The sequence below is a fragment of the Notamacropus eugenii genome, chromosome 5, assembly GCF_028372415.1.
Source record: "Notamacropus eugenii isolate mMacEug1 chromosome 5, mMacEug1.pri_v2, whole genome shotgun sequence".
Classification (NCBI taxonomy): Eukaryota; Metazoa; Chordata; class Mammalia; order Diprotodontia; family Macropodidae; genus Notamacropus; species Notamacropus eugenii.
The window spans coordinates 67,192,776-67,301,208 of record NC_092876.1 but is presented as its reverse complement, the minus strand read 5'-3'; the positions used below and the strand labels follow the sequence as shown (position 1 = coordinate 67,301,208).

Here is a 108,433-nt window from a genome sequence, read left to right as displayed (position 1 = left end):
CCTACCTCATGGGATTGTTTTTGGCCCTCCCAAAGCTCAGAACTCCCAAACTCCAGAGATCCACCAGCCTTAGGCTCCCCCCACCCCCACCCCAGCAAGGATCCCAGACATACACTATCACACTGGCCTAATCCAGGATTTCTTAATCTGGGATGCACCATTCCCTACTGGACTCCCAGGAGCCTGGGGATAGATTTCAGGAATTAAGCTGAAGACAAAATAGCATCCTGAGTTTCACTCTCCTCTAGATGAAATTGAATATTCTCTTCACTTATTTTTAAAAGCCTTATTCTGAGAAAAGGCTCATAGGTCTCACCAGAATGCCAAAGGGTCGATAATACAAAAAAAGGTTAAAAACACCTGATCCGGCCAAAAGATAACATCCTTTGATTTTGGAAGGGATATTAGAATATAGGATATACTAGCTGAAAGGGGCTTTTATATTTTACAACATCCCACGTCTGAGTTGAGATCAGGGTTAGCATCCCAGGCTGGGCATGGGGGCAGAGGTGGGGCAAAAGAAAGGGGAGCTACCCCTAACTTTTCAAGAGGGCCAGCCTGATGAAGAAGAAGGACTAGGGACCAGAGTCATGATTAATTAGCCCTGAGAACTCCCTGATGAAGAAATCTCCTCTTCCGATGCAGCTTGGCAGCTTCTTCATAATGGAGAATCGTAGCAATAGAAATCCAAGGGCAAATGACAGGTGACACTTCCCCCCACCTTGGTCTGTCTGGTCTCCTTCCATCGTGGGGTCTTTCTTTAGAGTTGCTGTCTGTCTCCCCAATCTCATAGGATATTTCACTCAGCCCTTGATGTCATAATCAGACGCCTCCCTTTTCAGTACTCAGCAGGGAGGCTAGGGCTCCCCTCTAACTGTCTGATTTCATCCCTCTGTGGGCTGAGAGGGCATTAATGGGCCACAGGGGTGGGAGAAGTTTTCAGACATCAGGCAGCAGGAAGGGTTTGGGGGCTAGTCCCTTTCCACAGGAAAGACTTCACTGCAGCTAGAGATCAGAGGTGTGGAGCATCTTGGATCTGACAGGACAAGGGCTGCTCTTACCTCGATCTCAATCAAGGCCCCAAGGCAGAGGAGGAGGAGGAGGAAGAATGCCTTCATCTCTGAACTTCTGTGACTGGTCGCTGCTCCAGCAGATTGGATGTGTGAGAAGCTTCTGCCCAAAAAGAGAGCTAGAGATAGATATAGCTGAGGGAGGGGCATGAGCATATGGGAGGGGCAGATACCTCAGTATATCACAGACTCAGAGAGGGACAGTAGGAGATCTTCAGCATGACTATGTGTGTGGTCCTTACATGTGGGACTTATTTGAGCCTCCTCGGGGGACCCTGGGAGGTAGAGACTAGCACTCTCTCCTTTTGAGGATGAGAAAACTTGGGTCAAAAGAGGTGGTGATTTGGCAGGCTTACATAGCTGGGGAAGACTCTGAGGCAAGATTTCAGTTCAGGAGTTCTTGATTTCAAATCCAGCACTCTACGTAAAATGCCAGGGGACTTTGGAATACAGAATGGAGTCTAGGCTGGGAGGGACCCAATAGTATCCCTAGAACTCTGGAACATATACTATCAGAACTGGAAGGGAAATAAAAATATAGACTGCCAGAGCTAGGAAAGGCTTTAGAACAGAAAAAGTTAGAGCTGAGAGAGACTTCAGGACATAGAATGTCAGAGCTGGAGGGCCCTTAGAACATGGAATGTTAGAGATGGGAGGTCTCTTAGAACACAGGATGCCAAAGTTGGGGGACCCTTAGAACACAGAACCTCAGAATTGGGAGAGCCTTCTGAGACTATTTGTTCAAGTATCTCAAGTTATAGAAGGAGAAAGTGAAGTCTAGAAAAGGGCAGCCCATGGTCCAAAGTCACGCACCAAGTTGATGGCAGTGCTGGTTCAGGAATCTGCTTATTTAATTCCCAGCCCAGTTATCAATCAATGGAGGATTTTGGTGGAAAAGGGAGAACCTTGGTCTGACAAATGATAAATACTTGTTGACTTCATTGCCTGGCAATCTGAGTGTCATTTTCATTTCTGCCACTAAATGCCTGCCTCGCCTTGGCCAGGGTTACTTCCCCCTCCTGGCTTCAGTCCCTTTGTGAAATGAGGGGGCTGATCTCATTCAGCTGAGACATTTTATGTTCTAGGCCTCTCCCAGCTCTGATATCCTGTGTTCTAAGGGCCCTCCCAGCTCTGACATTCTGTGTTCTAAGATTCCCTTGTAGTTCTGACAGTCTGTGTTTTAAAGTCCTTGCCAGCGCTGATGGTCTCTGTCCTGAGACCCTTTCCAACTCTGATATTCCATGTTCTAAGCTCCCTCCTGACTCCAGCATTTTCTGTTTTAAAGTCCCTGCTAGCATTCTATGTTTATTTCTGGTTGATACTCTGTGCTTTAGTGAAGAGGATGGCCCAGGATGAAGGAAACTCAGTGGCCTTGACCAGCATGGTCCCAAGGCTTAGAGGGGGAAGAGTCTTGACAGATATACAGAGATGGAGTAGATTTATGTTCTTCACTTCCGTCAGAGGGTCCCACCTCTCTGGGGTCTAAACCCCATCCTAACCAGTGTCTGTGCATTTTCCCCATAAAGTGAAAGGACTTTTGGATTAGGTAAACAGCTTCACAGCCTATCAGGCCCCCAGATTTACTTTCAATATTATCATTTGCATATGTAACAAATCTAAAAACAGAAGTAAAATCTCCCTACCTCCACCCATTTGGGTTAAGTTGACCAGGCAAAGAACTTTTGGGGGTCTATCTGCTTCCTTTGTGACTTGGCTCAGTAGGAAGGAGAACTGAGACTTAAGAGTGGGGGAAGAAAGAGACAGGAAGTGAGCATAGAAGATGCTGGGCCTGGTGAGGATGGCTGCTGCTTGGGGAAGGAGCAGCTTGGGCAGAATTAGCCCAAACTCTTCTTAACCTCCTTCCTCCTTCCCGGGGCAGCCAAGACTCCTCAGCCTCCCCCACCCATCCCATCCCCCAGAAATGGGCTGGAAACTTCCTTTCTGGTGTAGGAATGGGTCTATCTAGGAGCAGGTATTATCTGTGAGCTCCCACATGTCTCTCCCTTCCTTTGTTCCGGACCTAGAGTGAAGAGGTCAGGGTTCAAAGTCCAATTCCAGCATTTACTAAAAAATGTGACTCTGGGCAATCGCTTAACTTTGGTGAATCTTAGTCTTCTCATGAAAAACTTAGCCTCCCTAGCTCACCAGGTAATTGTGAGGAAAGGACTTTTTTGAATCTTAAAACTCTGTGATAATATAAGCTGTTGCTGCTGATAGGTAGCATTTGTAAAGTGCTTTCGACCAATAGTCAATAAACATTTATTAGGCTCCAACTATGGTTGGTCACTGTGCTAAGTGTGGGGGATACAAAAAGAGGGAAAAGAAAAGTGTTTGCCCTAAGGTTTGCAAAGTGCTTTCACACGTTATCTCATTTGATCCTGAGCAGTCTATCAACTATTCCATACTAAAAATGTTTTTGTGTATAGCATTCCTTTCCAGTTTGCTCTCTGAACCCTGAGTCACATTAGTGGGCCGGGTCTCCCAGAGAACAATTGATTTTTCTCCCTTGGAGTTTCTAGGAATTGTGATGTCTGGTGCTGATTCATTAGCCCCCATCCAGTGCACTTCTCACTCCCAATATCAATTAGCTTTTACAAAAGGATATTTAAGGAGGAGATAAAGCAAAGAGAAAAACCCCAAACCAGAGGCAACCCTCTGCACACACACCCAATCTCTGGGGAGAGTGGGCTCAAATTCCGAGGAACATTTGGGGTTTAGGATTATTGGACCCTGAAAGTCTCTTTCTCCCTTTGTTGTGGTCTAGGGGTGCTGGGAACCCCAACATACAGGGCAAGTATAGGGAGGGGGTCTGTCTCAAAAGAATTCAACCACTCAAGTCTTTTTTTCAGTCAGAGACAAGGTTTACTGTGTCTCTGATAGAAGTGGGAGAGATTTTAAGAATCTAATTAATTTAATGGGGGAAAGATCGACACTTTTATATAGACAGACTATGGGAAGATCAGGATGGGATCTAGAGAAGGCAAGTAGCCTGGGGTGGGCAGAATTAAGTGTCAGAAAAACCCCAGAGAAAGGGCAGTTAAAAAGATGGTTACCTGGGATGGGCTCCCAGAGATCTGGGTTCAGAGGCTTTGGGGACCAGGTTCCAAAGACACAATCTTTTCCGTTTAGTGGTCCATCATTAGCACCCCATCACCTTCACAGAGTCCCCCGCCGCCCCTCCGAGTTCAGTTCTGGATGCGTCACTGCCTTTTTCAGCTACTGTGTTTTAGTAGCTGCAGTTTAATCCGCAGCTGGATTGGATCAAACAGATTGGCCTCAAGATTGGCTCTTCACCAGACTCAGCCACTGCTTCTCTTGACTCAAGTGTTGGCCACTGACTCAAATGGTCTCAGTTACTGACTCAGGTTGCCCAGGGGACCTCCTGATTCCTTCTATAACCTTTCAAAGATCACAAGGTCATAAGCTGGTTTACTCCTTCTCTGGATACTCATTTACCTAAGACCAGGGAGGAAGAAAGAAAGGACTCCATGTGCTCAGGGCCACAAAGCCATCAGGTTTGAAACAGGGCTTCTGCCTTCCCCCTTGCAGTGACTCTTCCCATTCAAGAACCAGGAGAGAAGAGAAAGGGTGAAGGTAGGAAAGAAGAAAAGAAAGAAAGAAGGAAGGAAGGAAGGAAAAAAGAAAGAAGGGGAGTCATTGAAACGTTTGTGCAATGAACTGAAAAAAAATAGAAGGCCAGAAGTTATAGAAAAACAGGTTGGCTTTGAAAGCAAAATGTTGAATTTATTCAAAAGAAAAGTAAAATCAGAAATACACTTTGGTACAAAGTCAGTGTGGTAATTTATTTTGTTTAACTATTCATACTTGTTACAAGTGTTTGTTACAAAAACTTGTTACAAGGTTTTTCCTATGGGAGTGTTTTTCTTTTCGTGGGGAAAGAGAGGAGAGGGGGAGGAGAAAAACAAAACGCTTATTAACTGAAAAAATAAAATTGCATTTTTAAGAAGGAGAAAAAATAAAACAAGAGGGTTTGACTATGTAACTATTGACATTGGGCAAACCATTTTCTTTCTGTTTCAGTTAAATGTGTTATAAAATGAGAGGTGAGGGAACAAGGAAGAGGCATGAGCATGTACTATGTGCCAGGTATCATGCAAAGGGCATTGCAAACGTTTTATTTCATCACAGTAGAAATGTGTGACTTCATGTTCAAGCCTCTATCTTTGGAAGTGCTTGTTTTAGTTGGTGTTCATTAAGTTCAGAATTCAAAAAGGGATCGTTGGGGTGAGATGAGATGAATTATGAGTGTGTTCTGTGGGAAAAGCCTTGGATTTCGAAATCATCCAAAATGAATTTATTTTGAACCTCCCACTCATTGTGTGACAGTATGGTAGGAAGTGCTTGCTGATAAATGCTTATAAATGTTACTGACTCTGTGTGCACCTGATAGAGAATGCATCTGATAGTCACATATATGGCTGTGAGTTGGGGTGAAGACATTGAATATCTATTTTTTAGTTCTATTTTCACTTGAAACCTCAAGTTTCACTTCCCTGTCTCATTGCTGTACCCACTTACACCAAAGACAATGAGACTGAGTTGGGTATGGGGGAAGGGAAGTGGTTCCAGTAGGGTCACAGTGGTCTGTAAGGGCGGAACCTGTTGGAAGAAAGCCCAGGTCTAGGAACTGGCTGGGGACCTGAACAGAAAAGGATCCAAGTCCTCTTCCAGCTTTGTCATGAAAGCAGTTTCATGAGGCCCCCACAACTGCCAAATTTAGTTCAAGAAATAGTTGCTAAAACGCCAGTTTTAAGGGCCTGTGGTAACTGTGGTGTTAGGAAGAGGAACAGGAGATTCAGAGGTAGGAAACAGACTTTATTCTCAAAGAATGCAAAATAAAAATAAATACTGTTAGCTACTCACATTTCCACAGAGGATTTAACTACTCCAAAGTACTTTTATTGAAAATGACCTGATAAAGGAGAAGGTGGGAGTTCTGTCATCTTCATTTTACAGGTGAGGAAAATAAGGTGCAGAGGAATGATGTAACTGATAACCAGCAAACACTCATCACATCTGTTGGGGGTTTCTATGATCCTGAGAGTCTGAGGCAGCTAATGAGACTCATGGCTTTAGACTGAGACATGACTTCACCTCTAGGGATGTCATCTGTAATAAGGGGGTGGCACTAGATGGTCCCTAAATTCTTTCATCTGTGAAATCCTGTGTTCTAAGGGCCCTCCCAGCCCTGACATCCTGGATTCTAAGGGCCCTCCCAGCTCTGACATCCTGGGTTCTAAGGGTCCTCCCAGCTCTGACATCCTGGGTTCTAAGGACCCTCTCAACTGTGACTTTCAGTGTTCTAAAGGCCCTCCCAATTCTGACATCCTGGGTTCCAAGGGCCCTCCCGGCTCTGACATTCTAGGTTCTAAGGACCTCCCCAGCCCTGACATCCTGGGTTCTAAAGACCTTCCCAGCTCTGACATACTGTGTTCTAAGGGCCCTCCCAGGTCTGACATCCTGGGTTCTAAGGGCCCTCCCAGTCCTCACATTGTAACCTTTTCTGGTCATATTTGTCCCTCTTCCCATCCCCAGCTCTAATATCCCCATTTTAATACAGGTGCTTGGAATGGGGGAGAGGAGATTTGGTAGCAACCTCCATGAATGTCCAGGAACATACCCTGACTGCTACCCTTAGCCAGGGTCACAAGCCAGAGCTTTGTTTGTACCAGAGCAGAGACTTCACAATGTGCAGTCAGTAAACCTGCAGGTACAGCAATGACACCATCTGTCTGCAGTGCTTCTCCCCTTCCCACTCAGATCAAACCCAAACTCTCTACAGAGCCAGAGAGCTTTCCTCAGTGTGTCTGGCATATATGCCTTCTGATTTCCTATCTCAGTTCCTTTGCTCAAAATGTTTCCCACCCCCACCCCCATGCCTCAGAATTTTTGCCCCCCTTTCAAAATTCTCTTGTTGGCGGGAGCCTGCCTCAAGTTTCACTTCCCCTCAGAAGCCTTCCCTGCCCTTTGACTGACGTGTAAGCCCTCCTTCCTTTGTCTTCTCCTAGCTTGTGATAGAGGCCCAAGCCTCATCTGATCTGGTCCTTAGGAGAAGCACAAAATCCTGTGTTTGCTCTTCAAAGCCTCCTCCCCTCTTCCAGTTTTCCTCCATCCCACCCCTCTCCACACTTCAGTTCAGTGACACTGGACTTTCCAGTTCCTTTCACAACACACTCCATCTTCTGACTCGAGCCGTTTTCTCTGCTTGTCCTCTCTGCCTGGACCACTCCTTCCTTATCTGCCTCCTGGTTTCCCAGACTTTCTTCAAATCTCAGCTATAATCCAGCCTACTACAGGAAGCCTTTCCCAATGCCCCTTAATTCTAGTGCCTTCCCTGTTTCCAGTTTGTGAGAGACAGCAAAAGTTAAGTTTTCACAGAAGTTATTATCAGTGGATGAAGTCACTGAAAATAAGTCCGATAATAAAAAAGCCAGCAGACTGCAGGTGGACTCAACCAACTGGGAAACAGACAGTGGCGCTCAGAAAATTACAAAGTTTTTGATGAAGGAACCAAATCTACAGCTAGCTGGAACTAGCCAAGAAAAATGACCTAGAATAACCTGGAGAAGGCTTCTCTTCACTGCTATTGCTTAATGAACCTCATGCATATAAGCAGACACACTTCACATAAAATTAACCCTCCATTTTCTGATCATGGGTCCTATGTTAAAGCATGTTTGGGAGGGGGAATCACACTAAGGTGGGGTTACATAATGAGCATGTAGAGAAGATGGTGACTTAATGGAGAATGGACCAATTCATATCCTGGTGGGAAGATCTGACTTGAACTAATGGTATATAGCTCATCTAGCTTCTGTATTCAGTGTTCTTCCTTCCTAAGAGGTGGGATGGGGTGGGGTGGGGTGGGGTGTCTGAGCCCACTTTTGGCCAAAGGTGTTCAATTTCTCTGAACTCTGCTGCAATAAATTTTCCTTGATACCTTATTAGTGTCAAGAGTATCTCTAACACAATTTATCCTGTATTTACCTTGTTTGTATATATTATTTGCATGTGAGTTCCTCAAGAGCAGGGACTACTTTTTACCTTTCTTTGTATCCCCAGAGTTTAGGACAGTGCCTGGTACATAGTAGGTGCTTAATAAATGCTCTCTCTCTGTCTCTGTAGAGGGCAGCTAGGTGGTACTGTGGATAGAGCACCAGTGCAGGAGTCAGGAGGACCTGAGTTCAAATCTCATCTAAGACACTTGACACTCACCAGCTGTGTGACCTTGGGCAAGTGACTTAACCCCAGTTTCCTCATCTTGGGTCTTCTCCAGTCATCCTGATGAATATCTGGTCACTGGATTCAGATGGCTCTGGAGGAGAAGTGAGGCTTGTGACCTGCCAGCTCTCCCTCACTCAAAACAAAGTCAAGTGCAAGTCATGTGCAACGAAGGACAAACACATACTCTCTGTCTCTGTATACATGTGTATATAAATCCATATTTCTATCTAATCTAGCACATATAAACACATTTTTTCTGTCTTAGACTTCCTTGTGGTATATATACAGAGGTGACATTTTTATTGTTATCCAGTCACTTTTCAGTCATATCCAACTTTTCATGACCCCATTTGGGATTTTTAAGCAAAGATAATTGGAGTCACTTGCCTTTTCCTTCTCTAGCTCATTTTTACAGATGAGAAAACTGAGGCAAACAGGGTTAAGTGACTTACCCAGGGTCCCACAGCTAGTGTTTGGGGCTTCATGAGAACTGAGAAAAATGAGTCTTCCTGACTCCAGGCCCAGCGCTCTATCCACTAGGACATCTAGCTTCTGGGTTACAGTTTAGTGACTTTTCTAAGTGGGTTTTAAATTGCTTTCTAGAGTATTTGAACTCTATCACAGCTCCACCAAAAAGAGAACACTTGCTGTCTTCCCACAGCTCCTCCACAAAAGGGAAGCCCCACATCACTTTGGTCAGTGGAATGAGTTGAAACCTCCAAGTTGTTTTAATTTGCTTTTTTCCAATTATTTGTGATTTGGAGCATTATTTTAATACAGTCATTGAACGTCTGCCTTTCTTTTTTGGAACACTTTCCTTGTAGCCCTTGACCACGTATGACGATGGGCACATGGCTCTCCACATGCTTGGGATAGGGTGTTTCCTCATTAGAACGTACAGCTCCCCGAGCGCAGGGACCAAAGTTTTCCCTTGGTCTTTGCAGCCCCAGCTCTAGCGCACGGTAAATGATAAATGCTCGTTGATTGACTGATTTCATACATATTCGATGCAAAGATATATTTTTCCTCTCCATGGTGTCTCTTCTTGTTCTAGTAAGTCACATTCTGGAAAACGGGGGAGGTTCTCTAACCCAGAGCCGCCCGCATTTCGAGATAGAGCCAGAACTGCACTGGGGAAAGGCGAGAGAAAGGAGAAGGGCGGAGTTACACTGTAACTGACAGACTGACTGTCCAATCGAATCAGACTGACTGCGCCCTCTAAGCAAGACCCAGAGCGGAGCTGCCCTCGGACTCAATGTAACCAATCAGATTTGAGGACAAAAAAAAAGACTCCTTCCCCCGCCTCCCCGCCACCAGAGTACTCCGCTCAGAGGGGCGGGGAAACAGATTGATTGACTTTTTGTCCAATCGAGTTTCCCTATCCTGTCTTTGCTGGTAGTCAAGACCCAGAACAGAGGAGTCTGGGACTTGCAGTTCCCGGAAAGAGCGCGGAGACCGAAACCACCAATCATATTAGAGGATAGAGGACTGTCCCCACCTACGGTAGGCCCGTTACTAGGCGACCTCTCTACTGACCAATAAGAATCATTGAGCCCTCGGTCGCCGTGGTGACCGCGTCGACAACAAGATGGCGGCGCTGCCAGGCCGGCTCCGCGACCGGGCGTGGTGAGTCCCCAGCCACAGGCCTTCGCTGTCCCTAGTGACCCCCCCCAAGCAGCCCGGTGTCCTCTCTCCCCGAGAGCCCGTTCCTGGAGCTCACAGTAGGACTGAGTGAGTCACAGAAGCGGCGGCCTCTAGAGCTTTCCTCCCCCTCCCCCCCAGGTCCTGTTGGGGGGGCCACACCCGAGCTCTCCGTTACCATGACAGCGGGAGGGCGCTTTGAGGAGAGGGAGAACGGACTTTATGGAGCCGAGGGAGGGGAAGGGTTGGGGTCGCAGAGTGATGATGTAACTCCACGGTAGGACACGTAATGGGGGATGGGAGGGAGCCCCCGTGCTTGGGGAGTCTGAGCGCAGTCCGGCCCTGCTAAAAGGGAGGGAGAGAGTTCTTGCCCTCCGCCTGTCCTGGACACTTCGGGTTCCTCGGGAAGGACGTACCAAGACCAGGGAATGTTATGATCCCGTCTGTCACCGTGTAGGAAAGCGGGGGGAGCTCGGGGAGGGCTGGGGTAGGGCCTGCGTAGTCGGGCCGAGGAAGGAGGCCAGGGTGCAGACGCCTGTCCTGTGAGAAGGGGGTGCTACGTAACTTCGCGAAGGGATCACCCCTGACTGGGAGAAGCAGCCTTGGAGCCGGGTTAAGGCAAGGGGGCGCCTTGTTCTGAGTTGTACCGCCCAGGAGACAGTGCATCTGTGGGTGTCTGGAGCTTGGGGCCTGCGGAAACTTCTGATGAAGTGATTAAGATATCTGTGCGATCTCTCCTTCAAAACATCCTGACCCCAGCACTTCCTGTTTGATCAGCCAGTCTCTTGTTGAGGTCCTTTACCAAGGTGGAACTCACTTTTTCCCCTGGGCGGTTCCTTTCATTATTGGCTCGCTCTAGCTATTAGGAATTTTCCCCTACTCCATTCCCAGATAGGTCTCTTTTCAACTTCAACCCTTCTGGGGTTAAGAAAGACAGTTTAATCCCTCTTCTTTTTGACAGTCTTTCAAAATATAGTACCAAATGATAGTTACCTTGTGTGTGTGCCCTCCCCTCCCCCTGTCCCCTACTTACCACAGGTTAAACAATGAAGGGATTGTTTCAGGAAGGTTGAGTTGACCCTCACTGGACATAAACTATTTACTATTCTGGTGCCCCCTACCCCTAGCCACTCTTTATCACTGTCTTTAGTAAATGAAGGCACAGACATGTCTAGAAACAATATTCCAGGTGTGGTCTCACCAGGGCAAAGGACAGGATTATCACTTGCTTTCTTCTCATGCAGTCTATGACCAGCCAGGTGGTGCAGCGGGTAGAGTGCCAGGCCTGAAGTCAGACAGGTTCATCTTGCTGAGTTGATGTCCAGCGTCAGATACTTACCAGCTGGGGACCCTGAACAAGTCATTTAAACCTGTTTTTCTCAGTTTCCTCATCTGCAGAATGATCTGGAGAAGGAAATAGTTTTACCAAGAAAAAGCCACAAATGGGGTCACAAGAATCTGAAATGACTGAACCACCACAACAATGCAATCTACATTTTTAGTAACTTCCTTGGCTGCTGTAGTATAGCAGACTCATTAACCAATCAATCACGCAGTAAACATTTATTAAGTGCCTCCTGTGTTCTAGGCACTGTTCCAAGTCCTAGAGATACAAAAAGAGGCAAAAAACAGTTCTTGCCCTCAAGGAGCTTACAACTTAACAGGGAGATGACATACAAACAACCATATACTACTATAAGCTATACACAGGGTCAATAGAAGATAATTAACAAAGGGAACAGGATAGTGGGGTTGGAGAAAGCTTCCTGCAAAAGATAGGATTTGAGTTGGGACATAAAAGAAGCCAGGGAGGTCAGTAGTCTGAGAAGAGGAGGAAGAGCATTCCAGGCATGGGGACAGCCAGAGGAAGTGCTGGGAGCCAAGATAAGTGTTTTGTTCCTGAAGCAGCCAGGAGGCCAGTGTCACTGGTTCAAAGTATATGTTGAAGAGTAAGGTGTAAGAAGGCTGGAAAGGTAGGAGGGAAGTGAGTTATGAAAGGCTCTGAATGCCAAACACGACATCAAGTAGTTGATCCTTCAGGCAAGCTTTAGGGAGCTACTGAGGTTTATTGATCAGGGGGTGATCAGACCTGGATTTTAGGAAAATCACTTTAGTGACTGAATGGAGAAAAGACTTTAGCCAGGCAGACCCACCAGCAGGTTATTGCAATAATCAAGGGGAGGTGATGATGTCCAGAACTAGGGTGATAGCAGTGTCAGGGGACAAAAGGGGGCAAATTTGAGAGATTCTAAAGGTGGAATCAACAGGTTTTGGCAACAGCTTGGATATGAGGGGTGAGAGATGGTGAGGAGTCCAGGATGACCCCCAGATTGTGAGGGATTGGGAGGATGGGATTGTCCTCTACAGTATTGGAAAGGTAGAAGGTGGGGGAGGATTTAGGGAGAAATAAGGAATTCTTCTTTGGACATGTTGAACTTAAGATGTCTACACTGCACATCTCATTTGAAATGTCTGAAAGGCAGTTGGAAATTCAAGATTAGATGTCAGCAGAGGTTGGTGCACGGAAGGTAGATTTGAGAATTATTATATTCAGCTTGCCATCCTGTCAGAGCTTTTCAGATTAGCAGCCAAGCAGCTATTCTTCCTTCCCCACTTTCACTATTGATTTTTTTAACTCATGTTTAAAACTTTATGGATTTTCACCTTTATCAAACTTAATTTTATTTAGTTCGTCCCCATGTGTTAACTTGGCAGGATCTTTTTGAATCCTGGCTGTTATCCAGTCTATTAGCCCTCCCTTCAAGGGTTAGACAACCTGCACATTGGATGAGTCTATGGCCCATTCCATTAAGTCATCCATAAAAACGATAAACAACTCAGGGTCAACCACAGCACCTTGGGGCGCTCTGTGGAGAACTTTCATCTTGACAAGTTAGTACTTTGGCTTCTGTGCTTAGCTACCCAGCAGCAAGGTGGCAAAGTGGATAAAGCACAAAGCTTGGAATCAGGAAGACTTATGTTCCTCAGTGCAAACCTCGTCTCAGACACTCACTAGCTATATGACCCTGGGTAAATCACTTTCCCCTGTTTGCCTCAGTTTCCTCATCTGTAAAATGAGCTGGAGAAGGACATGTCAAACCACTTCAGTATCTTTGCCAGGAAAACCCCAAATGGGGTCATGAAGAATCAGACATGATTGAAATGACTAAACAACAGAAAAACCCATTTTGTCAATCTAGGCCACCTACCTTCATCTTTTCCACAATAATAGTATGAAGGACTTTGAGATATTTTGCTAAAATCTGCATGAATAGTGTTTCCAATATTTGCCTGATTTACCAATCTATTGGTGTTGTTCAGTCATGTCTGACTCCTCCTGATTCCATAGACCACAGCGTGCTAGGCCTCTCTCTCCCCACTGTCTCTCAAAGTCTGTCCAAGATGGTGTTCGTTGTTTCCATGACCCAGTCTATTCATGTAGCCATCTGCCATCCCCTTTTTCTTTTAATCTTTCCCAGCATCTGGGTCTTTTCCAATGAGTCCTGTCTTCTCATACAAATATTTAAGCTTTGTCTTCAGTATTTGTCCTTAAACTTGTCCTGTCAAAAAAAAAAAAAAAAGAGGAAGGAGTCAAAGTGGTTTTTGGTGATCCCTGCATTTCATTTTCTTGATTTTTCACTAATCATTCTATGTTCTCAAATTTTTCCAGGAACAGAAAGAAACCAAACTTACTGGCTTATCTTTTGAAGACTTCATCTCTTTTATTAAAGGAAAAAATGGGACATTTTCCATTCTCTTCCAATCCTTCGGTACCTCTCCTGCTTTCCAGTTTTTCAGAGATTACTAACGGTGGCTCAGCAATTCCACTGATTAGTTCTTTCAGGATTCTGGGGTAGGGTTAGTCTGGGTCAGGGGACTTGAACTTACTGGACACAATGAGTAGCACTCCTCTATCTCTCTGTTTTTTAATGTGTAGTTTCTTTATTAAAATATCATCATAAAAAAACTTTTGTTAATTCCAAAAGCTAGAGACCAGCATAGACAATGGAGCTCAAATCTTTTTGTACATAATTAGAGAAAAAACTTGTAATAATGAGCCTTCAAAGAAACTTCTGTCATTCCTACTTGGTTCAGTATGTTATAAAATTAATAGTTCATTTTTCAACTCCATTCTGCACACAGAGATCAGAATTTGGCAAGAAACATAGTTGGTAGAGGCCCATGACTGTGGATAGTAACAAGGACCCCATTAACTACTTTTGTTCTCACTTTTCCAATCCAAGATCATTCTTCTTGGCAGAGAAAACCAGTAAAACAAGTGTTTAACAGCCCATCCATCTCTCTGTCTTCCATGGCTGTCATTCGGTATACCATCATGCGCCTTCTCTGATCCTTCTCTCCTCTAGCATAGCTCCAAAACTCCCTCTTTTTTGTTACCTGTAGGTTTCCTCCCCAAATTCAGCCCCATGCAAGCACTGGAATTCCTCAATGAGTGTTTAGAGAGCTATGCCAGAATTTTATGTTCATTTTCTGTGATTTGCCATGTTTCCATTTTCTCTTCATGTTTTAAACATCCAAGTTGATTGGGTAGCTGTGCCTCCACATTGGTCTCCAACAACTGTTTTTCCTCATCATTGGAACCAATTTGTCCTTTGTGTTTCAGAATTTCGTTCCTTCTAGCTCGCTGTTCCTCCTGGGCTGACTTCTCCTTGAGAATGTTACACTTCCTCTGAGATCTTTGACATCCACTCTTCTGAGAGCTAGAATGCATGTTAGACCATTCCCAGCTTTCTTCTCCTTTACCATGCGCTGGTCATTGGTGACCAGTGTTCCCACCATTTCTCCCTCAACAGCCAATTTCTCCTTGTTGATGAGAATCAAAGCCAGAGGAGAATTTCAGACTGTTGCTTCCTCTCCCACCACGCCTAGTTCTCTGTTGTGTGCAGTGTAGTTCTGGGTCCCCAGCAAGCATCTGAACCAGCTGATGAGGGATGTGGCACGTAGGCTCCTTTAGGCTCCATCCTGCCCAACAGAGGATTGTTATCCAGGATAAAATGAGGCTTTGAAGACCCCAAACACCCGACTGTGAGGTGGGGAGTGGGGCATGGAAAGAATTGATTTGTGGGAAGAAACAGAAAAGGATGGACTGCAAGTTTACAGGCAACTCTCGTTTCTATGCATTCATTCAACAAACAGTTATTAGACACTTATGTGGAAGAGCATCAATGATGGGGGAGATGCAGCCCTTCCTTCCCAGGGGCTCTGTGAATTATGTGGTGCTGCTGTGGTTACATTCATTTTACAGATGGGGAAACTGGAAGCCACAGAGGAGAGGTGAGGGGACTAACTCAGGATCACCTAGGGGATCAGTGGCAGAGCCAGGACAGGAGCCCAGGCCCTCTGATGTACAACCCAGTGTTCTTTCCACTGCACCACACTACTTGTCTAGAGACTTTATTTGTGTATGTAGGTGCCAGGAGATCAGGGGATCATGACCAGCTGAGGAGAGTCAGGCAAGGTGGCAATGGAGCTTCAGAAGACAAGAGGAAGGAAGGAGGGTGTTTACTGGGTGCTGCTGCCTGTGTTCAGGGCCCAGTGATGGTTGCTAGTGTGGGTTTTTTCCCCTGGGGGAAGGGGGAACATAACAAGCATAACAGCTGTGTTTCAGCATTGAAGGGCTGGTGTGTGTGTGTGTGTATGTTTATATGTGTGTTTGGGTGTATGTGTATGTGTATATGTGCGCATTTATGTGTATGTGTTTGTATGTGTATGTGTATTTGCATGTATGCATGTATGTGTATGTTTATGTGTGTTTGGGTGTGTGTATGTGTATATGTGCGCATTTGTGTGTGTATTTGTATGTTTATGTGTGTTTACATGTGCATGTATTTGCATGTTTATGTGTGTTGGTGTGTATTTGTGTGCACGTGCATGTATTTGTATGTTACGTGTGTGTTTGGGTGTGTGTGTGTGTTGGAGACAGGAGGGTGGTATGGAGAGTTTGCTGTAAGCTTGATGTAGGTGGGCCTCCTTTCATTGGAGGAGGCAGAGAGGGGATTCTTGTTCTAAATGAACTCTAATGCCAGGTGCCCACCCCTCAGAGATTCTGTGACCTGTGCAGCCAGGGCCAAGGGAAGAGGGGAAAGGCTTCCTTCGGCAGCAGGGGCTGCTTCTCAGGATAGTTGCAGGAAGGTGAGCAAGTGTGGATGGGTGGTAAAGAAGGAGGCCCTAGGTTTCTGGTGCAGTGTGGTGATTATAAATCCCTTCATGTCCCCAGAGGTTTCTTTCACTTTCTGATTTCAGGGACCTTCTGACAGATAGGATCTAGAATTAGAAACTATGAGTTCCCCTCTCGCCTCACTTTCCAAGATTCGGAGGGTGCCTCTGCAGTCGGATGTCCAAAACACAGGGTAAGGAGGATACAAGCCTCTTGCTGTCAGACAAGCAGTATCTTCAGGTTGAATGGGTGTCCCAGTTTGAGCTGGGTATGGAGCACAACCAGATGAGAATCAGATTCTGCTTCCTAAGCCTGATAAAGCCAAAAGAGCCCTGATCTGGAAGTTTTCCTGGGGTATTTAACTCTCGGTGGGGCCTTGAACCCTCTGTGATCCTCTGCCTGTGGGCTGTGTTCTTCTGAAGTCCCTATGACTGATCTGCAGAGATTTCAACAGCCTCTCCTTTCCTACACTGAATGCTTCTCGTATTTGAAAAGTTTTGTCTACATCAAAACAGAACCCAGACACCAATGTGTTCATGTTTGCTGGTGTTAACAGCAACAGGAAAGTTAACCCATGACTGTTACCCTAGTACCTCACATACACTGGGACATTTGCAATGCATCCTAGAGATGTCCTTTGGGAGACTGAACTATGCTAGGGGGAACAGAGGGAAATCTGTCTCCTCCCTCCATGTGAGGTTAATTTCATTCCCCCAGCCAGATGATGAGAATGTCACGAAGTACCTAACACTGGTATAGAGCTCAGTTGTTTTTCAAAGTACCTCAGTGATCATAATTCACATTTCTATAAAACTTTACCTCTGTTTTCTCATATGATTCTCTCCATTAATCCCCCACTCCACCCTTCCCATTTTATACATAAAGAAACCAAGACTTAGAGAGCCTGTGCTCTGGGACTGTAACCCAGTGCATCTGATGCCCATCCCATTAACACTTAAAGTCTTTGAGTCCTGTCCTCTCAGTGACTGCCCAGCACCTAGCTCACCATGTGTCCTGTGCCCTGATGTCTTTCCTCCCTTGTTTCTGCTTTTTTGATTCTTATACCAAGTCTTCCCCAAGGAAAGGGAGGTAGGTATCATCCCTCATTTTATGGCAGAAGTCCAGATAGGACATGTGACCTGTTCCCATAGCGGGCCTTCCTCTGGTGGAGGTCTCTAGACTCCCAACCTATTTGTTTTTGAAGCTCCTTCTCAATTCTTTCCCTTGTTCTTTTAGATGTCTAAGAGCAAACCCCAAAATCAGTCCTGCCTTTGTTGTCCCTCCCCAAGCTCTGTAGCGTCCCTTGGGGTAGAGGCCATGGCATGTGCTCCTAAGGCAGAAAGAAGGAGTTGGCCTCCACCTCTCCTTCCCAGTTCCTTTGGATCCAGGGCCAGGGAGCCCCCGGCCAGTGGGCCAGGGCCAGGGCCTTTTGCTGCCTCCCTCCCTTCCCCCAGAGTGTGGCAGTTTCTAACCAGCATTTCCTTTTTGCCCTTTTGGGTTTCCAGGAGGCGATCGTTGCCTTCTCGGATGAAAGTCTTTGGTGGTGAGTGTCTGCCCAGCTGTAACTGCTTCTTATCTTCTTGCCCTGGATGTTGCTTGGGATGGAGTAGATGAACAAGGGAAAATAAAATGGGCTGGAGACGAACAGCCACTTGTCTCTGCCCCTCATGCTGATGGTTGTGGGAGGCTGGAGTTGTTGGGGGTTGGGGAGGGGGCTTCAGTCACTGCTGGACTGACGGATACTATACTGCTCTAGGGTCTCTTCTAGATCCCTTCTCCTCCTGCCTCTGTCACATCTCCCTTCTGCCTCTCCCCCCGCCCAAATCCTTTTCTCCAGTGTCCAATTGGTCAGCTATCAGCAAACTACCTTCCATGAGATGAGTAGATGCCCTTCTCTACAGAAATTCTTCAGCCCATTCCCCTTGTTCCATTTGACCCCCTCAAAGTGCCCATTACTTCCTTGTTCTCCCCAGTCCCCTCAAGCTTCTGCCTCAGTTTCCTCTGATGGTATTTTACTCCTCCACCCTTTGTCAGTTTGGGATGGACTAGACAGGAAAAATTATTGATTGAGTTCCTAATTCTCCATTGTGTCCTCCTTTTGAAAACCCCTACTGGACTCCCTGTTTTATGGTTTTCTAGCTCCACTCCTGATCTTTCCACCTAGATCTTTCCCTCCTCTCTGTCATCTCAGGCCTTTCCCAGGAACTGACCTGTGTGACTCAAAAGAAAATCCCCGTGTTCAGCTTTGGCCTTTTCCTGACATCCTCCTCACCCTACCAGCTTTCTCAAGAAATGACTGTTCTATAGGAACCCCATTTCAAAATGAATGTTCAACTGGGCTCTCCCTTTGGTTTAGTCACCTTGAGAGTGTTAGGTACAACCCTTTAAGGAATCGGTCCTTACCCTCTCTTTCCTTGGAAAAGTCCTTATCACCTCTCTCCCCTTCCCCCACCCCAGCACCTCGAACCCTGACACAGTTTGGGTTCCAGAGTCTGCATCCTCCTATTCTCCCCCCATTAAAAATAACTTCAGACTCTTGGGTCTACAGAGGACGAAGATGATTTGTCAAATGATGGACTTAGTTCAGAAGAAAAGATTTCGGGCGTTGGCTGCAGCATAGAAAGACCCTTCCCTATGGGAAGATCTGGTAAGAGCTTCTGTCTACTCTGGAGGCTGGAGGATCACAACATCATAGGTGGTCAGAGCCTGAGCAGCAGTCATCCTGCCTCTACTAGGCAGGCAGCCCATTCCCTTCTTGGACAGCTCTGATTGTTAGAAAATGCTATCGGCCACCTCTTGGGGGAAGGGCAAAAAAATAAGCACTTATTATGCACCTACAGTGTGCCAGACACTTCACTAAGTCTCATTTGATCCTCACAACCATATTGCAGGGTAGGTGCTACTATGACCCTCATTTTACAGTTGGGGAAGCTGAGGCAAACAGAGGTTAAGTGACTTGCCCAAGGTCACACAGTTTGTATGTGTCCAAGGCTAGATTTAAACTCGTCTTCTAACTCCACATTCATTGTTCATTATTTCTGTCCACTGTACCACCAGTTGCCTTTACTATTGGTTCTAGGTCAGCCCCCTAGGGTCAAGCAGATTAAATCTGATCTTTTTTCCACATGAAGAAGACAAGTGGCCACTCATAGAAGATTTCTGGGGACTTTCTCTCCTGAAGCTAGCTGCTTCTCCATCTCCCTGGAGTGGAGGAGGAAGAGCTGCAGGTCTCCAGAAGGGGCTTGGTGCTGGTAGCAGCTGCAGGGCTTAGGATGGGAGGGTTGAAAGGAGACAGACTGGTTCTGCACAGGACTCAGGAATGAGCTGGCAAACCTAACACAAATCTTCATTGATGCGGTAACACTAGCTGCAGCTTTGTTATGCATCTGTGTATCCCAGAACTATTCCCAGTCTGATAGAGGATGGGCCCAGGATGAAGTGACATCTGTCCAAGTAGCCAGGTAAACTTCTCTGGCTCTTCTATATGAAAACACAGAGGGTACCACTGTGGGTAGGACAGAATGGTGAGCAAAGCTCAGCAGCTCACCACCTCTGTTTCCTGTAGGTCCCAAGCAAATACCCCAAAGCACCCTGGGAAGCTTTATCATGTCCAGGTCTCACCAGGTCTTTTAGGAGAGCCTTGGATCTATTTCCTTGCCTTTTAAATGGAGTATTAGCCCCTCAAGGAAAACCAGAAAGTTGGGCCATAGGCTGTGGGGAGTCAGCTGCTAAGGTCCATGATTCAGGCTTTCTCTTGTACCAGGGCTACCAGGCAGACAGCACTTCAAAACTGGGAGAAGTCTGTAGTGCTGGTGTTTTGGAGGCTAACCCTCAGGAGGAGAAAGAGAGGAGATGAGAGGATCTCTTGGGGTCACACAGATGTGGGATTTAGGGGTTCCTTGGTACTTTCACCTGTGTGTCTGGGTGGTCTCCCTTTGCTGTGTTTTCCAGACAAATCTTGTGTGTGCTGGGTCGTGCTGCTGGGCTGTAGGAGGTCTGAGCCACAGAGGGAACACTTCAGGCTTTAATAGGGCAAGAAGGTCAGCCGCAGCTGGGTCCTAGCCATTCATTCAACCAGCTTCCATGGAAGGTGCAGTGCTGGGCACAGGGGATCCGAAGCAGAAGCAGCAGCTAATCTTTCTAGCATATTCTGTGGTCTGCAGAGCACTTTACAAATACTGTTTCACTTGACCCTCAACAACAGCGTTGGGGACAGAGGCTATTATTACTCTTATCTTACAGAGGAGGCATGATAAATTCTCCACTTGAGAAACTTACCATGTATTGAGGGAAAGCACACAGATACTAATAGCTGTGCTACTGGTGGTTGCTAAGTGGCCTCCCTGCATTCTCTTGCACAAGCAGATCCTGAGCTAAGATCATCTGTGTCCATAGTTCATAGAAGATGATTTCACAACTTTTATTGATGTTTGCTTCATGCTGGGATAGATTGTGTCTGGGAACACTAGCAATTACTCCACAAGTCCTACGCTCACGCATGCTTACCACATACCATGATGACCATAATGGAGAGTAACTCCATAGCCAACCCTCTGATGAGGCCCCTACTCTAACTCTACACACTTGGATCATTCCCAAAACACTGTTGAGGACCAGAACTCTCAGCCTTCATGAGTGATCCATACACCCCCATCACTATCTTTGTGCTCTAAGCATACACCTGCAGCAGTCATTGCCTCTTCCATGCTTGTCACACCAAGGCAGTCCCCTAGTCATCGAATGCCACATACAGTAGGCTTCTGGCCATTTGTATCATGGAGTAGCAATCAGTCTCCTTTGCCATCTCCCTCACAACAGCAAGACTTTGAGACAAAATTATCCCCATAAGTGCAACACACTTGTGTTGGTGTTCCCTTCTTAGCCCTGCAGCATCCCAAACTTCTGACAGATTCAGGAGAGTATTAAGTATAAAGGAGAGGAGGAGGCACAATCAATGCTATGAGACGTTTGAAGCAAGAGAATTTTCATCTGGGCAATTTCAGAGAAGGCTTTATGGAGAAAGTCACACCTGAGTTCCACCTTGAAAGAAATGAGGATATGAGATTTAGGTGGGAGGCCCATTTCAGGCATGGGGGATAGTGTGCCTAAAGGCCAAGATATGAGGAAGGGCAGAACAGTCTGCTACATAGAAAGCGATGAGTCTGGATAGGCAGGTTAGATTGTGGAGGGTCCTGAATCCAAGGTTATGAATTTATCCTCTGTTGTGCAGTGAAAGGCCACTCAAGGCTTTTGAGTCAAAGGGTGATGTAATCAGAATTCAGAAGATTGCTAGGGCAGTAGTGTGAAGGATGATTGGGAGAAAAGAGACTGGAGGCACAAAAACCAATTTGAAGGCTATTATAGTAAACTAGGAAGGAATAGGGACTGGACTTATGGTTTCATTGATATTTCTTGATTAAAAAAAAATTCCCTCTTTAACTGTGGAGTGGCACTTCTTAGAAAGTTGCCTAGACCAGCACTTCTTAAACCCCATGGGGTTGCGACCCACAGTTTAAGAAAGACTGAAGGGGTTGAAAGTGGAAAAAGTTTTTAAGAAACCCTGGCCTAGGCCTAGACCACTGTGAGGCTAAGTGATTGCCCAGAGTCATGCGGCCAGTATGTGGCGCTCAAGCCAGATCCCCATTTGTTGAGTCTTACTACTTCCTGTAGCCTAGGCAAGAAGAGACTTAAAAATCTCCGCAAATATGGCTGGGGGAGACCTACACAGGAAGAGATGGGTTCCAGGGTTACTTGATGGCTGGGCAGGCAGTAAAGAGAAGTGGAAGCAGAGATGATACAATCCCAAGAAAGGAGGGACAAGTACAGATGATTGAAGTACCTTAGGGGAAGCTGGAGAGAAAAGAGGTGACTCAGGGAAGGCTCTGTGGGAACATGAAACCAAGTTTGGAAGTGGGGTAAGGATCAGGGAGGTGACAGTACTACATACTATCTTCTGCCCTTGTCAGACAGCACTTGGAGAATGACAGACATAGCATTTCAGGAGCAAGGCTGACCAAGTAGGAGGGGGCTTGGAACCCTGCCGTGCTAATGTGGACTGAAAGGAAATGTAGTGTAATGAAAAGAGCACGAGATTTGGAGTCTGGAGGCCCCAGTTCAAGTCCCTGCTCTTCTGCTTAGATATTGTGGAGCCTCAGTTTCCTCATATGTAAATTGGGTAAAATAATACAAGCACAACCTGCCTCACAGGAAAGCACTTTGTAAACCTTGCAGTGCTAGAGAAATGTGAATAATTACCAGCATTAAGTTCAAATTGTAAAAGAAAACATCGGTAGTGGAAACAGAATGTGTCTGCAGCCTTGTTGTCACATGAGAAAAGTGCTCTGATGCCCATTCTACTTGATCTCCGATGGCAGAACCAGGACCAGGGGCTGGAAGTACCCGGAAGACAGTTTGATTCTCTTTAAAGCCATTTCCTCCACCCAACAGGGCTGGCCAGAGTGGAGGAGGCTCCTTCCTCATCATCTGGGGCATCCCTGGCAGGCATTTGTGGGAAGTAGGATTCCTGCTTCACTTGTACTAGTAAATTGGCACAGCCCCCTTTAGTGCTGAGACTGTGATTCTCAGTGGACTGAGTATTCCAGGGAGACCTATGCTTCTACTAAGTCTAGTGAATAAGGATGAGGTAGCAGATCTGGAGGGGGCAGGGCTGGGGGTGTGGAGCCCCAGAAGAGGGGGGGCTGGACAGTGGTCAAAGGGTCTTGAAGCCTAGCCTGAACTTCCTAGTCCAGGGTTCTCTCCATTTGACCACTTCCCCTTGGTTACGCATTCCTCCTCCCTCCCTCTCACTGTGTGTGCCATCTACTCCAGAGACTTTGTGAAGTGAATGTCATTCTATCTTGGGCCCTTTAGTGGGGTGGAGACCTTGGGCTTTCAGTCAAGGGTAGGGCTGGGATAGGGGGTGGGTTCATTTAAGAAGTGGAGGGTCTGATCCTGGAGATAGGTAGGTTGAGGCATAGGAAGATCAGTCAGGACCTGGAAGTCAAACAAGGGATGGAAGGTCGGTCAGGAGGGGGAGAATCAGGTCTTAGACAGTCAATAGGTGGTTCATCTCTAGGGCATTCAAGGGGTGACTACTGGCATTGGTTAATTGAAGTTGGAAGGGTGGGTCAGTCCCAGGGTGATCAGTGGATACCTGGATGAGTCATTCAAAAGCTGGACATCTCTCTTTGGGTCTCAGAAATCTTAGGAGCTTGGTGGAGTGGGGAAGATCAGTGTCCATTCATTTCCTAAACACATGGGCCTCCACCTCAGTTCTTCTATGTGGCCTGAAGTCATTTTTTTGCCAGGGTCCCTGCCCCGTGACATGGGCCTGATCTCCTCTTTGGTGAAGAAGTTAAATGAACTGGAAGAAAAGGTGAAAAAGCAGGCCGAGGAACTGAACATCAAGGTACTGGGCCCAGACCAAACTGGCTGCTGTCTGCAAGGCCATGGGTGGTTCCCGATGAGGCTGAAAAGGCTGAAAAAAGCCCCCAACACTTGGGATCCTGTCCAGTTCAGTGGGAGGCTTGGGCATCTTCCCTTTGCCTGGGATGTTTGGGAACCAGGGCCTCCATGACCCTGAGCCATGGCAACTGAGTTCCAATGGCTTTGTTCTGCCATTCATTCTGGAATCTCAGTTTCTGTACTTGTGGGCCAAGAAGGAATCACTAGAGGCTTCCCAGAGGCACCATTACCAGTTTCCCGAGTGCCAGGAACCGGTCTGGGGCTGATGTTGGTGCCTTGGTACTGCAGGACCAGTGGATCAAAAGCCTCAAGTTGAAAATCAAAAGCCTGCAGTCAGACGAAGGTAATAGAATTCTCTGGCCAGAGTCCTGGCCTGTCTAGCTTCCCCTCCCACTCCCAACTCCAACTCCAGCCTAAGGGGCCCACAGTTCTGAAGAAGAGACACATCATCCCTGCCTTGAAGAGCCACCAGGGTGGGAGGGAAGCCTGGACATGCAAACCCAAAACATACAATATGGAACCATGTGACTTTTGTAGAAAAGGAATTCGACTTATATGGTGGCTCCAAAGGGCAGAACTAAGAGGAATGGGAGGAAGTTGGAGAGAGGCAGCTTTAGGCTCCATGTCAGCAAAAGTTTTCTCCTAGAGCATTCCAAAAACAGTGAACTTACTTGGGAGGTAATTAGATCTGCCCTCATGGGAAGATCTCAAGCAGAGGATGGATACACCACTTGTCGGAAATACAATCATATGGAAGATTCTTGTTCAGATATGGAGCAGGTGGTTGGGGGTGTTAGGGTTGGGGTGGGTAGGAGTTTGGGAGCACCGGCTAGGGAAGAGCATTGGGGTGTGGCCAAGGCTCTGAATCACTGGGATCCATGATACAGGGCATCCTACCAGTCTTACTTCCGTCTTCAGCTTAGAAATATAAATGCTACATCCTTAGAAAAACAACTTGTAGAAGATTATTTAAGGCTTCAAAATATCAGTATTATTAAAATTCAAGGTAACTACTGTCTTGTTCTATGTATCACTAGTTAATTTTTGGACTTTGTAAACACTTATCAGCTGTGGCTCAACGACTGAAATGATTACATTTGCAATCCTATCCTTACGAAGATCCTAAGAAAGAGGTTTTGACACACACATACAGCTTTGACATTACCCCACAAGAAAAAGTCTAATGGAGCTAGATCAAGTGACCCAGGTGGTCAAAGCAAGAGGACATCCTGTATGGACCAACCAGTCTTAGAAAATGCTATCCTCAAACTGTTATACACAAAGCATAATCACAGGCTGCCCTGACTTGTTGAGATTAAAATCTCATTATTCAAAATTCACAAGACTACTAAATGTAGAAGAAATTTAATTAAAGTTTCATGGAGGGTGGTGTTGGTGGTAAGTTTGTAGCATTTCTACTTCTGAAGTTATTAAGACTTATAACTGCATTAAAACTTTGGAAACCCCCTGTGTACGGAGATGAGCAATGAGGTTGAAGAGAAGTCCTTTAAAGGGGGGGCAGGTAACCAGATTATTCACTGTCCTCCCTCAATGCCCTTATTGGAGAAGCTGCCTGAAGGCTTTATTATTTAAGATCCACGTGGCCTACTTAGAATGTCCTCGTCTCTCCTGGCTGCCATCTACCCCGGTCTCTATTGCAACTCCCTCAATTACGTTAGGTCTTTCTTTTCATCCTGACTCTTAACACAACCTTCTGGGACTTCAGCATGCATGTTAAGGAACCATTTAGCAAACTGGCTTCTTTCTTCCTCCATTTCAATGACTCTTTCCACCCAACTTTAACTCCATACCGTCATGGTCCTGCATCTACCTGCAGTCATTTCCCAAACTGAATCACCTCCAAGATCTAACCTACAAAGTCTGTTAACCATCATGTTCATGAGACCTACTTGCTTGTCACACTTATCACGTCCTCTGACCCCTCCACCCACCTCCATTCTCCCAGTCCTCATCCCCTGCTTTGGCTTCACTTTTAATCTAATGCCCATTTATTGATTTAATATGAATACTCATTTAGTACATTGTCAAGCACTGAATTGTTTCACTAGAATTCCTGCCCCACCCCGCCCCGACTGTTAGCCCTTCTTGACCTGGAAATCCTTGAGTAATCGTTACTGCCTGAACCCTCTGCATCTGTTCTGGGACTTGTGAAGCACAGCCAGAGAAAGCTTCAGAACGAAGGTGGCTTCGTCCATTACACATTTATGTTCTGTCATTTCAGCTGAGCCTTTGTTCTTTGAATCAGCCAAACCTTCATTAAGGACCTGTTGTGTCCTGGGGACAGAAAAACAACAATAAAAGAAGTAGTCCTGGTCCCCAAGAGCTTTCATGTTTAATAGGCAGTTGTTGATAGGGAACTGGAGCTCAGGAGAGATACTGAGGCTGGGTATATAGAGCTGGGAATTATCTACATAGAAATGAAAACTGACCCCAGGGGGCTAATGAGGTTATCAGAGGAGGGGGAGAGAGAGAGGGAAGAAGGAGAGGAGGGAAGAGAAGAGAAGAGGAGAAGAGAGGAGAGGGCCCAGCACAAAGTTTACAGCACATCACCTAGAAGCCTCTTTCTCTGAGACTTCTTAGCCCCTGTCCTCAAAATTTCCAAGTATCCTCAGTTATCCTTTCCTTCTCTCCCCTGGTCACAGAAAAGCTATCCCTACACCTTCTTTAATTACTCCACCACAGTTACCAACAACTTTTTTGTTGGCAAATCTGATGGTCTTTTCTCAGGCTTCATCTTCTTGACTTTTCTGCTGCGTGTGACCCTGTTGAGTCCCCCCTTTTTCTTAGGTTTTCTCTCTGCTCTGGGTTTTTATGAAGGTGCTCTCTCCTGCTTCCCCCTACCCCTCTGATCTCTCCTTCTCAGGCTCCTTTGCTCTCCCCATTGTTCCTCTCTCTCCTTCACTGATTCCTCATCCTCTTCCTGACCCCTTAAGCCCTTAAGGTTGTTGTCTCTCAATGCCTCTTGTCAGTCTCTCTTCTGCTCTGGGTTCTTTCCTTTGGCAGTCTCTTTCCCTGCCATGGCTTCTGCTGGCCCTTCTATGCAGATGGTTCCCAAATCGAAATCTCCAGCTCTGACCTGTCTACTGATAGACCAGACCCACATTTCTGTCAGCCATCAGGACACATACATTTCAACATCCTTTTACTACTTCAAACTCAACATGTCCAAAGCAAAATTTATTTTCCCCCATGAGTCAGTTCCTACATCTGATTTCACCTTTTCTGTCTCTAACACTACCGATTTACCCCATCTCCCAGGTTTGTGTCTTTGGGGTTACTTTTTATCTTTCCATCTCCCTGAGTTCTCATATGGAGTCTTTTACCAAGTCCTAACAATTCTCCTTCTTTCACATCAACTTTCTCTTATTTCAGTTGCTTTTACTCATGTAGAAAATATATTTTTTTGGCACCCACCAAGATGATTACAACATCTTCCTCCCATTGGTCTCCACTCATGTTCTGTCTTCACTTCTCCATTTCAGTCTTCTACTTTCCAAATGAATTGTAAGGAGCTGTAACTGCCCCTGGGATAAATTGAGTTGGGGGAGGGGGGCACAGTCAGACTACAGTTGTGCTGGGAACCAGGGCAGCCCATTCCCCCAGAGGTGGGGCAGTACAGTGCCATGGGACTGCCAGTGAGGAACTTGGCCCTTCTGTGGGGGAGGCTCCATTTGTCAGACTCTGCTCTGACTGTTAAAATAATCGTTTCCTTCTGTAGATCTGATCATGCTACCCTTTTATTAAATAAATGATAAGGGCCCACATCTAGTTCCTACTAAATAATATTCAACTGCTTTGCCTTGCATTTGAGGCTCTCTACACTTTGGTCCCTTTCCAACTGAATTTCATATTAAGGCATTTCATGAACTTTGCATGCCAGTCAAATTGGCTCACTCTTTGCCCTGTGAATGTACCCTGTAATTTCCCACCCTCATGCCACTGTTCATAATGTTCCTTGTGCCTCCAGTGCCAGTGGACTCCTCTTTTCATGTTGAATTCCTATTCACACATTAAGGACCCTAAATGGGGCCTCTTCCCCAATAACTTCCCTGATCTCACTCTGGGTTATTAACAGCCTTTGACCTTAGATCTGACATCCACTCTGCTCTGAACCTAATGCACTTAACATATAATGTGTTTTACAGTTGTGTGTTTATTTCTTATCCTTGTCTCATCGAAACTTTATACCCAACCCAGAACTTGGTACATAATAGTCATTTAATAGAAGTTTGTTGTATGAATGAATGAATGACTCAGCAGGGTTTAAAGCAGAGTTAGTTCACCCCCAAATTTGGAATGGAATGTGGAATTCTGGTGTTTGGGGGTGCTGTACAAAATCTTATTCTATGCAGTGCCTGACCCTTGAAGGTATCTTCTTGAAAGCCCAGTGTCATTGGTCAAGGAGGCCACCCTGAGCCCTGCATCTCTGCGGTAGTTGTTGGGGACCCCCTGAAACCATCCTATCTTTTCCAGAAGATCAAAGAAGTTTAACTCATACAGAAGAACTGGAAGCCAAGTGTCAGTACCTTCAGAATCAGGTCCATGAAATGGAGGTGAGAACACAACTGGGGAGGAGACTTTGGGGCATCTCCCAGTGACCGGAGGCTACAGAACTCACGTGCGCCTTTTTCCAGCCTCTTTCTCACCTGTCTACCACTCCTAGTAGACCATCATCATCCTAACTGTGATACTACCTATGTGACCTCTCTGAATCTCAGTTTCTTTATCTGTAAAATGAATAGATTGAGCTAAATTATTTCTGAACTCCCTCCCATCTCTAAGTCCTATGAAATTATGGAAGAGCTCCTGACCCAGCATCTTGTGCTCTGCGTCTGCCTGTGTCATGATCGATGCTCATGGAAATGGCCACTATCACTACCATCGTCATCGTCACTCACAAACCCCAGAGTAGACTCTTTGGTCATAATTTAGCTGGAAGGAAGCAGTGAGATACAGGTCTTAGAGAAGGTCAGAGGGGCAGGGTTCAAATGTTGGTCCTGAAACTTGGGAACTCTGTGATATAGGCAAGCCTTTGACCATCTCTAAAATGTCCATGCTTGGTGACATCTCTTTTGTCGTGCCTCTCAGTGATATGAGGGAGGCCAACTTTGTTAGCCTTAAAGCAGTGGATAAAGGTGAGCTATTATTATGAAACAGTCACCTCCTTCCCCAGGTTGATTGCCTTATGAAAGTAGTGCCTAATTGTCAATGTCATAGCCTAGTTCAGAGCCAGGAAGGCAAAGCCCCAAACCTCAGCCCTGGTTGCAACATCAGCAGACTCCTCTTGTGGCATACAGCTTTAACCTTCTCTTTCACATCTCATTTCCTGGTGCCTCAACCAAACAGCACATGCCCCATTTAAACCCCTGTCCTGTGGCTTCTGGCGGTACCCCTCACTCAAGGAGAGGAGTTGGCTGGGGGAACAGAAGTCATCTTTGGGGTAACAGGTGGGAGGCCAACACCTAATCTTAAAGTAGTGTGTTTCTCCCCTCTTCCCTCCCTATTTCTGTGCTGGAACTGAGAAAAGAAAGATAGGAGACTTGGATTTGATTCTCAGCTCTGTCAGGTCTAACCTGCTGTATGATCTTGAGCATCCTCCTCACTGCACCTCAGTTTCCTTATCTGTGAGAAAAGAGGGTTTGACCGGATAGATGATCTCTAAGGGACTTCCCAACTAGTAATAACAGCTCATTTTTTTAATAATACAGTGTGAAATGCATCCTTTATTTTATTTGCTCCTTAGAGCTAAGTAGAGCAAGCATTATTATTTCCATTTTACAGTGAGAAAACTGAGATTCAGAGTAAAGTGACTTGCCCAAGGTAACACAATTAGGAAGTCAGAGCCAGGACTTGAACCCAAGTCTTTTGTCTTCAAATTCACCCCACACTCAGTGCCTTATCTCTGAAAGTCTCTGCTTCTACTACAGTGGTTAGGGAAGCCGGCAGAGGAGCCAGAGCTTCACAGCTCTCCTTGATTCTGCTAAGAACTTGTTACTGAATCATGAAACTGGTAACCTTCACTGACCCTTCCCTCCTTGGGTGTCTCTCATGAAAGAAGCCTCGCTAATACCAGTCTTTCTCTGTGTCCTCCTCTTCCTGCTCAGCGATTTCTGAATGACTATGGACTGGAATGGGTAGGAGAACCATCGGAAATCGAGATGGAGATGGAAACGGACTTAGAGCCAGAGAAGTGGACACTCAAAAAACTCTGGAAGCCAGGTAGAGTGGGGCCTTAAGAAGGCTGTTCCCTGACTCCAAGCAGATGACCTTCTACCCTGGGGCGAGATGCATCCCCTCTCTGGGACTTAGTTTCCTCATCTGTCAAATGAGAGAGTTGGATCATGAAGATACTTTGCAGCGCTAAAATTCTGTTATCTTATGATTTGGTGGTCTCTAAGGCCCCTCCCAGCACTTATATTCTAGATCGGGGGGACCTCGAGGCCACATGTGGCCCTCTAGGTCCTCAAGTGTGGCTGTTGGACCACTGTTCTAGATTCTAAATCCCTTCCACCTTTACTGCTCTGAGGTATCTTCCAACACTGACATTAGATGGTCTTAGATCCTTACTAGCTCTGCTATCCTGTGTTCTCTAAGCCCTTCCGGTTGAAATGTTCAGTGAGGTTACTTCCTTCTTTTGCTTTCATACTCTCCAGGGTGGGAATGGCCTTGAGCCACTACTTCTTGCCTATCAAATGATGTGTTTTTCATTTCTCATCTGATTTTCCTTCTTTCAGCCCTTTTCCTCTCTCAGCTGCCATCCTTTGTTTCATCTTTGTCTTGACCCTGTACTGAAGACTCTCATCCTGATCTTTAAAAATATTCATTTTTATTATGAAATTGACAAATATCAACTGTTTGTCCCTCTACAAGGAACAGAAGAGAATCCTGAAGTGACACCACGAATCTCCACTAGGTGTTACTGTTTTTTAAAGAATAAATTTCCAAGTTACCGTGTTAGTTCCCAAACTGCCCAGCTTGTCAGTGTCTCTTTCTGAATTTCCTCATGCACTCTTCTATTTATTTTTAAGAGAGACTCATTGATGCTTGTTTGCTTCCTTTTTTTTTTTTTAAAGGATCATTATCATTATTCTCTTCCCACACTTCCATTCCCCCAAATAAAAACCCTCCCTTGGAACAAATAAATGTAATCATTCAAAACAAATCCACACATTTGCCATGTCTGAAAATTTAGGCATCATCTTGCATCTGTGGGTCTATTAGCTCTTTGCCAAGAGACAGGAAGCATGGTTCATTACTAATCTCATGGAATCATGATTTGTTATTACGTTAATCAGTATTCTTAAATCTTTCACAATTATTTTCCTTTACAATGTTGTAGTATATAAACTGCACCAGTTCTGCTCACTTTACTCTGTATCACTTCATACAAATCCTTTGGGGTTTCTCTGATTTGGTCCTTTTTGTGATTTTTTATGGGGCAATAATATTTGATTGCATTCATATGCCATAATTAGTTTAGCTGGTCTTCAGTTGATGGACACCCACTTTGTTTCTAGTCCTTTGTTCAAACAAAAGATGCTGCTGTAAATTATAAATATATGATTATAAATTCTTTTTTTTACATATGAGTCCTTTCCCTCTTTCTTTGGGGTTGTAGGGCTAGTCATGATATCACTGGGTTCCAAAGGGTATGAACAGTTGAAGTATTTTTTGAATATAGTTTGAAACTGCATTCCAGAAAGTTTAGATCTTCTTACAGTTGCATGACAGCACCTTTGTGTGCCTATCCTTCCAAAGCTGCCCTCACAATTGTTAGTTTTCCTTTCTTGGTCATCTTTGCCAATTGAATAGTTTTGAGGTGGAACCTCAGAAGGGTTGGTTTTTTAAAAACTTTTTAAAATTTTGAACTGAAAGCAAAAGAGGAAAAAAAAGATGAGCATTTCCATCTATATATCAAAATACACAGCGAAGATTGTATATAAAACCTTAAATCTTCATTTCATACTGCTTGCTTTTAAAAAATATGTAATACGTTTCATACCTTATTTTCAAAGTTGTCCTGTCTATGGCTTCCTTCTGAACCTCCTTCTGTTCTCTTCTGTGCATCTGAACAAGTGTTTTAAAGGCCTTCTTTTTGACATCATTTTTCTTACCTCCCTCCCTTCTATCCTCCACTCCAAATTAAAAATAGAAGAAAACCAAACAACCAACCAACCTTGTAACAAAGAAGTATAACAAAACATCCACACATGTGACCTTGCCTCTCTCCCCCTTCTCTCCAAGATCCTCTCCTGCCTCAACTTCCCTCTCTCCTCATTTGAGAACACAAGAAAAGCAAAACCCCTTACAATCATTTATAGTCAGTCAGAACAAAAGTCTACATTGGCTGTATCCAAAAAGAGAGTTGTCTCATTCTGAATTCTGCGTCCTTCACTTCTCATGTTAGGAGGTGTCATCCTCAATCCTCTGGAATTCTGATTGGTCATTCTGCTGAGAAGAGTTCAGTACAACAGTTACCCAACCCATTTATGTACTATAATTTGTTTAGCCATTCTCCAGTTTATGCGTACTCCCTCGGATTCCCATCCGTTGCCACTTCAGGAAGAGATATAAATATTTTTGTACATCCTTTTAGAGTTTGTTTTGTGTAAGATTCATCCTTCCCTTAAATTCCTTTTTATTTCTTCCCCCCCTTTCCTCTTTCTCTCCTATATTCCTCTTGAGTGAACATAGATGTGTGTGTATTCATATGTGTGTATGTTCTTCCATCTTTAAAATAGTTCAGATGAGAATCTGGTTCAAGTGTCAAACCACTCCTTCTACCCCTTCTTGTTTACGTAGATGTCTACTTGTGTACCTCATTGTTGTCCCTTACCTTCCATTCCCTTCCCCACCTTTTCTTTCCAATCTTTTCTTTTTTAAAAAAAAAATTATTTTTAGTTTTCAACATTACTTTTGTAAGATTTTGAGTTCTAAATTTTCTTCCTTCCTCTCCCCCATCCTCAAGACAGCATGCAATCTAATATAGGCTATACATGTACAATCATATTAAACATATTTCCACATTAGTCATGTTGTGAAAGAACAATCAGAACCAAAGGAGAAAACCACAAGAAAGAAATAACAAAACAAAATAACAAAACAAAAAAAGAGAGAAAATAGTCTGCTTTGATCTGCATTCAGACTTCATGGTTCTTTCTCTGAATGTGGATAGCATTTTCCTCATGAACTTTTTGGAATTGTTTTAGATCATTGTATTGCTGAGAAGAGCTAGGTCTAACAAAGTCATCACAGAATGTGGCTGTTACTGTGTACAGTGTTCTCTTGGTTCTGCTCACTCACTCAGCATCAGTTCATATAAGTCTTTCCAGGTTTTTCTGAAGCCCTCCTGCTCATCATTTCTTATGGAACAACAGTATTCCATTACATTCATATACCACAACTTGTTCAGTCATTCTCCAGTTAATGGGCATCCCCTCGATTTCCAATTCTTTGCCATCACTAAAAGAGCTGCTGTAAATATTCCATCTTTTATTTAGACCATCAAGACAAAAAAGAACCCCATCCCTAGTCTTGTCTAATTTGACTCCCTCTATGAACCTTCATGATGATGGTACACATGTCCTCTCCCTGTATTTAAATGCATACAGTCTGTCCTTTATAATTTTTTATGTTGCTTTTTAGACCTCTCTTTACTCCTGTGTTTGACCTTCAAAGTTTCTTTGCAGCTCTGATCTTTCCATCATGACTGCTTAGAAATTCTTTATTAAAGATCCATTTTTTCTCATTTAGGATTATATATTCTATATATTACATATATAGGATTATATATATATATATATATATATGATTATATATTTTGCTGGCTAAGTTATTTTTGGCTGAAGCCCATTTCCTTTACCTTCTGGAATATCATATTTCAGGTTCTCTGCTGCTTTATAATGGTGGCTGCTAAGTTATCTGTGATCCTGACTTTGGTTCCTTGGTACTCAAATTCTCTGTCTACTTACAGATTTTTTTTTTTTTTTGTAATCTGGAAGTTCTAGATTTTGGTTATGATCCAAGGAGTTTTTATTTGGAGATTTCATTCAGAAGGTGACTTGTAGACTCTATTTCCACTTTGCCCTCTGGTTGTAAGAGATTTGGGCAATTTTCTTTTAAAGATTTCTTGAAATGGGATGTCTGGGTTCTTTTTTTCCTTTTTCCAGCCCCGGTGTGGATATTTCCAACGCTTTTAGGTTTTTTCTTCTCCATCCATTTTCCAGGTCGGTTATTTTTGCTATGATATCTTTTTACATTTTCTTTCATTTTTCTTTTTCCAAGCTTTTTGACTTTTTAAACTTTTTTTGTTACCACTTGACGTCATTGACTTCTATTGGATCCTTTCAGATTTTCAGGGAGCTTGTTGCTTGGGCAAAGTTTTGAACTTCTTGTACCAAAAGGTTTCTTAATACTTCCTTCCATAGCTTTCATTTCTTTGCCAGTTTTTTTCCCTCAGGTATTCTTATTCAATTTATAAAAAGTTGTTTCTTTGTTTTGTTTTTTTACCTTGCAGACTGTGTTTTTCTCTTGTAGACATTTTGGAGTCAATCTTTTCTTGTCTGTTTGTGCCTTGAGTGTCCCTCCTGCCATAATAGCTCATAATCATTCACAATAGCTTTTCTTTCGTTTGTTTGCTCATTCTTCCAACCTTTCTCCTGACTTGGGACTTGGTTTTAGGGCTGGGGTCTGCGTCACTTCTGGAGGGAAGGCCTGGGCCATGCTGTTGCTACTTCTTTCCAGGTGTTGAGGGTTGTATACACTGCAGGATCTCAGAGAGAGTCTGGGGATCTGCAAGCTTTTGTTGCTGCCACAGTAGTCTGAGCCAGGGCCAAGTCTGATTGCTACCCCCATATCTGAGCTCTGCAAGTTCCTGACTTGGGTTTTTGTCTGAGCAAGAAAAGATGCTGCTGAACTCCTCTCATGTCATCCAGTTTGGAGAGACTGGTGGGTTTAAAGTGGCAAAATTTTAAGCTTCCCCTTTGGTCTGGGTTTCCTGCTTTGGTTATTTGGTAAGCTGGCCTAGATACTAGAAGTAAGGTTCTGCTCTGAGCCTGGAGGCTGAGCCAGCTGCTGCTGCTGGCTTCTGAACTACCTCCTTACTCAGTACACTGCCCAGCCCTCCCTACCTGGCAACTCTACTGTTGGCCCCTCTGTGTACAGGTCCCTTTTTCACTTTGTTCTGGACCTGTGACCCAGAACCCTGTGCTATGTCCTGGTATGGATCTGGGAATCTTCTCTTGGTGCTTGGGTGCTGGAGGGCCCTGGGTTCCTGCCCCAACCCTGTCCTCAGGAACTGCAGGCCTCTCTGTCTGCCTGTGCTGATCTAAGGGGATGAAAGACTCACTGCAACTTTTTTCTGGATTTCTCCATCAAGACTCGTCTGGTGCATCCTATAGCTGTGTTTGGAGGACGTAGATATAGGCTCAGCTGCATGGCTTTCTTCTACTCTGCCATCTTGGCTCCTCCATCAGCAACTATTTCCCAGCATTCTCTGGAATTGTCTCATCATTTATTAAAGGACAGTAATAACAGTCCATCATATTCCGATACCACCATTTGTTCAGTTGTTTCTCAGTTGATAGACAACCTTTTAATGTCTGTCTTTTTTTCTTTTTGCCCCTCCCTCAACCTCCTCCCCATTTCAGGATCAGGAAATTTGTATTCCTTTATTCTCTCCCCTACAGTATCTTTCCTCTTAACCTCCCCCTCCAACTCCTATCCTGCTTATTTCCCTATTGAATAGCTTGATATGGTTCTACAACAAACTCTGTGTGTGTGCATATGTGTGTGTGTCTGTGTGTGCATGTGTGTGTATGTGACTGTGTCTGTGTGTGTTCATGTGTGTGTGTCTGTGTCTGTGTGTGCATGTGTATGTGTCTGTCTCTGTGTGTCTGTGTCTGTATGCGTGTGTGTGTATACAGTGTATTCTGCCATTCTTTGGTTCAGATAACAGCGATGCACATCTCAATCCCCATACCCTCCACCCTTCCTCTCCATTTGCATACTCTTATTTTTCTCATACCTCAATTATAAGAAATAGCAAGTTTCTCTTCCCTTCTTCCTTCTTTCTACATAAGGTTATGCCTTTTACCCTCCCTTCCTTTTCTCACCTCAGAACAGAGCCAACCCACCCCTAGGCCTTCTGCTTTTTAACCTTTGGCTCCTTCAATACTCTTTGAAAACATTAAGATTCTGAGGGGATATTTATTTCTTTTCCTTATGAGATTATTAGCAGTGAATCATCATAAGGTCTCTTCTGGTTGCTCAAAAAAATCTTGACTTTCTAGGTTTCTCTTGACTCTTGGGTTTGTATTTCCACATTTCTACAAGTTCTTGTCTTCTCATCAGATATGCTTGAAAGTTCTGTTTCATTAAAGATACATCCCTCCCCCCCCCCCACTGGATCATACTTAGCTTTTTAGGACACATTATTCCTGATGGTAAGCCTGTGTCATTTGCCTCTTGAAATACTATATTCCAAGATTTCTTCTCACTTACAGTAGAGACTGATCATGACTATGGTTCCTTGGTACTTGAACGTCTTTCTGCCTTCTTGAAGGATTTTTCTTCGATATAGATCGGCTCTGAATCTTGGCTGTATCATTCCTGGGACTTTCCCTTTTGTGGTTTCTTTCAGGAGGTGATCAGGGGATTTTTTTCTTATTTTTACTTTGCCCTCTGGTTTTATTAGCTCAGAGTAGTTTTCACTTATGATTCTTGAAATATAGCGTCCAGGCCTTTTTTTGTCATCCTTTTCTTTATATTTTACCTCCATAGTAGTATGAGGCATTGGATTAGTTTCCTCTGCTAGCAGATGGGAATAACAACCAAGCCCTGGAGTAGTGGCTCCTGAATGTATGTCCAAGTACCTTGTGATCATAAAATGGAAATGGGAGTGATTGTCATTATCATAAAAGTGATCCTAAAGGTGCAGCCTGGCCCGGAGTCAAGGGTATGGATCAGGTGACCTTTCAGGGTGCCTGGAGCCCTAGGAATTGGGAAATCCCATGCCCCATTGCTCACACATATACCTATTCTGGAAAGAGGACCACTGTTTATCTCATGGCCCCATTCCCACTGGGTAATCAGACACATGAAAAGTTGATAGTGTACTTTTCCAAGATCACTACTCCTCAGGGACCCCTCGGTTACTAGGAGAATCCACGGTGCCTGCTCCCACGGTGGACTTTGATGAGCTACTAGAGAATCTGCGAGATCTCAGTCTGTTGGCTGGGGAGGGGCAGTCCTTGGTACACACCTCATCCAGCATGGCAGTGCTCAAGACCCCGGAGCCAGTGCCCTTGACATTGTATCAGAATGGGATCATCATGTTCAATGGGCCCTTCCGGCCCTTCTCAGATGTCTCCACACAGGTAAGGAGCCCCAGTGGGCAGGAGACAGGGTGGGAGAAACCAGAAAGTCTAGATTCTAATCATGCATCTGTCACCGATTCTTAGTGTGACCTTGGGCATGTCACTGTCCTTCTCCGGGCTGGACACAATGTCCTTGAATGGTCCTTGAAGATGTGATGTGCTGATGGTGAGGTTCTAGAATGGTCCTGCCTACTCAGTGTAAAACACCATGCTGACCCGGGGGAAGGGATGATGAGGGACATATGAGACTGTCCCTACTCTTATGAAATCCACACTCCAGTGGAGGGACAAAACCAAATGCAGATGACTGTATTACACAACAATACATTCTAAGTGCTGGGAAGGGGGCATAGTGGGGTGGGAGGGAATCAGGGCCATCTTCCTGGAAGGGGCAGCATTTGGGCTGGGCTTGAAAGGCTGAGAAAGAAGTCAACAGGCAGAGAGGGAACAAGGGCCTAGCAGGCTTTGGGAAGGGCCTGAGCAAAGTCACACACACAGGGAGGGGGATGCAGGGGGCAAACAGAGCAGAGGTGTGTGGAGACATTATATGAGATATCACCTGCCAGGCCAAGCACACTGTGCTGTTTTCAAGGGGAACACGATGTTTGAGTCACTGGAAAGGGCTAAAGGTTTTGCAGAGGCCAGGGGATAGAGGATGTGACTTGTCTGTCCTCCCAGAATCAGCCCCACTCAGGGCTTCTGAAAATCCCTTACGAAAGTGGGGAGGAGAGGTGGGAAATCACAGGTCCTTGAAGTGTGAAAGGAGGGGATCTCCTCTCCCAGCCAAGATGAGTAAATGGGATATTCTCTGGGATGACTTGTGCCCCAGAGCAGTGAAGGTTGATGGGGGTGGAGATGGTGTGATGTACCTTTCCATGGCTATCAGATGTGCCTTTTCCCTGCCTCTGTCCTGTGGGTGACTCCTTTTGCTGCCCTGCTGACAGTGACCACCTACTGCATGCCAAGGCAGTCAAGGCTCAGGGTCTGGGCATCAAAGTGCCTCTTATAGACCCCAAAACTTAAGGCAGAAATGTTCTTACATGTGGGAGTGACCTGGAGAGGAAGCTGAGGCAGAGCCAAGATTATGGGGTGGAGGTGGGAGGAAATTGGCCTTATCTGAGGCCGTAGAGGCCACTTCTTCACCCAGCCTTCTGCCCATCTCCCCTGCAGCAATGCATCCAGGACATCCTCGATGGCTTCTTCCCTTCAGAGCTGAAGAAAGTTTACCCCAGTGGAGTTCCTTTCCAGGTAAGGAGCCTGCTCATCCCTCATCTTCATTCTAGATCTTGGTTCAACCACTAGAACCTCCTGAGAGGAGAAGGCAGGCCCTGACTTCAGGGAGCCCTCATCTGAAGGTGTACCAGGGGTGGGGAACCTGCATCCTTGAGGCCACTTATGACCCTCTAGGTCCTTGAGTGCAGCCCTTTGATTGATTCCAAACACCATAGAACAGATCTGATCAAAGGGCCACCCTCAAGGACCTAGAGGACCATAGGCTCAGTAGACAATCTTTGTCCTTGGGGAACTCAGCTCATGCTCCAGGAAAACTACTGTCTTTAGGATGAAGACAACATGCATCCAGCACACAAAAAACCAAGGAAAGGTTTTTCAACCTGAAATGGGAGTTAGAGGAAGGGGATGGGAGGGAAAGGAGGGGGTGAGCAAGCTGGCTGGGAAGGTGGCAGGGTTGGGTCTGCTGGAGGACTGAGGCCTTGTCCAGGCTAAGGACACCAAACTTCCTAATGGGGAAGAGCCTGAGGGCAGGGGGCGGGGCTGAGCCGCCTTCCTGGGGCCTCAACTGAACAGGCAGCAAGAGCCCTCTGCTGGTCACACAGAGGGATGGCCACAGCAGCGAGGCTTCTTTGTCTTTAAGACTCTAGTCCTGAGCTAGGTACAGAGACACTCCTGCCCTCACGGAACTTAAGTCTCTTTGGGAACCACCTTGTCAATTAGTGAAATTCACAAATCTGAAGACAGCAGGTGGAAGGGAAGGAGCCCTGGAATGGAACTAAGAGGACCTGGGGTTGAGTCCAGTCTGCGGGACCCCAAAAGGACAGGCCACTCCTCTCTGGGCTCCTTTCCTTTATGTGACTTGACACGACCTCTGACATCCCTTCTCACTCTGGGTTAGGAAGATTTCCAGAGCCCAACAGAACTCAAGCAGCTGCTAACCATCCCTTTCAGCGAACCTTGATTAAGCACCTGTCCTTGCTCAGCACTGGCCAAGGACAGAGAGATGGGAAAGATGCTCTTAGAGAGCTCCCACTCTTGTGGAGGAGAAGACATTGCACAAGATGGATTCAGAGAAGAGGGCTAGGCCCAGAGCTGGGGGGATGTGAAAGGGGTTGGGTATCAGGGAAGACCTCCTAGAACAGGCAGCTGACACAGTGAGGCAAGGAATAAGGAGACAAGGCCATTTCATTCTTAAAACAGCACGAGCATGGCATTTATTGGGCAAGCCATGAGATACGTGCAGAGTCCTATATTTGGGTACCGGGGAGATAGAGAATTTAGATAAAATTTCTCACAGCTCTTGTCCTCATGGAGATTACAATTTAGTCAAGGACATAGAGAATATCCTATAGCAAAGAAATAACAAGAGGTGGCTAGGTGGCTTAGCAGATAAAGCACTAGGCCTGGCGTCAGGAAGACCCGAGTTCAAATCCAGCTTTAGACACTTACTAGCTGTGTAACCCTGGATAAGTCACAACCTGTTTGCCTTAATCTAATAGCAAAGGAAACACAAACCACTTCAGTATCTTTGCCAAAATAACCCCACAGGCAGCATTTATAGTCCATGGGGTCATGAAGAGTTGGACATGACTGAACAAAGGCAGAGAAATAGCAGGCCTCCCACTTGGCTGTACCCAGTGAGCTTTCCCTTCATCATCTCATTGTGTCGGGATGATCATCTCCATGTTAGGAAGTACTGAGAGCTAGCGGTGGAATGATGGGCCCCAAATCACTGCTCATGATTCTGCTCTCCACTTCTGAGCCAGAGAAAGGGCAGAGGGGGACAGAGCTGGGCCCACCTCAGGCCTGGGCCACAGCAGGAAGGGGACAGCTGTGCTGGAAGGACCTTGGAGGTAAGGCAGCCCTCATGGCAGAATGGAAAGGGTGTTGGGCTGGGGTCAGAAGCTCTAGGCCTCATCCCTGCTCAGGCTGGCACTGTCTCCCAGGGATGGTTCAGCACTGCCTTTTGTTGTTCTAGAGAGGCACTACAGTATGGGGGGAAAAGTGGCCAACTTAGCCTCAGTCACCTTGGGTTCAAATCCCAGGCCCTCTGTTCACTAGCTCAGAGACTGTGAACTTCCATTTTCTTCATCTGTAAAATGGGAATGACAGTACATGAAGTGCCTACCTCTGAGTTAGTAATGTTCTAGTGCTCAGTTTCATTATCTCCAAAATGAGTACAGAGAACACTTGCTCCCAGAGCTGCTGGATGTTACTTTGTGCTATCACTATTGTTTGCCATCTCTTTCCTGTTTAGACTTGCTGGAAAGGGGGTGGGGGAAGGATGGAAGACCCAAGTCATCTCAGGGTTTGGCTGCTCTGGGGCCCATGGGGAGGAAGAGAGCCACCACCCACATCTCCACCTGCCAAGGGAGATTATTGGAGTCTGTGCAGACACTCAGTCCTTCCCTACATCCTCCTTTCCTCCCCCAGGTGACAGACCTGCGCAATGTGGTCTACCAGGAGAAGCAGCTTCCTAAGGTCTTCTCAGGTACTGGCTATGTGATAGGAAGGACGAATTCTAAGGAGACCAAAAAACTGAATGACCAGCCAGGTGAGCCTCTGGCTGGGAGGGGAGAAGTCAGGTGGTTGGGGGGAGCTCTCTACCCTGCTGGAAGGTGCTTTGGGGATCTTGGAAGGCATGGAGGCCAAACCAATTAGGACAGGCATCCCCAGCAGACTAGTGGCCCTGACATGCCTCCAGAGGCAGCCTGCTCATTCTATTCTAGTCTAGAGCACCTTATTGTTAGGTGGAACCCACATGACAGGGCTCTTGATATTGAAGTTAGCCATCATGTTGTCCTCAGCCTTCTCTAGACCAAACATCTCCGGTTATGTAAACTGGCCTTTCCATGGCACTAGTGTTCTGTCCCTTTCCCCTCCTTTCCAGAATATGCCCAGAATGGTCAAGTGTCTCCATGTGTTCTGCTTGGGACCCCTCCCTTGGGATGGATGCTCTGCCTCTACCAATGTTGCCACATTGGCTGGTCCACACTTCCCCCCAACCCCCATCTTGCCCATGTGACCTGTTTGCTACTTTTCCAAGCCACCCTGCCTCATTCGGTATGCAGCCGATTTTAAGAACAGGCCTTGTTCATTTGATTCAGCCAATCACGGGATACCAGTGATGTTCATCCACCTCTAGCTCTCCCTTCCTGTAAATTTGATAAGCATTTGGTCTAGATCTACACCTTCATCTAAATCAATGATGAAAATGCTGAACTGTAGAGGGTCCAGGACAGATGCCATGTCTAACCTCCATCCCTCTGACAGTGATCGAAAACCCCCTTCCTTTTGTGGGGAACTCCTTCTCCCAAAATTCCACAATCACCAAAGAGCAGTTTCTGAAAAAGCTTCCTAAATTTGTGATCCGCAATGGGGAGGTGATTGAAGTCCGAGAACCTATCCGGGAAACGCTAGAGGTGAGCCCCCCCAGCAAGGGAACCTGGGACACACCCCATCAGACTAGGGTGAACCTGCTTGATCACTTGTCCAATGCGGGGAACAGGATTATTACCCAGTCCAGCAACTCCCAGGGTAGGAGCTGTTGTGACAGTTGGAGGGGAGATCTCCCTTTGGATCCCTTGGGGGCCCTGATGGGCACAGATGGACACTCCCTAGACCAGTTTCTCTGACCTCTGGAGACTAGAGAACTCTGTTGAGGTGACCCGTGGGGCACCCTGCCTCTCTGGCTAGTGCCAGTCCTGTCCCCTCTGTTATGGTTCTCTGATTCATACTCTCACTAATATTTACTTTGCACCTCCCAGCAGGAAGCACCATGTCCCTTTTATGTTTTCTATCTTGGGGGATGTGTCCTATTTCCCCATCAGATTTGGGGCTCCCTGTGGATAAAGAATATGGCTCCTTCCCATAAGAACAGGGGCTGTCTCCTGCCAGCATTCCCCACCCCAAGAGAGCAGAATAAGGGTGGGGAGAGAGGCCTCTAGCCTCAGGGCCAAGGTTTTGCTTCCTTGCCTCAAAGGGCTGCTCAGGGCCCCAGGAGATCTTGGTGGAGACTGAGAGGTGAGAATCCTGGGAGGGGGAAATGGGGGCAGGGCAGGCTGGTGATGGGGGGGGTGGTGCTGAATGACCCTTAGAGGATCCCCAAGGTGGGCTTGGGGCGGGGGGGGAGGCCACTGGGACCAGTCCAAAGCACCTGCAGCCCTGGGCCCAGGATGAGGGGCTGGGGTCCCCAGCTGACGGGGCTGGGGCCCCCAGGCTGAGGCAGTCGTCCTCAGAGATTCCCACCACCACTCTACGGATCAAGTCTGAGAATGGGGAGCAAACGTTCGTACTTCCCATGTCACCTGTGGACACCATCGGGGACGTCAGACGGTACCTTGCCCAGGCCAGGTTGGTGTCTCCCATCCCCATCACTTTGCTCCCAGTTCTGCAGCAAGGCTGCCCCACTCACACACCCCAGCTGCACATGACCCTGCCTGGCTCCCAACCACCCTCCCTCCTCAGGCTCTTAGGAACGGTCCAGAGCTGGGAGTGACCTTGGTGATTGATCCCCTTACAGATGGGGAAGGCCAGGCTGAGATTAAGAGTTAATGGCAGAACCACAACCTGAGAAGGGGGCTTTTTGCTCCTAGGCCAAATGTCCCCTCATCTCCCTAAAGGGTCTCCCCAAAAAGAAGGAAATACTACTTGGACCCCTCTCTCCCCATTCATCTGGAGTCTTGCTCAGAGAATGGACAGTGCTGTCCATGATGCCCCACTAGTCCCTGAAGTGATCCCTCTCCCCTCAGGAACAGGGACCCAGCCACATTTGAAATCTTCACCGTCTTCCCACCCACCGTGTACAAAGATGATTCAAAGACACTGCAGGCCTGTGGACTGGTGCCCAATGCCATCCTGCTTCTTCGGCCCCCCAGGACTCCACACCCAGCTCCCAGTCTCTAATAAAATCCCATCTCCCCATCCACTTTGGGGACTCAGAAAAAGCTTGATCTGTGCATTCTCTTTGCTCCAAACCAGGCCCCCACCTACCTAAAGCTAGCTTCCTACAGTGAGGTTAAGACTGCAGCTGGGTTGGGGGGAGGGGAGGAGAGCAAAGGGCCCACAGCTGGGTGAGGGTGGGGCCAGGCCTTTGTCTAACTACTAGGAAGGATTCACTTGTCCTAGGCCCAAGAGATCAGATCAGATCTTGGCTAGAAAAGGAGAAGTAGGGCCTGGAAGGTGTGGTCCAGCCCAGCAGAGGATGCAGACTCGGCCTGCCTGGGGGGGGGGCCTCAGCCTTTTATGATACTAATAGACCTCTACCCCAGCTGACACCTCCAGCACTACAGCGTCCATTGCCCAGATAGTCGGGGAGAGTCCCCCAGACACATGCCCCTATGCACCGAAACTGAAAGGCAGGTCCATACCATGCACAGAATGGAGTGTGCAAGCCCACCAGAAACATATGATGCCTGACACGGGGCAGTCCTGAAGGAGCCAAAGGAGGGATGAAAAGAACAGCAAGGCAGGGCCCAGTGGCCCTAACCGACCTTTCCCCTGGCCACCCCAAAGGACCAATCACAAACCGTCTCCAAGCCAACTGGAAGTTTAATCGCTCCTCAGGAAGAGAGGACCCCAGACAGGTCACCCATGGGGCACTGGGCCCCGTCAGCCTGTCACCAAGTGGCCACCTCTGGGAGGGGCAGCAGCAGGAGGGAGGATCCCTCCCTGGAGACCCCCTGCAGACTGAGGAGTGGGGGGAGTTCTAAGACTGATGGGTGTGGAATGTGGAATGGAATGGCCGAGGCTCCAGGCTCGGGGGGCACGGGGCACAGAGTCAGGGAGGGGGAGATGGATGGGTCTAGGACTAGCTGTCTGGGGGTCTGGAATTGGAACCTGGATATACAGTACAGGTTTAGAAACTGGTCCCAGGATCTTTCATGGCTGGGAGAGGGAGTGTCGGGCAGTCGGTGGGGCTGGGGGTCAGTCCAGCTTCAGGAACTCCTGCAGGGTGTCCTGTTCCACCGCCTCCACGAAGAGCTCGTAGTCCTGGGGAAGAAAGGGCGGCCTGAGCGCCGGGCTGTCGGGGGTCCTGCCTGCCTCCACGCCCCCACAGCCCGGCCTGCGGGCCCTTACCCCACAGTACTGGTTGCCGTTGCATATCTGGGGCGGGATGGCCTTGGGGTCCCCGGCCAGGGTCCTCATCTCCTCCCGCAGGGCGTTGTCCTGGGAGATGTCCACCAGTTCGTACTGGATCCGCTTCCCATCCAGGATGCGGGTCACCTCGCTCTGCTGGGACTTGATCTAGGGGAGCCAAGAGGGGAGGGATGGGGGGCAGCGAGCCGGGGGCCCGGGCCGCCCGTGTGGGCACGGGTGCCCTGGGGGGGCGGGCGCTGCTGGGAGGGGGTGTCGGAGGGGAGGGGAACGAGGGCGGGGCTGGGGTCAGCCCCGCAGGGAAGGCGGGGGGGCTCCCCGCGACCAGCGGCCCCGCTCCGCCCCCTCTTTCTTTCCCCACTCACCTCCCGGGACCCGGTGACCGAAGTGCTGTAAACCCGGAGGCCGCTCATGCTGGGGCCGGGCCGGGCGGAGCGCGCGGGCGGGGTCGCTGCGGGGCTGCGCGGGCCGGGCCGAGCCCACGGACGGACGGACGGACGGACGGACGGAGCAGCAGCGGCGGCAGCAGCGGGAGCAGGACGAGGCGGAGGAGGCGGCGGCCGCAGGGCGCTCGGGAGGGGTTTCCTTCCTGCCCCGCCCCGTGAGTCATTGGAGCTCGGGACCAATGGGCGGGCCCGGAGGGCGGCCGGGGGCGGGGCCACCCCTTCAGCCTCCGCGGCGGGGGCGGGGTCGCTCGCTCGGCCCGGAGCCCCGGGCAGCAAGTGGCCCGAGACTGCGGGGCTCCCCGCGCCCTACCTGGGGCCGGGTCTGCCCCCCAGGGGCTGGAGGCAGGGCTGCGGCGGCTGCCGGACCCCTCCCTGACTCCCTACTGCGAAGGTCCCCAGAGGGAAGGGCTGGACGCTGGTGGGAGCCGCCCCGGGCCTGTCTCTGCCCAGGTGTCCCGGGGACCCTCCGGAGTTCCCCTGGGGGAGGGGGAAGTCCAGAGGAGGAAGAGGGAGAATAAAACCTGGGCGGCCGGTTCAGTCCTTTTATTTTGTAATCAAAATAATACAAATCAGTCAATATAACAAAGATCCATATAAATACTTTATAAACTTTGGGGGAGAATAGAATGGCCCTGAGCTCTGCTCTGCGCTCCCCGCCTCCCCAACCCTTCTAGAAATCAAACTGCTGGGGAAGGGGGGGCTGCTCATCTGCCCCCTGGCCTCGAGCCCAGGGTCAGGGCTGGGCAGCGGGGTTTGCACCAAGGCTGCCTCAGCCCAATCACACGGGCTCCCACACGGAGCCAAGCACAAACGAGCATCACTCTCCACACTGGAAAGATGAAAAGGAGAAAAAAACCAACCTAACCAGCCCTGCGAACAACTCAAATCCAACCTGCACCTGGAACTAACAAGTCAAAACGTTAGCAGTTAAGATCTAGAAGCCTGTGTGGGTATTAGTGCTGAGGGTCTTCCAGGGGAGCCAACATACTCGGACCTTCCTAACCCAACAGGGCACACAGCCTTCCTTCGAAAAGAGAAGTCTCTGCCCTGCTGGCTCCAAGCAGCTCTCACCAAGCCTAAGCACTAGAGGAGCAGATGTCCTGCTGAAGGATGGTGAAGACCTGCTGCACCATTCCTCCCAGTAACAGCATCAGCATCCAGTCCCCTACTGCTTACAGGGACTAGAAACCAGGACAAAGAAAGCGAGCAGGTTATCTGTCTGCTTTGTAGCTGGAACACCCACAATACCAGGTTGAAAATATGACCTGGGAGGTTCCTAGGGGACAACTTAGTGGTGGCAGATGAGAGGGAGAATTAAGGCACAAGAGTGACAAGTAATCCACTTCCCCTTTGCAGTGCTATGGGGACCTGGATAAATGGAAAGACCCTGAGGCATGTGAGATGTTCCTGGACCCCACAGAGATCATCTCATCTTAGTTCTGAGGGAAAAATATGGAGTTCTGCATCTGGGCACCACAACCCTGGGCATGTGGTATTTAAGGTGGGGTGGGGGAGCCATGGAGAGTCCTTGTTGTTAATGCAGTAGGTAAAACAGTGGAAGGATGATCCTGGTTCCTGTCTGCAAGGATGGGGCAGTGAGGCAACAGGCCAGGCTTCCCCTGGATAGCAGGTTGTGCCTGGGGAAAACCAGTTAATGATTAATTCACTTTCCCCCATTACCACCCAGGGGCACAAATCAGGACTGGCAAGTGCCAATAAACATGTTCCTGAAGGACACAGCATATCCTTGGCAGGGGGGCTAAGTTATTCACTATTCCACAGCAATCAAGAGGCAGTCACTAGCCTGGACTCTCCTCCAGCTGGTTCCTCCTATTTCCTAGGTTCTCACTGCGTGATGCAGTTGTCTCCCATGTCCTGGGCATATCTGTCAGACATGGTGGTACGAATTTCTTCGATGTCACGATGCAATTGCCTGACTTCTTCCAACTTCTTGATGATTACATCTGGCTTCTGCAAATCTAGCTCAGTTGAGGGGTGGGGCACAGCTGGCAAGGAAAAGATTTGGGAGGAAAAGTTCATTCAGTAGATCTATTGAGAGAAGCATGCTGTGAAGAAACCCACAGTCTTGTAACAAGGCACTTCAACGGGTAGCTTATCTCCTACCTGGGCCTGGGTCTACCTTGGATCAGACAAATCAACATTTATTTAGAACCTATTATGGTTCTAAATGGTGCTATGGGACTTAAAAAGATAAGCCTGTAAGTTCCTCAAGGAGGCCAAAGGCCTGTGATTGAGACCTAAGTGTGGCTCTTGCTGGGTGACCCTGGATAAGTTCCTCTGCATCTCTGGGTCTGAAGCATCTTGTGTGTAAAAGATGATACCTATATGATGCACCTCCCAGGACTGCTGGGAGAGAAGAGCCTTGGAAACCAAGAGGATGGTCATGGCTGTAGCTGGATCTGACCATGCCTGGGCTGAAAGGCCTGACTGGCAGCTTCCTTCTAGCTCTGTGTTGCGTAATGAGGATCACTTCCTAGTCAAGGCCCCAACACCCACCCTGGCCCTAACACTTACAATGGATGCCCAGGAGAAGAGATAGGTTGGGGTCTCGGCCTTGGGCTCTCTGGGTCACAATGCTGCATACGGCCTGCAGATCATGCAGGCAGCTGCCCAGCTCTTGGTGCAGCTCATGGGCCAGCTGGGCTGTGTCTGCAGAGGGTGAAGAAACTGGCTGGGCCTGGCGAAGGTGCTCCTGGAGGGTCAGGTTCTTCTCAATCAGGTCCTGGTTCTGCACTGAAAGCTGAGCACACGGGTGAGCCATGATTAAATCTAGGCTGGAGGCGGGTAGACATAAGGCTCTGAGTCAGCAGCAAGCAGCCAGGCCCTGGGCTGGGCCCCCAGATAGCAGGGTCTGACTCCATCCTCCCACCCGCCTGGTAAGGGAGTGTTTCTCTGAATCCTTGGCCTGCCACAGTAGCTACTTCCCACAGGGGACCTGAGTCACCAGCCTGCAGGTTCCTATTCAGGAACCAGAGACGTTATTCTCCACCCCTCGGAAATACATCTGCAGCCAGTGCCTCAGCCAACACTGTTAGCCAGGCCATTAGAGAAGCCTGAACACATACAAGTGAAATCTGAGGAGAATAAAACCTCCGCTGGAGATACTGGTTTCAATCTTTCCCCTCCACCCTAACAAGAGTGGCTCTGGGCCAGGCTGGCTGGGCCCCATCTCTTTGTGAGGAAAGTGATGAAAGAAGGAGCAAAAGCCTAGATCACCAACTGGGAAAGTACCCTGGAGACTGGCTTCATGCCCCAGCTTTGCCATTTGCTGTGTGACCTTCAGTTAGTCACCTAACTTTAGGGCTTCAGTCTTCCCATTTGTAGATGTATTTAGGCAGCTATATGGCTCAGCGGATAGAGCACTGGGCCTGGAGTAAGGAAGACTTAAGGTCAAATTAGGCCTCAGACACTCACTAGCTGTGTGACCCTGGGCAAGTCACTTAACTTCTGTTTACCTAATCCACTGGAGAAGGAAATGGCAAACCACTTCAGTAGCTTTGTCAAGAAAATCTGATAGGAAGTAACAAGAGTCAGACACAACTAAACGACACAGAAGCTATTGAGAAAACTACAGGATCTTTTGAATTGGAAAGAATCTGTGATTAGAACTTCAGAGTCCCTTCCAGTTTTCTGATACTTGAATTCTGCCATCTTGAATTAACTAGCATGCCAATTAACTGCACAAAGCCTTTGAAATTCCCCCATCTCAACCACAGCTGAACCCATCCCTCGTTGTAGCTGAATCTATTTCTTGTCGAACACTAGACCTATGAAGGATGGTAGCCTCACCCCATTAAACTTTCTCTCTGACGTTCTCTGAAAAGATGCTGAACAGATTTTCTCCCCCCAAGTTCTCACCCACTTTAGCCCTAACCTGGGGCTGAGCCCAACTAGAGAACTCTTCACATTCTGCTACCTGTCCGCCTCACTGCAGAAAGCAAGAAGAGAGGCTCTATAACCAGAAAACATTCTAGGGAGATTCAATCCAGGGTTGAGGGTGTCTGTGTGTATTTCAAAACATGAAACGTTTTTGATGAAAAAGTTGACAAGTCCAAAAGTTCCTGTTCCAAGTCCTGTTCCTGACCTCATCTCCACAAGCCTCAACATCAAACAGTGGGGAGGGGCTTGCTTAAACAAAAATCTAGCAGCCAGCTAGGATTCTCAGGAAATAGGAAGGTTCTGCAGAAAAGAGTCCCAACTGGTCTCCACCAAAGACTTCCTGGCCTCAACAGCCCCATTCATACTATGAAACTAAAAGGCCCCAGACTCTTACCCTGTTCTCACCTCCTTTACTGCCAAGCGCAGTTGCTCCAAGGCATTTTCTCTCCTTCTGGCCTCCTCCTTCAGAGCTTGACCAGTTCCTTCTTCTTGAGCCACCTCTGCCTCCAGGTTCTAGGAGACACCAAAGGGAGTAGAGAGAGCAAAGGATTACAAGCCAGCAACCCGAAACCAATATTGACTTCAACCAATTTTTCTCCCAGCCTATCCAAGTGGCAACGAAAGCCAAGTAACAGAGTGGGAGGATTAAACAAGGCTTCAGGGAAACCTGGACCCAAGTACCGAAGGGCAGGTTAGCTTTCAAAAGGCCAAGGGACAGCAAGGAGGAAGAAGAGAAAGACATTCTCTGTATGGTAAATGTGGACAAAGGCCTGAAACCAAGTCAGCCAAGGTGAGGTACAGGGAAAGACAAGCAGCCACTGAATTCTAGAGTTGGAGGGGGCATTAGATGCCAACTAGTCCAACCTGTAGTAACCCAAACGAGACCCAGCTGTGGAGAGTCTGACAAGGGCAGAGTCCAGTGGGACTATCACCTCCCTAGTCCTGGACCCCAGGCTTCTCTTAACAACCTTAGATTGAATTAGCTTTTCTGGCTGCCATAACACCCTCTTGGCTCATACTCAGCCCACAACCCACTAAAACCCAGAGATCTTTTTCCAGATGAAAGCTTCCTGTCATCTCCTACTCACAAAATAGGTTTTTCTGAACCCAAGTGGAAGACTTTACATTGAACACTATTGAACTCCACCTTATCTGATTCAGGCCAACTTCCAAGGCACTGCTAATATATCTGTAGACAGACCCTGACCCATCTGTCAGCTAGCCCTTCCAGTTCAGCGTCTGCTACAAATTCACAAAGCAACTGAATCTATGTCTTTATCCAAGACACTGATAAAAACACTAAACAGCTCAGAGCCAAGGAGAGATCTCCAAGATACTCTTCAGGAGAACCCCTTCTAGTCTAACAATGCTGTCAAAAAAGGAGAACATGTAGTCAGACATGATAAAGTGATACTGACACTGTGATCACAAGTTTCTTTTCTAGATGTTCACCACACATCTCTTTAATGACACATTCTGGAAGTGCACCCGAAGCCCAAGTCAAATTGCCTGGCCTACAGCTTAGAAACTCCATACCCCTTCCTCCCCTTTAAATGAGGACAGTTGACATTCTCCAGGTTTGAGACCCTCTGCTCTTGTTCCCCACACACTTTCAAAGGTCACTGGCCTTGACTCAGCATCACATCTGCCACTTTTTTCTGCAGATCTGCAGCATCACATCTGCCCTAGGATATAGTTCGCCTGGGTCTGTTCTCTTACGTCTTTCTGCTTATCTTGGGTTTCAATGATCCGTTAGTCATTCTGACCAGAGTTCAGTATGCATGAGGAGTAATTAATGGGAGAAAAGGCTGGAAAGGTGGGTTGGTACCTGTTGACCCCAATGCTCAGAGAAGGAATGCGGATTTTGTTTGGAAAGGGTGTGCAGCAATTTTTTCTTTGTTCTATAGTTGAGATGATATAACTTAAAGGACTCCTAATCACTCTCGGATCAACCCCTTTGCCATGATGGAGTCTAACGTTAATAGACAGGCTGCTTATCATCAAATGTTCTATTTCACAACTTTGAGAATCTATGTGGTCCTTTTCTTTATCAATGCAGGTCATAACTTTTCCACGCCAACATAGATACTTTTATCAGATACCGTGGTCTCCAAAAGTAACCATCTGCTAACCAACTAACTCTCTGAATTCAGCAAGGCTGGTCTTTGGGCAGACAAAGTCTTCACCATGCTCATGCTCCATGTCTTTCCAGCTGTATAGGATATGACATAGTCTGTGTTTGGGTGATACTGCTTTAAAAAAACTCAAGGGTCACTCTCATGCCTCAACAGTCCACTGGAGGATGATAATGAGGATTAAATATCCAGATTTGCTCAAACACAGGCTACTCTCCCAAATCAGCCACATCCCTTAAAATGAGTTCTCTTTGAAAGGGAGAACATGCATGTTTATACTCAATCAGGAAGCATTAATTAAAGCACCTAATATGTGCTAATCATTGTGCTACATTAAAAATAGCACCAAAGGTCACACCAGGATTATATGCAAGCCAGTTCTGAGGAGGATGGGGAGATTAGGTGGGTAGGAAGCACAGGATACATACTTGGATCAATACAACATAAATCAGGTCTTACTTACATCCCCCTGAGGTCTGTCAGAAAAGGCATCATATGGTTAAAGACTATGCTAACTATTCAAAACAAGAATAGAATTTTATAGTTTTAAGTCCCAAAGAGGTGGTAAGATTTCCCAACAAAACGGGTACATTATAGAATTTTTATGCTTTAAAATGTTCAGAAATGACAGCCTGTTACCTGACTAATTTCCCTACTGGTCACCTCTAAAAAGCTAAATATAAACAGCCCAGACCACACAACAACGAAGGGCTCTTAGAGTGACAGAGCAGGCCCTTAAAGAAGATGCTAGGATCATGAACTGCGATTCTACTATGTGGCGAGTGGAGGGCAGGATTTTTTTCTACAGGAACATACCTCTGAAAAACATACAAAGACCTGCTTTACACATAACTTCCGGAACGTACCTGATATATATGAACTGAAGTCAAACTATGGACATGTGATGATTTGGCACCTTGTAAGGTCCAAGTGCTGCTTACCTTCACTTGTGAACACAACTGGTCTATTTTCTTCTGCTGCTTATCCACAATCTAAAAGGCAACGAAAAGAAAAAGCCAGGGCTTATTTTCCCCACAGATGAATTTGCCATATCAAACATCAGCCATGTACTCACCAGCCCCACCATGGTAGATGTTTTGGTTGACTAAGGTAGAGCTAGGATCTAGGTTGGGGATTCTGACAGGAAATTCTCTGAGAGTGGGGGTTGTTTCCTCCTTTGTACTTGGACCCCTAGTAGCTAGCACAGTTCTTGGCACATAGTAGATGCTCCAGAAATGCCTGGTTATTGATTCTGTTGGCTTAGCTCAGGCGGGGTAGCTATTTCGTGGGCAAATCAGGGAAAAGTCTGTGGGCAAATTCCTTAACCTATGGTTCAATTTCCTCATCTATAAAACAGGGATACTATTTGCCTTCTGTACAACAGGATCATTGTGAGGAAAGTAAACAACATAGAGTGACTCATTATTTTGTGTCTCAGGAACCGGCTAAGCCAGGGCTTGGTGGCAATGGCTGCCTGTTTTTGGACAGCCTTAAGCTAAGAATGGTTTTATATTTTAAAATCAAGTTTTATGATACTTAAAACTTGCAAGCCATACAAAAACAAGTGGCGGGCAGGATTCTGCCTTGTGGCTTGTAGAGTGCTGATTCCTGGTCTAAACCACTGATCTTGGTCATTACACATGAATGCTGATAGGAAAGGGATCGAATCAGACAATGTGTTAAGAATGTAAGACTGCCAATAATCCTGGAGAAATGACTCTTGTTAGAGTGGAGTAGAAAGAGCACTGGCCTGAAAGGACTTTGGGGTTCACGTGCTGGTTGTGGTCTTTACTAGGTGTTTACCTCAGACTCCAGCTCTTTTTGTAAAAAAGAAGGTGTCAGATTAGATGGTGTCCCCCCACCCCTCACACACACACACACACACACACACACACACACACACACACACACACACACACACACACACACACACACACACACCAAATGATTTGATATTTTTCAATACATATTTACTAAGTGCCCACTATAGGCAAGGCATTGAGGATAAAAAATTTAAAAAAAAAATTCCTGTTAAAGGGGTTGGTGAAAGTATTACACATATCAGTCAAGACAAAGCCAGGAGGGAGAGAGAATGCTAACAACTAGGTACCTGGAGACAAAACTAGGAAAAGTTTCCCATAGGAGGCACCTAAGTTCAGCCTAGAGGGAGGTTAGGTATTCTAAGAGGCAAAGAAGGGTAGTTCAGGGTGAAGGAGCATGGAGATAGGAGAACCATCCAGTTTGGGTAACAGCTGGTAGTCTAGTTTGACTACAATGGAATATGTGTGACTGGAAGTAGTTGGAGAAAAACGGTAAAAGATAGGTGGCAGTTAGATTGAATGTTCGTGTTTTACCCTCAAGGCAATGGAAGATTTTGGAGCTCAGATCTATGTTTAGGAATAGTAATTTGGCAGCTATGTGGAGAATGGATTGGAGGAAGACTGGAAGAGAGAGGAATCAAGTAGGGAGTTACTGAAACGGGTCAGGCAAAAGATGATAAGGATGAGAACCAGGGTAGCAGCTATGTGAAGGAAGATAAAGGCAAAACTGACGAACCATGGCAACCAACTGGATCTAGAGTAAGGGGGAAGGAAGAGGCAAGGATGTCTCTGTAGTCATGCCATTTAGATAGCATTATGGAAATAGGGCCTCATTTACTCTCCTACCTCCTTATAAGGCTTAGCACATAGTAGACACTTCCATGGACCTTTACTGAATTGAATGAGGTAAGTCACTTGAGTTAACCAAAGTTTGCTTACTCTTCAGGGTAGTAAAACTTTTAAATCTTTTAGGTAGAAATCTTTCTCAAGTTAAGTAACTCTCTACTAAGTAACTTTAGACCATGTCCTTTGAATTCTTGAATTTGCTCTTTATAACTGAAAGACAGCGTGGTGAGATGGACAGAGCAATGGGTCTGAATTCAGGAGACCCAAGGTTCAAGTCCCACCACTGCTCCAAACATGTTTTGTAAAAACGAGGTCAGTGTCTTCCCTGATTTGGTTGGGGGCGAAGTGGCTCCATAAACTTTAAAGCTCCATGTAAATGGCAGCTACTCTGAGTAGTCTTTGTCCACTCCATCCAAAATCATGAAGCATGGCCCTGCTCTCTCCTTATTCTGCTCTGCCCTGTCTGCCTGTGCCTTTGCTGGAACATCTGTCTCCTGGCACTTACCTGGGGGGTTCCCCCAGACTGTCTCAGGTTACCTCTCCTTTTCTCTCTATTCTCTTCCTTTCAGGAATCTCAATGATCATGCATACTCAGATGGATCCCAAATCTATATATTGAGTCTTAACTTCACTCTTGAATTTTAGTCCATGTAACCAAATGCTGGCTAGTGACCTCCGCGCCTGGTTATCCCAACAGTACCCTTAAACTCAAGCTGACCTAAACAGAACTAATTCTTATACTGGGCAGCAAGAGAGTTAAAGAATGCCAGCATCTGGAAGGAGCTCAGAGGTCACCTTGGGATACTCTCAAAGGCTGCTGAGGTAGGTGCACTGTCCGCTTGATGCCAAGGAGCAGAGCACACCTTCCTTCACACTCATCCCTTCTCCAGCACTTTAGCTTACAGCCATGTAAAATCGAGCTTGACTCTCCCTCTTCCCTCCCTCCTTTCATGATGTCCTTTACTTTTTATCCACTGTGCATCTTTAAGTACTCTCTTAGCTAGAACTTGAATTCTTCTGAAATCCCGATTTGTAGTCACAGGCAGAACGAAGTTAAAAGAGATGGGCTTTTGCAGCAAGCAATTTAAGCTGTAGGTTTTAAGCTGCAATTTCCCACAGATCATCCAAGCCAATATCCTTTCCTTACATGCTTGAAGGTCCAGATTATTGTCCATCCGTTTGTATAATGGTGACAGCCATAAACAGAAATATTTAACAATCTAATTCAAGTATTATTTCTAGTTCTATTGTGAAGGATTGTCACTATATCACATGTTCCCTTAAGACAAGTCCTAGAGTTTGATAAAAATTTTCATCACGCAAAAATATCAGGTAAGGTAATCTTGTTAGGAAACATACAACATATTAATTCACATATACTTGTGAAAATCGAGTACATTATTTCTAAGAAGCAAAGATGGCTAATAGCTAAAGATACCTCAATTATAACTCACAAATGATTATAGCTGACAACATACAGTCAAAAATATTGATTAGTAGCAATTTAGCAGTTAGATTGCCACTGGTCATTTATTGCTATTAAAAGTATGGCAATCTTCAGTGGCACCTCCTGCTCTTCAATCTGTCACTTCTAGTCTGCAAAAGGCTATTAAGCCAGCTAAGTTAGCATATTAGAATTGAGCGTACAATAAATGTAAATAAGTTCTAATAGAAGAATGGGGAACATGGGACCTTGAGGCCACATGCAGCCTTCTAGACCCGTGGGTGTGACCTTTTGAGTAAGTCCAAGTTTTACTGAACAAATCCTTTTATTAAGGGGATTTGTTCTGTGAAGTTTGGATTCAGTCAAAGGGCTGCACTTGAGGACCTAGAGGGCCACATGTGGCCTTGAGGCTAAAGGCCTCACCCTTGGATTAATCTATGAGAACTGGGAACGAGCTTTAGTGCCAGGACCTTGGAATATCCACTTTGGCTAGCCAAAGTATTTTTTGTCCTTCCTGGTCCCCTAAAAGTTTATAACTAAAGATATCAAGTGAGTGATCTCTGCCATAGTGAAGTGTTACCATAAGACACATCTTAAAAATCACAAAAGAAAGCAGTTCCCTCCCTGAATCACATTTTGAAAACACAAAGCATTAGACAGAAGAGTTGTAAAATGAGGAAATCAGCGGTTCTGGTAGCCAGGTGTAAGGTGGCCTGAGTCACTAGCCTTCCCAATAGCTCTTCCTCCCACGACTAGATCAGGGCACACGCTATCAGTCACCTTCCTGAGGCAATCACACTCTTTCTGCAAAGATTCAGTCTCCACTTTGGGGCTTTCCACTTGTTGAACCAGGCTCCCACCACCAGCTTTCTTCGAACATTGTTTATCTTGCAAACTGAAAGACAAAGTGCCTCAACAGGTTACTCCATCCATGTGCAAGCCTCCTGCCCTGACAGCTCTCTATTTTTGGAGTAAGTAGGGCCAAGGAGATTTGGTTCACTCCCCCCGGCAACTCTCTCCTCCCAGCTCACTCAGGTGCTGTACTTCCCACTGAGATAAACAAGGGCACTAGGGCTGGTAATGGAATTTAGATGTCCATTTTCCCACAACTAGGCAGGGACAATCAGAGTGTTCACTAATTTGTTATTAACTAGGGAACCAGGTGCCACCTCCCCAGTCATCTGTCCCTTAGGTGCTGAGATGCCTTGTTATTTTGTTCCTAAAGCATACTGTGGGAGTTGACAGCAGTCTTAGGTGGGGCTCTTTACCTCTGTACAACAGAGAGGAGTTCCTGCTCTCTCTGTTTTAGGCTCTCGAGTTGGGATTCCCGCTCCATGCAGCCTGCCCGGGCCTCTCCCAGCTTTCTCTCCAGGTCCGTCACTTGCTCCTGAAGGTCTGAGTTCTTTAACTCTAATTCCCGGAGCTAGAGACAGAAGGCCAGGCTCAGATTCAACAAGTCAGGAGTGCTTCTCCCCCAGGGATTTAAAGATGGTTTCAATTCAACTGGCACTCAATAGTCCATAACTTCGAACATGGTGTATTTGGAATTTTCCTTTTAGGAAACACAGAGGCTAGAGAGGTAGCATGGTAAGGGGAAAAGAACACCGGACTAGGAGTCAGAAGACCTAGGTTTGTATTCTAGCTCTGCTACTACTGGTATGACTTTCTTCAAGTCACCTGACCTCTCTAGACCTCAGTTTCCTGCTCTGTAAAATGAAGGAATCAGATTAGATTTATCAGGTCCTTTCCCACTCCAGAGCCTATAAACCTCCTGAATGACTCTATTTCCCCCCAAGAGGTTAGATACTATTCCTACCTTCTGGCTCTGCTTCTGATGATCCTCCCGTGTGGGCAGGTCAGCCAGATAGCGCTCCAGGGTCTCAATGCGCTGCTGTTTCTCCCGATTTTGCTCTGACTCCTTCTGACATTTCTTTTTCAGATTGTTAATGTGTTTGTCCCGTCCCTTGACCTGTGTGAAAGGAAGTCACTTGTCTATCTCAGTTGGCACATAGTCTGCTTCCATCAGACCCTGAATGTCAACTTTCTTTCTTCAAACAAACAATTTTTTCCCTTTGCCAATTACAACTGGGAGATAAACTTGTAAGCAGCAGCCTTTCCTTTGGGACTCAGGATGACATTGTACTTCAATAAGGATAGGAAACATGAGAAAGACTAATAGATCATTCAAGATTGGGACACAAGTTACAGATTTAGAATGTCAGCACTTTTCAAACAAGGAAAGAGAAGATCAACAATCCTTAGGTGGCCTAAAAAGCAGATGTATTTCCTGCCCAAAGGCACTCATTCTGTCTGGTTCACCTGGATGGACTGTTAATACACTTCCCCCCTAAAACCCATCAGTTGCACAATAAACAGATCATTGGAAAAGGCAACTGCAATCTAAAAATTCTAGGTAAAAAAAGAATAATGTAGTAGAAAGAGATCTCAGTTTAAGACCTGGCCTTGACATATCTGTGACTTTGGAAAGATTATTTTACTTCTCTCATCTTCCTCAGTTTCCTCATTTGTAAAATGAAGGTAATATTTACACTGCCCACCTTAAAACACTTGCCATGAAAAAAGCACTGTTAAGCAAAAAGTACTATAGAAATAAAGTTATTTGTATTTTCAGTAGACAGAACCAAGAGGGAAGCAAAAAAAGCCAGTGAAAAAGAAACAGAGCCAGTGATCTCAGAGGAAGCACTTAATAGACTGCAGAGGAAGATGTGACCAAAGAATGACTCATAAAATGAGCCAAGGGCACTCTCTCAGGTGAAACTATCACTACTTACAGCCAAAAAGCTGTTAGGGAACAACTCCTGTTTGTCTAATGGTTCATGATTTACAAAGTACTCTGGGCCCAACGAGCCTATGAGGTAAGAAACCCCTTTTTCCAGGAGTAAACTGAAAGGCAGAAAAGGGGAAATGCCATGCCACAAAGTGCCAGGATCTGGGCCGCAGCCTCCTGCCTCACGCTGGCCCCATGTTCTTTCTACTGTTCTCGGCTGCCTCTGAGAATTTTCTCTTAAGAATAGACACTTTAGGAAGTATGGATAAGGAAAGGAGAAAACAGCCAAAGGAAATGAGCCAGTTTCCATGGTCTCTAGTTATCTTTCAGGGCAATCAGAAGCACACTGACAACAATTCTAAGCTTGTAGTAGTTGCAAAAGTAAACTTTTCTCTCTTTTTAGTCCATGGGAGGAAGATAACCAAGCAATTGGAACCCCAGGTGTGTTCACACCCCTGGAAATGATGAAGAATGGTATGACTGCTTCTCTCCTCCACCAGCTGGCAAGAGGTTTGAGAGAATGGGGGAGTGAATAGTGGGGAATGCCCGAGGTTACTCCTCTGTTTACCTTGGGGTAGGTGACCAGGCTGAAGAACAGGAAACCCCTCCTCCCCCTACCCGGGAGGGGTCCAAATGGCTCTGGCTCACTTTTGCTCCTGGCATGGGCACCGGCCTTGGCAAGGAGAGCTCCACCTTGTCTCTAGACAACTCCAGATCCCGTCCCAATCAGAAGGAAGCCCCACTATCACTCACCCTTTCTTCCTGTTTCTTCCCTTCTTCTGAATGTTTCTGCAACGCCACCCTGAGGGACTCCCGGATAAGCTGTGCATCCACTTCTGAGGCAGAGAGTTTCTTTTCAAGCTCTGACCTTTCTTTACTGAGAGCCTCTGTCTTCTGTGCAAACTGTGCTCGGAGGAAAGTGTTCTCTCGTTGCAGCTCCTGACAGAGAGATGTCCTATGTGTGACAGGTGTCTCAGTTCCTGGTTGTATGTGTGCATGTCCATGTACACACACACACAGACACCGAAAGACAGACAAACACACACACACACACACACACACACACACACACACACACACACAACACTACACTACACTACACTACACTACACTCAGATAATACAATTGTTGAAGAATGCCTTCACAGGAAAATAGAATTTAGAGATAGGAAAGCACTTTTAGGGATCATCTACTTCAACTTTCTTCATTTCAGAGGTGAAGAAACTGAGGTCTAAGGAAATGAAGTGACTTACCCAAGGTCAAACAATACTGGGTTTCCAAGTCAATGTGGATGAATGACCAGAAAATGTCCTGGACTCAGCAGAGAGTCCAAGCCTGGCTGATAGGGAACAAAGAATCCAAAGGGCCTTGGCCCTGATACAGGGAGGCCATTTCCCTTCCTCAGTTCCCCACACCTCTTGCCTCAGCACAGCATTTGCCTCTTCCCTCTTCTAACCAGTTTGTTTTGTAGATTAAAAAACAATCAACAGAAGTGAAGCCAAGCCTGCTTGCTTGCCTGACCTCTGCCACTGGCTCCAATTATAGGGAATCTGGCAGAGTGGGAAGAAGACTGGATTAATGGAACAGATATGGAGCCAGAAGGGTCTTTAGAGGCCAAGGTGCCCAACTTCCTCACTTCAGAGGGAAGCCAAGTGCCTAGCGTCTCAAGTGGAACTGGAACCCAGCTCTTGCTGACACCAAGCCCAATGTTCTGCTGCCTCAGTACCCTAGCTCTGCTGCTTCGACCTCCACAATTTCAGGGAAGTCACCTCCCTCAGGCAAGCAGTTTCTTTACCTCAAAATGAGATATTAGTCAAGGTGCACAGCACAGAGTCTGGTACACAGTAGGAGCTATTTAAATGCTCATTCCCTTTCCTCCCCCTCATCTGTAAAACAAAAAGAAGTTGGAGGAAGAAGGTCAGTCAGACTCAGTTTCAAAAATTCCTTCTCCCAGTTCCAGGGGACCTTCACACTATTCTAAATGCCTTCCTTGCCTCCTCACTCCTGAAGGCCCCAAACTATCCTCTGGCCCACAGCAATATCTGTTACAATGTTTAATACTTTTACAACACCAAACACTAAGACAATGCCTAATACTTTTTCACCCCTCTTAGTGCTGAGTACATGGCAGTATTTAATAAAAACTGAGCTGAACTCTGATCTCTTCGTTAAGACCTAAAAATGCTTTCTAACCTCTGTGTCCCTGTGCTTTTGCTCAATTTCTTTTACCCAGAATGCCCTCTAGTAATTTCTACTCACCCTTCAAGGCCCAGTTCCTGAATTCATGTCTGGTACCCCACCCAAGAGTGACCACTCCCTCCTGGAAGCTGCCACAGTGCCTTGTATTTTCTTCTATTGCACTTTCAAATTTTACTTCATATTATGGTAAAGACTGACAGTTTCTTTCCTATAATAATAATATTTGATATATTTATAGCACTCAAAAGTTTGCACAGTGATGTGTATTTACTGTCTGACTGGATCCTCCCAAGGACCTTGTGTGAGGTTCACAGATGAGAAGACTGGGATAAGAGCTGAAGCTATTTGCCTGTATTTAGCATGGCAGGGGCTGGAGACAGGATTTGAGCTCCTGGCCTATCCTGACTTGAAATCCAGTGCTCTTTCCACTACACCACACTGCCTCACCACAATGTGAGCTGTTTATATTTTCCCTTTGTAACAACTTCCCCCTCAAGTTTCCCCACTCCCACTCCAGCTCCCACCACATGCACAGACACATAGGCACATGCACACGAAGGAGCACCTACTACAGTTCCTTGAGCATCGGCTGAACACGACTCACCTGCAGCCTCAGCATGCAGACATCCCCATAGTGTGCAGGGCGGCCCAACAGGGCACTGTGGACCTGAAACTCAGTCTCACGGACTTTCTGTTCCAATTGAGAGATATGCTGCCTCTGCCTGCAAAGTCAAGCACGGGCACACATCAAAGCCACCTTCTTGAGTGACAGCCTGCCTGAAATCAGATCCTTCCCTCCCTTTCACCAGGCAGATAGGAACAATCAGGCCTATTTAACTACGATGAGAATCTCAAGGTCTGGCTGATGACAGGGGGAGGAGGGAAGAAGGAAAAAGATTTCTGGGGGAAGCAACAAAGAACTAAGGATGCATTAGTTAGCCTGTCTACATGAAGCACTTTCCATCAGCCCTCAAAAAGACGACACCCCCCCCCAGGTAAAGTGAGGCACCCTCTAGAACAGGCTCTGCTACTAAGCTCTGAGAGTGTCTCAGAAGCAAATGGGCGCCCCACCCCCGACCTCACCCCCCACCTTACTTGTTGATAAGGAGATCCTTCTCCTTGAGGAGGTTCTCATTACTGCTCAGGATGTTCACCCACTGGGCTGGCTCCAGGGCTGGCAGAGACGGAGTGTAAGCTGCGGGGTGGTGGCAGGTGGCTCCGTTCTGGAGCTGAAAGATGAGCAGATCACAGGAATGGCTTAATGTCCCAACTTCAGTCCTTCAGTGCCTCTTCTACCCATCCAAAATGAAGTATAAACTTATACCCCAGCATTCCACAATCTGACTCCCCTCTCCCTTTCCAGACATTTCTCATGGCTGGAAGTCTCCTTCAGCCCAAACCCTACTTCGAGAGTAATTACTTCTATGATATCCAAGAAAAGTATTCATTTAAGCTTCTGCTTGAAGATCTCTACTTAGGTGGGGGTTCCCCAACTAACAAGGCCACCCAATTCCATATTTGAACATTAATTTATAGGAAGAGGGCAGCTAGGTGGCACAGTGGATAGCACACCAGTTCTGAAATCAGGATGACCTGAATTCAAATCTAGCTTTAGACACTTAATAGCTGTGTGACCCTGGGCAAGTCACTTCCCTCTGACCACCTCAAAAAAAAAAATTAAAGGAAGTTTTTTTTTTCTGTATAATAAGCCAAAGTCTGCCTGTCTGCAACTTCTACTCACTCTTCTAGTTCTGCTTTCTGGTGCCAAAAAGAAAAAGTCCAATTCTTCTTTTTCCACTGTAGCCCTTCAAACACTAAAACCGATCTATTAATCAATAAACATTTATTAAAGACCCATCTTATGAAGAAAGTTACCATGTCTCACTTAAGTCTTTTCTTGGGGAGCTAACCAGTCTTATGTCCTTTCAATACTCACACGGAAGACTCCAGTGACTTCCTCATCCTGGTCACCTACCTGAGGACAGGCTCCAGGCTATCAGTGTCCTTCCTCTTACGTCTAAGTAACATTCCAGTCAAACACCATCCATTGTGTCTCTGTGAGGCTCTGCTCCCACTACCATTCGGTCCCCCATGACCAGAAGGGGCTCCTTGCTGCCCACCTCCTCCATAAAACCTTTCCATTTCCCCAGATGAACAATGACTTCTTTCTCTGATTTCTCAGCACATATAGTTTAGGTCTATGCTTTGTACTCCACTAGCTTGGCCTGGGATCAGGCCTATTTTCATGCCTTTACCCCACACACTGCTCTAAACTCCCTAATGGCAGGATCTGTGCCTTTTTGTATCTCCTGGTCTCCAATCCCTAAACAGTGCATGAAGACAGCAGAAGTCCTTATCAAGCTTGCTGAACTGAAATGACAGAAGAGCTGTGACAGGCACCTGGTCACTGGGCAGCATGATCTTCAGCTGAACTCTGTTTTGACTGGATCTCAGAGAATCCTGGGTTTACTGGCTAATTTTAGCTCTCTTTCAGGATAGGAAGAAACTCATGAGGGAGGCCCTGCCTGTAAGCTATATACACCCCTGCCCCCAAGCAAGGCTCTAAGTTCTAAGGAAAGGTCAGTAAGGCTTTATCTGCTAACAGAGATAAATCACACAGCTGAGATAGTTCTTATCATCTAGGAGCTAAGAATTCCTCTTCCTATGGCACCTACCCACTTCAACCGAGGAAGGAGAGAACTGGAAAAACACCATGGGTCTGAAGTCTGAAAGAAATGGGTTTGAAATTGGGTTTCAATCCTCATTAACTGTGTGACCTTGGCTAAGTTCAAGTGTTGGTTTCTTTAGTTATAAAATGAGACTAACAACTCCTGTCTTTCCTCACAAGAATGTTGGAAGAATCAAATCAGATAGTTAAAAGAACTTGGAAACAAAATGGTACACACATATACTGACATCATCCAGCAACATTTGGATTTCTCTGATATAGTTCCTCTTACAGCTGAAGGCTTTTGGTCTTTTTCCTGTCTCAAAGTTTCCTTTGTCCAACTTTTCCATCTCCAGGATAAGTAATCTTTCTTTCCTTTTTCTGACTATTCTAGGTCTACTATAAGTACTCAAGGCAAAACCTAAATAATTTAAGGAGGTGGGCCATAAAGATCTTTAATAAGCCAGTGCTCAAAAATGACTAACAGCTCTGTACCTCCAGGGACGCACATTTCTAAAGTGCTTTAAGATTTACAAAGCCTTTTTCTTGCAATGCCCTATGTGGTAGGTGTAGGATCGAAGGCTTTAGAGATGGAAGGGACCTAAGAAGTCCACTAGTCCAACTCCCTCATTTAAGAAATAAAGAAACTAAAGCCTAGAAAGGAAAAGCAACCTAAGGTCACACAGCTAGTAAGTGGCAGAAGCAGAATCCCAACTCTGTTCTTATAGCTCCAAATCCAGTGTTCTTTCTACTCTACCATCAGTAGTACAACTAAGATTTCCCCTGTCTCACAGGTGAGACTACAGGCTTACAGAATGTTAAGTGACTCCCCCCACCTAGCTCGCAGGCATCACAGCCGGGACTTTTAAACCTTGCCTCTTGCCTCAAAATCCAATGTTTTCACTACAAAGCACAGATCATATTATAGTAACAAGAAAAGGGCTGTCTACCTTCATTTGTTCCATCTGTAACCGAATTGACTCCAGCTGCTGCCGGCATGTGCTGAGTTCACAAGACTGTTCCTGGGAATGCCAAGTGTCAGGGTCTTGCAGCCACCCCTGTGACTGCAGAGGCTTCGGGAAGCCAGATGCTGCCTGAAGCAGCCCACCAACAATGGCTTGGGTCCCATTTCGTTCACACCCAGCCCCAGCACCTGGGGCCTTCCTAATCTCCGGCAGCACCTTGTATAACTCCTTGCCTGTCTCAGTTGATGGATTTTGCAGGTGGAGTCGGTAGTAGGGATCTGAATACAGTGTCTCCATCAGAACTGACTGGTTGAGAGTTGGCTCTATGTTGGGAGTATCAAACTTCCTCATCTCCTCTTCCCTTTCGTGGCCCAAAGCAGGAAACCAGGACTGTTCAATTTCATTCTCCCCAGGAGTTCCACAGAGGTACATGAGATCCCTCGGCAGTCCCGGAGACCTTTTCATGGTGCTGAGGTCTCCATTCCGTGGCAGTCCCACGTTTTCAGACAATCCTGACACAGGCAATTTGGAGGAAAGGAGCCCTGAATGGGTGGAAGCTGGCTTTATTGGAGAGGTCCCCAAAGTAGATGGTATCACATGGGCTGTAGGAATGGTTACTTGGCTTTTGATGGGCTGGAAGGATGGGCTGCCACTCGAGCTGCAAAACTCTGGAGAAAGAAGAGCCTTCTATAAGCCAGGAAAAAAGCATCAAGCCTTCCTTCCCAAGTTCAGCTGCTGCAGAGAAAGGGACATCAACTTAGAAGGCTGGCATGAGTTCCAGGAGCTCAACTGTTACTTGCCAAGGTAAAGCCACAAAAGGCAGCATCTCCAGGCCTTCCTCTGAAGTTACATTCTACTCCCTGTACCCCCACAGATGGCATCTTCCTAGTCAAGAGATTAAGGTTATTAAAAAAATACTTATCGAAGGATCCCAAAAGGAGAAAAGAATTAGTTCCTCTCATAGATCAGCAACCACAAGCTATAACTCCATCGAAAAGAAATTTCCTCTAAATCCACAGCACAAATAAATGCCACATTGTCCCCCCAGTGACTTCTGCCACTCCTAGGTGAGTGTGAACATAAAACAACTACCCTAGAAAACAAATGAAGTCGTCTCCTTCAATGTCCAGGGCAGCAAGGGGGCATTGGTGCCTGAGCCTGTGACTGTCCTGGTTCACACACCCCAAACCTGGCTTCACATGGAAATGTGAAGTTATTCTTAGTAACTCTCGGGTTTCACTCCAGCAACACTGAAGCACACTGTGTTTTTAATTTTGTTTGCCCATTGTCGATGCACCAAAGCCTATGGTTATGATTCTGAGCTTTTCCTCACATTGAGTCTATTTCCCCTGACCCTAGCAAGTCTCTTGGATATTTATTTCACTTAATCTTTTGATCTGTTTCCACATATATAAAAAGAATGGCCTGAACTAGGCGATCTTTAAGGTCCCTAAGGTCTCTAATTACTAATTATTCTACGTATTCTTTGGCCTGGGAGATTGATGAAGTCATGATTACTGTCTTCTAACATTTGAAAGGTAACGTAAAAGAGGAATGAGATTTGTTCCAGTAGACCTTTAAATGACAAACTATGATCAATCAGTGTGAAGTTACAGGGAGGAAAGTTTTGGCTCAGTATAAATAATTACAGTAGTCAAGAAGGGGGTGAGAGCGTGGTGGAAGGTAAAGAATGAGATGCCTTGAGAAGTAATGAATTCCCATTGAAGGTATCAAAAATAAGGCATTGTGGGAGAACTTCATGTCTCAGGTAAGAGTGGAAACTAGATGATTTCTAAGGGTCCAGTCAGCACTCAAGTTCTATAAGACTATTCAATACGCATACAACTTAAATTTTAAATTCTAGGCAGCTTAGATCTAAAGATTAGTAGGGGAAATGAAATATTTTTGAAAGGAAATACATGATAAGGTACCAAATCCATTATTAAAATTTTTGAATGACTGTATCATATCTTTTCATTCATTCAATCAGTATTCATTGAGCCTATACCATGGCCAGAACACTCTACTTAGACACTGAAATCTAAAAGAAGTTAAAAGTCTCTGCCTACTAGGAAATTGCAATCATTATCAGTGGAGTAGGAGTATGGAGGAAAGACTGAACAAGGGTTATTACATACCCCAATAACACATCCCCCTGAATTAGTCCCACTATCACTCAGTAACTTCTCCTCCTTTGAGCTTCATACTATTCTCATCTACCACCCAATCACAATCCTCATAGCTGTGGTCTACTGATGTCACTCCCCCCTGCCCCCTCTGGGTCAACTCCTCTTCCTTCTTCAATGAATCTGATACCTGGCTCACAATTTTTCTCTCCTCCCTTCATACTAGGGGATTTCAAGACACATTCTGACTCAACCTCAAACACTCAGTTTCTTAACTTACTCACTTCCCATGAGGTCCCCACCTCAGCCATACACAAAGATGGTCAAACACTTGATCTTGCCAACAACCATTCACCTTCCCCATTCAAGAATTCCCAAATCCCTTTATCCAACCAAAACCTATTAATTTTTCACCAATGTCTCTGCTTTCCTTTACAAAACCTTGGTCCACACTGTGACCTCTAATCCTTTGTCCTCTCAATTCTCTCCCAAGCCATCTGCCCTGCACTAACCACTCTCTCCTCTATTCCACATCCTGGTCCTTTGGTGAACCAATTCAACTCTACATTGTCCCCTCATCATGTGACCTTGCCAATTATGCCCTACCAAGCCTCATCCTTGAATCACTCCCACCATTTGCTGTTTTTGCTCCTATGCATGACACTGAAAGGACTAAAACCACACAACTGTTCTGACTGGGTCCAGCACAAGTGGATGGTGCACAGCCTCACCTGGGCCTCCCTGCTGCCAGGCAGTCCTGCCATACATCTCTTATCAGCTCACTAGCCCACTCTCCACAGCAGCTCTTCCAAACCTTTTCATCTTTCCTCCAACCTCTTGTGGTTCCTCCTCCCCCCACCACTGAGAACCTTGCTTCCTAGTTTACAGAAATCATTCAAGCCATTTGCTCTCAACTCCCTCTTCTTCATCTCCTGTCATTCAGATGCCTTCTGCCACTCTCTTCCTTCACCCCCACCTCACATGAAGTGGCCTCACTCCTTGCCAAGGTTAACCCCTCTACCTGCTCAGCAATTCCACTGCATCCCATTTCCAACAGACTGCCCCCTCTGTCATCCCCAGTCTATCACTTATTTTCAATCTGTCCCTGTCCACTGGCTCATTCTCTACTTCCTACAAGCATGGCCAAATCTCTCGTAACTCCCCACAAAGTATGTCAACAATAGGTGCCTCCACTTTCTCTCCTCTCACTCCCTACTTAACCCCTTACAGTTTGATTTCTGACCTTATCATTCCTTTGAAACTGCTCTCTCCAAAGTTACTAATGATCTCTTAGTTGCCAAATCCAATGGCCTTTTCTCAATAATCAGTGTCCTTGATCTTTCTGGGGTCTTTGACATGGTTGATCCCCTTCTCTACTTGGATACTCTCTTTACCAGGATATGACTCTCTCTCCTAGTTCTCCTCTTACCTATCTGACCACCACTCTTCAGTCTACTTTGCTGGCTCTTCATCCAGATCATGCCCTGCAACCAACAATGTCTCACACAAGGTTCCGTCCAAGACCTCTTCTGTTTTCCCTCTTTACTGCTTCACATGGTGATCTCATCAGTTTCTACTATGGATTTAATTACTATCTCTATGCTAATGATTCAAATCTACCTACTCAGTACTAACCCCTCTGCTGACCTCCAATCTCTCATTTCCAACTGCCTTCCAGACATCTCAAACTAGATATCCAGTAGACATCTTAAACTCAGTTTGTTCAAAACGGAAATCATTAGCATTCCTCCTCCTATACTGTCCCCCTTCCCTCTTACTGTCAAAAGCACCACTACTGTCCCAGTCCTTCAGATTTGAAATCTAGAAGTCATAGTCAACTCTTCACTATGTCACCTTTTCATATTATTTCTGCAATACCTCTTGAATACACCCTTTTCTCTCCTCTGAAAACACCATGATTCTGGTGCAAGACCCTCATTATTTCAAGCCTGGATTATTTTCAGTAGCTTCCTGGTAAGTCTGCTTGCCTCAATACTCTCCCCACTAAGATGATTTTCTGAAAGTGCAGGTCCAATCATCACACACACACACACACACACACACACACACACACGTATTCTTGGATCCAGAGACACTGTCTACCTGTTGTTTCCTAAAGAAGATATCCTAACTCTTGGCTGCACGAATTTTCTCTGGCTTCCCCCATGTCTGGAATGTTCTCCCTGCTCAACTCTGCCTATTGGCTTCCTTTAGTCTCAACTAAAATCCCATTTTTAACAGGAAGCCTTTCCCAACCCCTCTTAATTCTAGTGCCTTCCCTCAATATCCTATACAGCTTGTCTGTACATTTGTCTGTTGTCTCCCCCGTTGGACTGTTAGCTCCTTGAGGGCAAGGATTGTCTTTGCCTCTTTTTGTATCCCCAGGGCTTAGCACAGCACCTGGCATACAGTGGGCACTTAATAAATGTTTATTGATTGACTGAATTACCCTCTAAAGAAGTTATAGTTTTCCCAGGATTATTTCAGTTATACCACCCTACCTGAAAGCTATGATGCTCCCCCTCCACCAAAAAAATTCTGTAACCCAGAAAGCTGTTTTGTTTTATTCAGTGAGATATACAGAGAGAGAATCTGAGAAAATCCCCCCTACCCGGAATTACTATTGTTCTACCGATGAGGAGAGAAAGTTTTCCACATCCTACAACTGGGATTTCATATTCTCATCCCAAGTCAACACAGAACTAATAAATATTCAAAGTGAACAACATAGAAAGTAAGTCTTATAGGAGAAAAAGATGGAAGATTGCCATGGAAGGCCACCTAGTGGGAAAAGCCTTATGGACAACACAGGTTTTTAGGTGAACTTTGAAGGATGGATAAGTCTGAGGGATGGGTAATGAACATTTCATAGAAAAGAAAAGAAAAGGGAAGAAACAAGTTGGGGAAAGGCACAGTGATGGGAATGAGCAGATAGCAAGGATACTAGCCTGGCTGGAAAGAGGGTTTGTTGTGGATAGTGGCAGGCCCTTCAGGTTTAACCAAGGAGTTTGGGCTTTGTCCTCTCAGCAGCAGAAAGCCACTAGAGTTCAATGAGCAAGGAACTCTGAAGCACTATATAAATGCAAGCTATGATACTGTTCCTCTACTAAAGTCATGGGTAGGTGACCCTGAACTCTCCAAGGACATACCAGTCAATACAAGCTCTGGCAGCAGCTGGAAGCTAAGCTGGAGCTCTGAATATAAGCCCAGTGATAGATTGCAACTGTACTACAAGAACCAGTACAGAAAAGAATGGCAACTGGGTGCTGCATTTTTTTTTTTTTGGTAACAGAAATTCATAAAAACTCTGTACTAAGGGAAGGCAAGGTTGGATCTTCACTGGTAGGGGGTACCCCACACCAAGAAAGTTACATATCCCTGAAACACTAATCTATTATTATGACAAAAATGTTAAATCAGTGTTTTTAAAAGATTATTAACATGGGAGAGACAAGGAGATCAAGGAGGAGGTTACTGCAATAGATTAGGTATCAGGAAAACCTGGAGTAGAGTGAAGACAACGGAAAAGAGAAAAAGTTGGATGTAAGAGACATTTTAAAGAAACAATCAGACTTGGTAACTGATTAGACTGGCTTTATGAACACTCTAAACCACAGGACCACAATCTAAAAAAAGCAGTACAATGTCAGTAACCTCGTTAACAATTCAAACTTACCCTCAACGATATCAGAACATGATGTGCCGATGGCCGTGTCCCCACTGTCAGCCATGCTTGAGCAGCGGCTGAAGCGGCTTCTGTATGGCTCTGAGATGACTGGGGTTTGCCATTCGATTCCCAGGGAACTGCCCTTCTGAATCAAACTGGAATCTGAAACAAGTGGCACTACCCACCATTAGTGTGCTTCCAGTATATCACTCATTGAAATCATTTAGCAAAGATAACCCTTAAACCCACACTGCAAATTAAATCACAAGCCAATAGCCCACCCTTTCATGTCTATTCCAGCTCTCTGGAACTACCTAATTTCAAATAAGATCAAATACTTATCTTCTATTTGTTCTGTGCCCAGGACCATGCTGGGGCTATGAAAAATACTCAAAGAGATGACCCACTGGGAACTTATAGCACAATAAAGAGACAAGAAATATGTACAAAAATGAAACAGTAAACTGATATGTGAACAATATGATTAAATGCAAAAAATAATATTATGCAGATAACAGGCAGTAGGAATTTGGAGAAGGGAAAGATCGATATAACTAGGTGTTAAGGGGGCATGGTGGTGCAGTGAAAAGAGTACTGGACTATGGAATGAAAAGACCAAGGTTTGAAACCTGTCTGCAACATACATTAGCTGTTTTAACTATTTAACCTATGGCTTTCATCTGTAAAATGGGATAATCATAATTTTACTATCTTATCACAAGGGTACTATAAAGAAAGTTATAAAACTTACACTATATACAATTTGCATTATTATTATTCAGGACAGGTTTTACAGAACTTTAGCTGGACCTCGGAAGAGAGAAAGGATTTTGCTAGACTTAGGTGATTAGGGAAAACTTCCCCATGTGACGATTGGGGAACAGCATGAGCACAGTCAAAAGTGACAATTAAGCCAGGATGCTCCTGGGATAGTGACGAGACTAATGGGGTTATAACAGAGGGGCTAATTCAGAAAAAGAAGGAGAAAAACATGGGAGCAGTCAATGGGGCCAGAGTCTAGAGCAAGGGTGGGGAACCTGTAGCCTCAAGGACATTTGTAACTCTCTAGGTCCTCAAGTCCAAAGGTTCCCCATCCCTGTTCTAGAGGATCTAGAAAGCTGGTTTGAAGAGTTTATATTTTATCCAGAGAGCAACTGAAACTATACTGAACAGGAAATTAACATTTACAAAGATCAAAACAAAAAAGTTCCTATCCTTTCAAGGAGCTTACCCTCTATAGCAGGAATACAGCATAAAATACAAGATGAAAGTACTGTTTTTAAGAGATTCAGGTTCTAGAAATTCATTTTTGAACAATCAACAGGCATTGTGCCAATATATTTGCCAGGTGCTAAGGATACAAAGAAAAAAATTAAACCATAAGGTTGAAAGGACTTTAAGGGTCATTTAGTTCAAAACCTTCATTTCAAAGTTAGGAAAATACGCCCCAAGGGAACTGACTTCCTCCACCATCATGGAGAAAGTTGGTGGCAGTGGCAGAGCCAGGATCAGAAGCTAGGCTTCCTGACACCCTTTCTTCTACATCACACTACCTTTCCCATCATCAGCTTTATTCTGGCCTAATTAGAATGCCATTTTGATTATATAATCATTTTGAAGAAAGTATGTATGGCAGAGTAAGAAGAGAGCTGATCTTGCAGTCAGTAAGACACTTGAAGTCAGTTCAAGACACACCTCTGACCCAGACTAGCTCTGGATTGAGTCCCAGGCAAGTCGCTATGACTATCACAGATAAACTGCTAATTTAATCAGGAGAGGGAGTTTCTACACTGGGCATACCTTATACCAACAGAATCACAAGTTTGAATTTAAAAAGAGATTAAGAAAATTTTAGCTAACAGCACAACAAAACCCTAGGATCCTAATCAGTTATATCACAGGCGCCCTCCAAATTATAAGCAGAAGCAATGCCCACATCTCATGAATGAATCATACACCCAGAGTTTGAAAGACTTTCAGAAGTCCTCTAGCCCAATTCCTTCATTTACAGAAGAGTAAACTGCGACTCAGGGAGCCGACTTGATCAAGGTCAAGGTCATAGAACCAAAAGGAGGCTTTGAACAAAAGTCTGACTGCCACACTAGCTCTCTTTCTTCTAGTCCAACAGCTGATACTTAGGGTGAACTTAGATCTCCTACTTCTATCTCTACCCCACCAGGCCAAAAAACTAAGGCCTAATAAAGAAAGTTAAAAAGGATTTCAGGATGGTTAGGGTTTTAGTCTGAGGTATAGGAAATTATCAAGACCTTATATAATAATTGGTTTATATTTCTGTGCTCTCTTATATTACAGTTTTTTAAGGTTTTAGATTTCTTTTAAATTGAAATGCAAAATAAGAAAAGAAAAAATTAGTTTGTATGTGTGTGTGTGTATCATATTCTCCCTACTAGACTACATACAAACTCCTTGAGAGAACAGGTATATATTAGTAATAGCTCCCATATCTTATAGTGCTCAAAGGTTTACAAAGCACTTTCTCATAAAAATCCTGTGAGGGAGGTAGAACAAGTAGTATTAGTCTCACTGTACAGAGAAGGAACCCTGAAGTTCAGGGAAATGAACCAACTTGTCTACAATAACATAGTTACTAAGTACAATTCAAATCCAAGTCTCCTGACTGCACAGTTCAGAACTTGGATGAGGAAGACCTGGGTTCAAATCCTGCCTGCACTATTTATTAGCTGTGTGACCCGAGGCAAGTCATTTAACCTCAACCTCAGTTGCTTCATCGGTAAAATGGAAAAAAAAAAATAGTCCTTACATCAAAAGGTAAAGACTCACAAATGACATAATATGTGTGAAGCATGTTGCAAATCTTTCCACATCGCCTGTACCCTCTTTTATGTATCATTTTAAATCCCTCCTCCTGCCCAAGCTCTGTACATAGTAGGGGTTTAAATTTTTTAAGTTCAATTAAGCTGGAGTGTGGCAAGTAGAATTTCACCATACATCAACTTGGTCTAACACTGTCTTCCACACTTACACCCTTCAGCCACCACCATTACTTCTCATGAAAGTGACATACAAGAAAAAGCCATTCAAAACGCTCTCTATTTTGCAGATAGGAAACTGAGGCCTAGGGAGATTACTGACTTCCCCAAAGCTACAAGCTGCAGTTGGGGGAGGACTAATAACTGGGGAGGAGAAGGAACAACCTGTTCAAGGGCATGGTGCCTGGAGATGAAATAATGGGGGGGGGGGGGCCGAAGGAAGTGTAATAGAAGGCACAGAATGTGGGGAAAAGGGTAGTATGTAAGAAGCCCAGAAAGACAGGATGAATTTTATTGTGAAAGATTTTTAATGACAAATAGACTTTGCAACTGACTTTAGAGCCAAGAAGGTGATTAGCTTTTTTTGAGCAGAGGAGCAACATGGCTAGTCTTAGGAATATTAATTTGGTAGCCATGTGGAGAGCAAGTTAGATAGGGGAGACTTGAGGCAGGAGGACCAATTAGGAAATTACTTCAATAGTTCAGGCAAAAGGGCCTAAAGTAGGATGGTGATAGGAGATAATGGAGGTAGAAGAGTCAAAGATGATACTGATGTTGTAAAGCTTCGTGTCTGGAAAGCTGGTGGTACAGTAGGAAAAAACAGGGAAGTTAGGAAAAGAATTGGGTGTAGGAGAAAGATAATGACAATTTTGTTTTGGTCATGTCTTTTAAAAATACGTACACACACCTACATACATCCACATGCACATATATTTATATGTGAAAATAAGTATCTTGAAAGCTAGGATTTTTCTTTACCTTATGCCATGTCAATACCTTAAAGGTCCCCAAGTGAATGTGAGCCACAGAAAGATGAAATGATCAAAAAATTGAAGGTTTTTTTTAAAAGATAATATTCCAGTAGCTCTTAAACAGAATGAAAAAAGAAACGAAAAGGAAAAGATCTAAATACCACATTGTATATACTCTGTTACTTAAACTAATTTGTTGTTAACTTCCAGGGTGGTCTCAAGCTCACTCCTTGACCATTCTAATATTGTCACTTAGCTCTTTGCTTGGACCTCTCCTACACTTTTGTGTTCTTGACAAGTGACCCTATTTGACTACAAGCTCCATGAGATATGGGAAGGGCCTAATAAAAGGAAAAACTCTACAGAGAGCTGATACTTAATATTTGTTGAATTATACGCTATGTTGTCAGAGGAGACACTTTTTTAAACAACTGCTGTTTCCCTTTTGGAATGTTTCCTATAAGCTTTCATAAGCAACTCTGCAAAATTCACAAATAGAGGAAGGGGTGCTCTGAGAGCTAAATTATCAGATCTCCAATGACACCACCAGAATACGCTGGCATCCAATTGGAATTTGGATCCTTGTGGGACAGGAGACAACCGGCTGCCCATATGACTACAAAAGCAACATAGAATACAGTAATTAATAGTTCTATTTTCTATCTCACATAATTCTGTCTGTTCTCTGCTCCTTCTTGAAGTACCTGTTTGGTGTTTCAAATAACATCATGTTAAGAATGCACAAATGTTTGTTCCACCCTCCACACATACATGTCAATATATATTCAGACTTAGTTTTCCATTGGCAACAAGTCACCTCAGACATTACTATGTGATTTGCTTACTTTTGACACTTCAGTAAATTGTGTCTTTTTCCTTCTTCCCTCAAAAGAAATGAAAGAATATAGTTGGGCTGGGATTTGGCAGAGAAAACTTTGGAATATTTACCTGTTGGACTGACTTGGGAAATCCTTCCACCTGGGTATTTCTCCTGCACAGCCATCCTGGGAGATTCCAATCAACTGGGGAATTAAAAGAGTTCACTTATTATCTCTTAAATCATTATAATCTAATCCACACTGAACCAAAATTGGTTGCAAAGCTTGCCCCCTCTCCCCAAGAATATTCGAATCCAGGGTTATACTTCCCTCAAAGCCAATTTCACCTGAGTATAGCAGTTCCTTCCATGACTTCTTTTGGAAAATGGGGAAAACAATAAGAGCAGTAGTCAAATGAGGTAAAGCCCTAATTACCACCAATCACACTTATATAAGTTTAGGCTTCCTCATAAGACCCCATGATATGTAGCATGAAAAGGGATGTCAACTCATGGAGGAAATCAAGCAGTTAGTAAGAGTTGGAGGTGGGACACAAAGCCAAGTCGTCTGACTTCGAGTCGTCATTACAACATGACGTGCTACATACAAATGTAAGTAATTATTATTATTATTCCCAGTCTTGATCTTTTGATTTCCATTTCTGTTGTTGTTCGTAGGTCATTTCAGTCACGTCTGATTCTTCATGACACTATTTGGGGTTTTCTTGGCAAAGATACTAGAGTGGTTTGCCAGTTCCTTTTTCAGTTCATTTTATAGATGAGGAAACTGAGGCAAACAGAGTTCAGCGACTTGCCCCAGTGTCACAAAGCTAGTAGATGTCCAAGGCCAGATTTGAACTCATGAAGATGAATCCTTCTGATTCCAAGTTCAGTATTCCACCCACTGCATGATCTAGGAGTTCTGATTCCACGAACCATTTCAAATTATCTAATGGATGTCATAAAATTTTCATTAAAATATTTATTTAAATCAATCTAGTTTTTTTAGTGAGGGATGATGACTCTAGTCACAGATGAAAAAGAAATTTAGTGTGGTAGAAACATTGGTTGTTCTCCTCTGTTCTAGAAGAGGACCAAAATGACACCACCATGTCAGGGTGTCCAACTATGGCTGATCAGATCAATATGAGCTCAGAATGCTCTACCACAGGTTGGACACAAACAGTCCATGTGAACATTTGGGGTGGAATCTCTGAATTTGCGCATCTCACCGTTTGTTTGTTTTTTTGAGCTACTTCAATTCTACTTTGCTCACAGAGCACAGTGCCTTCTCTGATGAAGGCAGGTCATGCCGGGCAGTCCTATGCCAGCATCTCCCAAAGTTCTTCAAAGAGTCCTTGAACGTGTCCTTGAATTTCTGGTCACCATGTGAGCACTTGCCTTGGTTGAGGTCTCTGTAAAACAGTCTTTTAGGCATCTTTAGTGAGATCTCTGGATTTTTGTTATGATATTCCTAAAACCTTCCCTTAGAGGTTGGGGTTCTTTCAGGAGATGATCAATGAATTATTTTTTATTGTTACTCTGCATTTTGATTCAAATGGATCTAAATAGTTTTCATTCATGATTTCTTGAAACATTTAATTAAACATTAAAATTACTGAAACATTTTCTGGACATTATAGTTCAGGCTTTTTTTTTTTTGGTTTTGGTCACGGTTTTCAGGGAATCCAATGACTCAAATCATCTCTCTGTGACTTGGTTTCCAGGTCATTTTTTATATCAGATATGTAATATTTTCTTGAATTTTTTCAAATTATTCTAATATTTTCTGCTGTCTCATAAGATGTGACTTTTGTTTGATTTATTTAGTTTTCAGTTATCAAGGCTTTCCACTTTCTTTTTTAAGCTAATTATTCTTTCAATACTTTCCTCCACAGCTTTTATTACATGTTTTTAATCTCTTGCTTCATTTCTTCTAAATATTCATGTAGTCCTTGTGGAAAATCCATTTTTTCCTTTTAGTTTGTGTTTGCAGTCAATATAGAATTACCCTCCTTTTGGGAAATCTTTAGAACTATAATTTTTTAAACTGTGTGGTATCTTCTTTGGTTTACTTATCTCTCCAGCTATAGTTCCTGAATCAGGGCTTTGTGTCAGGTCCAGGCTGTGCTCCTGGGTGGGGGTGCTTAGGATTCCTGCAACAACCTCCAGCCCCTGGGGTTAGGGCCACCAGGATCTCTGAGGTTTATACTCTCACACAGTCACAATAATTCTACTTGACTTCCAAAGATTTGTGATCTATAGTGGCATGATGTTTTAAAGATGTAAATTGTTACCCTTCCACATTTTATTAGATAATCTTCATGAGTTGCTATGGTCCTCTCAACAATTTACCTTATGGTCAATCTTCTGGCATGGTGTCTCACTTAGCAAGGCTGGTTTTGGGATGATACTCAGCTCATCACTGAGGCTGTTTGTAATGCAAACTTATTCTAGCTTTGCAGAACTCACCTGAGCTTGGGTTGCCTTTTCATAGCTTTTGAGAATCCAGAGCTGCCCCAATGCCATAATCAAGTATCAAGAAAGGACTTTAATGAAGGATTATACTCTTGAAGTACTGCACATTTATGTTATGCTATGTTATTTCCCTGACAAGATTGTAAGATTCTTGAGAGTAGGAGCCAGTCTTATTTGTATCTGAATAGAGTACGCTGAGCAGAGTACATCACATATGGTAGGCACTGTACCCTTGACCCCAACATGGTGGCAAAGAACAACAGCCAACTAATAAGGGATCCCTTTGTTAAAGGATCACAAACAGGAAGCCAAAGGAACAAATGGAGGAGTTCAAGACATAGGCCTCAGAGGGGAAATTGTTGTTTGTCCTTCACGCTTGAAAAGAACCATAACATCAGGGAGGTGATGCCATGACCTGCAAGTGAACTGGATTTAAGTGAGGGAGGGCTGTGCAAAGTCACCAGCCTCACTTTCTCCTCTGGAGCCATCTGAGTCCAGTGGCCAAATATAAACCAGGATACCTGGAGATGGCCCTCCAGAGGGGAAATTAATCCTTAGAGAATAAAAGAAACCAAAACAAAACAAAAACCACAAAAAAAGAGGCTTGCCACTTTCTTAACAATGTACTTTACTGCCCTCTGCAGTTTTCTCCTAAGTAATACATCCAAGATCTTCAACAATCTCCCCACATATGTACCCCCACCTACTGAAATCCCAGTTGACTACATAAATGGAAAAATGGTTTGGACAATTCAGGTTCTGGAAAAGAACGTTCCTGGGCAGGAGGGCTAAGCTGGCTCTCTTCAATTCCTTTCTTACAAATTCTCATGTCTTTTGCTTTATTGCTATTTTTAAATATCGTCATTCAAAAATTACAGGTCCTCCTCACTTCTTAAACTGGACTTTTACTGTGCTTCAAAGATCTCTTTCTATTGATTTTCCTAAAACACAGATCTGACTATGTCATCCCTCAAACCCATCAAGTCTAGTGGCTCCCTATTAACACCAGGGTCAAACAGAAAATCATCCATTTAGCATTTAAAGCCTAACATAACCTGGTCCCTTCCTACCTTTCCAATGTTCTTTACTTTGTTTTATTGCACTCCAAGCATCCTACACAAAACACTACTTTGCACTGACTGTCCCCATGCCTGGAATATTCTCCCTCCTCCTCTCCCCTCGGGATTTAGCTCTTCAATCACCTTCTACAGGCAGCCTTTCCAAGTTTCTTCTCGATGCCCCCTCCTCCCTTCCCTCTGATGGTATCTTTGGTTTAAACTTTTTGGACTATTCTAAGTCTGCCTTTGCTAGCTCATCATTCATATCACAGCCCCTAACTAGGAATATTCCCCAAGGTTGTATCCTGGGCCCTCTTCTTCCTCTCTATACTCTCTTGGTAATCTCATCAGTTCCCATGGATTTAACTGTCATCTCTGTCCAGCCCTCTCTCTCTGAAGTTCAGTCCAGTATAACTCACATTAACGCCTTTGCTTCTAATTAAAGGTTTCTAACTTGATGTCCTAGAGACAACCTAAAGCCAAGGTAGGCAGCTGATGGCACAGATTGCTGAGCCTGTAGTTAGGAAAACCTGAGTTCAAATCCAGCCTCAGATATTTGCTGGCTGTGTGACCCAGGACAAGTCTTCTATTTGCCTCAGTTTCCTCAAATGTAAAATGGGGATAAGAATAGTACTTACCTCAAAGGACTGTTGGGATGATCAAACGAGAAAATATTTGTAAAGCACTTAGTATGCTTATTCCCTCTTCTCCCTCTCAAAAGGTCTAAAATTGAACTCATTGTCCTTCCTCTAAACGTTCCCCCATTCCAAACTTCCCTATTTCTCTCAAAGGCAGTAGCACCCCATCCTTCCTGTGTCTTAGGTTTGTAATGTCTGCATTATCCTGGACTCTTCACTTTTCCTCATTCTACATTTACAGTTGGGCAGCTAGGTGCACAGCAATGAATACAGCACTTGGCCTGGAGTCAGGAAGACTCATCTCCCTGAGTTTAAATCTGGCCTCAGAAACTAGCTGGGTGACCCTGGGAAAGTCACTCAACCCAGTCTGCCTCAGTTTCTGAATCTGCAAAATGAGCTGGAGAAGGAAATGACAAATCGCTCCATTATCTTTGCCAAGAAAAATCCAAACAGGGCCACAAAGAGTCAGACACGACTGAAATGACTTAACAACAAACATTCTACCTTCCTAACATCCCGCACATCCAAACCCTTGTCACCACTTATACAGTTACCATCTTAAATCAGGCCCCCATCACCACTCACCTAGATTATTGCAACAGCCTCCTAATTGGTCTCCTTCCCCCATGTCTCTCACTACTCAAATTCATTCTATTGCTGCCAAAGTAATTTTCCTTAAGCACGGATCTGACCATGGGACTCCTTTACTTAATGAACTCCAGAGAGTCCCTAATGCTACTAAGAATAAAATTTAAACCCCTCCAGTTAGTTTTTAAAGCTCTAGACAGCCTAGCTCCAACCCACTTTCCAGCCTCAATGGACATTAATTCCCCTCCCTTACTCCACAATCCAGCCAAACTTGCCTTCTCTATTAACCCCACAATACTCCATCTCCTGTCCTCCATGCCTTTGCACTAGCAAATGCCTGAGTCCCTCTCTTCCTTTAAGATGCAGTTCAGACCTTTCTTCTTTGCATAAAGCCTTTCCTGATCCCCACTCCCCCACCACTAACTGTCAGTACCCACTCATCCCTCCAACAGTGCATTTCTTTAACTACTACGAAGTTCATGCTACTCTTAACTACTACCCAATCAAAATCCTGGTAGCTACTGTCTACAGACCCCAAGAACACTCCCTTTCCTTTCTCAAAGAGTTTGATACTTGGCTCACAATTTTTTTCTCTTCCCCTAACTCCTCCCCTCATACTAGGGGACTTCATTCACCATGTATACTAACTCAACCTCAAACGCTTTAAATGCTGTTTCTTAACCTACTCACTTCCCATGAGATCCCCATCTCAGACACACACAAAGATAATCAAATCCTTGATCTTGCCAACAACCATTCACCTTCCCCATTCAAGAATTCCCAAATCCCTTTATCCAACCAAAACCTATTAGTTTTTCACCAATGTCTCTGCTTTCCTTTACAAAACCTTGGTCCACACTGTGACCTCTAATCCTTTGTCCTCTCAATTCTCTCCCAAGCCATCTGCCCTGCACTAACCACTCTCTCCTCTATTCCACATCCTGGTCCCTTGGTGAACCAATTCAACTCTACATTGTCCCCTCATCATGTGACCTTGCCAATTATGCCCTACCAAGCCTCATCCTTGAATCACTCCCACCATTTGCTGTTTTTGCTCCTATGCATGACACTGAAAGGACTAAAACCACACAACTGTTCTGACTGGGTCCAGCACAAGTGGATGGTGCACAGCCTCACCTGGGCCTCCCTGCTGCCAGGCAGTCCTGCCATACCTCTCTTATCAGCTCACTAGCCCACTCTCCACAGCAGCTCTTCCAAACCTTTTCATCTTTCCTCCAACCTCTTGTGGTTCCTCCTCCCCCCACCACTGAGAACCTTGCTTCCTAGTTTACAGAAATCATTCAAGCCATTTGCTCTCAACTCCCTCTTCCTCATCTCCTGTCATTCAGATGCCTTCTGCCACTCTCTTCCTTCACCCCCACCTCACATGAAGTGGCCTCACTCCTTGCCAAGGTTAACCCCTCTACCTGCTCAGCAATTCCACTGCATCCCATTTCCAACAGACTGCCCCCTCTGTCATCCCCAGTCTATCACTTATTTTCAATCTGTCCCTGTCCACTGGCTCATTCTCTACTTCCTACAAGCATGGCCAAATCTCTCGTAACTCCCCACAAAGTATGTCAACAATAGGTGCCTCCACTTTCTCTCCTCTCACTCCCTACTTAACCCCTTACAGTTTGATTTCTGACCTTATCATTCCTTTGAAACTGCTCTCTCCAAAGTTACTAATGATCTCTTAGTTGCCAAATCCAATGGCCTTTTCTCAATCTTCAGTGTCCTTGATCTTTCTGGGGTCTTTGACATGGTTGATCCCCTTCTCTACTTGGATACTCTCTTTACCAGGATATGACTCTCTCTCCTAGTTCTCCTCTTACCTATCTGACCACCACTCTTCAGTCTACTTTGCTGGCTCTTCATCCAGATCATGCCCTGTAACCATCAACGTCTCACACAAGGTTCCGTCCAGGACCTCTTCTGTTTTCCCTCTTTACTGCTTCACGTGGTGATCTCATCAGTTCCTATGGATTTAATTACTATCTCTATGCTAATGATTCAAATCTACCTACTCAGTACTAACCCCTCTGCTGACCTCCAATCTCTCATTTCCAACTGCCTTCCAGACATCTCAAACTAGATATCCAGTACTCATCTTAAACTCAGTTTGTTCAAAACGGAAATCATTAGCTTTCCTCCTCCTACACTCTCCCTCTTTCCCTCTTACTGTCAAAAGCACCACCACTGTCCCAGTCCCTCAGGCTTGAAATCTAGAAGTCATAGTCAACTCTTCACTATGTCACACATCTCGGCAACACCTCTTGAATACACCCTTTTCTCTCCTCTGAAAATGCCATGATTCTGGTGCAAGACCCTCATTATCTCAAGCCTGGATTATTTTCAATAGCCTCTTCCTTAGGTCTGCTAACTTCGATTCTCTCTCCACCAAGGCAATTTGGTACTGATTAAATACAAAATCCTTTGTCTGGCATTCATAACATAGACCCCTCTTACTTTTCCAGTCTTGTTACTCCTCATGCCCCTCCACATACCCTGACCCAGTAATTATGACCTCCTTGTTCTTCTAAACCTGAAATGCTTTTCCTTATCCCTTCCTCCTCCAACTTTCCTGGCTTCCTTTAAGTGTCAACTAAAATCTCATCTTCTACAAGAAGCCTTTTCTAAACCCTCTTAAATTTGGTGCCTTTCTTCTAATTATTTTTTATCCTGTATGTAGTTTTTTAAAAAAACATATTTATTCTCTCCTCTATTAGACTGTGAGATCCTTGAGTGCTGGGACTGTCTTTTGTCTCTTTTTGCATTCCTAGCACTTAGCACAGTGCCTGGCACATAATAGGCACTTAATGTTTATTGATTGTATATGTACACATATGCGTATATTTCTTAACTTTACTTACACTATATTTTTCCATGTATTCATTATCTGTCTCATTAGAATGTAAGGTCATGTGAACAGGGATTATTTCATTCTTTGTACCTATCTCTCCAGTGCCTGGTACATGGTAGACACTTAATAAGTATTAGCTGATTCTTTTTTAAATTTCATCACAATAGAGAGAAGGTTTTCCACAAGTTTTAAGTATTAGGTCTGGAAGTCCCAAAATGCCTACAGAATTCCACACAGAATAAATCAGGCTACAGTTAAGAGTGGGAAGCTCCTCCCAGATGAAAGGCCTCTTCTCATTAGGACTTAGTGGACAAGGATGTCCTAATCAGTGACAGCCTCTCCTGGAACATTTCTACAGACTCACCGAATACCCTGAAATCAGGGCCTGACTTTGCTTTGTATTAGTGTTTAGCACAATGTTTGGCAGAGCTTGGCACATAGCAGATGCTTAATAAATGCTTTAAGGGTAAGGGAGCCTGGACCAGGTGACACAGGATCCTGAGAAGAACTTAATTCCGTGGCTTTGTAAGTAATAACATTTTTAGCTTTGCAATAAGTTTGTTCTATGTTGCTTTTCCTCTTAATTATTTACTAAAGTTATTTTCTGTAATTCAACCTCTTCTCAAAAGGTCAAAGAAAAAAAGGGCTTTTCTTCCTTATGAAGTTAAGAGAGTCGGTCATAGTAACTCATGTTTTTAAGTGCTTGAGAGTTTACAAAGCATCTTCTCTACAACAACTCTGTGAAATATGTTCAATGTATCCAAAACCAAACTCATTATCTTTTTCCCCCAAACTCTTCTCTCTTTCTAATTTTCCTAAAACTGTTTTGGGCACTACTATCCTCTCAGTCTGGATGGTTAAAACCTAATGTCATGCTTGACTCCACAATCTCTCAAAAACTCCATATCTAATCTGTTGTCAAGTGCTGTCAAGGGCACCTTTGTAAATCTCTCAAATACAACCCCTCCCTCTCCACTATGACACTGTCACCACCTGGCCTTCATCATCTCAGGCCTAGACCATTCCAAGTGCTGTTCGATGGTCTTCCTGCCTCAAGTCTTTCCCCACTCCAGTCCATCCTCCACTCAGATGATTTTCTTAACTGCTAAGTAATCAAACTGATTTTTCTAAAGCAGAGATCGGATTCCCTTCCAAGCATCAGTTATAAAATCCCAATTTGGCTTTTAAAGACTTTTACAACCTGACCTTTCTACTTATCCAGTCCTCTTACATCTCACTCCCCTCTAAATATCCTGTGATCCAGTGACACTGGCCTCCTAGCTATTCCTCTAACAAGTATTCCCTCTCTCAATACTTTTTCACTGATTATTCCCCATACCTGTAATTCCCTCCTCAACTCCACCAGGCTTCCCTGATTTCCTTCAGGTCCCAGCTCAAATCCCACCGTCTGTGAGGTACCTTTCCCAAACCTCCTTATTGCTGGTGCCTTTCCTATAAGATTGCCATCAATTTACCCTCTCTGAATCTCATTTATACGTAGTTATTTACATGTTTTTTCTCCGGTTTGGCTCAGAACTCCTTGAAAGCATGGACTGTTTTTTCTAACACAAACACTTAACATGTGGCACACAGCAAGTGATCAATTCATGATTGTTAACTGGACGTGAAATAAGTAGTATAAGGATTACTATCCCCATTTTACAGATGAGGAAACTGAAAAGGGTTGTAATTTGCTTGGGATCACACAACTAGGTAATATAAGAGTCAGAATTCTAAACCATCTTTACGTTCAATTTAAAACTTAAATAAATTTGATTAATTCTAAGGTTCCCTCCAGCTCAAATATTCTATTAGCCAGAGCAGATCAGAGGAAATAGTGGCAGTTATTATTACCCTGAGTCTTTCCCGGATTGCTCCAAATAGAGGTGAGGAAGCTATTAGAAAATAAAAGCCTTAGGGAAAATAGATGTGTGGTTCTGAGGCTCCTGCTAATAATTCCTTATCTACCAAAACCAAATCCTGGCCTTTAATTGCTACCCTCCTCTCTGTGTAAGCTCAGCCTCTGCAGCTGCTAACAGAAAGGCACTGCCCACAGAAGAAGCGCAGGGAATTTCACACTATCACACCATGTTCATCATCGTGACTATTCATAAACCACCCCCACATCTCTTACCTTTCCCCAAAACTAGTGCAGGCTACTCAGGGTTTTCTGGTGGTCCCTCCCGCGAGCCTCTCTTGGCCGCAGCTCTCCTCTGCCCCACTCTCTGCACTACGCAGTCATCTCTGGACATGCCAGGTGTCCTCTCCTACAACCGCAGGGGCCGCGTAACGCTTATCTTCCTATCCCTGGCATCCAGCACGGAACCTCCGGAATACGTATGTAGTGAATGAATGAGCGTCCAGGCCTCAGGAGAACTGAAATCTAAGTGTATCATGGAAAGATGCGGGACTAAACCAAGGGCAACGGAGAATGGGCTAGGTGTGCCAACTGGAAGGGAGAAAACTGGGGAGCGGGGGGGGCCGTGTCCTTTCCCGTCGGCCCTCCCACCCCGTAACTGATCCACCTGGCTTATATGGATCCGAAAGCGGGGGGGGCAAACGGAAAGGACGTGGAGGTCCCGTACCCCTAACTCACTGTGACTTGGCACCTCCCTGGGCCTCAGTTTCCCTACCTGAAAAAAAATAAGGGGAGGGGGAGGCTGAATCCAGGGGAGTCCTTAAGCTCTGGCAGCCTACTTGCTGGTAGGGAGGTTGGCAGAGCTCGGAATCTGGGTGGGGAGGGGGACGGTGCCACGCAAAGGGCAGAAAGCTTGGGTGGCGTTCCTGGCTCTGCGCATGCGCCCTGCTTGCCACGCTCCCCCTTGCTCAAGAGGGACCCCGCGGCCCCGCCAAGGACAGCGAAGGAGGTTTGGAGGAGTCAGTTCTGGGGGAGACACCCCCTCAGAGGAAGGCTACTCACCCAGGGCCCGGAAGAAAGTAGCTCCAGCGCCGGTCAGAAACCCTCGCCAGGGACGCCGCGTTCTCTTCTCCAACGGCCGTTAGCGCTCCACACGACCGCGCCTCAGAGAGCGCGCGCCGCCCCGCCCCGCCCCTTTCCGCTCACTCCCGGCCAATCGGAGGACGGGAGCCCCTCTTTCGCCCCGCCCCCGTCCTGTGCTCCTCCGTGGCCCGGGGATCGGGCGGGGGAGAAAACAAACGCTTTTTTCTCCAGCTGGCCCCAACCGCTCCTCGTAGCAGATGAGTTGTTTTTGTTTTTTTGTCCCCCAGTCTTGCTCTCGGTAGGGAGTGTTAGGTGAGAGAAACCGAGGCAGGTATAGGTTATAATCCTAATAATAGGACAACGTCCTCCCCACTCTGTAAGAGAGGTCGAGGAGGAGCTCCATGTGCTAGGATTGGTGCCAGCCACCTTGGTCCGGCTCGGTGCTAAGCGCCGGACAGACGCGGGGCGTTTCCTCCGATGCTCGCCCCTCCCCCCAGGTAGGCGCTATTGTCCACTCGTGTCCGATCCGCGCCTCCATCCCCCACTAGGCTCCTGCTCCCATGGCGCTCCATCTGTCCTCTGCAGTCCGTCAGTCGTTCCGGCATCGGGGTCTTTTCCGATGAGGTGACCGGAGCACTGAAGCTTGACCTTCCCGGGAAGAGCCTGAAGGATTCCCTTAGGCCCTGACCGGTCCGCGCTCCTCAGAACCCTGGATTCTGCAGCCTCCCTCCCCTTGCAGCGTCCTCTGACCCGGCTCATGAAAGGGGCCGTGCCCTGCACGTGCCCTTAGACAGGCCCTCCGCTGCATGGGCGTCACCTCATCCTGAGGGTCTCCCAGTGCATCCTGGGCCATCTCCAGTCATCCTGATGAACGTCTGGTCCCAGGATTCACTGGAGGAGAAGTGAGGCTGGTGACCTGCACAGCCCTCCCTCACTCAAAGCAAAGTCAAGGGCGAGTCATGTCGTCCTTTCTCCGATGGCATGGTCTTCTTCGAAAACACGACAGCCACTCTGACAGCCCTGCATCGCTGCTGGAAAAACCATGGCATTGCCCATACAGATCTCTGTGGGCAAGGTGATGTCTCCACTCTGCAGTCCAGATTTGCCATCGCTTTCCTTCCAAGGAGCAAGCGCCTTCTCATTTCATGACTGCCATCACCATCTGCCATGATCCTTGAGCTCAAGAATATAAAATACAACCCCGCTTCCAATTCTGCCTCTGTTTGCTGGGAAGTGATGGGACCAGTTGCCAAGGTTGTTTTTTTGTTTATTTTTATGTTAAGGTTTAAGCTATTTTACACTCTCCTCTTTCACCCTCATCAAGAGGCTTCGTAATCCCACTTCACTTTCTGCCATCCAAGTGGTGTCATCTGCATACCTGAGATGGTTGGTATTTCTCCCTGCCATCTTCATTCTGGCTTTGATTCTTCCAGCCTGCATGAGGTACTCTTCATTGAGGCAGATGGAAGTGAAGTGACTTGCCTAGAATCACACAACTGGTAAAGAGGACCAAAAAGAAAAATGATAAATATTGAAAGGGTTGCAGGAGTGTATCATGCTGTATGTTGGTCTGGTCATTCTGCAAAACAGTTTGGAACTATGTCCCAAGAGCTACCAAATTGTGCATACCCTTTGACCATTGATAGCCCTACTAGGCTTAGATTCCCAAAGAGATCAGAGAAAGAAGGAAAAGGTCCATATGGACAAAAATGTTTTATGGTAGTTTTTTTTTGTACTGGCAAAGAACTGGAAACTATAAGAGATCAATTGAAAAATGGCTGAACAAATTATACTATATGAATGTAACAGAGTAGTATGGCATAGTCGATGGAACCCTGGGCCTAGAGTAAGGAATCTGGCCTCAGGCACTTACTGGCTTGTGACCCTGGACAAATCACTTTACTTCTTTATATCTCAGTTTCTTCATCTGTAAAATGGAGATAATAGCACCTACCTCCAAAGGTTGTTGTGAGGGTCAAATGGGATCATATTTTTAAAACCTATCAAAGCTAGCTGTTATTAGCTACTGGTATTATACTGTAAGAAATAATGAAAGGGACACTTTTCAGAAAAACAGGAATACTTGTGTGAACTAAGGCAGAATGAAGTGAATAGAGCCACAGGAACAATTTCTATAATACCATTATAAAGACAAACAACTCTGAAAAACTTTAGAATTCTGATCTATGCAATGACCCACTACAGTTCCAGACGACCAGACGAGGAAGCCTGCTTTCTACCTCCTGAGAGAGGTGGCGCCTTAGGGTGCAGAATGAGACATATTTTTACACATGAATAATGTGGACATTTGTTTTGCTTGACATAATCGCTACAAGAGTTTCTTTTTTTAAACAGGGGGAGAGATGGGAGAAGGAGGAAAATAGATTTTTGTTGATTGAAAAAAGGATTTAAATTTTAAAAAGAAGAAAAAAGTTCTACTTTCCTATTCTGATGAAGAGGTTTTGGGACTGCCATCTTGACTGGATGTCTAGTGAAGTGGAACGTGGTATTTCCTTCCCTCCCCCCTTATCCTTGTCTCCCCATGGCAGTGGTAACTTACACTCATTGTGGGGAGAACATGTGCTTGTCTAGGTGAGCCCAAGACTGGTCCACAGGTGCCTGGCTGACTTTTTTGTGTTTTGTGTGTGTGTGTTTTGTGTGTTTTTTCCCTCTGAGCCCACATCAACAACAAAATACTGAGAAACAAACATTTCCAGTTCTGATAGTAGTCCCCTATGTTCAAGAGAAGGGAAAGCAGGGTTAGTGTAAGATGACAGAAGTCTTCAAGGAGGGGTGACACTTGAGCTGAATACTGAAGAAAGATTAGAATTCTGAAAAGGCAGAGATGAGGAGAAAGCATATTCCAGGCCCTAGGAATTACTCAAGCTATTATATTGAGGTGAGAGAAATAATGTAGAATGTAGTAATCGGCTGGCAGTCTAGCTTGTACAGAACATGCAGAGGGTAATGTAAAATAAGGTTTGAAATGGTATTACAGAATTTTAGAGCTGAAAGAGATCTCTGAGTGCATCTAGTCCAGAACAAACATTCACTCCCACACACCAGACAAGTGTCCATCCAGCCTGGGCTTGGATGGAGATCTTTGGTGAGAATGCATCCTATTCCATTTTTGTATGGAAAGCATTTCTTTCTGTGGAGCCAAAATGTATACAATATGCATTTTCCTTCCCATTTATCTGGGAACACTAAAACAAGTTTAATGTTGCTACATATGATAAGCCTTCAAATACTTAAAATCAGTTATCACATTCCCTCTAACTCTTCTCTGCTCCAAGTTTAAAATCCCAATAACTTCAATACTCATATGACATGATGTTAAAAGTCCTGCTCATTTCACCACTCTACTTTACCAGTGTCCTTCCTACAGTGTAGGAGCTAAATTTGAGGAGCTATGACCAGGGCAGGATGATTGCTTTCTTAGCACAACCTAAAATTGCATTAATACTTTTGACTGGCATATCATACAGTTGATTCCTATGGAGCTTGTACTCCACTAAAAACCCAAGATCTATTGAAGGTGAATTGCTATCTAGTCATGCCTCTCCCCATCTTGTATTTGAGAAGTGGATTTTCTGAATCCATATGTAAAATGTTACATTATTAAATTTCATGTTCTTAGATATAATCCACCCTGCTAACCTGTTGAGAACTTTTTGGATTCTGACATCCAGTGTGTTACCTATTGTTCTCAGGCTTGCAAAATTGAAAGGTATATCAATTCTGCCTTCATCTAGGCCCTGAGGCACTCCAGCAAAGGCCCTTCTCCAAATTATCTCTGAATCATGAATGCCTATTCTTTGGAATCAGTCATTCACACTTACTGGAATGATATGAGAGACTTTGTTAAATACTTTTTTGAAATCTAGATAAATAATATCTTTGGCATTTCGCTGATTTTCCAATCTTAGAATTGTGTAAAAAAGAGGAAATTCAGTTAGTCTAGCATGACCTATTTTCAATGATGTCATCCCGCTTCTTTGGAACCACTGTGGTCACAAACCATCCCTTTAATAATATGTTCGAGAATTTCCTGAGGAATCAGATTCAAACTCACTGGCCTAGAGTTTTCAGATTCCACTCTTCCATTTGAAAAACAAATTAGGATAATAATCACTCTTTTCCAGTCCTGTGGCACCACTCTTATTCTCCACAGACTTTTAAAGGTCAATCAACTATTCAGTCAACAAGATTTATTAAGCACCTGCTATGTCCCATTTATGTTTATAAGTGCTAATGAAAATACACATTTTCATTAGTATTTATAAATAGCCTTAACTCCTTATGAACTTGAATGCTCTTGACATTCTTTCAGGATCATTCCATGCCTCCAAATTCCATCTTCATCTCCTATTCTTGCTTCCATCTTCCATTAGTGTGTTTTTAAGATTGGCCAATCATATTCCCCTGCCTCCATATGGTTCTATTTAGAGAACACTTTTCCTTATCAGAGTTGTCAGAATCATTTATTTTTGTTTCTTGGAAATTATATTCTAGTATGCCTCCAATCTCTGCCTTGCTGACTTTGGCTGTGGAATTTTAGGCCATGGGACCCTCCCTATCTTTTTTCTGAATCCTTTGAAACCCCTACCAAAATTTGTGGTTCACATCAGACTATGATTGGCATTTTCCTCTTTCTTTGTCTTGATTTCTGACGAAGTAACCATTCCCTGCCAACGTCCCCATCATTTTAATTTTAGCTATCAGTTCTCCATAGGTAGTAAAAGTCAGGTTCAGAATAGAAATCCCCCTTCTTGCTTCTTTTGAAGGATTAAATTATCATTAGAAAAATTAAATTATGTCTGGATTACTTAAGTCTCTCATCATGCCTCCATTTGAAACATGTGATCTTTCTTCACCTTCGTGAATTTCTTGTGTTTCGTGTGTTTCTGGCCTGGTGGTCGGTATCATACTCCAATGACAATATCCTATTTCTACTTCTTCCTATTTCTACCTTCATTAATAATGACAGCTAATGATTGCTAACATTTATATCATGTTTACTATGTGCAGGGAGTGTGGTAAGCACTTTACGATTCTTACCTCGTTTGATTCTCTCAACAGCCCTGGGAGGTAACGATAAAACAGTAATAACTAATATTTACATAGTGCCTACAGTGCCAGGCACTGTGCTAAGTGCCTTACAGTTATTATTTCGTTTGATCTTCTGAACAACCTTGAGAGGTACGTACTATTATTATCCCCACTTTACAGATGAAAAAACTGAGGCAAACACAGGCTAAGTGACTTGTCCAGGGTCTCACAGTTAATAAACATCTTTAAAGCTACGTTTGAAATTAGGTCTTCTTGACTCCAGGCCCAGTGCTGTGTGTACTATGGCATCACCTAGCTGTCCTGTTGATCTTTACCCAAATGTACTCCTTGACAGGCTTCCCTACTCTCCTTCTCTGCCTTATTTAATAGATCTTCTTATGCCTCCCTCCTCCTTCCCACTTCCCCACTTTAATCTTGTTCTACTAATCAACTACCATCAATGATCAGGGACCATGGTCCCTTCCTCCTCAGTAGCCACAGTTACCATTTGAAAAAAACTTTGAAAAGAAAGTTCCTACCATCCTATGGTTGATAATCTCCAATTTATCCTGTCTACGGCTATGTAACTCTTTGCTTGTTGTCTCCCCCATTAGATTGTGAGCTTCCTGAGAGTAAAGATTGTCCTTGGCCTTTTTGCCTTTCTTGTATCCCCATTCCTGATGGTCCATCTAAGTCCTTGGTATTGTTAAACAATGCAATATCATACTTTGATATGATGTTAAAGAAGCCTCACCATCTGCTTTGCTGCTGTACCCTAATGACCATGGACTGACAAGGTACAGGCCCAAGCCAAGACCTTCACCCCTTACCCTGAAAGAATTTGGGTCTCATTTGTCTGTGACCCTGAAAATCCCACCTGAACTGTCCTTGAACTTTGCCGTAAAGTCAAGTCTCTGGAGTTTGCCTGAAGCATCTCAGCAATCCTCTCAACTGTCTTTTCATTGTAGCCTATGCCCAATCTCCCAGTTCTCTGTTGCCCAGTCCTCCACTGTCTGTTACCTCTGTGTCTCCTGCTACTTCCCACCCTTGATCCTATCTAAACACCATTCTCCCTTGGTCATGTGGCTTCCTGGCCCTTCTCTGTTACCTCCCAATTCCCCTGGCCTACTGGCCACTCCCATCCTTATCTTCCCTAGACCCCTTCTCTCAGTTGTGCCAGACTACTTGGCCACCCCTAGATCCCTTCCACAGTCTTTCTGTATGAAAGATCCATCTTGCCTCCATTAAGGCGCTCAGATTCCTTAAGAGTCTAGCCAACGTTTAGATTCCTTAAGAGTCTGGCCAATATGGCGGATTTTTAGAATCGTGCCCACTCTCTGTCAGTGTTAAACCTTGTCTTTGGCTGAAGGAAGGCATAGGTCAAACTCATTCAGGCAGGACCCATGTATCACTATTTTGGGCTCTCAGTGCCCTTAAACCTCAACAGGACCTTGCCATCTGCCTTACAGCGAAAACCGTCCATATGGGTTGTCTCCTTCATTAGATTGTGAGCACCTTGAGAGCAGGGACTAGAACTTTTCTGTTTGTATTCTCAGGTCTTGGTAGAGAGTTTTGTACATAGTAGGTTCTTAGTTAATGCTTTTTATCCATTTATTTTATCCATTATTCCTCTTGAGTCATCAGGCATTAGCTCTGTCCTATCAAGCTTCATTGATATCCTATGTAGGAAAATTCATTTCTTGGGATAGTACAAAGAATGCTGAATTCAGAGTCAGAAGGTTTGAACCCAAATTCATGTCTTACTATCTGTGAGACCTTGAACAAACCCCTTAATTTCTTTGGGTCCCATTTTTCTCATGTAAAATAAAGGAATTAGACTAGATGGTAGCATAGGTCCCTTTCATTTCCAAATGTATGATCCTGTGCCCTTGTTTGACATGCTTTTTTTGTTTTTATTTTTGCTTTTTTGCTGGTCCCTTTCTTGGATTTTTTTTCTCCTGTGAACTTCTGAGTATTTCTTCTTCCTATATTATAGATATCTGGCTTGATAGGAAAAAAAGAAATGACTAGTGTGCAGTTTTCTCCTTTCCACTTATCGGCTTTAATAATAATGATGATAATAATGGTAGCTAACTTTTATGCAGCACCTATGATGTGCTAGGCACTGTGCTAGGTGCTGTACAATGATTATGTCATTTGATCCTCACAACCACCCTGGGAGTTAGGTAGTATCAGATGGGGAAACTGGAATAAACAAAGCTCAAGTGACTTGCCCAGAGTCATGCAGCTAGTAAGTGTCTGAGACCAGATTTGAACTCAGGTCTTTCTGCCTCTACACCTGGCACACAATCTACTGTACCCCCTAACTTAAAGCCCTTCTGATGACATTTGCCCAAGTTAAGGCAAATAGATGATTTGGAATCAGACTCAGTGTTTTCAGTGTCAGGGAGAGTAGATAAAGACAGAAACAAGTGGTATGTGACAGCTGAAATTCCCTGAAGTTTCAGGTGAATTATGGGTTCTTAATTTGATGTTCTTCTTATAGTTCTATGGTTTTCATCACATGAGCTAGTTATTGAAAAAGCCAATTTAGGAGGTTGTATTATTGTATTATGTCTTATTACTGGCAGATTCTAATAGAATTATCTAGCATTCTCTGCAAGTGACTTGGAACCAGAGAAGCAAATCTATTTAGGAAAAGCCCCCTCCAGAGCTGCCCTGAGAACAAGGCCTATTCCAGATGGTCCAAAAGAAGATGTTTCCAGGGACCAGATGACTACCTGGGACATCTGGGGCTTGAGATGAAATGCACTGATTAAAAGAACATTAAGAGTGGGTTATTAGGATACAAGGAGATGAAGTTCTTTGATAGCGATGATCATCATTATATAATTTTGGCTTTTTGTTTCTGGTGTTTATATTGGGTTACCTTTAATGACATGTAAATCTCCCTAAACCCTCCAAGTAGTTTGAAACTCTCACTTGAAAATGAGAAGTTGGCTTACATGTCCATCTCCTCCATCAACATTGAGGTAGGCTCTGCAGCTCATACAGGTTTGCAAAATCTCATGGTTTTAGATATTCTTACTATAACTGAGGAAGAGCTTCTGCAGTGACTGATCAGTATTGTTGCTTTTACATTAACCTCTTAGGAGAAAATTATGAAAAGCCTACATAATATTTAATGGATTATAGCAAAAACACATCTACCTCCCCCAGGTGACCCCTGGTGGAATTCCTCTTCTTGGTTCACTTATCTACAGGAAAATGGCCTATTAGCCACCTTTGGTAAATAAGCCCTTATTGCCTTTCATCATATCCTTTCTAGACTTTGCTTTAGTTGCTATGCTAAAGCCTGTTCTAGACTAGCCACAGAGAAGTTTTTTGGTAATATGCACTGCTGGTAATTACTCTGTTAAAAACCTTATAGAATTAGCTTATAGATAAGTAATCTATGGGAGACATGATCAAAGGGGGCAATTGAGAAAATTAAATTGCTTCTATTTTGTATCATTGCATTTTGTAAAACTGCCTAAGTCATTTCTTTGAATTCAGAAGCTCACAGGTTCTGAAGTTCAGTCTTCCTTTCTAAGATAAATAGTTCAGTTTCCCTATAAGGCACTTTAATGAAAAGAAATCCATTATCTCTGTGCTGCTAACTGTCCTTGTATGATTAGAAGAAATCTGTTACCCATGTACTATTAGTTATCCTTGCAGGTGGACTAAATCAATCAGAATTTCCTAACAAGGTCTAAGGAGGGGTCATTGCAAAACCTATATTCCCAGTTTCCAGTTAATCGTATTGTTCCCCACATCTGTAATACTTCTGAGTTTGTAACCAATCATATTGTTTCTCACAGCTGTGACACTTCTGACTTTATAACCAATAGTATTGTTTTCTTCATCTATGATACTGCCTTCTGGTTTTTAGATGTTTCAACTTTTGTCCACAAAAAAAATCTATCACCCTCGTTCAGGGTCTTAGCTTACTGAGGAAGCTGAGACCCAATTTATTGTGAAATTTTGCTTTGCTAATAAATTAATCATGCTCTGAACTTGTGTCTCAGTTTACCTTGATTTCACTTGAGACACCCCCAAGGAAATACCCAAAAGAAGTTGGATAATTCTGAGACTGGCTATAACAAGTCATTAGACACTACAGCTGAGAGAGAGTGGGTAGAATATCCAGATGTCACCCAGTAGGACCTGATGAGAACTAAGTGTATCTCTTTACTCCAGACCCAGCCCAGGCAGGTTAGAAACTTTTCAGATCATGAAGTATGAGTCAGATGCCACTGTGGTGGGAGACCAAGCTTTTTATTAATTGTGTCCTGAAATATGCTCTTAGGCAATTGCCTCCTGGGGGTTCCTCTGGGCATAGACCCAGAGATGAGTGGAGAAGCTGAGATGAGGAAACCCAACCCCATCCACAGATGCTGGTTGCCTCAGAGAGTGTGTATACCCTGGTGACCCTGTTCCTAGCTACCAACTTAGATTCTAAGTTATAAGCATTTACTCCTCTTCCTCCCCATTCTCTGGAAATGGGTAGCAGGGAACTGAGAACTTCATGCCAGCATCCAACTGATCACCACTAGAAGAAGGAATGTCAGCCAAATCCTCATGGGCCCTGGAGAGAGAAAAAGAGAAAGAAATAGAAAGCTATATGCCAGAAATGGAAGATCTAGAGGCACAGGGGGCTCTAGATTCAGAATGTTAGAAATGGGAGCCACCTGAATACATATTCTGTGTTCAAACTATCTGTCAAACCTGGATTCAGAGAATTAACTTTGTAATTATGAACCGTAGGCACAGCTTGGCAGCAGTTCATGCAAAACTAGGTCTAGTTTTATGGGTTTACAGGAGCACCAAGGCAACCAAAGAATCTAATCCAACATGGGCACAGTATCCTAAGTGAGCCAGTCAGATCAGATTTAAAGTATTGTATGCCTGTTCTGGGTGCCGCATTTTAGGAAGGCCATTGTCCAGCTTGATGATAGCAATGGAGACCTTTCCATAAGAGGATCACACTTCAAACTGAAGAGGTTTAACTTGGAGAAGACAGTCTTAGATTTGGTCTCTTTGGACCTAGAGAACTGGACTAACTTGGAATGGCAAGCAGATATTTAAGATCTATATAAGGAAAACATTCCTACAAGTTAGAGCTGTCTCAGAGTGAATTAGGCTGCCTCAGAATAACTACTTGTTGGGGATATTGTAGAGGGAACTCCTGCATAATTATAGGTTTAAGCAGATGTCCTCTGACTTCTGCCTCTGAGAGTCTGAGATTTGGGAAGTGACTTGCCCAAAGTCACTCAGATATTTGGCTAACATAGCCAAACAAAAACATGGTTTCTACCCCCTTATAAGCCTTTTATCCTTTGAAATGGTTGCTAATGAGTTGTTTTCTTTCTTCATCTTCATATAAAGGAGGAGAGGGAAGAAGAGAGTTCCAGAGGTTGCAGACCACTTATATTGAATGCAGGCTATGCATATGTGGAGTGGGATTGAGGGAGTGATGGCGCGATATTTCCTGCTCTCATCACCAGAATATTTTAAATCTAGGAGTCCAACCACCCATCCTTTGAGGGCCTTTTTCTCTATGGGTGGGGAAAAAAATAAGAGACTGTGGAAGGGAGAGGCAAGGAATCTGAGGACAGAGACAGTATCCCTTGAGGACATCTATTTCTCCTTCCTGCCCAGCTCATATACCTGTCTCTCTTTCCACCATCCAATGTTTTCTGATTATTTTCCTTATCAGAAAAACCTTGATCATAGTCAGCAGAGAAAACAGATCCCAGAGAGTTGAATGACTTTCCCAGGGTTACACAGAGAGTCAAGAGAGAGCTGGGACCAGGACTAAGTGAATCTGTCTCTTAATTTGAGACTCAAGATCTAAAACCTTTGTTGAAACACCAGAATTGGAGTACAGAAAATCTTTATTACTGACCTGCTGGGGAACTGCTATGGGAAGGATCAGAACCTGAAAGCAAAAAAATTGAGGGATTGATCATGTTCAGGCAACATGGAATCTGTCCTCCAGTATCTTACATTCTAGTCAGACTTGAAAAATTAATAGTCCCAGGGATCTGGGGTACTCAATGAGTCCAAAATTGAACTCATTCTCTTCCCCCCTCCCTGGCTACCAAGAAACAAAAATAAAAAACCCACCAACTCAGCCCCTCTTCCAAGCCTCCTTATGTCTATTAATGGCACTGCCATCTTCGCAGTCACTTAAACTCAAAACCTGAAGCTCTGTCTTGATTCTCCCTCACTCCTCACAGCCAATGTCAAATCCTATTAATCCTGCTTCCTTTAGCATCTTTCAAATATGTCCCTTCCCCCTTCCTGACACTGCCATCTGCTTAGTTCAAGCCCCTGTAGTGTTCTGATTGGACACCAGCTGACCTTTTTGGGCTTCCTCTCTTCATCTCATCTCAACTATCCTCCTAGCTGTTCTCTGCCCTTGTCCATCGCTCTCCTGAAGGGTCATTCACACTGGCTGGGCCCCATGGTGGAGCTGTCCAGCCTCAGCTTCTATCCTCCTGCTTGTTGAGATCCTTGTCTCCTTCGGAGACCTCCTTGGTATAAAGTCTTCCATGAGTCTTACCCTGATTCCCCCCAGATGAAGGTGATCTTCTCCTCCTCAGATTTCTTATCACTTCTTTGTCCTTTTCAAATATTATCTCGTATCATCATTGCTTTTGTACATGTTGCAGCCCTCTTGGGCTGGAAGCCCTTTTAGGACAGAGACCATCTAATATTTTGTCTGCCCATGACTTGCCCATAGAAGATGGTTTATATGGACTTATTGAATGGAATTGAAAGGAGAAGGGCTCAGCGAGGAGGATGAGGAAGCTTGGGCATGGAGTTGGGGACTCAAATAGAGGCATTGCATGGCAGGAGAGATATAGGATATCAGGAACCCTTTTCTTCCAAGGACCTATCGTCTGTACATGTCTAAGCCATTGGTGAAGTGGGGAAAATACCCAACATGCAGTTGTTCCCTGACCATGGGTCATGGTGGCCACCAAAGGATATTGTATCCCCCAGTGCCTAGCACAGTGCCTGATAAACAGCAGGCATTTAGTGAATTGAATTGGATTGTTGAATTATTACCTTGGAACCGGATTGGCCCATATGTTATCCAACCACTCTTGTCTTTGTTCTGGTGATCCATCTCAGCCTGGTTCTTCTGTTTCTGGCTCATTCTGGTACAGGTCTGTAGGAGACATAGCAGATGAGAGATTGGAATTAGTCCCCTCTGCCTTCCCCTGAGCCAGGTAGGCCCACCTCCTAAAGGTATTTGGCCAAGACCTCAAGTAGCCCAACCCCTTCTACAGACCGCCAAAAACATGGGACACCCCTCCCCGCCCCAGCCCCACCTCTTATTTTGCTCAGTCATGACATTACAAGTCCCTCAGAGATCTGCTATTTCAAGATCCTGGGTCTTGTCCCACCCGTTGGTGACATGACCAATCCCTTGAAGAACTGTCTGTCCTATGTAAATCCCACCCCTAGAAATTCTATCCCTCTCTGCCTGCAGTTCTGGGCATTCTCAAGTCCTACTATTTAAAGGCTGCCCAACCCTATGCATGGCTCCTCCTCCACCCCCATGTCCCTCAGCTCACAGGTTGACAGGAGCTGTTTCCCTGCTTGTCACACAGTGTCACGTGGCTGTGGTAGTACAAGATGTTACTGGTGAAGAAACGGAATGCACGGAAGGCCAGCTTCACTTTCAAGGAGACCCCATTTGTGCTTGGCTGTGTGAGTAACCTCTCACTTACTGGGCAGCTGTGGGGAAAGGCAGCAGAGGACAGCATCAGGAGTACTGGTCCTAGAGTCTGGCTATCTGGGTTCTAGGCCCAGATCTAATACAGACTTGACATGTAACTATGGTCAAGTCACTTCTCCTTTAAGGGCCTCAATTTCCTTATCTATAAAATGAGATGTTTGAATCAAATGGTCTCACAGATCTTTTTCTGCCCCAGGCTACAATCTATGACAGCATGATCTTTCTCATCTTAGGTACTGGCTGGCATTCACTTGGATGTGGAAATAGGGGGTCCTGCCTAGAAAACTGATAGGGACGCAAGCATAGTGCGATAGGATTTAGAAAGGATCTTAAAATCCCCTCATTCTATAGAGGAAGACATTGAGGCTCCTGTGGACTCCTATGAGTTACAAAAGATATAAGAGCTAGGATTTAACAGCTGTAACAGCTGTAATTGCTCCTCTCTCCCCTCCCCTGCCACCATTGTTCTTCTCTCCAAACCATCCACTGTGGAGGGGAGGGGAGGTGGTTCGAGGGGAACCCAAGTGCAAGTTTCAGGTTTGTCCAATGGCCACCACTGCCCAGTCCTCTGTAAGGATGGAAGTCAGACGTCAACTCAGCTTGGTACCATCCAGATGAGCAACCCAGATCTGGACCTGACCTCTCCAGTTCACACCCCCATATTGTACAGTCATGGGCAACATGATCTGTGACTCTGTATCACACAGACTCATTTGAGCATGCACACACACCAGTGATGACACAGGGAGCACACATGAAACAAGGCAGTAGGAGCACTACCATCCTTCATGGAAATCAGGGATGTATGACAGAGAGAACTGTGGATTTAAGACTCTGAGGACCTGGGTTTGAATCCCAGCTCTTCTGCTTACTCCCTATCTAACTTCTTTGGATGTCAGTGTCCTCCTTTGTAAAATGAAGGGGCTTGTACTGGATCAGGGGTGTCAAAATCCAATTGAAAATGGGGCCACTAAACCATATAAAGGGTCCCTGAAGGCCACCTAGTGACTTAGAAAATCACAAATTAACATTATGTTCTATTGTTTTTTATTTATATTTGTTAAATATTTTGTTAACTATTTCCCAGTTATATTTTAATCTGGTTCCTGCCTTACTCCTGAGAGTTATGTGCCAAATGCAGCAGGTATTTGACAACTCTGATCTAAACACCTTTACTGTCCCTTCTAGCTCTAAAATCCAAGATCCCAAGTCTCAGTTAGTCTCTGCCCCAGATACACCAGTCAGTCTTTTTTGCATTAGCTGGCTCCTTTAAGTTCCCTGGAGGAAACATACACCAGCTCAGCTACTGCTCCCTTTAGACAGCTCCAGACAGCAGAGATCTCTTAGGCAGGGCTCTCTCCTTGCTTTGGCCTGGGACTTTTCCAAATTTTCCCTATTATAACTCAGACCCAAGACCCTCAAGTCTCCTGACTCCCAGTTCATGACCGCCTGATTCTCAGTCCTGTGTTCCCCACTATACCATATTGTCCCTGAAGTTAGGGAGAGGACTTGAGGAAAGAAGAGGCCTTACCTATATTTCACAAAGTAGTAGGTGGTCTCAGGGGCTGAAGCCCCAGAAGCACTGGTGCTGGCAAAGAAATCATTGACCACTAGAACAAACCTCTCTGGGTCGGCATTAGTGGCTTCTAGGGCCACATATAATGGTGTGTGGAAGGCCACAGGCTGGTCCACGAGCAGGGAAGTGTACTGGGCATCAGTGAAAATGGACAAGGTGATGATGGAATCCCCGGTGCCTGTGACATTGATGTTGATGTGTCTTGGGAAGTGACAGAAGGGAGAAGAGAGGGAGAAAAGAGCATTGAATTCTGTATTGCTCTTACTGAGTAATATCCAAGGTATAGGGGATGGAAAGAGAACAAGATGGAGTTCTTCAGCCCCTTAGCTCCAGCCCTTAATCTTGTTGTGTTCATCCTTGGTTTTCAAAGAGGACCATGCCATCAGAGAAATGATGACATGACTTGCACTTGACTTTGTTTTGAGTGAGGGAGGGCTGTGCAGGTCACCAACCTCACTTTCTCCTCCTGAGCCATCTGGGTCCAGTAACCAGATATTCCTCAGGATGACTGGAGATGACCAAGGATGCAATGGGAGACCTCAGCTCCTTGAAAAATGGGAACAACTCCACAACCCAGGAATCCCTGGGGTTACTCCTAGATTCACTGTTTCATTTGAAGGGAAGTCCCTCTCTTGTCCTAACAGTTTGGAAGTCTATTCTAAGATCTGGAGCAGGGGCCAACCATGACGATAGCATCCCTAAGGGGATGATTCTCACTTCTCTGACTTGGGGGTAACAGGGAACATGGGGGAGGGAGGGACACAAATATATACTTTGTATATATTGTATAGTATATATTGGAGAGTCCTTGAGATGGAGAGCAAAACTTACTGGTGGGTGACCTTCTGGTTCACATTTACTGCCAGTGGGTAAGCACAGCTGATGTTGATATCAATGGAGCCACTGGAGGACTTAGAGCCATGAGAGGTTGGTGGGAGCTGGGCGTTCAGAGAGTACAGGGCATGGCTTGTATTGGTCTAGAATGAGGCACATGAGAGAATTAGAGATAGAAAGGATTTTAGAACTTAGAATAACAGAACAGAGAGGGGTCATAGGATACTGAATGTTGGGATTAGAAGGAGCCTTAGAACATCAAATGTTGGAATGGAAGGGGACCTTAAAATATGGAATGTTAGATTTGGCCTGGGTCTCAGAACATGGTGCCAGAGCAAGGAGAGACCTGAATGAGCCTAAAGGAGAGCTGAGAATAAAGAATTTTAGCATTGAAGGGCCCACCCTTATGACAGCAAATCAGAGCTGGAAGAAAATTCAAAATATAGAATGGTAGATTTGGAAAGGAGTATAGAATGGAAGGAGTTCTACAAGAAGTACATGAATACTTGGAAGAAATGAAGCAAGATAAATGTGAAATAAAAGCTCTGGAGGAAAGAGTTAGAAGGAATTATAAATAGAAGAGAAAGTGGTAAACCTTACCCAATATTAGAACAAAATCAAAAGATTGAACAAATAAAAAGAATGTAAAAGATCTGCTATCAAAAACAGTTCAAGGAAAGAGACTTTAAGAATCACTGGATTCTCTGCAACCATGACCAAAAAAGACTGGGATACTACATTTCATGAAATCAGATGAAAACAGCCAGGATCTGTTAGAAACGGTGGACAAAACAGAAATGAAAAGAATGCTGAGGAACTCCTAAAAGAAACCACACAAAGACAGATTGCTGAGACATTCACCCAGAACAAAACCTGATGGCAGCAATTAAAAAAAACTAGGACAAAAGAAGTAAACCAAGGAAGGAGAATATGGGCATGGGATAAGCAGAAGCGAATTGGAAGAGTCTGATATTTAATAGCTGTTAGACTTTGGGCAAGACATTAACCTCTTTGAGCCTCAGTTTCCTCATTTGTAAAAAGGAGACTGGATGAGCTGAGATCCTTTGCAGCTCTAAGTCTGTGATTCAGTTACTCAGAACAGATCATTTTAAAGGTGGTTAAGACCCTGATGGTCCCAATCCTAGAGAGCCTGGGGTCCAGTCCTAGCTTCAGTCAGTTTGGCCTCCTTGAGCAGGTCACTTGACCTAAGCCTCAACTTGTTCATTTATAGAATGGCAGTTATCCTGTAGACCAAAGATTTAGTGCTAGACAGGGCTTGGGAGATCATCTGAGGCTCAAAACAGAGAGAAGAAAATTTAAATTATCATTAAGTGGTCCTGTGTTTAAACAACACTAGGGCCTTCTCCTTAGAGGTGGAGAAGGGGTGGGTCAAAGCAATGGAAAGGATAGAGGATGGGCATTTTATATAAACATATAATTAAATAAATAGACCTAGAACTTCATCACAATTAAGAGATAACGATACAATCTTTGTACTGAAAGGGATATTATCCTTTATGCTCTTTATTTAAAGATAAGTTTTAGCTGAAGTGTTTTTGTTTGTGAACAATTATGTTCTTTTAAAGAAAAGCACTAGTGAGTGCCTTCAAGGGCATATTCTTGGTTTTCTGAATTTCCAAGCTTTTCATGGGCCTACTCCATCACCCAGAGGAGGGGCCCCACATCACAACTATAGCTAATAACCAGTAAGCATTGCTACAAGGAAGGACAGAGGACTTAGAGAGGATGATATGTGGCTTTGTCAGGACATGTCCTAAACCCTCCAACCCTAATGCCAAAATCATGAAGGGAAATGTGCATCTTCCCTAGCAGAGCTCATAGACTGATGGGGAAAATGCAGTCCCTGCCCTGAGGGAACCTTGAGTCTGGTGGTATGAACTGAAACTGGGGAGGGGGGTTTGTCTAATGCCAACTCTCCCTGTTCCCCTTCTCTCCAATCCCTGCCAAACCAGGGCTGGTCCTTCCCCTCATGTCCAGAGAAGAAGACAGGGTGGGGACTCACGGAAAGCCTAAGTCCGCATGCACTCTCATTTCTCTTCACCACAAAGGTGATGGCTCTCCAACCATGGATGATCTTGCTGATCCCAGAACACCCTGGAAAGAGGGAAGAGCCTTGGACCCAGCCATGTGTCTCCAGGAAGCATTGGCTCAGGGATACTTCCATCTCCCAGGGCCAGCAGAACAGGGCCACTGTCACATTATTCACTTCTGGAAAAGGAGAGAGTGAAAAAAAAAAGAGAGTATAATCATACAAGTCATTCCCCAATTGATAAATGGTCAAAGGATATGAGCAGGCAATTTTTGGAAGAAGAAATTAAAGATATCTATAATCATATGAAAAAATGCTCTAAATCACTTTTGATTAGAGAGATGCAAATCAAAACAACTCTGAGGTACCACATCACACCTATAAGATTGGCAAACATGACAAAACAAGAAAATGATAAATGCTGGAGAGGATGTGGGAAAGTTGGAACACTAATTCATTGTTGGTGGAGCTGCGAGCTCATCCAACCATTCTGGAGAGCAATTTGGAACTATGCCCAAAGGGCTACAAAAATGTGCATACCCTTTGACCCAGCAATATCACTACTAGGACTGTGTCCCCAAGAGATCATAAAAATGGGAAAGGGTCCCACATGTACAAAAATATTTATAGCAGCACTCTTTGTAGTTGCCAAAAACTGGAAGTCAAGGGGATGTCCATCAATTGGGGAATGGCTGAATAAATATGGTATATGAATGTAATGGAGTACTATTGTGCCATAAGAAATGATGAACAAGAAGACTTCAGAGAGGCCTGGAAGTACTTATATGATCTGATGCTGAGCAAAAGGAGCAGAAGCAGGAGAACTTTGTGCACAGCAACAACCACAATGTGCAAGAGTTTTTTCTGGTAGACTTGGAATTTCGTAATAATGCAAGAACTTCTTTAAAAAAAAAAAAATCCCAATGGTGGTTCTCTAAGGCAAAATGCCTTCCACACCCAGAGAAAGAAATATGGAAGTCATTCACAGAATGTAGCAGACCATGTTTGTGTGTGTATGTGTTTTTATGTATCATGTTTTGATTTGTTATGATTTCTTCCATTTATTTTAGTCCGACTACATAGCATGACTATAGTGAAAATATACTCAATAGGAAAGTATATGTAGAACCTATACAGAATTGTATGCAGTCGTGGGGAGGGAGGGGGGTAGTGGGGGGTAGGTGTGGGGGGGATAAAATCTTAATTTTATGGCAGTGATTGTTAAACACTAAAAAATAATAATAATAAAATAAAATAAAAGTTCTTAGAAAGAACACATTTCACTCAAAAAAAAAAAAAAAAAAGAGAGAGAGAGAGAATGGAAGGTCCCATTGACCTGGGTAGGGGATGATACTAGGAACAATGTTAGGAGTTTGAGGCCTACCCCAATGACTGGACAAATGTTCTAGTCAATGGCACAAACTCTGTGTCCCATTTAAAGTTCTCTCAATATAACCTGGGCTTTCTGGACTCAACACTCAACATTTCATGCAAAGATTGAACCCTGAGTAAATTATCATTCATTCATTCATTCATTCAACAGAGGCAGCTAGATGGCAAAGTAAACAGAGCATTAGACTTGGAGTCAGGAAGACCTGAGTTCGAATTCAGCTGCAGACACTGACTTGTGTGACCCCGGGCAAGTCACTTCATCTCTATCTGTTTCAATTTTCTCAACTGAAAAATGGAGATAATAGCACCTACTTCTCAGAATAGTTGTAAGGATAGAATGAATGTGTAAATTGCTGCAGATACAAGGATACAAAATCCTTATGAAGCTTCCAGACGAGATCAGACTGAAAAAAAACACAGAGAACTTTCAATATACAACATTATCTGATAAGGGCATTTAAAAAAAAAAATCTGGATCTCTGATGTCATCAATAAAGGGAACTAAAACCTCCTGCACTGATGCACAAACTCATCTGTTCATTTGGGTCTCAGTCAACCAACTACTTAAAAGTTACATAACTTGCTTATGATCATACAGTCAGTGTTAGAGGCAGAACTTGAACCCAGTTCTTAATTCTATGGCTAGTGCTCTACCACCAAGGTAGGCTACCTCAGAGACATGGGACGCGATCTACAAGGCTATTGTGAGGATCCATTGCCTCAGCCTGGTGCCCATACAGGGCTATGTGAAATCTTTTTATCTGGAAAGGCCTTTCTTCCTACCCCAGGCATGATCTGTGGAAATCATACTTATAACAGAAAAACTAAAGAAGGTCCTAAAGAAGAGACAGTGCTACATGCTTCCTCTCTCACTTGCAAAAAAACAAAAACAAAAACAAAAACAAAAAACTGGGAGACTACTAGGGCAGAATATTGTGCATGTCAGATCCAAGGTGTCTGTACTGGAAATTTCTGCTTCATTTTCCTATGTCACAAAAAAGGATTCCAAATGGAGGAGAAAGTGTTGGTGTTGGTTAATGATTGTGATGTAAAAATCATTGATACAATAGATTTTAAAAAGCGCACAAGCAATCCTATTCTTCCTTCAAGGCCCAGCGCAAGTGCCCAACTTCTCCAGGAAGCCTTATCTAATTCTTACTAGTCAAATGCGATTCATTAGGGTCCACACCACTCCTATAATCTGTCTTATATTGTACTAGAGTTGTCTCTGTATATATCTCCTTCCCTTCCTCCTTTTCTAAACTCCATCTTTGACTGTCTTCTTATTTAGCAGCTTTATATCCCATATACCTGGCCCAGGGTCTTCTTATCCCTAGAAGCTCAAAAAAACTGTTAAATAAGCAAAGTGTTATTATTCAGCCATGTCCAATTCTTCATGATCCCGTTTGGAATTTTCCTGGTAAAGATATTGGAGTGGTTTGCTATTTCTTTCTCCAGCTCATTTTACAGGTGAGGAAACTGAGGCAAACAGGGTTAAGTGACTTGCCCAAGGTCACACAGCTAATAAGTGTCTGAGGCCAAATTTGAACTCAGGTCTTTCTGACTCCAGGTCTCTATCCACTGTGCCACCTAGCTGTTGGAAATAAATAAGTACCTCCATATGGCAGAATGCAGGAGAAAGAGGCCTAGATCTGGCTGGAATCAGAGGACCTGGGTTGCTGTCAGAAATATTATGTGATCTTAAGGGTGTGCAGAGCACTTTTCGTAATTAACTCAGCTGATCCTCACAGCTCAGTGTGGGAGAGGTACTACAAGTATTATTGTCCTGGCTAAAAAACAAAACAAAACAAAAAAACAAACAAAACAACAAACCCTGTAGAAATTCAGAGAGATCACAGAGCTAGTGAGCATCCCAGGTGGGATTCAAACCCGGGTCTCTCACTCCAGGCCCAGCACTTTTCCTTGGTACCAAGCTAGGCTAGTCCTAATCTCTGTTTATTTGTACAATAAAGATGTTGAACTATGCTCTCCAAAATCCTTCCTCAACTTTCAATCCTACAACCCTATGGCAAGTTTGTGATCAGTCCCAAAGCACAGACTAAAATCATTTCTCTTGAAACTGGTCAAAATTTTTCTGCCTACCTCAATGTCTTAAAGACTTCATTTCAGTCCCTTGCTCCATTCATTCACCAAGGGATGGCTGATGGAAAACTTTGACTTTGTTTTCCCTGATGTCATACACAAGGGCCCTTGATCCATCCCTAATTACCATCTACCTCTTTCATTCCTTAATTGTTATGAAAACCCCTCTGGGAGCCTGGTGATGCTTCTAGCCTGTCCTCCCCCCTGAGGGACGTGGAGAGGAAAGATCACTGCATTTGGAGCTGGGGTGGAATCCTGTTTTCTGACTCCCTTCCCATTCCCAACTTTGCCTGTTGAAGTCTTACCTATATTAGGGCTCTGTTCGGGTGCCACATTCTCCATGAGGTCTTCCCTGAATCCTGAGTTGGAAGGAATTTCTACCTCATCTGATCTCATAGCACTTTATAGTTCTCATAGGTACCTGTTATTTTCTAATTTGTCGTATACTCATGTTCATATCTTATCTCCCCCATTACCCACTGTTCTGCGTGTAAGGAGAGCTCAGTAAATGTTTGCACAATAAAGAAATGACTTGGAGAAAGGAGGCCTGGACTGGAAACCCAGCCTAGCCATTTATTGAGTGAAGGTCACCCATGACCACAAGGGCACTCAAGAGGCTAGCAAACCTTGGTTTCTTCCTCTATATAACAAGAAGTAACAACACCCACTTCTCAAAGTCAGAGTTCATCTGAAATAATTCATGAAAGCACTTTGTAATTGGTGATTGTAAAGTGTCAAGCAAATCTGAGTTGATATTACTAAGAACAGTTAACACCAATAGGTTTTTTTCCCTCACCCTGTAAAACATGATGGCCATTAGTTAATCTTAAATTTACTTCTTTCTGACTTTTCCTCATCCTCCCTCACATTTGTGATTTGTTCAATTTTGATTATCCCAGCTCTAAAATCTTTCAATCTTGGACCTCCGCTTGGTGGAGAGGGGAGTAGGAAGGAGTTTGGAAATGGACAGGTAGGACATGCTAGATTCATGGATAAAACAGATAATGGCCAATTTTAGAATTAACTGGGCTCATTTTGCAGACATTCTGCTTTCAGGCAGATGGTTGCCCCTGCCCCTGCCCCACCTCTTTTTTCTATGGTCCATACAGGTCCCATATTTACCTGGGTGAGCATAGTAGCTGCTATTGCACATACAGCCTCTCTCTAGCTTGGTGCTAGGGTATTCATCGGAGGCACAGAGACTGCGCATCGTTGGCAAAGAGCCATTGGCCACAGACATAGTGGAGGAAGAGCCAGTGTTGAGGGCTGTAGTCAGTGTGGTTGTTGTCTTAGGTGACACTGTGGGCCTCATATCCACCCCAGCATTGTCTGTCAGTTTCATGGAACCTGTGGGTGCATGTGTAATGATCCCTCCTTGGCTCCTAGAACTAGAGCTCATTGTGGCTACTGAAGAAATCATGTCCTTCATTGTGTCTGCTGTTGCTGGGACTGTGGGCTTAGCTTTGGTTTCAGACATAGTCATCATATGCAAGACTGTCCCAGCACTGATGGTTGTTTCTCTGGGGTAGGTAGGTGTAATGTCAGCTGTCCCTTTCAGGGCCTCAGTTACTGTCACTGAAATCATAGCTGTAGCATTGGTTGCCTCAAATCTAGAACTCTTTTTGGTAGTTGATGGAACCATGTCTTGCTTGGCTGTAGTGATTGTTGTTAGGGGTACAGATACAGGATTAATCTCAGACATGGTGGTTTTCATTGGTCCATTTGTCCCAGCATGGGTGCTTGGCCACGTAGAGCGTGGAGGAATCTCTCCTGGGGTCTTAGACATAGTGGCCACTATAGACTCAGTTGCCTTGGCTGTGGAGGCAGCTATTGCTGAGGCTATTGATGCATTTGGGAATGTTCCTTCTGGGCTTTTAAACAGAGAGTTTATTGTGGCTGTTGGTTGAGTCATGTCTTTTTCTATTGTTGCACCTGTTGTTGAGGCTGTGGGTGTAGCTTTGATTGTCCCATTCACCATGTCTGAGGCCATCTTGGTTGTTGATGAATTTGTGTTCTCACCAGCCATAGGGACCGACATTGAGGTTATGAGTGTAGCTTTTGTCTCAGAAATAGTATCCTCATCAGTTATCTGTCTTTCAGTTGTGTTGGCTGCTTCCATGGGCTGTGTGAGTGTAGACTGAGTAGTCCCACTGTGGTTTTTGAAGGTAGTGGTTGATGGAGCCATGTCCTGCCCAATTGTGGTGAGTGCAGTTGAGAGTGAGGTTGTAGTGATCCTCCCTTCTTGGGTATCAGCCATAGCAGTCATCACAGAAGTGGCTATTCCAATGGTGGTGATCTCTTTTGAGGCTGTTGCTAGAATTGTAGTCATTTCCATAGTTGCCCTGGTGCTGGCAGTTTGCAGAACTGAGTTATGCAATGTTCCAGGACTGGTAGACTGGCCCATTTGCTGATCATCCTGACCTGGAGGATAGAAGGACAAATCTAACTTAACTCCCATAGCTTGGGGCATGAAGGAGAAAAGAAGGCAAAAGGAGAAAGAGGAGGACAAAGATGAAGAGGAGAAAAAAAGGAAGAGAAGAAGAGGAGGGGAAGAAGAGGAAAAGAAGTAAGAGAAAAAGAGACCCCCCCCCAAGCTAATTCCTTTCCCCCTTGCCTTACTTGAGGTCATTCTTGAATTACCTAAAGGATTATGGGATTTGGAGTTAAAACAGAAGAGCTAGTTCAACTCCCTCATTTTACTGAGGAAAAACCTAGACCAGTGAGAAAAAATACTGACTCCTGCGGCATTTAAGATCTACATAATCTTTCCAGAATTATCGGACATTACTCTCCCTTCCTGCACTTGATTCTGGTCAAGCTAAAGGGACATCTCATCTCTCTGCTCTGTGCCTTGGCACTGACTGACTATCCTTGGAATTCATTCTATCCTTATCTCCACCAGAATCTGTCTTCCTTCAAGGCTTAGCTCCAAGCATTGCCTTCAATCCAAGGCTTCTCCATCCCCTCATTTGCTAGTGTTCACTTTCTCATTTCCAAAAATCTCTGTGTTTCCTTTATGTACATTTTCTCTTTATTTTCTGTGTATACATTGTTTCCCTCCACAGAATGTAATCCCCTTGAGGTTGCAGCTTAAAGTCATATTATTAAGCAATTAGCGGGAATTTAAGTGCCTCCTATACGCCAAGCACTGTGGAGGGTACTAGGAAAACAAAGATGAAAATGAAGTGGCCACTGCCCT

General features: G+C 44.8%; 4 protein-coding genes and 2 long non-coding RNA genes across 29 annotated transcripts in view; 1 reads left to right on the top strand and 5 right to left on the bottom strand.

The window, feature by feature from the left end:
- LOC140504470 (uncharacterized) overlaps positions 1–4,406 on the bottom strand; it is a 7,937-nt gene extending 3,531 nt beyond the window's left edge. The window contains exons 1-2 of one of the 2 annotated variants that reach the window (XR_011967115.1): positions 4,124–4,406; positions 1,062–1,173 (exon numbers count right to left, since the gene is read on the bottom strand). This is a non-coding gene — a long non-coding RNA (uncharacterized lncRNA). Of the gene's footprint in view, positions 1–1,061; positions 1,174–2,713; positions 2,808–4,123 lie in introns of those variants that run through there. The other variant, XR_011967116.1, reaches the window with a different exon arrangement.
- Positions 4,407–9,854: 5,448 nt separating this feature from the next.
- On the top strand, positions 9,855–43,174 carry UBXN11 (UBX domain protein 11). 13 transcript variants are annotated; one of them, XR_011967114.1, is made up of 17 exons: positions 9,855–9,941; positions 16,221–16,327; positions 17,640–17,677; positions 18,683–18,781; positions 23,442–23,542; positions 23,887–23,941; positions 28,093–28,172; positions 29,724–29,838; positions 36,760–36,995; positions 38,166–38,243; positions 39,995–40,081; positions 40,662–40,782; positions 41,119–41,291; positions 41,502–41,650; positions 42,211–42,251; positions 42,447–42,581; positions 42,980–43,174. XR_011967114.1 is itself a non-coding variant. In XM_072609444.1 (16 exons), exons 2-16 carry the CDS (start codon positions 16,257–16,259, stop codon positions 43,131–43,133), a joined length of 1,557 nt encoding a protein of 518 aa, XP_072465545.1. In that variant the 5' UTR covers positions 9,855–9,941; positions 16,221–16,256; the 3' UTR covers positions 43,134–43,174. The 13 variants fall into 13 exon arrangements, 12 of the variants coding, with proteins under 12 accessions (XP_072465545.1, XP_072465546.1, XP_072465542.1 ...); XM_072609444.1 differs by lacking the exon at positions 41,119–41,291 and having other exon boundaries at positions 28,096–28,172; XM_072609445.1 differs by lacking the exon at positions 41,119–41,291 and having other exon boundaries at positions 36,778–36,995.
- Positions 22,980–23,442, bottom strand: LOC140504471 (uncharacterized). The gene is made up of 2 exons (XR_011967117.1): positions 23,288–23,442; positions 22,980–23,127 (listed from the first exon to the last, which is right to left on the bottom strand). It is a non-coding gene; the product is annotated as an uncharacterized lncRNA (long non-coding RNA).
- A 586-nt stretch (positions 43,175–43,760) lies between the features above and the next one.
- Positions 43,761–44,933, bottom strand: SH3BGRL3 (SH3 domain binding glutamate rich protein like 3). Of its 2 annotated transcripts, XM_072609454.1 has the most exons (3): positions 44,690–44,933; positions 44,307–44,474; positions 43,761–44,219 (listed from the first exon to the last, which is right to left on the bottom strand). In XM_072609454.1, the coding sequence occupies exons 1-3, from the start codon at positions 44,735–44,737 to the stop codon at positions 44,154–44,156; spliced, it is 282 nt and encodes a 93-aa protein (XP_072465555.1). In that variant the 5' UTR covers positions 44,738–44,933; the 3' UTR covers positions 43,761–44,153. The 2 variants fall into 2 exon arrangements, with proteins under 2 accessions (XP_072465555.1, XP_072465556.1); XM_072609455.1 differs by having other exon boundaries at positions 43,761–44,474; positions 44,690–44,906.
- A 365-nt stretch (positions 44,934–45,298) lies between these two features.
- CEP85 (centrosomal protein 85) lies at positions 45,299–84,595 on the bottom strand. 10 transcript variants are annotated; one of them, XM_072609435.1, is made up of 15 exons: positions 84,454–84,564; positions 83,668–83,916; positions 74,040–74,113; positions 69,338–69,490; positions 63,521–64,203; positions 60,998–61,131; positions 60,507–60,624; positions 58,457–58,642; positions 56,732–56,884; positions 56,184–56,338; positions 55,696–55,810; positions 51,747–51,797; positions 49,076–49,183; positions 47,306–47,531; positions 45,299–46,776 (listed from the first exon to the last, which is right to left on the bottom strand). In XM_072609435.1, the coding sequence occupies exons 3-15, from the start codon at positions 74,092–74,094 to the stop codon at positions 46,616–46,618; spliced, it is 2,298 nt and encodes a 765-aa protein (XP_072465536.1). In that variant the 5' UTR covers positions 74,095–74,113; positions 83,668–83,916; positions 84,454–84,564; the 3' UTR covers positions 45,299–46,615. The 10 variants fall into 10 exon arrangements, 9 of the variants coding, with proteins under 9 accessions (XP_072465536.1, XP_072465538.1, XP_072465539.1 ...); XM_072609437.1 differs by having other exon boundaries at positions 63,521–64,270; positions 84,454–84,559; XR_011967113.1 differs by lacking the exon at positions 83,668–83,916 and having other exon boundaries at positions 49,065–49,183; positions 69,338–69,505; positions 84,454–84,576.
- A 9,188-nt stretch (positions 84,596–93,783) lies between these two features.
- On the bottom strand, positions 93,784–107,272 carry LOC140507486 (uncharacterized). Its single transcript, XM_072615559.1, has 8 exons — positions 106,357–107,272; positions 101,713–101,918; positions 99,687–99,832; positions 98,811–99,056; positions 97,116–97,278; positions 96,604–96,706; positions 95,435–95,467; positions 93,784–94,114 (listed from the first exon to the last, which is right to left on the bottom strand). The coding sequence occupies exons 1-8, from the start codon at positions 107,270–107,272 to the stop codon at positions 94,053–94,055; spliced, it is 1,875 nt and encodes a 624-aa protein (XP_072471660.1). The 3' UTR covers positions 93,784–94,052.
- Between the last annotated feature and the right edge of the window lie 1,161 nt (positions 107,273–108,433).

Excerpts from the sequence above, each read along its gene's own strand:
- SH3BGRL3 (XM_072609455.1), bottom strand. The coding sequence starts at position 44,737 with ATGAGCGGCCTCCGGGTTTACAGCACTTCGGTCACCGGGTCCCGGGAG. Across the intron at positions 44,475-44,689 it reads CGGTCACCGGGTCCCGGGAG|ATCAAGTCCCAGCAGAGCGA; the intron begins GTGAGTGGGGAA and ends TGGCTCCCCTAG.
- LOC140507486 (XM_072615559.1), bottom strand. The coding sequence starts at position 107,272 with ATGTCGGTCCCTATGGCTGGTGAGAACACAAATTCATCAACAACCAAG. Across the intron at positions 101,919-106,356 it reads CAGCTACTATGCTCACCCAG|AAGTGAATAATGTGACAGTG; the intron begins GTAAATATGGGA and ends CTCCTTTTCCAG. Across the intron at positions 95,468-96,603 it reads TGGGCCAATCCGGTTCCAAG|GTTCTGATCCTTCCCATAGC; the intron begins GTAATAATTCAA and ends TTTTGCTTTCAG.
- UBXN11 (XM_072609441.1), top strand. The coding sequence starts at position 16,257 with ATGAGTTCCCCTCTCGCCTCACTTTCCAAGATTCGGAGGGTGCCTCTG. Across the intron at positions 23,543-23,886 it reads CCGAGGAACTGAACATCAAG|GACCAGTGGATCAAAAGCCT; the intron begins GTACTGGGCCCA and ends TTGGTACTGCAG. Across the intron at positions 38,244-39,994 it reads CCAGTGGAGTTCCTTTCCAG|AGAAAGGGCAGAGGGGGACA; the intron begins GTAAGGAGCCTG and ends CTTCTGAGCCAG.
- CEP85 (XM_072609431.1), bottom strand. The coding sequence starts at position 74,094 with ATGGCTGTGCAGGAGAAATACCCAGGTGGAAGGATTTCCCAAGTCAGT. Across the intron at positions 60,625-60,997 it reads AAGGATCTCCTTATCAACAA|GCAGAGGCAGCATATCTCTC; the intron begins GTAAGGTGGGGG and ends TTGACTTTGCAG. Across the intron at positions 56,339-56,731 it reads ATCAGAAGCAGAGCCAGAAG|CTCCGGGAATTAGAGTTAAA; the intron begins GTAGGAATAGTA and ends TTCTGTCTCTAG.